The sequence below is a fragment of the Misgurnus anguillicaudatus genome, unplaced genomic scaffold (assembly GCF_027580225.2).
Source record: "Misgurnus anguillicaudatus unplaced genomic scaffold, ASM2758022v2 HiC_scaffold_29, whole genome shotgun sequence".
NCBI classification, from domain to species: Eukaryota; Metazoa; Chordata; class Actinopteri; order Cypriniformes; family Cobitidae; genus Misgurnus; species Misgurnus anguillicaudatus.
In genome coordinates this window covers 7,186,914-7,331,092 of record NW_027395279.1, presented here as the reverse complement: position 1 = coordinate 7,331,092, position 144,179 = coordinate 7,186,914, and the positions used below count along the sequence as shown (strand labels likewise).

General features: G+C 39.1%; 4 protein-coding genes and 2 long non-coding RNA genes across 6 annotated transcripts; 2 read left to right on the top strand and 4 right to left on the bottom strand.

Moving 5' to 3' along the window:
• Positions 1-56,331: 56,331 nt before the first annotated feature.
• On the bottom strand, positions 56,332-60,603 carry LOC141362813 (uncharacterized). The gene is made up of 2 exons (XR_012368396.1): positions 60,538-60,603; positions 56,332-56,458 (listed from the first exon to the last, which is right to left on the bottom strand). It is a non-coding gene; the product is annotated as an uncharacterized lncRNA (long non-coding RNA).
• A 14,958-nt stretch (positions 60,604-75,561) lies between these two features.
• On the bottom strand, positions 75,562-84,188 carry LOC129426030 (butyrophilin subfamily 1 member A1-like). Its single transcript, XM_055182148.2, has 8 exons — positions 83,606-84,188; positions 83,072-83,422; positions 82,660-82,932; positions 82,204-82,311; positions 77,485-77,592; positions 77,022-77,066; positions 76,492-76,518; positions 75,562-76,191 (listed from the first exon to the last, which is right to left on the bottom strand). The coding sequence occupies exons 1-8, from the start codon at positions 83,817-83,819 to the stop codon at positions 75,662-75,664; spliced, it is 1,656 nt and encodes a 551-aa protein (XP_055038123.2). The 5' UTR covers positions 83,820-84,188; the 3' UTR covers positions 75,562-75,661.
• A 6,313-nt stretch (positions 84,189-90,501) lies between these two features.
• LOC129436683 (patatin-like phospholipase domain-containing protein 4) lies at positions 90,502-94,588 on the top strand. Its single transcript, XM_055194935.2, has 7 exons — positions 90,502-90,567; positions 91,095-91,283; positions 91,478-91,572; positions 92,006-92,141; positions 92,943-93,008; positions 93,707-93,859; positions 94,030-94,588. The coding sequence occupies exons 2-7, from the start codon at positions 91,104-91,106 to the stop codon at positions 94,159-94,161; spliced, it is 762 nt and encodes a 253-aa protein (XP_055050910.2). The 5' UTR covers positions 90,502-90,567; positions 91,095-91,103; the 3' UTR covers positions 94,162-94,588.
• Positions 94,562-105,272, bottom strand: LOC129436678 (steryl-sulfatase). Its single transcript, XM_055194928.2, has 10 exons — positions 105,071-105,272; positions 104,574-104,730; positions 103,833-103,954; positions 103,467-103,589; positions 99,065-99,479; positions 98,485-98,621; positions 97,721-97,858; positions 97,412-97,571; positions 96,620-96,741; positions 94,562-94,986 (listed from the first exon to the last, which is right to left on the bottom strand). Exons 2-10 carry the CDS (start codon positions 104,720-104,722, stop codon positions 94,598-94,600), a joined length of 1,755 nt encoding a protein of 584 aa, XP_055050903.2. The 5' UTR covers positions 104,723-104,730; positions 105,071-105,272; the 3' UTR covers positions 94,562-94,597.
• Positions 105,273-111,922: 6,650 nt separating this feature from the next.
• On the bottom strand, positions 111,923-113,413 carry LOC129437496 (uncharacterized). The gene is made up of 2 exons (XR_012368447.1): positions 113,104-113,413; positions 111,923-112,959 (listed from the first exon to the last, which is right to left on the bottom strand). It is a non-coding gene; the product is annotated as an uncharacterized lncRNA (long non-coding RNA).
• An 8,842-nt stretch (positions 113,414-122,255) lies between these two features.
• Positions 122,256-125,694, top strand: LOC129436665 (putative C-type lectin domain family 20 member A). Its single transcript, XM_073865207.1, has 2 exons — positions 122,256-122,981; positions 124,912-125,694. Exons 1-2 carry the CDS (start codon positions 122,257-122,259, stop codon positions 124,916-124,918), a joined length of 732 nt encoding a protein of 243 aa, XP_073721308.1. The 5' UTR covers position 122,256; the 3' UTR covers positions 124,919-125,694.
• The last annotated feature ends 18,485 nt before the right edge of the window (positions 125,695-144,179 follow it).

Sequence of the window (144,179 nt, the reverse complement as noted above, 5' to 3'; positions counted from 1 at the left end):
AACAAGTAACTTTACGACGTAATAAGGTACTAAAACAAACAACCTATGGGGTCGTTATTTTTGGAGGACAGTCTTGATTAAAAATGCTTAAAGATGGAAGATTGTAGGACAGTGAGACACAGGAGAAGCCAGTGACATCTTAAAAGAACAATGAAATCAAAAGAGGATCTTACTGTAGCAGATGTTTAACCTGTGTCTCCTGATGATAGAAATCCTTTCTTAAATACTGTTTTTAATGTTGCTGTTAAGTTTTATTTGTCTTTACTTTAGAAAAATGTATATTAATAAAGTACTATTATAAAAAATAAGACAAATGCATAAATTATAACCAGGTGAAACTTCTCAGAAAATGAACAGGAAAAACAGTTGCTGCATGTTTCCACCCACAATGCCTTGTGAAAGAAACGTTTGATCTTTGACTTCATGATAAATATGTTATTTCTTCATATTATTTTCTGAAACACTTTACAATAATTTTGCTTATATGCAGTGGCGGCTGATGCAAACAAACTCAAAATCAAACTTTTACTGTAATGCAGGACTGTAAATAGCCATTTATCAGGTGATGAATATCATTACTGCTTCGCTAAAATGCTGAAAATGTTACTGTCGAAATCAACTGTTAAAGCATGAAATAAACGTACTATTAATGAATCTGTGTATGTGTTTATTATCAGTAATGAACTAATCAAGGTAATCATTCACACACACACACACACACACACACACACACACACACACACACACACACACACACACACACATTCTGGTTTCCATGTTTTTTGGGGTTTCCATGTTTTGTGTGTGCATTTTATACTGTACAAACTGTATATTCTATTCCCCTAACCTACCCCATTCCCTAACCCCAACCATCACAGAAAACTTTCTTGTACCTTAAATTTTCAATAAACACCATCTTGTTTGATTTATGAGCTTGTTTCCTCATGGGGACATCAAAATGTCCCCACAAGGTCACAAAAACACTGGTATTCCTATCTTTGTGGGGACAATTGGTCCCCACAATGTGATAATTACCAGGTACACACACACACACACAAACACACACATTCTGGTTTCCATGTTTTGGGGATATTCCATAGACGTAATGCATTTTATACAGTACAAACTGTTTATTTTATTCCCTTCCCCTAAACCAAACCCTAACCCCAACCATCACAGAAACCTTTCTGCTACACATTTTCAAGAAACATCATTTTCTTTGATTTATAAGCTTCCTCATGGGGACTTCAAAATGTCCCCACAAGGTCACAAAAATACTCGTATTCCTATCTTTGTGAGGACAATTGGTCCCCACAATGTGATAATTACCAGGTACACACACACATTCTGGTTTCCATGTTTTGTAGGGATGTTACATAAACATAATGCATTTTATGCATTATAGTAAACATCATTCTGTTTGATTTATAAGTGTCACCACTAGGGGCTGGCTGTGTTTGGCTAAAGCCACGCCCCTTCTCAACTCCCACCTCGAGGAGGTCCCCAAAGCCGACCCAATGACCAGACAAACACGGAAACAGGTAAGTAAAATTTAAAACAAGCTTTATTGAAATCTTAAATACTTAAAAGGATGGGGGGGAAATTTCGGGGAAAGGGGAATTTTAAAACTAATGGCTTCTTCTACTCCCTCCAGGGAGACTACAGCCACGGGTGACAGGGATGGGAAAACGGGGGTGCCAACCACCATCAACGGGGGAAAAAGGAGACGTCAGGCTCCCGCCTGGACCCTGCTGGCCGTGGCGCCCTCCTTCTTCTCTCCCTGGAGGCAGACAACTTCTGGTGTGGCTGTTAGGGGTTTCTCCACTGTCCGTGCCCAATGGCTTACTCTCGCCTTCTTCTCTTTCCACAGGCGGCCACTAGGACAACAAAGACACTGTTACTGACTTTGAAAGGGGTCTCACCGGCTCCCTGCTTACAGCTTCCTGGGTAAGTATCACGTTCACCGTCGATTCCTCGATGACTCACTCTTGTCTTCTTCTCTCTCTCCACAGGTGATCGCTAGGACACAGAAACACTGTTATTGGCCTTTGAATGGTTCTCACCAGCTCCGCTGCTTACAGCTCTCTGGGTACGTATCACGTTCACCGTCGGCTCTTTACTGACTCTCTCTCGTTTTCCTTTCTCTCTCCACAGGTGATCGCTAGGACACAGAAACACTGTTATTGGTCTTTGAATGGTTCTCACCAGCTCCGCTGCTTACAGCTCTCGGGGTAAGTTTCACGTTCACAGTCGGCTCTTTACTGACTCTCTCTCGTCTTCCTTTCTCTCTCCACAGGTGGTCGCTAGGACACAGAAACACTGTTATTGGTCTTTGAATGGTTCTCACCAGCTCCGCTGCTTACAGCTCTCGGGGTAAGTATCACGTTCACAGTCGGCTCTTTACTGACTCTCTCTCGTTTTCCTTTCTCTCTCCACAGGTGATCGCTAGGACACAGAAACACTGTTATTGGTCTTTGAATGGTTCTCACCAGCTCCGCTGCTTACAGCTCTCGGGGTAAGTATCACGTTCACAGTCGGCTCTTTACTGACTCTCTCTCGTTTTCCTTTCTCTCTCCACAGGTGATCGCTAGGACACAGAAACACTGTTATTGGTCTTTGAATGGTTCTCACCAGCTCCGCTGCTTACAGCTCTCGGGGTAAGTATCACGTTCACAGTCGGCTCTTTACTGTTGGTCAGCAGGGGGGCGAAGGCCACACACCACCTCGCCGGGTCGAGCGCCGCCCTATCCCCACGGTCCGTGGGTCGATCGAATTCCGGATAGGGGCGCCCTTCCGTAGAGACCACGGGGGTAGCGGACCCGTTCGCCTCCGACTCTGCGATGATACAAACACAGGTAAGCTTATACCACAATTGCTTTTACTATGTTACTCACGGTCGTTCCTTCTGTAGGTCAGCAGGGGGGCGAAGGTCACACACCACCTCGCCGGGTCGAGCGCTGCCTTATCGCCACTGTCCGTAGGCTGATCAAATCCCAGATAAGGGCGCCCTTTCGTAGGGACCCGGGGGCAGCGGACCCGTTCGCCTCCGACTCTGCGATGACACACACACAGGTAAGTTTACACCACAATTGCTTTCACTATAATACTCACAGTCCTCCACAGTACTTGGCCTGCGTCTCTTCACTCTCTTGAACAGCACACCGCGTATGATGGCAATAAGGTCTACGGTCGTTGGCCCCGGCGTCCTCCTTCCAAGGGAGAGAATGGATGGTGCGGGGTTCCTCTGACAAGACACACGGCAACCCACGGCAAATACACAGCACCACTCTATCGTGAAAAAGCTTATAATATGTAAAATCTCACTCACCACACTGCAAGTGCAACACCACGAGGGGAAACGCCCGGTCCCTTCCACTGTGCTTGGGGCTAACGTAGAGGCGGTGGCAGAAACGACCAGACCAGAGTCGCGTTGCGGTGGCTGTATGAAATATATATGCTGCTGGCGGCTCGCCCACCACGCTACTGATAGGGGTAGGGCCGCCTTCCTACTCCTGGAGGACTCCAACGAATCACAACATGCAAGTTTCCGCTAGTTACACTACACCATGGGCATACTCACAGCGGATAGCCTTTGTGTACGTTGTGCAGTGCGATCAAATCGCTTCTCGTTTTTCTCCGTTCAAATTACTAGTTGGACTGTAGTTCCTTTTTCACCCATAGGGTTGTTCCTTAAATCCAGCCGGTCCACCGTAACTGCAACGAGAGAAGAGGGAAAGAGAGAGAAATATATCCAGCCACCACGTCTAGCAATGAGCACAGCTCCGTTCCTCAGCACACACTTCCGACTCCAACTGTCATCTAACTGTGCTTTTTGTACTTCTCCTTACGCTCCCATTATCCAATTACCCGGCGATCTCGTTAACTAGCCACAGCTGTGCTCAATCCGCTGATTACAGCCTTCGCAACGCTGCCGGATGTCCGGTGTTTCCATTTTTCCGGTCGGGGCGGAAACATCCGGGCGGAACCAACTTCCTCAATTTTTGGTTCCGCCCTGACAAGTCGTCACCCTGTGACATCCTCCCCCGCCAATACATTCCAGTCCCTGGAATGCCTTTGAGTAGTCCACTCACCATAGCGGGAAGGGGGCCGGCCGCGGTTCTCCCGTTGGGAGCGTCTTACAGGGGAGTCAGGTGCAGCGGGCTCGGGCACAACCTCAGGTTGTCCTTGTGCGGCCAGGGGTTCGGCTGGCTCTGGTGCTGGTCCTGGCTGCCTCTGGGCGGCCGGGGGGTCAATTGGCTCAGGTGCAAGATCGGGCTCTCCAGGGGCGACTGGGGGTGGCGCCACCACAGGTAAACCTGGTACTACAGCCCATCCTTCCATCCAGGGGGCTGTCGGTGCCGGCTCCGCGACTACCTCCTCCGTGACCTCGGGGAAATTTGGACAAGGGCGAATCATATTTCGGTGTACCACCCGCTCCGGGCCGGCCTCTCCTTCCGGCCGGATGGTATACACCGGCTGACCCGGTCTCTGCTGCCTACAGACTACGTACGGGATGGCCTCCCAACGGTCGCTCAGCTTTCCTTTGCCTTGCCGCCGGTTATCTCGTACCAGGACTCTCTCTCCTGGCAGCAAGGGGGCTTCCCGGGCTGTTCGGTCGTACAACCGCTTGTTCTTTTCTCCGGTGGCCCGTATTTTCTGGGATACCTGCTCATAGGCAAAGTGCAGCCGTTGGTGGTGGCGCCCTACCCACTCAGTCACACTTCCTTCCTCCTGGCTCGCGGCCGCTCCCAGGACCAGGTCCGTCGGCATCCGCACATGCCTACCGAACATCAGATAAGTGGGGGCATACCCCGTCGTGCTATGAATGCTGTTGTTATAAGCTTGTAAGAGGTTCGGTAGAGCACTCACCCAATCACTCTGCTTGCGTTGATCCAAGGTCCCTAAGAGCCCCAGCAGGGTTTGATTAAACCTCTCGCAGCAGCCGTTTCCTTGAGGGTGGTAGGACGTCGTATGGGTCTTCGTGCACCCATACAGCTGGCATAATTCCCGGATCACCTTTGATTCGAAGTTTGCCCCTTGGTCTGAGTGTAAGAACTCTGGACATCCAAATGTTTGGAAGACGTGCCGCCATAAAGCCGTTGCGGTGGTACTTGCCGTCTGATCGAGGGTGGGGATTGCCCATGCATATTTCGTAAACAGGTCGGTGATTACTAAGATGTTCGGATAACGGTCCTGTGGCCGGCCCAGGGTCAGGAAATCCATCGCCATGATGTGAAGGGGGGCTTTGGCACATATGGGTATCATCGGTGCTCGGGCCTCTCGTCGAGACTTGAATAACGTGCACCTGGGGCAAGCTTGGACCAAGCTACGCACTGATGCTTCCAGTCCCGGCCAATAGAAGAACCTGCGTAGCAGTGATACGGTCCGTTCTTGTCCCTGGTGTCCCAATTGGTCATGGTAGGCAGACACCAGGGCTGCTGTTTGATCGGCGGGCACCACGATCTGGCGTACCTCCTCGCCCAGCTTCGGATCACTTACTTTTCGGCAAAGTACCCCCTCCTGTATCTCCAGCTTGTCCCACTGTCCCAGCAGTCTCTTCCCCGTCTCTGTCTGGGTCAGCCTCTCGGACGACGTTGGTCGCCGGCCTCGCTCTACCCACATCCTCACCTGCCATAAATCTTGATCCTGGGCCTGTCTTTCCTTCCACCGGCAGGGGTCCCAACCCCAGCTCCCGGGTACCGCCTCCTGCTGGCCTCCTGGTGCTTCCACAACCCCTATCAGGTAGCCTTCCTCCTGGCTTTCCTCTTCGTGGCCATCACAGCCACCGGGGCCGTCCACCTCTGGCAATCGGGACAGGACATCCGCGTTCGTGTGTTCCCGACCGGGCCGATACTGTAGTTGGTAATTGAAGTTGGCAAGTTGTGCCACCCAGCGCTGCTCCACCGCCCCCAACTTCGCTGTCTGTAAATGAACCAGAGGGTTATTGTCTGTAATCACCGTCACCTTAGCACCCCAGAGGTAGTCCTTGAACTTCTCGGTCAGGGCCCATTTCAGGGCCAACAGCTCCAACTTGAATGAGCTGTAGTTCGCGTCGTTCCTCTCCGCTGGGTGAAGGCTTCGGCTTGCGTAGGCGATCACCCGTTCCGTACCCGCTTGTCGTTGGGCCAAGACTGCTCCCAGCCCCAGGTTGCTAGCGTCTGTATACAAAAGAAATGGCTGGGTAAAGTCTGCATAGGCCAAGATAGGAGCCTGTAACAACTCCTGTTTTAACCTCTGAAATGCCCCTTCACAGGACTCGTCCCAATCAATAGAGGGTGACCCCCGCCCCCGGTTTCGCCCTGTGCCGACCAGTAGCTGGTTAAGGGGTTTGGCAATCTTTGAGAAATCTTTTATAAACCGTCTGTAGTATCCCACAAATCCCAGAAATGTCCGCACTTGCCTCACAGTCTTTGGTGCACTCCAGTCTCTCACCGCGGAGACCTTCCCAGGGTCTACGGCCACCCCAGCAGCGCTGACCACATGGCCCAGGAACTGGACTTTCCGCCGCAACAGATGGCACTTGTCGGGTTGTAACTTCAGCCCATATTTCTCCATCGCCCGGAAAACCTCTTCGAGGTGTCGGAGGTGTGAATCGAAATCTGGGGAATACACAATTACATCATCCAAATATACCAAGACTGACTCTATTAACTGACCTCCAAGACAGCGCTGCATGAGGCGTTGGAACGTGGCCGGAGCGTTACAGAGCCCGAAGGGCATCCGTTCCCACTGGAATAGTCCGAACGGGGTCGTAAAGGCGGTCTTCTCTCTATCGGCCTCGGCCACTGGCACCTGCCAATATCCACTGGCCAGATCCAAGGTGGAGTACCAAGCGGATCGTGTGAGACCGGCAAGGGAGTCTTCAATCCGGGGCAAGGGAAACGCGTCTTTCTTGGTCACCAGGTTAAGCTTCCGATAGTCCACGCAAAACCTCCAAGCTCCTGACTTTTTCTGCACAAGTACGATGGGGGCTGCCCAGGGGCTACTGCTTTCCCGGACGACTCCTCGCTCCAGCATGCCCTGCAGTAGCGAGCGTACCTCTGCATACAAGGTGGGTGGGATCGGCCGGTACCTCTCTCTACTGGGCCCTGCATCTCCAGTCGGTATATGGTGTTCTACCACTTTCGTACACCCATAATCTTCCTCGTGTCTTGCGAATACATGTTGCCATTTCTGAAGGAGGGCTTGGAGTCTTTGTGTCTGCGCCTGTTCCAACTCTTCCCCTTGCAGGGACTCGCCTGCCAAGTGCTTCGGCACGTCCCTCCTCCTGTTGTTCGGAGGGGCTTCCATCTGGGTCAGGGCCACCTCGATGACATTGGGGCACACCTGACGGAACCTAACGTCCCTCTCCTCTCTCACCTGGTGGGGCGCGACCCCCGTTAATCGGGCCAGCCGCTGGTGTCGGTGTAAGTATACTGGGTAGGGGTGGTCGTTTCGGACCTTCACAGGGACCCTCCCCCGACGGACCGCCGCTAGGCCTCGGGCTACTTCCACTTGGGGGCAATCGGCGTGAGGTTCAACCAACACCCATTCTTCGGGGCCAACTCCTCGGGGGGCTACTCTCACCCACACCATGGCCTCACTCCTAGGAGGAATCGACAGAGCGAATCGACACATCACCCTTCCTACCTCTTCCCGGCCTCTGCGGACCTGGGTCATCTGGACCCGACGACAGTCGGCTACTACTTGCTCCCATAGGGGCCTCTCGACAGGGGGGATCCTAGGGCCGGGCTTAGCCCGAAATAACTCTTCCCAGCATTCGGAGAGGACGTTCATCCCTAACAGGGCTCGATGGGCACCCAGACATCTGTCCTCCACGATAATCACTCCTTTTTGGGGAACTATCACCCCATGAACTTCTAAGTCCGTCAACCGATAGCCAATATAAGGGATCTCTAGGCCGTTGGCGCCCCGCAACGTCAGCCAGGGGGCCTCCCCTCCTTGGGCACTCTGCTTCCCAAATACTTCCTGCGAGAGACTTTCCGCAAACAATGTCACTTGCGAGCCCGTATCTACTAGGCACTGTATTGTCTTGCCACATACCTTCACCTCCGCCACAGGGCTGTGTCCAACCATCTGGTCTCTAGCATCCTCGCGTCTTCCAGGGTCTTCTCTGGGGGTCCCGGCCACACGACCCACTGTGGCCGGTCGCCTTAAAAACCCCCTTCTGATGCCCTGCGAGGCCCACACTGGCGACTGTAATGCCCCGGTTCTCCACACCGATTACAGATTGGCCGCCCTTGGTCATCCCACTCGAAGCGGGGCCGGTTCAAACGATTCGGGCGTCCCGGTGGCTCTCGGCCCCTCTCAGAGTAGACTCGCTCTCGGGGTGCCGGCCTCGGTTCCTCCCGCGCCCTACTTTGGCGAAGTTCCCCCAAGAGGGTCTTAGATAGCTCCGACATCTGCTCTCGGACATCTTTCAACAATTCCACCCGCAGGGCTTGTTTCCAGTCTGCGTGTTCAGGTGGCGCCGCTGTGTTTCCACTTACGGCTGCACATACGGGGGCTTCGGTTACTCCGGCCTCGTCCCCCTCCAGGGCTAGCGCCTCCTTCTTTAGATCTTCGAAGGTCAGCCCGGGGTCCCTCCGGAACTGGACCCTCAGACTTTGTCTCACGGGGCCTTCTTTCATCCCCAGGAGGAACTGGTCGCGTAACAAGGCTTCTCCATCTCCTAGCCCATGGTCTCGTCGGGCTTGCAGGCGAGTGAACTGCTCCCGCAGCCTGAGGGCAAAAGCTCGAATAGGTTGTCGGGGGCCTTGTTTGCAATTGAAAAATTGTGAGCGGAGGACAGCTACGGGGGTATGGTCACCATATTGTTCAGTGAGGAACTGGAACACAGTCTGGGCGGTGGCTCTAGTCGCTTCGGGGGCGGCTTGTACTTCTCGCCGTGCTTCTCCTTCTAAGGAGTTTAACACAAATTGAAGCCGCTGGGCGGCGCTAAGGCCCTGCAGGTCGGCCAAGTACTCCAGCTGGGCCTTCCATTCGGTCAGGCGTACCTCCGACTCGGCTCCTCCGTATCTCTGGACCCATGGACTGCCCATGATAACGGGTGTGGCACGGGGTGGGGCCGCTGGCCCCGCGTTGTCAGTCATTGGGTGACCTTGGTTACTCAACTCGAGGTGGGATCCTGCCGACTACGCCAAAATCTGTCACCACTAGGGGCTGGCTGTGTTTGGCTAAAGCCACGCCCCTTCTCAACTCCCACCTCGAGGAGGTCCCCAAAGCCGACCCAATGACCAGACAAACACGGAAACAGGTAAGTAAAATTTAAAACAAGCTTTATTGAAATCTTAAATACTTAAAAGGATGGGGGGGAAATTTCGGGGAAAGGGGAATTTTAAAACTAATGGCTTCTTCTACTCCCTCCAGGGAGACTACAGCCACGGGTGACAGGGATGGGAAAACGGGGGTGCCAACCACCATCAACGGGGGAAAAAGGAGACGTCAGGCTCCCGCCTGGACCCTGCTGGCCGTGGCGCCCTCCTTCTTCTCTCCCTGGAGGCAGACAACTTCTGGTGTGGCTGTTAGGGGTTTCTCCACTGTCCGTGCCCAATGGCTTACTCTCGCCTTCTTCTCTTTCCACAGGCGGCCACTAGGACAACAAAGACACTGTTACTGACTTTGAAAGGGGTCTCACCGGCTCCCTGCTTACAGCTTCCTGGGTAAGTATCACGTTCACCGTCGATTCCTCGATGACTCACTCTTGTCTTCTTCTCTCTCTCCACAGGTGATCGCTAGGACACAGAAACACTGTTATTGGCCTTTGAATGGTTCTCACCAGCTCCGCTGCTTACAGCTCTCTGGGTACGTATCACGTTCACCGTCGGCTCTTTACTGACTCTCTCTCGTTTTCCTTTCTCTCTCCACAGGTGATCGCTAGGACACAGAAACACTGTTATTGGTCTTTGAATGGTTCTCACCAGCTCCGCTGCTTACAGCTCTCGGGGTAAGTTTCACGTTCACAGTCGGCTCTTTACTGACTCTCTCTCGTCTTCCTTTCTCTCTCCACAGGTGGTCGCTAGGACACAGAAACACTGTTATTGGTCTTTGAATGGTTCTCACCAGCTCCGCTGCTTACAGCTCTCGGGGTAAGTATCACGTTCACAGTCGGCTCTTTACTGACTCTCTCTCGTTTTCCTTTCTCTCTCCACAGGTGATCGCTAGGACACAGAAACACTGTTATTGGTCTTTGAATGGTTCTCACCAGCTCCGCTGCTTACAGCTCTCGGGGTAAGTATCACGTTCACAGTCGGCTCTTTACTGACTCTCTCTCGTTTTCCTTTCTCTCTCCACAGGTGATCGCTAGGACACAGAAACACTGTTATTGGTCTTTGAATGGTTCTCACCAGCTCCGCTGCTTACAGCTCTCGGGGTAAGTATCACGTTCACAGTCGGCTCTTTACTGTTGGTCAGCAGGGGGGCGAAGGCCACACACCACCTCGCCGGGTCGAGCGCCGCCCTATCCCCACGGTCCGTGGGTCGATCGAATTCCGGATAGGGGCGCCCTTCCGTAGAGACCACGGGGGTAGCGGACCCGTTCGCCTCCGACTCTGCGATGATACAAACACAGGTAAGCTTATACCACAATTGCTTTTACTATGTTACTCACGGTCGTTCCTTCTGTAGGTCAGCAGGGGGGCGAAGGTCACACACCACCTCGCCGGGTCGAGCGCTGCCTTATCGCCACTGTCCGTAGGCTGATCAAATCCCAGATAAGGGCGCCCTTTCGTAGGGACCCGGGGGCAGCGGACCCGTTCGCCTCCGACTCTGCGATGACACACACACAGGTAAGTTTACACCACAATTGCTTTCACTATAATACTCACAGTCCTCCACAGTACTTGGCCTGCGTCTCTTCACTCTCTTGAACAGCACACCGCGTATGATGGCAATAAGGTCTACGGTCGTTGGCCCCGGCGTCCTCCTTCCAAGGGAGAGAATGGATGGTGCGGGGTTCCTCTGACAAGACACACGGCAACCCACGGCAAATACACAGCACCACTCTATCGTGAAAAAGCTTATAATATGTAAAATCTCACTCACCACACTGCAAGTGCAACACCACGAGGGGAAACGCCCGGTCCCTTCCACTGTGCTTGGGGCTAACGTAGAGGCGGTGGCAGAAACGACCAGACCAGAGTCGCGTTGCGGTGGCTGTATGAAATATATATGCTGCTGGCGGCTCGCCCACCACGCTACTGATAGGGGTAGGGCCGCCTTCCTACTCCTGGAGGACTCCAACGAATCACAACATGCAAGTTTCCGCTAGTTACACTACACCATGGGCATACTCACAGCGGATAGCCTTTGTGTACGTTGTGCAGTGCGATCAAATCGCTTCTCGTTTTTCTCCGTTCAAATTACTAGTTGGACTGTAGTTCCTTTTTCACCCATAGGGTTGTTCCTTAAATCCAGCCGGTCCACCGTAACTGCAACGAGAGAAGAGGGAAAGAGAGAGAAATATATCCAGCCACCACGTCTAGCAATGAGCACAGCTCCGTTCCTCAGCACACACTTCCGACTCCAACTGTCATCTAACTGTGCTTTTTGTACTTCTCCTTACGCTCCCATTATCCAATTACCCGGCGATCTCGTTAACTAGCCACAGCTGTGCTCAATCCACTGATTACAGCCTTCGCAACGCTGCCGGATGTCCGGTGTTTCCATTTTTCCGGTCGGGGCGGAAACATCCGGGCGGAACCAACTTCCTCAATTTTTGGTTCCGCCCTGACAAGTCGTCACCCTGTGACATCAGCTTGTTTTCTCATGGGGCAGGAGCGTAGCCACGAGGGGGCCTGGGTGGGCCTTGGCCCCCTCATTTACATGTCCGGCCCCCTCAGATTTCCAATTGCTTAAAATAAAATAAGAAAATGTTGATTTCTTAGTCTGATTGGTAGATTAACCAATCAAAATGCTGCGCGGTAAAATGCAGCTATTTTCAAACTTGATTCGATTAGCTCATGTCACGCGTTGTTGTACTTGTATACTTGTCCTCGACTAAGGATTTACACATTCGAATCAGAATTTTCAAATCTTTCTATAATCGACCGATAGTCGAATGCGAATAATTTATGTGTATGTGCATGGGTTGGGAGGGGGCCAGGTACAAATGGGTAACTTTTATTTTCTTTCACAAGCAGCACACAGAAACAACTTTCTGATAAAGTAACCAAAACTGTCTTTCAAGTGATAAATGAAGACAAAACTGACGATGCATTTATATATTTTTTTAAGGTAAAATGTAAGGCAACATAAACATTTGTTTAATCATTCCTCATAACATTTTAAAGCCACGATCTACAGAACATCACACAAAGATATAACAAAAAAAAGATAATTAAGCCTAAAAAATATTACAACTGTGATCCTGCCTTGGAAACCCCGGCTACAATTCAGTGTTTTTATTTAATTTGGAGATTTAGCGCGTCAAAACAGTCATGACCAAAGAAACCCGACAAATTACATTTTGTGATTGTTACTGTAAGTGATAAAAACTAAGCTTTATATACAATTCATTAAATGTTAATTTATAACAAGAAAACGCTGAAATGTATTGTTTTATAGACACTACACGTTATTTTTTAGCACAGAAATACCTGCTTGCTTGCTTTGACTTTGATAATCTCTATTCACTTTAGGTACAGGAACAACTGATGATTCTTATATTATTTATCTCTTTTCTATCATTTGAAAGTGAACACCGACCATAATATTAAAATCACAAGAAAGACAATTGTATCAGGCATAAATTAGGTTCTGTGCAGATATTTTCCGTGTCATAACTGAAATTTAAAGAAAAGGCTTACCTGTTTTGTAGTTTAACTTTTGACAAGAAAACCACCCTGTTTTAAATACATTTTAAAAACGTATACCCGTCGAAAAAATTTTTTTTATGTTTAGTTTGATGAACTCCTAAATATGAGACGCAGAGCACCTAGCGCGTTCGGCTAAATTGCATGCGCAAGCCTCATGGCCAGAACGCAAACAGCGCAACATAAATGCAATGAGAAGCAATCCAAAATGTGCAGACTTAAATTAAATCAGAATTTACGTTTATAATGAATAATTTTTTAAAATAAAATAAGGTCAGAAGTAACAAATTATGTGCAAAATGCCTGAAGTGCACGGAAAAAAACAAGTCAAATATTTAAATTAGATAACCCTGAATGATTTATAAATATTATTAAATTATTAAAATATATTATTAAAAGAAAGAAAGTATAACTAGAATTGCCAGCTATGTCTTTTAAATGTAGAACCAAAGAGGCAATGGTTCCTTAACATAGAAGTTACATGACAATCTGCAATGCGATTATGAGACTCTCTGAGAACGATTCAATCACATGAGGTCAAAGACATAAAAAACAATATTGATTTGCTTACAACATAAGTGGGAGGGTTTGGGGTGCACAATGCGGCACCTCAAGGCGGATCCGAAACCAGCCAATTAGAGCTCAGCCTTAAGTCACATTTTTACCCCATTTACTCACAGGCATAAGAATGTACGTGCTTGTATGAGGAACAGGTGCACTAGCATCAGTAACTTAATAACTCTTCTTTCCACGATCTCTGTCAGTGTTTGCAATTGTTGAAATGTCTGGTCAGGCAACTGCTCAAAAATCTTACGTTTAGAGAAGACTGTGGGTTTTATACTAAGGAAAATACTTAATAATTAACCCTAGATAACCCAAGAACCCTTCTCTTAGCAGCAATTAACAATGGGCAAATTTGACCCGTGGGTTCTGCAGGGTTAAGATATCACTAAGATTTACCCCAGATTTACATTGCTAGCCCACCCCAGCAGTTATGCACAATAATAATGTCAAATGCTGACCAGTACTTCATTATTTTGCACTTTTTAATGGACAAAAAAGTAAAACAAGCAAACTGTAATTGAATGTGAATTTTCAGATGACAGCCATCCTCAAATACAAACTAGACAAATGCAGGCCATGTGAATATATACATGTTTAGTAAAGCAACGGTGTTATTTTATTTACTTAAAACAACAGGAAATATGAATAAAGAAATTAATGAATAAAACCATCAAAATAAATGAAAACACATAGAAGTCCCTACCCAATGAAACAAGAATTTATTCACATGTATTTTTCTAACAAACTATTACATAATTACTGCCATCCCAACACAGCAATTCTGCAGCTTTATTTTAATGAATCTGTCACACCCCGGGCGGGGCTGGCTACTATTTGGCTAAAGCCACGCCCCCTTTCAACTTCCACCTCGAGGAGGTCCCCGAAGCCAACCCAATGACCAGACAACAACGAGTGCAGGTAAGTATAAAACAATATCTTTATTTATTTAAATATTAAAAATGAACTTGGGGAATGGGGAAGGGGCAATTAAAACTAATGGTCTCGACTCTGCCCTCCAGGTAAGCCACGGCCAGGAAGAGTAACGGGAAGAATGGGGGGCAACAGGGGTCCGGGGCACTATAGGCCGGTGAGCGTGGGACTCAGGCTCCTGCCTAGTCTTAACTTCCCGTGGTGCCCTCCTTTTCCTCCTGGAGGCAGAAATAAAAGCAAGATAAGTGTTGGGTCTAACGTCTCTTCACTGCGTACCTTTCGGTCCCCGTGGGGTCTCCTCCGTACGTGCTCTGGGGGAAATATATATAACAATGCTTCCTTGTCTCACATGTATCTCCTTTTCTACAGGCTGCTGCGGAACACCGGGGATCAGCTGCCACCAGCTGCGAGTGACCTCCTCTCATCCTCGCTTAGAATGCGGTCGGGTAAGTATAGATCTCTCTCCTTCTCTCCACAAGCCGCGGCTGAGACACAGAGACACAGTTACTTGGACTCGGTTTTACTCTCACCTCTTTGCTGGGTACAGCGTACGGTAAGTACAGAATTCACGCAGTCCCTCTTCGTGTGGCTCATTCTCTCTCTCTCTCTCTCTTTCTCCACAGGCAGCGGCTGGGACACAGAGGCACAGTTAATTGGACTTGGTTCACTCTCACCTCTTTGCTGGATACAGCGTACGGTAAGTAGAGGATTCACACAGTTAATTTCCGTGGTGCTCACTCGTTCCAATTCCACACAGCACGTCCTCGGTTCCTAACAAGCAGATTCCAGGATATAATAATACGGTGAACAGGGTGGCGGACTTACGGCACCGGCGTCTTCAAAGTGTCAGCTGGGGTATACGGTTCCAATGGGGCGTCGGGGGCAAAACCCTCTCGACGACTCGGCGTTTGCAGAGGGGGGGAAAACGTCGTGCTGCCACACCGGGCCGAGCGCTGCCCTCTCCCTGCCCTCGTTAGGCGGTCAAACACCGGACAGGGGCGCCCCTTTGTAGAGACCTCGGGACAGACGGGATGTACCACCCCTTTCTCTCTCTGCAACGGTAAGTATCATACAATGAAGGTATCCAAAACAATGACCCGTAGTCGTACTCACACAACCGAAATACTCCAGCGCTTCACCGCCACTCCTAGACCCACTCAGATATCAAGCAAGGGGGGTCGTCCTGGACACCACACTGTTACTATACGCCTGGGGCGAGCCCACAGCATGTATTGAATAGCCACACTGGACACGGCAGCCTCTTCATTCTCCCTCGACGAGGCGTATGAAAGCGGGGGTTTGTCTGACAAGACACACAGCAATACACAGCAGTACACAGCACCACGTCAAAAGTGAAAGTTCCACAGCACAAAGACTTACCCACCACAATCAAGTGTACACTTAGGACGCCCGCCTTCATCCACGTCGCCGGGGTCAGTTCGGCGATGGTTAGTACGGCCCAGTCGGTAGATGCGTCGCTGTAGCTAGCCCCAGCAAAATGTTCCTCCGGCTCACCCACCACGCCAACTTAGGGGTAGGGCCGTTTTCCTTCCCTTGGAGATAATCGCTATAATGACAGCTATTATGCAGTGTGTCTTCAAAATCAATATTTAATACTCACGGATGATGTAAGGTTAGTTCAACCGTTCTCCGTTTCAGTTCACACGGCGATCGCCTCCTAATCCCACAAACGGGGCGTTTCTTCCCCTAACAGGATTACCACAGTAAATCCATATGCATCTCAATGACTTTCATGCAAGTGTACAGTACACTCACGCCAACTCATTTTTCCTCTTCTTTGTTGTGTTTCAGTTTGCAGCAGTCCCCGTCCGTTCTTCAACCCGTAAGGTTTACAACGTCCACACAGCCACACACTTCAGCCTGGGAGAGAGATAAACAATCCGCAACGAATGCACCGGGCGAGCACAACACAGCACCTCAACACTGCACACGAGAGCTTGAGAAGCACACTCTGGTGCAGTGCTCCTTTAAATCTTACAGCTCCGTCCTTTTCGCCTCGCCTGGCTGCCGCACTCTTTCCTCTCGCTGTAAGCGCTCCGTGGATCAACGCCGCCCTCCGGCTCTTCCAAGGACGGAGCGTGTGATTGGGTCTGCCCTAGGCAACAAAAGGGGCTCGTGCCTGAAACAACTCTCCACTTTGTGCTTCTTTGGGCCTTTTTATGTGCCTGCTCTTTACTCCCTCCTCCAATCGTAGATTGCCAGCTTCATTCGCCACACCTGTTGCTCGTTTCCTCCTGATTTCCCTCGCTAGGGAGACTAGAAAGTAAAAGGGGCTTTTAAAAATCGGGCCCGGGCGGAAACCATCTTCAGGCGGAACCTTTCTCCGCCACTTTTGGTTCCGCCATATCATAGTCACCCGGTGACAAATCAGTTGAGCACTTTGTCGGGTCTGTGCAAGATTCCAGGATGCTGAGGAACAGCCATGTGTGTGCTGACAGTCGCCTGCAGGCAAGTGTTCGGGAATAATATAATAATAATAATCTTTATTTTATATAGCGCCTTTCAATGTTACTTCTCAAAGCGCTTTACAGTAAAAACAAAATGAAAAAGAAAACAGCAAGTACAGAAAGAGAAAAGAAAAGTATATAAATAGAAATAAAACAGCATAAATACACAGTAAACAATTTACGATAATACCGAAAAGCAATTATTTATAAGCAAGTCTAAAATAATATGTTTTAAGACAAGTTTTAAAAGCCCTAAGAGACGCCGCTTGCCTGATTTCCTTAGGGAGGGAGTTCGACAGTTTAGGGGCATAGGTGGAAAAAGCCCTATCACCCATAGAACGCATGCGTGTAGGAGGGACAGCAAGAAGGTCTAAATCAGAAGAGCGGAGTGCGCGCCCTGGTGTGTAGAATTTTAAAAGTTCTGATAGATAGTGAGGTGCTTGGCCATGGAGAGCCTTATAAGTGAGCATAAGAACTTTAAAATCTACACGAAAGCTAACAGGGAGCCAATGTAAAGACTCCAAAATAGGAGTGATATGCTCCCTCGATCTCGTCCTTGTCAGGATTCTCGCAGCCGAATTTTGAACGTACTGTAACTTATTTAGAGTATTTTTTGATACACCTGCTAGTAAAGCATTACAGTAGTCAATGCGGGAGAAAACAAAGGTGTTTATCAATTTTTCTGCCACCGTAAAAGATAGCATAGGACGTAATCTTGCAATGTTTCTAAGATGAAAGAATGACGCTTTGACTGTGTTTTGTACGTGGGGTTCAAATGTTAAATGAGCATCAAATATGACACCCAGGTTCTTCAGTTTTTTCTGGAACTCTAACACTGAGCCATCTATATTAATTGTTGCATATCCTGCTTTGCGCACTTGGTTTGACGAGCCAATGAGCATCACCTCCGTCTTTTCACTATTTAAACAGAGGTAGTTTTGAGTCATCCATACTTTTATCTTAGACACGCAGCGTTCGAGAAAAGCAATAGTTGTGTAGTCACCTGGTTCAGAGTGAATGTAGATCTGTGTGTCGTCTGCGTAAAAGTGGTACTTAAGACCCAAAGATCTGAGAAGAAGACCGAGAGGCATGATGTACATACTAAAAAGTAGTGGACTTAAAATCGACCCCTGAGGAACCCCATATTTGACTGACCCAGTTTTAGATCTGTGCCCGCCCATTGAAACAAACTGCTTACGGTCTGAAAGGTAAGATTTAAACCAAAGTAATGCGGTATCAGTGATGCCAAACACAGATTCCATACGAGTGAGCAGAAGAGAATGATCGACAGTATCGAAAGCAGCGCTGAGATCCAGGAGAATTAAGATTGACAGGCAACCAGAGTCAGCCGCAAGTAACAAGTCATTGGCAACCTTCACCAATGCTGTTTCTGTACTATGAAACTTGCGGAAACCAGATTGTAGGGGCTCAAATAACTCATTTAAGGTAAGATGTGTATGTAGTTGGAATGACACAATTTTTTCAACAATTTTGGCTAAAAAGGGGAGGTTTGAGATGGGGCGATAATTGTTAAAATCGTCTCTGTCGACATTAGGCTTTTTCGGTACAGGGGTAATCGACGCAATTTTAAAAGCTGCTGGCATGACACCCAATCGCAGCGAGTCATTTATAATGTTTAACACTACAGGGCCAACATTAGAGAAGCATGATTTAAATAAACTTGTTGGAACCGGGTCTAATATGGAGGTTGTGATCCTCAATTTAGAGACTATTTGGCTTAAGGTGGTTAAATCAAGTGTAAAAAAGTTAGTGAGAGGGGTGCCAGAGAATTGAGAAGCATTGGAAGCATTTTCAGCTAACCCATAGGTGGTGTTCATGCTACTCCGTGTCTTATCAATCTTAAAACTAAGGAAATCAAGAAACCTATCACAGAGATCATGTGTGATCAGAGTTGGAGAACTATGTTGTTTTAGAAGTTTGTTTATTGTATGGAACAATTGTCGGGGATTACTCTGATTATTGACAATTACCTGAGAATAATACTCAGATCTAATCGAAGTCATTTCTGCCTTATACTCCTTTAAAATGTCCTTCCAGGCTTGATGATGTACACACAAACCTGAAAGTCGCCAAATACGTTCCATTTTCCGGCATGCTGCCTTCTTAGAGCGCAGCTGATCATTATACCAGGGAGCTGAGCGTACATAGGACACAGATCGAGATTTCACAGGAGCAAATGAGTCCAGGCCCTCCTGGAGAGCAAAGTTCAACAAGGAAATTCTCTCTTCCAGTGGGTCATTAGATGAAAACCCAATTAAAGAGGACTCAATATAGGCAGAAAAATCTATACAATCAATTGATTTCCATTTCCGATAGTTAACTGTACGGGTAGATGAAATTTTTGAAATTAATAGTTCCATGTTAAAGAGAATAGCCATGTGATCAGACAGGCCTAAGTCCACTGCAGATGGTTGAGACAAAAATGCATCATTAGTTATAACTAAATCTAGAGTGTGACCCTTGTTATGTGTAGGGAAGTCCACCAGTTGTTTCAGATCAAAACACTCTAGTAAAGCTAAAAAATCCTTTGTTTGTACCAAGTCTTTGTTGTCAACATGAATATTAAAATCCCCAAGGATGACAGATCTCTTAGACTTCAAGCACAACATGGACAGTAAATCAGCAAATTCAGATAAAAAAGCAACATTAGGCTTAGGGGGTCTGTAGATAATAGCAACAACAGTAGTAACAGATGCAGAAACATTCAGGGCCAGACATTCAAAAGAATTAAACTGAGGAATAGCCACCGGTTTTATTTTTATGCACTGGTTAGTTAATACAATAATTCCACCGCCCCTACCAGAGGGTCGTGGGGAATGTATTAAACTATAACCAGGGGGGGTGAGTTCATTGAACAGAAGTCCATCAGATTGATTGTGCCAAGTTTCAGTTAGGCACACAAAGTCCAGTTCTCTTTCCTTGATAATGTCTGATATAAGCAGTGCTTTGTTATTCACAGATCGTGCATTAAAGAGCGCCGACCTGACCAGGTTTGGAGACGACGAGGATTGCGGTCGCCGTGCTGCATGTTGAAGTGTTGGCTCATTTTTTAAAATTCCCAATGTCATTTCACGGCTGTTTAATAGAGAAGGTAGCACAGCTACAGTATCTGCAGAACATTTAAGAGCGTATAACGGCCGCTCAGCGTGTTGGAGTGCTGACAAGTTGTTTAATACTGCACCCACCGATGCCGCTTTATTACATTTGCGGTGAAATGACGGTACATAGACACTTCCCACCGAAGAGGGGGTAAACCTGCGCCTAGACGCTCGATGTAAATAGCGCGAAGGTCGTAAAATACCGACATTTCGGCAAATCGCATAGATGTCATTTGAAAGCTGATAATTCCTCTTTAAGTTCAGTAAACTGCCAGCAGTGTACCTTAGATCCATAGGCAGAAGAATCCCGATAGCGTAAACTTTATCAGATGAGTCCTGAGCCCAGTAGCAGGTGCATCGACTCTGGTCAGTGTATCTTGACAGCAAAGACAGTAACAATAATCCAATGATCAAAAGCATCGCGTTTGTGCTGGTGAAACCCCGGGAATATTCCAAAGCTCCGAAAGGTTGGCGTTACGATGGTTCATCCGCGCAATAAAACAACAAAAAAATAAGAACAATAGATCAATAAATTAAGTGAGGTGAAGGAGCGGCAGCCAAACGCGCCAGCGTTCCCTTACACCGGAAGTCAACCGGTGGCCATCCTTGTGTAAGTGCACCCATCTGCCTCACCACCCCCTTGCTCTTCTTAATAGGGACATTGTTGATCCAGAGGTTGAGGAAGACCATAATCAAGCAACTAAAAACTGCATTTAGACATTTACTATGTGTCTTTAACATGTAAGTTTGTGTGTAAAAATTAACTTTTTACAGAAAAATCACAAATATACTATAGTATAGGCTACTGTTTTTACATCTTCAACAATTTACAGTACAATCGTCTGCGTTGTGTGTAAGAAAATCCAGGACACTTTCACTTCTGTTTACCAAAAGGGGATTTATTGACAGCCATGCCTAGCATTAACTTCACACTATGGATTAACATGAATAAAATTCATATTTTTCTTGTGGGCATTCCATAATGAGACATTTCTCTTCCCAGCATAAACAATGCAAACTCATTTTGTTGTAACAGTTAAGAAAATATACGTTAACATTGAAACATTATAGTATTGACACAAAGCAAGATAATAAAAATGACATAAAAAGCCAATATAGAGTAAAATACCTGTGGATTAACATGAAGTTTTGATCATGGGCATTCCATAATGAGACATTCCCCACACAGCAAATGGACTCCATGACGGATCAGCCGTGGAGGTATCGCGGCTTCCGGAAGGGACCCGCGAAACGGACCCGTGTCGACGTCCACTTGCGCGCAGTGACGGATCCGCAATGAAGGCGGATCGCGGACCCGCCGTGGCCTCGGGCTGCATACGCTCTGCATCCGTGGCGCAAATTCATTCATATATCCGCCGCGGACCCGCAACTGACTCATTAAAAGTCTGAAATAAGCTCCGGGACGGATCCGCAATGGATGCAGACCGGAGCTACTGACTCCGGAGCGGTTCCGTTACGAATCCGCTCCGGAGCTTATTGCTATCAGGACCGGGTCCGTTTTGGACCCGTTTATCTCACTTTCAAATTCAAAATCCCTTCTTACTGTAGGATAAAATAGGATAAACTAAACTAAAGGATAAAACCAAAACTATCACTAGGCCTGGCCACTGCAGCAATATAGAACCTTAAATCGGCATTGTCTTTTATTTTTAACCTATTGTAAATAGGTCTAACAGAAAAGTTTAACTAAAATATATCAATTTAATGTACAAAAGTAATTACTACTCAATGGAAATATAAAATTGCCATTTACATTCATGGACAGTTATAGCATATTCTGTTTTTGTTTAAAAATATTATTTTTGTGGTCAAAACCTAATTTAGTGCTTTATAGGCCCAGGTCAATGCAAACATAAAATACTTGATCTATTAGGCTACAACTTCAATGAAATGCTGCACTATGCACAGCTAAAACATCTGACAATGAATAACTGGAGAAAGACAAGTTGTTCAACAAAAATGTTTTTTTATTATTTAATCATTTCTCCCATTACACGTCTCCTTGTTGCCCGATCTGTTGCCAGGTTGAACACAGCACCTGTAATCAAACAGACAGATATGGTATGTAGCATCCAAAGTCAAGTATGCTTATCATAATAACACCACCGAATAAAGTAAAAGTACAGTTTTTTCACTAGAAATGTACTTGACAGTGTCGGCGCCACGAGCGGGCCCTAGGGGGCATGGCCCGGCCACTTGAGTCACTGTGCCCCCTTACTTCTCAAAATAACAATGAACTTAATAATAAAAAAAAAATGTGCTGCAAATACATTTGGTTATACAATGAATACTGAATAAAATTCGGAGTATAATTAATAAAAAATAATAATTAAAATACTAACCCACAATGTTTAAGAATGTGGGGCTTGTAGTGCAGACCGTGCTGAACTCTGGGTAATGTAGTCGAGGAGCGCTGTGTTCGCATGTGCGTTGTTAATAGTGATACACAGAAGGAAATACGAGCTGTTTTCATGTTTATCTCAAGTTTATTTGCAAGTTTTGCCCTGCCACCCGGGTGTTCAGATGATGTAAACCTGATAAGAAAGCGATGGAGACTGTTTCGTTGGAAATAAAAAAATGTGCTTCGGAACCACATTGTCTGCTCATCACTGCGTGTAAACAAACCCGAGTGAACTGTTACAACTACCGTCACGATAGCCGAGGCGGATGATAAAAAGGTAACAAATGCTAACATAGTCAGCCAGTTACATACAGGCAGCCACTACATTTGAACAACACAAATTCTTAAAGGTATCCCCAGTGTTTTGTGTGCACTGAAAGTTACTGTCACGTTCGGGGGCTCAATCGCCAACTCATTTTCTGTCTAAATAATGTATACTTGTAAGTCTTGGCATTTGAGCAAGACGAAGAAATTTCGCGACAAATAAAAGGACCTTCTTAAAAAGTTTTAAAAAGTCCTCTCGTCGCCTGCAGCTCTTCTGAAGGTAAACGCATAGTTCATTCTGGTGTTAGATATGTCAGTAACATTGTTTTCTTTTGCTGTTATTTGGTTATGTACTGGTCTTTATTATTTGCGTGAGTTATCCAGTCTTGCACTTTAACGTCATTATAAGTTATGGTTTTACTATAGTGAGGGATTTATTGGCGACAACAACTTGGCTGGCTGTATTAATCCTGCTAATTTCACGGCTAGTTGCTATATGAGTAAATATATAGACATAACATTTTGATTTGATGTCTTTTATTAGCTTATTTTTAAGAAATGCAAACCTTCTGGCAAAACGTTTCCAGACGCGTTAAAACAAGTTAAAAGTCCAAAGAGGAACATTCGGTTTAATCATTGTAAATACAATCTCATATACGTTATTAATTATGCATATTTATTCTGTATTAATTCGTAGGTATTAAACTGTCCCTGTTAACGTGACTCGCTCGCACTCGCAGTACCCGGGTGAGGCTGTGTTTCAGGCGGTTGTTCAAGGAATAAAATACCTTTGAATGTTGCGACTGGCCAGTGGCCAATCAGTACCAAGCATTTTACAGTGCCATGTAGTAATAATAATAATAATAAAATAATAAGATGAACCAGGTGCCCCACCAGTAAAATAGGAGGCCCCCTCATTCTGTATTCTCTGGCGCCGACACTGGTACTTGAGTAAATGTATCCTTAAAAATCACTTTAAAAGTACTAGTTACCCAAAACTGTAAATGGAATTCGTTACACACCTCTGGTTAAATCACCCTGTTAACAGCCGCTCAAAATAACAGACGAGAAGATTGTCTTTACCAACCACACAGTCACTTTGACCTGCATTCATTTAGTCACTGACTGACACCTGCATTCATTTAGTCACTGATTAGGCCACATGGCATCTTGCAGTGTGACCGTGAGTCTGAACCGAGTCAAACAATGAGTAAATTGCCAAAGATTAATTTTCATTATAAAGAAGATGGCAGATACACTACACCAAAATTGCCAACATGTAAACTTAATAATGCACAGCTAGGGCTAAACCATGATCCACGAGTGAACATGCTAAAGTTTTCCTAATATCAACGTCATTCCAATCATTAGTATGATTAAAAAACAATGTTTACTTGCATAATTTTATCAATAAATCAATACTTACTCAAAAGAGGGTTCAGCTGAACCATGTCCCAGCAAGAAAATCTCGATTGACAGGTGTGCATCATTTAACCGTTCAGTAAAGGCGCGTCCGAGGATCCGACATGGGTCCGTTCAGGATCCGCTGTTTGACAGTAGAATTTATCGCGCTGCCGGAGGCGGAGCTGATCCTCTGCGCGGCTCTAAAACGAATGTGACAGTCACGCGGGTTTGGCGACTTGAACGCGGATCCGCATAGGAGTCTCCTGCTGTGTGGGTCCTGTTCGATTCCAAAGTTCAATCAAATCTCTCCACCCCTCCGTTTCCCATGCGGTGGTAAGCGATGGTGTGAGACTTAGTGACCCCTGATAATTTTAACAACTTCGCTAGAAGGACACTTTCAAAGTTGGCTCCCTGGTCAGTTTGGATACGACTCAGGAATCCATACACACGGAAAACACAGTCCCACCACTTCCTCGCAACTTTTTTTGCAAACTGATTCAGACAAGGGAAGGCATGAGCCAACTTTGTGAAATGGTCTGTCACAACAAGCACATCAACCGAGCATTTCTTCCCATTCTCTGCAGTTCAGAAATCCAGACATAGCAGCTCCATAGGCATAGATGATGGTTTGTGAGCTTTGGCTAGGATGCATCTTTGACAGAACTTGATGTTTTTGCAAACATCTTTACCCATTCCCGGCCAGAAGAAGCATTGGCAGGCTAGATTGGTGGTTCTCACTTGGCCTTGGTGACCCACTAATTCATGTATGCCCTTCAAAGCTTGACCTTTGAGCCTAGAGGGTAAGACCGGCTGATACCGATTTTGTTTACTATGCACATCTTGTGTATCTCGATAGAGTATTCAATCCTTAATCTTTAGTTTGTCCCATTGTCAGAAAAGGGCTATGGCTCTGGAACTCATGTTGGCCTTTTTTAGCTCCAATTGTTGACGCTTTAAATTCAAAAAGAATGTAAATCTTGAAATGACTGAATCTACCTCCTGCAATTCACAAATTTGGATTGTTGGAAGGGTATCAGCACCAGCTGGGACTAGATCTTGATAAGACTGAATAAGCTGCGCAGCTCTTACTTTTTGATGTTTCTCCCATTGACCCTTTAAACTTAAACAAGCTTTGAGAGTGGAGCTGTCAGACAGCTTGGACTGGAGGCAGATCGGTAAATTCTGAGATCCTTGACGAAAAGCATTTCGAACTCAATCTCCATCAACCTCCTTAGCTATCACAAGTAAATCACAATATGGCTCCTTCATCAGCCTACTGCTCACAGTTTTAACGAAAGGCTAAATGGCAAAATTTCTCCCACATGCTACATTTAAGTCCCAGAAACTTGAGCTTATGATCTGGATAGTTCCTCTGGATAGTTCCTGTGATTTACCCAGGGTCTTGCTCACAAATGTAATTGGACGGGCTTGCTCTTCCCCTGTAGGTACTTGGGATAATACAGCTCCCAAACCATCCAATGAAGCATCAATTGCAAGAATCAGAGAAACATGTTCACATTTTTCAGTCCAATCTGTAGGCTTGGACTATCTGTAAGTTCCTGTTTTAATTTCCTCTTTTCCTTCTCTGCCCAGCTGTGAGAGCGAAAAGTGGCTTTGCCAAAGTAGAGTTTAATTTTCTTCACGGATGGAGTACATCTGTCATCTTCCATTAAATCAAACTTGTACAGCTTCGAGATGACTTCAACTTTAGAAGGATCTACAGAAACTCGATCTCTGTCTATGATGTGATCTAGGAACTTTAAAGACTCTCTAAGTAGGTGGCATTTCTTAGGGCTCACCTTAAGATTGTACTGCCTTAGACGACTGAACACGACCTCTAACCTTTCTAATGCTTCCTGCTCATTTGGAGCGAACACCAACAGGTCATCAAGATAACAGAACAGGCTGATGAAGTTCAAGTTTCCAACGATGCTTAACATCATCTGCATAAATGAGGCAGGGATGTTGCACAGCCCCTGCGGCATGCGGTTATATTCATGTAACCCCAACGTAGTCGTGAATGCAATATATTGTTTTGTTCTCTTCCATCTGGGACAAAACTTTCAGCAACTTTTGGTAGTGGGCTGGCACACCCTACGATAAGGGAGTCTGAATGGATGTTCATCCATTAGCTGAATGCGGTGAACAAATCCCTTTTACTTCACCACAGTCCAACACATTTGTGGAAAACACATCAATGTATCACTCCAGTAACTGCATTAACTTCTCTTCTGACTCATGGCTGACAGAGCAAGACTGGATGTCAAGATCAGCGAGACCAACAGTTTCCAATCTACGTCTGAAATCAGATGATGAATTAGGTGAACCGGTTCTCCTCCGTAACCACTTCAGCTTGACTCAGCCCTTGGAAAAGTTAGAAATCTTCCAACGCAACACATGGGAACACATCTGCTAATTTGTGGTTTCTTTTTAGAGTGACTGGCTTGTCCGAGAAGTTGGTAACTTTTACAGGGACCCAGCAATCACCCCATAATGGCTTGACAACATGCCCGATCATGATGTCTTCCACCGACACGTGTTGGCCATAACATCCTGGAACTGCTCACATCCTGCCATTAGTTCCATACTGTGATTAGAAACAAATGTTCAGTAATCACTGCTACCTTTCATGCGATGTGCCAAGAATTTGATTACATTAGTGCCAATGATCAGAACATCCCGCTGGCCGGGTACAACTAGAATGGGTACTAGGCGGCTCTCTCCATAAACTTTTAACTCAACCTCATACATACACTTTGGTCTTGTAACCTTGCCGCCATATCCTACCATGATAACTTAGTAGTTAGTACAACTTAGTACTTGAAGTGATGTGGGTAATATAGTAAATTCTCTTAATACTCCTCTTAATACTCTTTTACTACCAAAAAACATGGTTCATTTTCATTCAAAAGGGATTTATGCAAAAAATGTGACAGGATGGAAACTGGAACAAATCAGGACCTTTGACAGTAAAAGTAACAGTGGCAGTGGCAAGAAAAAGTATGTGAACTTTTTGTAATTTCATTTTTTTTTGCCACTATATTTAGGTCAATGACAAATAAAGCTTCTAAAAAATAAACCAGAATTTTTCTAATTTTATACTGGTTTTACCACCTGACATGGAAAGTGTACCAGCCTACCTATTAATTGAGGATGCTGTTTTACAGTTTTATGCATATAATATAATATAATATAATATAATATAATATAATATAATATAATATAATATAATATAATATAATATAATATAATACAATACAATACAATACAATATAATATAAAAACATTAATGGCAAATTAAAAGTTAAAAATGTAAAAGTTATATTACAATGTATTCAGCACAAACTAGCCAACCATAATATGTGAGCAACATGTACAGTACAGTATGTCACAAAATTAAGTAAACCCCTCACATTTCAACAAATATTGTAGTTTATCTTCTCAAAGGGAAATATTTTAGAAATAAAATTTAGAAATATTTTAGTAGTCAATGTCCAGCCATCAATCTTAGTGGGCCAGTGCCACCCTGGCCCTTATATAGCCTCGCCAATGACTGCAACAATTTGGCTTGTAACCCAAAGGTCACCGGTTTAAGTCTCACAGCAGGCATGTTGCAACTGAAGTGCACTTGAGTATGGACGTTTCGAGAATGCGCTACTGTACCTGACTCACGTCACTTTGGGTTTCGGCCACTGGGAATTTGTGTAAACATGGGTGAGAACCATGAGTTAGTGTTTTAGTCATTCAGAAAAGCTGTAAAAGTACTGAAAATGTTTTTAAACTAAATAGGTTTTATTAAATAAAATGTTAAATGTCATTAACTTATGTTATTCTAAATGGAAATAATGCCCCAGATACAAAAACATGGTGTGTCGTTTACCCATTTACATGATGCATGATTTTGCTCTCAAATTTGTCAAAGTTTGCATATTGTCCTAATGAGTTTTTGTAATATATTTCCATAATTTGTTTATTTTGTATTTAGAGGCACCTGACAACAAGATTAGATGGGGACAACAAAAAACATTGGAAAGATTACACAAAAGCAAATAACTGCAATGATCTGAGAGGATATGTGAATAACTCAGATCATTCTATAAACCTACACAAATATTTAGTTCAGTCTTAGCCAGATATTTTTTTTCACTGCTGTGTTTTTAGTGATCTGTTTCACTAGCTGATCCATGATCTAGTTCAGGGGTGGCGAACATCGGTCCTGGAGAGAGCCGCAGTCCTGCAAAGTTTAGTTTCAGCACTGATTAAACCTCACCTGTCTGTAACTTTCTAGTGACCCTTTAGACTTTGATTAGCCCGTTTAGGTATGTTTGATTAGAGCTGGAGCTAAACTCAGCAGGACTGCGGGCGGGCTCTCAAGGTCCGACGTTTGCCACTGCGATCTATTTCAACAAGAAAGAAAGCTGCAAGTTAACTAAATCAGAATACTGTAAAACTTGCTGTATACAGCTGGCTGCTAGTAACTTCCTGTAGATTTAAATTTTTGGTATTTACTGGCAACAGTTTGTTCAAAAATAAATGAACATTAAACATTAACAAGTCTTTGTCTTTACAGAATAAAACTATAAAATAACAACCTCATGCAAAGCATTCTGGGAACCAGAAATCCTCATCAAACTTTTTCAGTTTTTTTCCTTCAGATTTTGGTTCGCAGAATGCTTTGCATGAGGCTGTTTATTCTGTAAAATTAAAAAAAAAAAACTTAGAACAAAGTCTTGCCAGTACATAACATCAATTTAAATCTACAGTAAGTTATTAGCAAACAGCTGCAAATAATACTGTAATTTCTACAGATTTTTTACAGTGTATCTGTAATAAAAGTAGCTGTATTATTTACTTATATTGTCATGGCAGGAATTCAATCATAGTAGTAAACTGTTGTGGCCTGTCAGAACTGTCTAATTTTTTTATTCATACAGTTATTGTTGAATGATTTGTTGGTTCATATGTCTACCTTTGATAGTTTATCATGTTTCTGTCAGACACGTGTCAGCCCTGTTTTTTTTTGACCAATCCAGACACAATGGGTTAATGATGTTTATATCATTCTGAAATATTTGATATTCCCCAATTTGGGGTGTAAAAATATCTATATAGTCAATACAAGAAATGGCAACATTGAACATACAATAAAAAACATCTTTATCTTTGAACATGTGATCTACCCAGGTGCCTCGAAATACCCAAATTATGCAAAACTATTACACAAAAAACTCATTAGGACAAAAGACATGCAAACTTAAAAACTTTTGAGAGGAAAATCATGCATTATGCAAATACTTTTGGAAAATTTATCATTTAAACTACTCCTTAAATAAAAGGCCAATCACATTTGGCATATTGTGTGAGGCTTTCCCATAGAAAAAAAACGGTTACACCCCATTGAGTGACAGCATTAGCATAGCATGAAAAACACATCTGAAATGGACAAGTAGTTGTGTGATTGTCTGTGCTAACAGATTCAACTAAAATTTGGAGCGGTCTTTTTCCAGACTGCAAAAACACTCAAAGGAGAAGTAAATCAGTAGCAGTAGCCATACGTCAGGTATGTACAATTTTGGGATAAAAAATCCTATAAAAATACACCAATGAATACTCGTATTCTGTGTAATTGCATAGTTTTGTCAGTGAGATGTTTTAATAGTGTTAGGCAAGACAAACTTATATGTCAGAAAAAGCAATGTCTGGCCATATGCCAATGTCCAGTTTTTTGCAGGAGCCGCTATGAAAACCAGCCATTTTATTGAATGTTTTGCCTCTCAACAGGGCGAGCTCCGGCGTGGTCATGTGGAAAAGTGACGTCGTTGCATACCCTTTATTGGCTCGGGTGCGGCGGCCATATTGGAACTGGCTTAGATTCGGCAGCCATCTTTTGAATGAGCTTGGGTGTGGCAGCCATCTTGTGAAGTGGCTTAGGCGTGCCACAAGCAATGAACAGATAGGGTAATTAAACATTACAAGAACCAATCACAAGGCAGAGGCAATAAATTACTATGACAACAAACAATGAGGGTGTAGTCAATCAATGATTGTCCATGGTAGCAAACAAGGAGGCGGAGCAACAAAGGAACAGGAGGGAAGCAGGCCGCCTAAAACAGGGCAGACACAGACAGGACTCGTTACAGTCTCACATACAGCATGTACAGAATAATGATCACACTTTATGGGATTATTTCTGCAATGAAAACCGGTTGCCTGAACATTATTCACAGCTAAATTATTTATATTTAAAAATATATGTAACATCTTTATTAACTTTATAATAAACTTCACAACACAATCAAATTAGATAATAAAAGTATCTACAAACCGATGAAAATGACTGCTGGCTTCATATAAAATTTAATTTCACAAAACTTTATTTCTGAACTCATTGCATTTTGTTTTTCCATATTTTTCTTTAATGATCATTTGCATAGATTGACTAACAAATGTAAAGTTGGTGTTAACAGTGTGTTTCAGGAGAGTGTTGACTGACTCGCCCTTCACAGAAGAGATGAAGATTGTCGTGTTTGCTCTTCTCCTCTCAGCTCAATGCGAGCTGACAACAGCTCTGAAAAGAAAACACTTTTATTTTACAAATAGGACAACGTGGGAAAATGCTCAAAACTTTTGCAAAGCCTACTATGATGACCTGTCCAGTGTTGACAGCTGGGAGGATATTGAAGCATTGGAGACAAGTGGTGGTTCATACCCATTTAGCTGGGTTGGTTTGACATTGTCCACATTTGGCTGGGAGTGGAGTGGTGGAGGGAATAACAGTTTTATTATTTGGAAATCAGGACAATCAGACAAAATGTTTCCCTGCACTGCAGTTGATAATGGCGAGTTGGATGACAAGAACTGTGCTGAACAACATCCTTACTTCTGCTACAAGTGGGACACTGATCTGATTGTGGTTAAAGAGAATAAGAGCTGGGAGGACGCGTTACAATACTGCAGGACTCATCACACTGATCTGGCCAGTTTGCCAACAAATCTCACCCAAGACCAAAAAAACACTGCTGAAACATCAAGTGTGTGGACAGGTCTACGGTTTCTGGCAGGCTCATGGTTCTGGTTGAGTGGTGAGGATCTGGGAGATCTTAGTGTCCAGCTGCCAGCCTGTCCTGCCAATTACACTTACTGTGGATCTCTAAACCTGAAAAATTAGAGCTGGGAGAACAGAAACTGTATGGAGGAACTTAACTTTGTTTGCTATTCGAGAGGAGGGTGAGTGTTACGCAAAATGGTTCTTCAGACTACATTTTACAAAGAAATAGTTCTTTCAAGAACCTTTGACTGACTGATTTTTTTGTTTGTTTGTTTCTTGAATGGCATTGGTGTGAAGACAATTTTATAGCACCTTTACTTTTAACTGTGTTATGTTCATGAAGTTATGCATTCATACTGTGTGTGAATATTCCGTGTTTGTTATGCATAAACTGACTGTAGAATGATTATATAATGTTATTCAATACTGATATTCTTGTACAATACAGTAGAATATGTTTATAAAAATAACATCTAAGGTTGGTTTTTTGTCTTTTTCTCAAAGGCTTTAAGAAGATCATGAAAGAAAAGAAGAAATTATACAGATATGTAAATTAGCAAAGCATATAGAGACAGAACGCAGTTATGCAAATTTGAAAACCACGCCCACCGGGGGGGAATTCAATCCAACCGTCTCCATTGACTTTGTATTGCGAGAAGCCGCCTCCTTGTCATTTCTGGCTTATAACAAAAAACTGAATAATGCCTAAAAGCTGCTGTGTGACAATATGTACAGCTAACAAGCCAAAGAACCCAGAAATAAGTTTTTATAAGCTGTCGAGCCGTAAAACCCAGCCTTTAAGGAGAATAAAGTGGATCGCCGACTACGTTTCCCCCTAGTGGACGCAGTTCTACTAATAGAAGTACTATGAAAAGTTGCCTGTATCCATTTTTGTGTCTTTAAACGCTCGTTTTTTGGGGTCGACAGCTTATAAAAACTTATTTACAGATTAAACTTAAAAACAGAACAATACCTAAAAGCTGCTGTGTGACAAGGTGTACATCTAACAACCCAAAAAAATAAATAAATAATTTTTTATAAGCTGTCGACTTCAAAAACAAGCGTTTAGACACAGAAATGGAAACAGGCAACTTTTCATAGTAGGCTACTCCTATTAGTAAAACTGCGTCCAATAGGGGGAAACGTAATCGGCAGCTTTTAGGCATTATTCAGTTTTTTGTTATAAGCCAGAAATGACAAGGAGGCGGCCTTTTGCAATACAAAGTCAATGGAGACGGTTGGATTGCTTTCCCCCCCGGTGGGCGTGGTTTTCAAGGTTGTGACGCGCTGCGCTCTGTCTCTATTGTCTACAATTTATGTAGAAGTAGTGCATATGTACTGTATATTGTTGATGAATATAAAAATTATTTAAATGATCTATTTTATGTGGTGCACTTCACAAGAAGGTTGTATTTTTTAACATTTACAAATGTATTACATATGATCTCACATGAACAACATGAACCCACAATGAGCTAGTTTTTTTTTTATATAAATTTTTTATCTTTGTTGTATATCAATACAATTGTTTATGTTAGTTCATTGTGCATTAACTAATGTTAAGATACATTTTGTGATTTGAAAAATGTACATGCTGAAATTAACATGAACTAAGATTGCTGTTTGATGCTGTAGTAGTATTGCTCATTTTTAGTTCATGTTAACTTATGCTGTTAACAAATACAATCTGTAACCTGTTGCTACTTTTGTTTATTGTGCTTTTATTTAATCCAAGCATAGTTTGATTTATGCCTGTATGTAATCCAAGTAGTGATGGCACATAAAATATAGAAAAGTTACTAAATGCTGAACCTCAGTAATGCTAATTTCCATGATATATGCATGTATGTTAACTGCAAATAGTAGTGTGCGTGTAGTACACTGTAAGCCCGGAAAAGTTCAGTTTACTTAAAAAAAATGAAGCAAACTTGTTGCCCTAAAAAAATGTAAGTAATGATTACTTAAACATATACTGTAAGTTGTTCTAACAACAATTTTAAGTTGAATAGACTTAATGTTTTAATTTCTTCCAAAATTCCTGCACTCTTAGCCCGGATTAGTTGGCATTACTAGAAATTTGTGAGTTTTTATAACTTTATATTACTTTTGATGTTATAAATGGTATTATAACACAAAATGAATGACTGTGCTATTAATGACAGAGCAGAGCTCAACATTATTATTCATGACCCTTTCAAATGGGCAAAAATAGTCTATTATATTCAAAGGACAAATCCTACACTGTAAAAATCCGTAGAAATTGCAGCTGAGTTGCCGGTAATTTACCGTAGATTTAAATTTATGTTATTTACCGGCAACATTTTGTTCAAAGTTAAATGAACATTAAACATTTACAAGTCGTTGTCTTTACAGAGTAAAACTAAAAAACAGCATCAAGCAAAACATTCTGGGAAACAAAATCTGAAGCAAAAAACAGAAAAAGGTTGATGATGATTTCTGGTTCCCAGAATGCTTTGCATGAGGCTGTTATTGTATAGTTTTATTCTGTAAAGATAAAGACTTGTTAATATTTAAAATGTATTTAACTTTGAACAAACTCTTGCCAGTAAATAACATAATTGTAAATCTACGGTAAATTACCGGCAACCCAGCTGCAATAACATTGAAATTTTTACGGACTTTTTTTACAGTGTAGGGTTGTAAGTGTACATGTAAAAATGTTTCTGGATAATTTTTGTACTTAATAAGTCACATACCTTCTATGTAGATATCAGAAAACAATTTAACACATTATTTCTATGCATTCTTTGGCACCTTTAAATATATATGCACAATTGTGAATCATGTTTTCAAGTAAATTTAACTTAAAGAGATTTTTAATAAAATAACAAGACTTTAGCGATTTTATTTCTGATCTGCCTGGTGCAGTGAACTTTTTTGTTGTTGTAGTTGTTGTTTTATGCAGTTAACGTCTTAAATTTGTCTTTCACCTTAAACGATGCATCATTCATCAAAGTTTTGTCATAGACATTCTCTAGCAGAAAGATTTTGCAGATCTGTAAATCTGCACTTTTGTGGTCTCTATAATCTCAAACAATTCTCGGTTAAGTGAGTCCAGAGTGGCAGAAATATCTAATACTTTGTGACAAAGTGTGAATTTGACTTCTTAAATCACAAATTGGATTAAAAAGGTAAACCCTTGCCTGCCCTTGACCTTTTTCTGTTGTAATTATTTTCTGTACACAGAATCAACACCAAAATTCCCAATTAAACTGTTTGAACTTCGGTAATAGTGCCTGGCAACAGAATCGCTGACAAATAAAAAAAAATAATGTCAAATGTCTAATTGACTATCCAGCAAGTGTTTTTATTACAAAAGCTTCACTTAATGTATTTATGTTCAGCTTTTCCCCAACCAACTCTCAAATGGCAAGCATGACAAGCAGTAATCTCACAGCTGTGTCAAGTTCATTACCGTAAATGCACTAGAAATGCTCATGCGCCCTCTAGTGTCGAAACAAAACCCTCAATATAATGGCTCCAACAATAGTAAACATAAGTATATAATTAGCAGAGGCGGACAGAGTACACAGGTTCATTACTTGAGTAAGAGTACAGTTACCCCTTGCTAAATTTTACTCAAGTACAAGTAAAAGTACTGCAGTCAGATGTCTACTCAAGTAAAAGTAAAAAGTACTTGTTTTTAAAAGTACTTGAGTATCAAGAGTACAAGAGTAAATTTTTAAATTTTGCCTTACTACTGCCACAGTGCACATTGAACCACGTGACATGATTGACAGCTGTACAAGCAAATGATAGAGCTCTGAGGTCAAATCTGACACAAATCAGGAAGAGGAGACACACATCTCACTCCGTTCGCTCTTTGAGCTCTTCAGATCGCATAATTCAGTGGAAAATGAATAGAAATCTTATTCTGTAAGACTAAATATTTTACTAACATGTGATAATTAATCATTATTTCTTATGCTCACCATTGTACTAATAGTCCTGGCGGATTCTGTATATTTTATGTATTTGAATACAAATAAACCGGAGAAGATGAGAATGAATGTTTGATGATTTCTATTCAAAATAACGAACGTTTCAGATTCATTATTTTGCACTCCTGGCATAAATTAAGAAATTAATGTCACTGCAAACCAGTTTAATAACAAACAGTGGTCAAATGTCGAAGTTGGAGTCTTAAACCTCTCATGTGATGCTGAGTTTGTCCAGATCAAGTAAGAGTGTGATGTTTTGAAGAGTAATGAATTTTGAACAACAATAATCCGGGATCACCAGTGATCCCTGCCGCTCTCAAGGGGTTGAATATTTGTAAGCGGTGATGAAGCTCTGTTTTGGTAAACACAGCAAACACTTAAAGCGAAAACTATCATTAACATGTTTAGAAAATTAAAATAGTCTGGCGAGGTGGAGCCACGGGTTGTCACATTCCCAGGATGGACCTGCTGTGTCTTCATCCATTGTTTCGTCCATGATTTCTTCTCTTATCTAAATCTGACTATTGGGACTTTGGCGGAAAGCTGAAGGTGATAGCTGATAGGCTGTCCCAATCAGTGGCGGCTGCACAATCCAATCACGTTTGAGAAAAGGGAAACAACAATTTAAGGGTTTCTGAGATTTTTCTTTTTTCCTTTTTTTTTAGAAGAAGTAACGGGTACTCACGGTTATGGATAGAAATGTAGTGGAGTAAAGAGTACAATATTTGCCTCTCAAATGTACTTGAGTAAAGTCATGAGTACTCCCCAAAAATAATACTTGAGTAAAGTACAGATCCCTCAAAATTGTACTTAAGTACTGTACTCAAGTAAATGTACTCCGTTACTGTCCGACTCTGATAATTAGGAGTAACAAACATTTATACAAACTGCAGTCACAACTGTGGCAGGACTTTACAAAGTAACTACAGGAATATTTGAAACATGAAACACAAAGTTGTCACGGTTTGTTATCTAAACATTAGATAACAAACCGTGACAACTTTATGTTTCACATACTGATAAAATGTACAGCTTGAAAGTGAAGAATCTTGCTTTTGATTATTTATTTATTTATTTGTCTAAAATGTAATGTTTTCTTCACAAGAACCTTTGCATGCATCCACCCTACGTTGAAGATGATTAAAGTGTTTGACCCGGAGAAGGACGCCGGCGCACCGAAACTTCCTTTGTTTACTTTATAGTTTTAACATAAAATAGTGCACTTACCTTGACAAATTATAATTCATGAAGTCGCAATCTTCAGTACTTCAGTAATATTTAAATTTCTTTAATACAGTATGGGTACAGTATGTCCAGATGAAAAAGAAGTAGATCTTGCAGATCTTGCCCTGATTGTGTATGTCAAGCGCTCTGCGTATGAGAGAGATATAAAAGGCTATACATTTCTGCTTATAAAAGGACAATAAAAATTAAATAAAAATCTTTTATAAATTTTTGGCAGCCTGTAAGTTATTACTTTCCCTAGTTTCAGGTAAGCTTAAGAGATTTTGACTGAATCAATACAACTTTTGCAAGAATTTGGCTATATTTCCCAACATCAGCTTTCATTGTCTCTGATCAAAGTCGAGTGATTACGTCTAGAAACAGAGCCGTTTTTTACTTCTAGGGCCCCTAAGCAACTTTGTGAGGGGGCCTTGACAGCACGTTCATAAAAACATATTGTATTATCTTATAGCTGTACATTTTTGCCATATGGACATTACTGTGACACACGGCCGGTTAGATATTTGAAGGCCCTAGGCAAATTTTATGTTGGAGGACCCTCACACCCTTATAATTTTCAGAATAATGTGAGAAAGTGTTTTTCTACCCTGTAAGAAATAATTTAAGCACTACAGTTATTAACCACGTTTTTCGTTATTACTTTTCTTTTTTTACCAATTTAACAAATTGATTAAATTGATGTTAAAATTTAATTAGAAATTATGCAAAATCACATTGTGTTAAACATTTTAAGGCAGGTCAAATTTGTTGTTGTTATGGATGCAGTAATTTCTTTAAAACACCACCTATTTGGAAATGATAATAGTTAATATTAATACCTGATGAGGGTTTGTCATTTCAGTCCCTCTGTGCCTTTATGCCGTAAACGACTTTTGTGCTGCCTTTACCACAGGTGCACTGTAAAACAATTCAGTAGAAATTTGCAGCTGGGTTGCCGGTAACTTACCATAGATTTAAATTTATGTTATTACTGGCAACGTTTTGTTCAAAGTTAAATGAACATTAAACATTTACAAGTCTTTGTCTTTACAGAATAAAACTAGAAAAACAGCATCAAGCAAAACATTAAAGGAAACAAAATCTGAAGCAAAAAAACAGAAAAAGTTTGATGATATAGTTTCTGGTTCCCAGAATGCTTTGCATGAGGCTGTTATTGTATAGTTTTATTATTTTTTATTATTTTAGTAATTATTTTAGTAACGAAATATATTTTGCTAGTATATTCTTTTAAAAATTTGCAGTATGGATTTTAAGTGATCATTTGCATACATTACTGACTAACAAATGTAAATTTTGCCTCAACATGATTCGGTATAAAGTGTGTTTTAGGAGTGTTCACTGACTCGCCCTTCACAGAAGAGATGAAGATTGTCATGTTTGCTGTTCTCCTCTTAGCTTATTATGAGCTGACAACAGCTCTGAAAAGAAAAGACTTTTATTTTAGTAATGCAACGACATGGACAAAAGCTCAAAGTCACTGCAAAGACTACTATGTAGACCTGTCCAGTGCTGACAGCCAGGAGGAAAATACAGTGATTAACAACGCACGTGGGGTTAGTGGTTCACACACAACCAGCTGGGTTGGTCTGCGACAGATCTCAAACAACTGGCAGTGGAGTGATGGAGGCAATAGCAGTTTTATCATCTGGGGAGCAGACCAACCAAACTATCCAAACCAAGACATCTGTGCCCGAGTTCAAAACGGCAGTTTGCATGACTTGCCCTGTAATTATCAATTTCCTTACTTCTGCTACAAGTGGGACACTGATTGTGGTTAAAGAGAAAAAGAGCTGGGAGGACGCGTTACAATACTGCAGGACTCATCACACTGATCTGGCCAGTCTGCCAACAGATTTACATCTCACCCAAGCCAAACAATGATGATGAAGAACCATTAATAGCACCTTTACTTTTACTAACTGTGCTATGTTCATGAAGTTATGCATTCATACTCTGTGTGAATATTCAGTGTTTGTTATTCACTGATTGACTGTACAGTGATGGATGTTCTTATATGATGTTATTCAATATGTTCTTGTACAATACAGTATGTTGACCTTCTCATAGTTTATCTTAATAATTTCTAATATTTTGTCTTTCAGAGGCTCTAAGAAGACCAAAAGATGATGAATATTAAAATAACAAGTTAAGATATTTATTCGAAATACTGTCTACAATGTATAGAAGTAGTTCATATGTGCTATCTAAACTGAATATTATTATAGTTGATGAATACTGTATGAAAATGATGCACTTTTTCCTTTTGTTGTAACACTTATATTGTTGTATTAGTTAATGCATTTGCCTACATGAACTAACAATGATCAATATAATTTATTATTATTTAGTAATAATGTTAGTTAACAACTTTTGATGTTATAAATGTGTTAGTAAACTAACATGAACTAACAGTGAACAATAATTCTACAAAATTTTGTTAATTTTAGCTTATGCATTAACTAATTAACAAAAATAAGCTTGTGGTGAAGTGTAAGTGATTTATGTAATTACAGGTAGTAATGATGCATAAAATGTACTGAAGTTACTTAATACTAAAACTGAAAACAATCACACACACACACACACACACATTCTGGTTTTCATGTTTTGTGGGGACATTCCATAGACGTAATGCATTTTATACCATACAAACTGTATATTCCATTCCCCTTACCTACCCCATTCCCTAACCCCAACCATCACAGAAACCCTTCTACTACTTCACATTTTCAAGAAACATCATTTTGTTTGATTTATACAGACCTGCAAACTTGTCGCTTTTCGGCGACAATCGCCGTTTTCTTGGCCAATTGGGTCATTCACGTGAATCGCGTAGAACCGGAGAGTTTTTTTTTTTTTTTTTGAGGTGGTGGGGGGGTCGGGTCGGGAGGCTGCCTCTATCTGAATGCCATGCGGGCTAGAATTGCCAAACATTATTGGATAATTCTTATAATTGACATTTCTCTGGGCCAATCGGAATCTTAGCATTTGCTTTTCTCTGGGCCAATCGGAATCTTAGCACTTCCTTCAGAATCTTGAAGACAGCGCGATCCTTTGGATGAGAGGCACACCTGGCTACCACGCGAGTCTGATGGACACTTTTAACGTGAAGGAACCATCTTATTCAAGGTAAGTCAACTTTTTTTGGAGCAAAAACAACAACTATTTGTTTGCTTGATTTAAATTAGCGTTAGCTACCGCTTATATTGTATTTTAGGAACTAGTCAACGCCGAGTAATGCACAAACGTAGACCTTGCATAAAGTTTGCCTATGCATCGAGCAAAATGACTAATGTTAGCTAACTTAGCAGGACGATTGTTAGCTAGGCTTATCGTTACCCGGGTGCTCTGCCCTGAGTTCCGAGATATACGGCTACTACTCGAATTCTGAGCTAACATTACCCTGAGTAACTTCATTACGGTGGCTGGCGTGCGCGCTTGCGCAGGCAAACATTCGTGATGTGGGTAAATGTGACTGTTTACACCATAGCTGATGCGAGAGTAATGTTAAAGGAAAAAACACAGTTTTTCAATATTTTACTATGTTCTTACCTCAACTTAGACTAATTAATACATACCTATCTTTTTTCAATGCATGCACTTAATCTTTGTACATCGCGTTGTGAATGTGTTAGGATTTAGCCTAGCCCTATTCATTCCTGGTGGCTGTAGTTATACCTGGTAAACAGTAATTTTTAACAACATAGGGCTGTTTAGATAAAACAATCTGTCGAGCGTGTTGTCCTAGGCTAATACACCAACAGCAAATTTCTGTATAATAAAGGGCTACATTTTAAAGGGCATCAAAGTCTGTCAATGAAATCTTTACATTGTGTTGTTAGTTGAATTTACATTATGAACACTAGCACTTTGAGACTGTTTATTCAATGTAAGGAGCCCTACATATAAAATGCATTATTATTATAATTATTGAACAGAAATGTATGTTGATATTCACTGCATATCAGCCATACAGTATGGAGACACGTTGTTTTATCATATTAGTCCTATGTATGATAGTTTGCAAGGTTATATTTTAATGATTTTAATTTACTTTCAGGCAATGGTTCTGGGCACTTTGGTGGAGCACTCACTGCCATTCCCCATGGCCCGCCATCGTCAACCTTGCATAAACACCGGCTGAGGACAAAGTGGTTCTGTCGCACGAAGCTTTCGCGAACATCGGCAAAATATAGATATATTTTTCCATTTCTGTCTCTTGTTATTTTTTTATTTCAGTGTCATGCTTCACAACACTTCCAGGCGTTTCTGTGAGTTGTAAATAAAAACATTTGTAAAATATTAAATGTGTCATTCTCCTTAAGCTTCAAGGATGTTTTAACATTGATTTTTGATTAAAGTATGCAAATTTTTGTTAAGTCACGCTCAGAATCATATTAAAATCACAAAAAATAGAGCTGCGGGTAACCCCCCCACAAATACACCCCCCACCCCCCCGGGGCGCACGACCCTGTCACCTTTTTTACTCTGAGGAGTTTGCAGGTCTGTTTATAAGCTTGTTTCCTCATGGGGACATCAAAATGTCCCCACAAGGTCACAAAAACACTGGTATTCCTTTCTTTGTGGGGACAATTGGTCCCCACAACGTGATAATTACCAGGTACACACACACACACACACACATACACACACACACACACACACACACACACACACACACACACAAAAAATATACACACACAAAATATACACACACAATATACATAAATATACATAAATATATATTTTGACAATTTTTCAGAAATCAAATTTTTTGGTTGTGGATTCCAATTAATATCAATTCAACTGCAGTTGTTTTGTTTTGATTTAAACCTTCATAACTTAAAAAAATACAGCTAAATAGCACCATAAAACAAAATAATAACATGATAACATAATAATAAACATGTTTTGACAAAAATGTTAAAAACGGAGTTATCTCGTTTTGCAACGAAACTCTTCATATGTAGTGTTTGTGTGTACTAACTAGGGAGGCTTGTTATTATTAGGTTAACAGTTATGTATTACATTTAAAGGGAAAATGTTACAGTAGATAGGTGAGGCATTGCAGGTGGATGCAACAAATTGAGTCAAATGGAGAGCTAATAGAAGTCACAGGTTACAGTGGAGACATCTTGTGGAATGAGAAAGCCTTACATTTTTTTTAAAAAAGATTCAAAAACACACTATAAAACAAATGAATTTAATATTACAAAATGAAGTTGGTTAATAAAAAGTTGAAATTGTAATGAAACATATTGTATGTTTAAGAAGGTTGTATATATTTCTGTTATATAGATCTATAAAAATAATTTTCTGTTAATTGTTTACTAGTTTGATAAGAATTCAGATAAGAGAAGTTACATAAAATCTGACTCGCATGAAGAAAACTTCATGAATTATAATCAGGTGAAATTACTAAGGAAATTAATAGCAAAAACAGCTCCTGGATGACACTTGCAAGGCCTTATAAACAAAATCCTTGCTCTCTGACTTGCAGATAAAATAAACATTAGTTTAAGCAAATTTTTGAATGTGTCTTTTTGTCACAAGTACAATTTAGGTAGCATCTACAGTAAGTAACCTTTTACTAACACTTTACAATGAGTTTCAGAGCCGATCCTAGACTTGTAAGGGGGGCCTTGTCATAAAAAACAATTCTCAAAATGTTAACTTAAAAACATTGTATTATCTTGTAGCTGTACGTTTTTTGCCATATGTACATTACTTTGACACTTAATTATAACATTAACATGTGCTTTCTGAAAGCTCTAAATCTGTTACATTGGTAATTAGAAAACAAGGTGCCACATTTATTCTATAAGACATCAAGGAAACATTGCTGAAAATTATGAATAAAATAAAACCATTAATAGCTGCAGGAAAAACGTAGTTTACTTCAGTGTAAACATACCAAAATACATCAATTAACTTCTAATAATATTCGCTTTGCATGTCAGAACATTTGAACCTCAGAGGTTTTGGGTTCTTTGACTTATTCACATTTTAGTCCCACATAATACTGATAGTATAATATATACATTGTTTGTTTGTGTGCACGCGTGAACATTATTCAGTACAATACAGTATCGAATCATTAACTCATACTGGAATTTATTGCCACATTTGAATCTGGAAAAAATAATTTATTATATTGACCCTTCACACACATTTTGTACTCTAAGCTATTTGTACACATAATCAGTGACTAGTCATTTTGGTGCCCTAAGCATAATTCCCTTATGATCCCCACCCCGACCCTGAGAAAAAAGTTTGTTTTTGCCAGTTTAACTTTTTATTATCAAACATATAACTCAATACCAATAACAAAATAGCAGCATCACAGTATAAAACTCAAGACCACTAAAAAGAGAAAATAAAATCTTAACAGCTTTGCCAACTTTGTAAACATATGTAAAATAGCCAACACACACTACACATTTGAAAGTGCAAACATTTTTTTAGTACATAGAATAGTAAAATAAAAAAATATATAAACATTTAATACTGAAAGCATGCAGCCAAGGAGTTTTCCCCCTTCATTCATTATTTATCAACTATTTGAAAAACATAATCTAATATAAAAGCATAAAAGAATGAAGTGCAATAATGCACACAATTCAACAGTAATGATTGCTTAACACATAATTCATCTGAATTTCATCAGCTGCTTGCTTTGTTAGACGAAGCTTCTTTCAGAAGCGACTGCTTTATGTTGTATTGTTTTCGACAATCTCGAAGCTTTGAGTCTTACTGTAGTTCAAAACCGTAAGTTTTCAATGCTTTAATGACGCTTCATTTTTCCGTCACTACAACCCTGCTCTTCCTTGATTCAAATGTTTCCCTGATTAATCATTTGAAAACTGCGTTGCAAACTGATGAGATTAGAACTAAAAATTACAAACTGTAGTTAGAAGCACGTTGCTTGCTAATAAATCCTAAATCAAGTGTAAAATGTATTAAATAGACAAGTGCCGAAGAATGGCTGTACTGTAGTTTTAGGCTGGTTGGACATCCTGACCTGTAAAGTTTACGAGCCTACCTATTCAGAAGCTATTTTCTGTATTTAGAAACTTTTGTTAAGCCATAATGAACACTTAAGGTCCTTATGTATTATCATATCCGTTTTAATACATGGAAAACCCCAAAAGTTAGATTACACTTTATTCAGCACAAACTAGCCTGTGAGCAACATGTATGTACATCTTTGTATTTTTGAGAGAATGATGTTTATGTGTGGTTATTATAAAAGCAAAATATAAATATTGAGAAAAACAGCCTTTCAGTTATCCAAATTAAGTCCTTAGCAATACGTATTACTAATGATGCATTTATTTATGATATGAAATTTACAAGCCATCTTTACTTAATATTCATAAAAGAAAAATGGATTTTTTGACACATACAAATGCACCATACACAAAGGGGGCCGCACGCTAAAAAAAATTTTAAAACGATGTCACGTCGTGACCGACGAATTGGGAACTCGCTTAGAGAGACCAATCTGCTTCGTACTCTACTAAAACGCCAATGAACTTGGCATTGAGATATTTGCATAATGCTGGCGCCGCCCCGCCAGGTCCGTATAAGCCACAGGTGCAAATATGGAAATTAGCTTTTTCGCTTCGAAAGCCGGCATTATCTGCTACTGAGAAGCTACTCTCTGCTCTTCTGGGAACGGTTGCTGAAGTTGATTGACAAGCAGTACTAACACAGCGGACGCTCGCAGTATTCCACTGCTCTGCATCTTTTTTGTTTGAGTTTAGTGTGTGCGGTGTCTCTCCCTGTGCGCATCATCAGCTGAGCACCTAAAGAGTGATTTCCCTAAAGAGTGATACGTGAGAGCTCTGTGTCTTTTTAAAGACAGCCACTCTCTCGTATATTCGGAGATCAGCGTCCTTTTCATGATAGCTTTTTCACTGTGCGATCTTGGATGCGAGAAGTACAGGGACTCCAGTGACGGTCACGAGCGCTCTCTTCGTGCTTGGGCATCGAGCATTTCGAGGCTGCGTTCGTGGAGAGCTTTTGTTCTCTCTGTGAGAGCATAACCCTCTTGGATTGCGGAGATGACTGTCGTTTCTACGGGAACGACGTCCGCGCCTTTGCAGTGCTGAACGCCGACATGGTGCGGCTGTCAAGCACTTGCAGGACGTTCTTCACATCTTTACGCTGAGTAGGACGAAGGATGCGTCCTTCACCTACCGGCCTTCTCATCCTCAACCGGTTGAGGCTCCGGTGGAGACTGCAGAGTCGTGTTCTGCGATTTCTGCCGAATCCATTGGACCTCTTTCTGGTCCCGTCACTTCTGCAGCATCAGAGGGGTGCCCATTTTTTCCCTCCGAGGCGGAGTCATCCCGGAGATGGCGGCCGTGCCCGCTCGAGCGGCGGAAACGGTAGAGTTGGAGGGGTTAACCCCTCTCCGCCCGAACCGTCCCGCCCACATGATTGGTACTTCGGAGCTGCCCGGGCCTCTACGGGCCTCACCTCCTGTGCCTGCCTTTCCCGACGGCACGAAGAGCTGACGTGATCTGCGGCCGTCTCGGCCGTTCAGCTTTCACCCCTCACCTCCCTCACCAACGGAGCCGCTAAGGACGGGGATCCCTTCAGTGGAGCGGTGGTTGCGATGCAGCTGCGTTCTTGGAGGGACCACCCAACCCTTCCCTCCTGTGTTTGTATAGACAGTCGTCCGGTTAAGGGCGCTGCCCATCAGGCATGCGGAGACGCGGCTTCAGCCCTGCACGCAATAACGTTGCTGCATGTTCACCAAGCGAAGGCTTTAGAGATTTACGAGGGAGGCCGCGACCTTCAGTCGTGCGATGTCCACCACAGTGGTTCAAGATCGCCACCTTTGCCTGTGTCTGGCTTACATGACGGACGCAGACGAGAACAACTTCCTGAATGCTCCTGTCTCACAGACTGGCCTCTTCGGCGAGCCCGGGGAGTCGTACAGCTCCGCTGCACAAACTGAGACAATCTCCTAGGTCGTGCCCTGGCGGAAGAGAGCTGCCCTTGGTCCACCAACGCCGGCTCCTCAGTCTGCCTCTCGCGGTCGGCGTCCTGCGGCGGCCACCTCTGTTCCCCTCCTCGGACCCCATCTCGGCAGCGCAGGGGAACCGGTCGTCAGCAGCTCGCCCCACCCGTTTAGCCGCTTCCCGTGAAAATCGGGAGTTTGTGGCCAGAGACGGGCGACCTGGAGTGGCAGAGGATCACTCTTCAGGAGACGGTGATTCGCTCCTTCCCCCGGTAGAGGGTCGGGTGGAAAATCCTTGGTTTGCATCTGTTCCACCGGCTGTCCAGCCGGTACCCACTTAACCACACATAAGAGTGCATTCCTCTTCCCTCTACAGGTCTCCGGAGGATCGAGAGAGCCGTGAGCGGGCACACCAGCTCACCCTACCTTCCACTCTGTCGTCAGCGGGTGTTTTTCCGGAGTCTGCGCTCTCCGCGCAGGAGACCAGATGACGTCACCCTCAGCGGGCTCAGGTCAGTGTCACACACACATACTGTAGATGTTTATGCTGTCACAGCAGACGCACCGGCAGTCCTACCTGTCTCGCTTCGCTGCCCCACCGTGGGTACTTCGGTAGTGTTGTTTATTCTACTTGTACGGTCCCTGGATGCTTCGTTTCAGTTCCCAGCCCGTCTCGTTGGGTTTTACGCACTATCTGCCTCGGTTACGAAATACAATTACCAGCACTCCCTCAAATTCTCGGGCATTCATTTCACTATAGTGAAAGCGTCCGATGCACATGTACTGCGTGCAAAGGTCGATGTCCTGCTGGCAAAGGACGTTTCGAGCCGGTCCCTCTTACCGAGATGATGATAGGGTTTTTCCAGCCTTTATCTCATAGTACCCAAAATACGCGGTGGGTTGCGACCGATTTATTTACGCACCGGCTCTACAAATGTGATCCTTTAGGATGATACACCGAGGCTCGTATTTCAATATTCAGATCGGTTTGCAGCCTTAGACCTGTAAGATGTGTACTTCATGTGTCCGTCTCCCCTCGCCTTAGACCGTTTTTTCGCTCTGCATTGTGGGGTGGGCATATTAATACTAAGCACACCATTCGAGCTGTCTCTCTCTCCCCGTGTCTCCATGAAAGTCTAGTCACGGCATTAAGATCTCAGAGAGAGAGCGTTGTTCGCATTCTGCTTATATTTACGTCGACTTATAATAGCCCATTCTTGGCAGGCGTGCGCGAACACAGAGATTCCGGTGCGCTGTATATCTGGGACTTGTACGCTCCGCTATGGAGATGCGAGGGAAGGATGTATTAGCCGACACTGACAACATTGCGACTGTTGCATTATTTACCATTAAGGCGGTTTTGCGCTCTCGTCACCTGTCGCATCTCACTCGTCATCTCCTCCTTTGGAGTCAGAAGCATCTGAGATCCCTTCGTGCCATTTACATCCCGGGTTCGCTCAATACAGTGGCAGACACGCTTTCCCGAGCTGCACGCCTTGGCGAATGGCAACTCCACCCCCAGACGGTCCAGCTAATTTGGAAGAAGTTGGGTTGTGCGCAGAGATCTATTTGCATCACCGGACGATACCCACTGTCGCCTGGTTTATTCACTAACCGAGGGCAGCCTCGGTGTGGATGCGTTGGCACACAGCTGGCCGCGGGGGACGCGCAAATACGCATTCCCTCCAGTGGGCTTAATCGCACAGACACTGTGCAAAGTCAGGCAGGACGAGGAGAGCCTTTTATTAGTCGCCCCGTACTGGACGACCAGGAATTGGTTTTCAGAGTTAATGCTCCTCGCGACAGCCCCTCCCTGGCGAATTTCCCTGAGGAAGGACTTTCTTTCTCAAGGAAGGGGCACATTATGGCACCCGTGCCCCGACCTGTGGGATTTCCATGTATGGTCGTTGAGCGCGCGCAAGGTTTAGGTGATTTATCGCAAGCGGTATCTAACACCATCGACGCGGTACGAGCACGTCCACAAGACGGCCTTACGCACTTAAATGAAACCCTTTTCGTCACCTGGTGCTCTTCGCAACGCGAGGACCCCAGAGAATGCTTAACATTGTGCTTTTATATCTTCAACATAGGTTAGATGGTAGGCTGTCACCCTCCACCATTAAAGTTGATATTGCCCCTATTTCTGCTCATCACTCACTTATTAACGGCAGATCAGTTGGCCAGCATGATTTGGTTATTAGATTGTAAGAGGCGCTCGCAGGCTAAACCCCTCGCCCCCTCCCTCTATTCCTCCCTGAGACCTGTCCATGGTGCTGAAGCCCTACAGATCCCGCGTTCAAGCCTTTGCAGTCTGCGAGTCTGAAGTTTTTGTCAATGAAAACTCTGACCCTGCTAGCATTGGCCTCCTTGAAGAGAGTAAGGGATTTATATGCATTCTCTGTTGACGATTCGTGCCTTCAGTTTGGTCCTGCTGTCTCACTGAGACCCAGACCAGGCTACGTGCCCAAAGTTCCCACCACTCCTTTCAGAGATAAGGTGGGGAGCTTGCAAGCGCTGCCCCCGGAGGAGGCAGACCCAACCATGGCTTTATTATGCCCCGTACGAGCGTTACGCATCTACGTGGATCGCACACAAAGCCTCAGGACTTCAGATCAGCTCTTTGTTTGTTACAGTGGTCAGCAGAAAGGGAAAGCTGTCACTAAGCAGAGGATGTCTCATTGGATAGTTGATACTATCGCCCTTGCTTATAATCTGCAGGGCATTCCTTGTCCATTTAGTTTGAGAGCTCACTCTACTAGAAGTGTACTCTCTACACTCTACTATTTATCAACTTCCACTAGGAGGAGAGGAATTTGAAGCCTCCGACTGCTGCTCCAAACTGAGCTCAGTATGGAAGGCCATCAGGGCAAAAATGCGTAATAATTTGTTTTGTCTTCCTCCGCTGCCTTGGCAGCCTGATGTTGCGGAGCATCTGCTGCCAGCCTCTCACTAGCTGCATCCTCATGAACCTGTGTTTGGCTCGTGCATCCACATTGCGTCCCACCGGGTTCCTTTGTGAGTATTATTCCGTGGGGTCAATCCTACTAGCCCACGTTTCCCTCAGCAGAGCACTGCTTTGCTTACACAGCCACGGCTGTCATTTATACCTCAACTACGGTTGACTTTTGCCCACCAATAGCCCTTAACGGGGCGTTGGCTTCCGCAGCGTTCCTATACCGCTCAGATTGGGCGCTTCCCAGACGCTGGCACTACTGTGGGGTTAAAGGAACATCTAGTGCCCGGCCTTCTGCCTTAAAACCTAATTCTCCTTATCCTTAAGTGGAACCGGAGGGCTTTACGCAGACACTGGAAGAGGTCAGCCCTCAGTGGCGTTTTGGTAGGGATTCCCAATTCATCGGTCACGACGTGACGTCGTAGTGACCGACTGAAAGGGAACGTCTCGGTTACGTATGTAACCCACGTTCCCTGAAGGAAGCGAACGGAGACGTCACGTCCCGTCGCAAAAGGGCTGCTCCCTGCTGTTTATCAGCCGGTCACACTTTCCGGCTTTGTCAGCGAAACGAAGCTAATTTCCATATTTGCACCTGTGGCTTATATACGCACCTGGCGGGGCGGCACCAGCATTATGCAAATATCTCAATGCCAAGTTCATTGGTGTTTTAGTAGAGTACGAAGCAGATTGGTCTCTCTAAACGAGTTCCGAATTCGTCGGTCACGACGTGACGTCTCCGTTCCCTTCCTTCAGGGAACGTGGGTTACATACGTAACCGAGACGTTCTCTGCTATAATAGATCTGTTCCTAATCCTGATCTAGTTCAACAAGAATATTGTTAAAAAAACTATATTGTCATTGCAGGAATTAAGTCTGAATTTTCAAAAAAAATATTTGCTGGTTCAAACTGTATGTATTTGATAGTTTATTATATTTCTGTTAGACAAGTGCTACTGTTTTCTTAGACCAATCCAGACCACTTGGTTATTGCTGCTTATAACAAACTGAAATATTTCATATTTCACTTCAGTGTTGGTGGTGAAAAGATCTAGTGTCAAGCCAAGGTTTGGCAACATTTACATATAGATTTTACATATAGAGCTGTGGTCATTTAGGGAGCACCAAGGAGTAATGAAAAGACGTCATCATCTTTGAATGTGTGATCTGGTGTCCTGGAGTTTCAAGATCCAAATCATGCAAAACTATTGCAAAATTTAAGAACAAAAAACAGGACAGCAGACATGCAAACTCAAACATTTTGATAGGAAAATCATGTAATATGCAAATAATTTTAGGTGAGATTGCATTTATTTGGCATAAACAAGCCATAGCATTGAAATACTAGTAATATTCATATCACAATCTCTGTTTAATCACATTATTATTTTATATAGGGCCGCAGCTTATTATTTAAACATTATTTTGTCCTAATTGGTTGATAAAATGGGAATAAATTACTTTTTTAGGGTTTTATTTCCTTTATAGCCCATGGACAACAGACAGAACTCAATCTTTAAAGATAACACAAGGGACACATCCGACAATTTAATTTTTGTTAATCTTGAATAATTTTAACTACTGTAATGATAGGTGATTTAAGGCAGGCAGGGGCTGCAGGCAGGGCTTCTCTTCCTACATTAATTTATTTCTTCTGAAAATAACAGATAAAATCAAACTAGATAATAATACTTGCTAAATAAAAGTGCTGGCTTCATTTAAAATTTCATATCAGATTTCTGAGCTAACCCTGTGTTTTTTTTTTATTGCTTTCTTTGAGTGATCATTTGCATAAATTACTCACTAACAAATGTAAAGTTGGTGTTAACATATAAAGTGTGTTTTCACTGACTTGCCTTTACAAAAGAGATGAAGATTGTCGTGTTTGCTCTTCTCCTCTCAGCTCATTGTGAGCTCACAACAGCTCTAAGAAGAAAACACTTTTATTTTAGTAATGCCACGACATGGATAAAGGCTCAAAGTCACTGCAGAGGCTACTATGTAGACCTGTCTAGTGTTGATAGTTGGGAGGAAATTGCAGCGTTAAATGCTACAGGTGGGCTTAGTTTTTTAAAAGCATACACCTGGGTTGGTCTGCGACTGATCTCAGCAAACACCTGGCAGTGGAGTGATGGAAGCCAGAGAAGGTTTATCATCTGGGGTGCAGGCCAACCAAACGATCAAGGCAATGACATATGCTGTCAGGTTCGACATGGCAGTTTGTATGACTACTCCTGTAGTTATTCATACCCTTACTTCTGCTACAAGTGGGACACTGAACTGATTGTGGTTAAAGAGAATAAGAGCTGGGAGGACGCGTTACAATACTGCAGGACTCATCACACTGATCTGGCCAGTCTGCCAACAGATTTACATCTCATCCAAGCCAAACAAGCCACTGCTGAGACATCAAGTGTGTGGACAGGTCTACGGTTCCTGGCAGGTTCATGGTTCTGGTTAAGTGGTGAGGATCTGGGATATCTTAGTGCCCATCTGCCAGCCTGTCCTGCCAATTACACTTACTGTGGATCTCTAAACATGAAAAAACAAAGCTGGGAGAACAGAAACTGTATGGAGGAACTTAACTTTGTGTGCTATTAGAGGGGAGTGTAAGTATTAAGTATAATAGATTTATACTTATAAATGTTATCAGAGGGTTAACAAGAAACACTTGTTTTAAAAACCTTAAACTCAGTTGTATGAACCAAAACTACACCTTTTAGGGCACTTACATGTAGGATTATACACAGCATCCGATTCCATATTTAAAAAGTCACTAGAAACCATCAGATTACTGCCAGACAGATGTGGGTAGAGTACCCAAAATCTGTACTCAAGTAAAAGTACAAGTACTTATACAAAAATGTACTCAGGTGAAAGTAAAAGTATCAATCTAATTATTTACTTGAGTAAGAGTAAAAAAGTATTAGATGAAAAAACTACTCAAGTAGTTAGTTACTCGTTACTTCCGATCTGATAGAGAAGTAGCGCAAAAGCACTGAATTTCAGACTTCTTGGAGGGTTTTCACAAACCTCTCCTTAAAAGTCTCATTGTTCTGCTTGTATACAAGTAAAGCAGCCTATCTCAGTCCTTCAATGAGTACATTAACATCACATAACGTGTCATTTGAGAAAAAATCTCAAACACACACACAGATATTTTTCTGACGGTTAACTCTGTATTTATTTTCATGTTCACATCACAAACTTGTCAGCGTCTGCCTTTAAACATGCAAACAGTAAACAAAAAAAAAAATGTGTGTGTCTGTTTGTTATCATGTTTTTATATGAATAAGTTATTTCATTGCCGTTAAAGTGCAATTACTGAACATAAACAGGAGCTTATTAAAAATGATAATTTTAGAATTTCATATGGAACTTATCTGTTTTTGCAAATCAACTCTACATTTATTATAATATATAATACATGTTAAAATCAAACTTTATTCTAAATTTATTTTTATTCATTCATTCTTTAGGAAGAATATTAACCCTTTAGGCGCCAGAGGTTTTTTCCTAAAACGTTTAATTTTGACATGTTACTTTCAAAAGGCTATATCTTAAACGTGATAAGAGATAGAGACTTTCTGTAAATTAGAGAAATATTAAGGATGACACACTTTATGGAGGGGAATAAAATGTCCCATTAAATTTGCATATTATGACGTCATATGTGGCAGCCATCTTGAATTTTCATGAAAAGTCACATGTTTGAATGATAAAATGCAGCACTTCTTTCCCCCAAAATGTCCCTCACCTTCTGTATGCTATATTGCACAATAATGAATGCTCAGGTAAATAGTAAGTAGTAAACAAACTGATCTGCGCGCCGATAGACTAACGTTATGCATAATGGCTCCTCTGCCCCGTGTATAACACCGCCTCTGCTCCTGCTACGAGCCGCATGGCCAGATCTGCCTCGCATGCGCCCCGAGTGGAGAGAATTTGCACAGCTGGGACTATTGCCATTACTGTCGCCGTGATTGTGAGGAGGTGCATGGGACGGAGCACTGGAAGTCGGCCGCTCGCCCGACAGACTCCCAGGGCCCGCTCGGGAAGACGCAGCTCGCTCAACATTGCTTGCACGGTAAAAAGACTGGACGCGCATATTACCTCCAGCCTCATTCCCCACACCTGTAACACGCCTGCTAACCCGATGAATTCTCCGACCCCGTGTAACATTCCCACCACTGACATTGGGCAAAGGATTTATCATGTGCTTGGTGTATAGTTACACTTTCACTTTGTGCAGCCGCACGATTGCAAAGCAGGGGCGCGTCTGAATCGTGGTCACTAAAAATGAATCACCAGCATCTTCTGAAGGCAAATATTCCCCTTCAGAATCATTGTCAGCGAATATAAGACCCAACACTTCATTGCAGATATGCTTTTTTGATGCCATTATATGATCATGTATTGAAAAAACTCGCTGAGGTTATCGCTCTGATAAAATGACTCACTTGCACACTAGCTATGCTGTTGTGCACTTCAATGCGCTCTTGCTCTAATAGTTTGTATAGAAGCATGATGTTTTTCTGAGTCGGGTATAAAGTAGGACATGTCTGCCATCTAGTGGAGGGGGGGGATGAACGAAATTTGACACCCTATTTAACAATCTTTTAACTAAAAGCAAAACTTCAAACATGTACCCGCCATTACATACGCGCGAGTCCTGTTCGTCGTCAAACACAGTTAAACGCGTGCAACCTCCAGAAACACTGTAGCACAGATTGAAGAAAATCCATCGATGATTGACGTCTGATTCGCTGCATAATGTACTGTATGATGTAAGTGATTCTCACAAAACACACGTGACATGACAACGTATGAAAACATGAGTTTTGTCTAAAATCATTTTTATGTAAACTGTCAATGTCCTTAGACCATCTTAGGAGGCTCCAACTTTATACATATGCAAAACTGTTGTCAGTTTACTTGTCTGATATTTCAGCTATAAGCTACATCAACATTTAGACTAAAGTTAATTTGTTAATTTGTAATGCTTGTCTATTCTGTGTTTGTATTCTTTTTTTGTACTGTTTGTGTATGTTGCAGTTTTACACATACTGTAGAAATGCCCTTCATAAGTATTCTTCTCTTTGTTGTGGAGTCAAGAAATGTCTAAACATTAAAAGATGAACATGAGTACAGAATCTGTCACATTATTTTTTTTTAATGGGCACTGAGCTGTGTCCTGATTGTTTACACATGAAAAGCATTAAATGTGTAGGATCAGTTTGATTCACTTATGTGCATTTGTGTACAATACACAAGTCAGCATTTAATGCGGTTGTTCTTTGTTGTAAAAGCATGTATGTGTTGAAACATAAACAAAGATTAATAAAATATGACATTCTAAGCTTCTGACATACTGATATTTATCTTACCAATTTCTGGTCTCCACAGCAAACAGAAAATCCTTGTCTTTACAGTTCTGATACTTATCGAGGTCACTTTATTGTGTGTGGTGTGTGTGTGTGTGTGTGTTTGTGTGTCAATACAAAGAACAACAACAAATATCGGTCTTGCCTACACAGTGTTATGCTCGTTTTAAAATTTGCACCCTGTTAACTTCAACGGGGCCAGTTTTAAACCTGCTTTTAGCCTCTTAACATCCTTGATGTGACATTTTAAGTGCCCAGCCATTATGAGTGATTCCCTCAATAGTGAACACAGTGAATCTGACTGCAGTAGATGTGAAAAATATGTATAAAATTGATGTTAATTCAGCCAGCCACATATCTATATTTACATCATGTTTTCTATTTAAGTCCACAGTAGTCGATTGTCCAAATCCCACGCGTGACTAAGCTACGGTGGAGACTCAGATGCGCGTGAACTCGACAATCGACTACTGTGGACTTTGACTGAAAACATGAAGATAATACAGGCATGTACGGTGGCTGAATTAGCATCACTTTTATTCATATTTTTCACATCTACCGCAGTCAGATTCACCGAGGTTCACACTTAAGGTAATCACTCATAAAAGCTGGGCACTTGAAATGTCATATCAAGGATGTTAAGAGGCTAAAAGCAGGTTTAAAACTGGCTCCGTTGAAGTCGACAAGGTGCAAATTTTAAAAAGAGGATTACACAGTGTAGGCAACACAGATTTTTGTCATTGTTCTGTGTACTGACAGCACTCCAAATTTACAAATAAATGAGCTCAATGTTTAAATTCACCAGAGTTCTTCTTGAACATTATTCACCATTTACTAAAAATGATTGAAACATGTAAAACATTTTGTGTACATGATGCATAATGTCACAACCGATTAAAAAAAAAGTCTGATCATTACTGGTGTCTGTATATATTTAAAAAATTGCCTACTGGGAAACACAGGAAAATGTCTTTATTATAGGCAGTGCTCATCTTAACTCTTGTAGAGATCAACCATAATTAAGTTCATGTGACTTAGAAATGTGTTTTATTATGGGCAAAAACTTCTTCATCTAACTTAAAATATTATGTTAGATCAACTTTATTACTTGCATTCATGTTGAAAATATTTAAGTTCATATTACTTAAAAATGTGTTTCATTGTGGCCTAAAAGCTACTTCACCTTACTTAAAACATTGTTTTGGATCAACTTAAATATGCGTTTTATTGTGGCATAAAAGGTAATTCACCAAACTCAAAACATCACTTTGAATTAATGTAATTCTGCAAGCAGTCTAAAGTCAAAAATTCTAGTGGAAACAGTTAACATATTTTTTTTTTTGTTGATTCAATGTTTTATTTTTTAGAGTGTACAGAGATCGCGTTTTTTTTTTACAGTTTGATCAGCAGTCAGGTAGCAAGCAGATAGTGAGGAGATGTTTGCTGTATGTAACAAAAAATGTTTCATGGTCTAAAACGCGTGAATTTGCTTAGAGAACTTTTAAATCATCAGTGGCACTCCCAGCTATTTTAGTCAGGGTGGCCAGATGCTCAGGCCAGGTGACAAAGCAGACAGACGACCCGAAATAAACATCTAAACGCTTTCCTCTAGCGTTTATACGTTTTGTGTTTTGCACCTCTGAAGCCCGTGCTGCAATGCAGAGGCTTCAGAGAACGCGCAAATACGTGCCAACGGTATTTCTTGTGCTCAAAAAGACATACCCAAAATAATCTTAAAATGCTGTAATTATCCTATATGTATAAGCAGTTTAGAGAGAGAGAGATCAAGCGCGTATAGTGGATTTTGCACTTTATAAAGTTAATCAAAAACATTTAGTTGTTGGTCGACTGATTTAGATTATATTAGGTGAGCAGTTACCAGTTTTATAACCTTATTTAATAAGATTGCATGGGTTAAAAAAATTTATCACGTCTATTTTATTTTAGATAGCGCTCTCTTGCCCACCAGGGGTGTGTTTTTATTGCGTGACAACACATGAAATCTATCAATAGTACGTGTAAGCAATAAGGTACTAGAGGCTGTACTGGTTTTTCGGGCGAGAAGCGCTGCGAGGCATCGCGTGTAGGCAAGGCCGCCTTAATGCACGGGCTTACCTGGGCTGAAGCCCAGGGGCCTCCGAAGTTCAAGGGCCTCCCATGTTCGCGTTCATGATAAGCTGAAAATGTCATTTTGTTTTGTAACTTGTCAGGTTTTCTGTCAATCACTCTAATTTCACGTTAAATGTCTGCTGATTGGTCCGTGGTAATTTACCGTGAGATAAAATGTCAGATGTAACAGTCAGATTTTTCTATTCCGCATAATTTAATTAAATGCGCGTTGTCAACTTGGCATTTCTGCATGTTAGACTGAGTGTGACAGAGAAACAGGAAATAATCCACCAACAAATGAAAGAGTACCCAGCGGGCATTTGATGTCAATTTAACATCAATTTGACATCAAACATCGACGTCAAAATTACGTCACAGAATAGGTCAAAAATGAAAGTCATTTTGACGTCAAAGTGTTGATGTCAATTTGATGTCAAGATTTTGACCTCTGCTGATGTCATTTTGATGTCAATTCTACATCTATTTGACATCAGGATGTTATGATGTTGATGTCATTTTAATGCTATTTTGATATCCCAGCCGGCATTTCAACGTTGATTCACCGTTGAAATTTATCTTTTATGGATAAAAACACACTCTTTCAAACAGTTTCCACTTAGTAGTGCAAAAGTGGAATATTCCAAATCTAGAATAAAATCATAAAATAAGAAAACAAAAACATGTTTAAAAGTCATTTTATTTATTACTGCAAATATGAATTTTGTTGTTGGTTTAGTTGACAGTCGTCTTATGGCCACCACCACCCATCCATTCTGGCTCATGCACTAACAATATGATGACAGCATCTAAAGAGGAAAAACAAACCACATGTTGTTATGTCATTGTCAAAAATGCTGTTTTTTTAGCCCATGTATAAAAAAGTTATTGCATATTAAGGCAAGATATGTGTTCTTTAATGGTCTGACTAGAAACATAGCATAGCTGTCTGATGAAGGAAGAAAGCTGTTGTGTTTACAAATGTGACAATGAGCTTTAATTAAGATAATCTACGGTGCATTCAGAAAGTATTAAGACCCCTTCACTTCTCAATTTTGTTATGTTTTTGCATGATACTGCAATTGTTTACATTTTTCCTCATAAATTGATTTTTTGAAACGTTTGCAAACATCATTTTTACATTATACATATTTCAGACCCTTTGCAACAATACCTGAAATTTAGCTCAGGTGTCTCCTATTGGTCTTGATGTTTCTACACCTTAATGGACAAGTTTGGTATTTTACACTTAAAGCCCTGTTTTCAGATTGTTTATGATGAAATAGAACGGTTTTGACTGAATTTGGACATATGATGCTGGCTCGTGAATTTTCGGGTGTTTCTTGTATCACCTCCCACCTCTATAATGTGTATATAGGTGCACAGGAACAATCCTTCCTAAAATGCATTAAACTTTTGTTTACAAAGACGTGAAACTCACCGAGTGGTCAGGGGTGTTCACTGATATGCTCACACAAAAATCGCTGCAAAATTCCAACAGGTTTTATCGTAGTTTTTGTCCAACTCCATTGACTTGTATTAGATGTGCTGTGAGTTACGGTATTACTCCGCGGCGGGAACTTTGTTTATATTCTTGCTTTTGGCAAAGGTGGATTATCGCCACCAACTGGAAGAATGTACGGGTGTGAGGCGTTTGGAAAAATAGGTCCACAAGTTTACAACCAGGGATGGGCAGTATTTCAAATACATGTATTTAAAATACGTATTTGAAATACAAAATAGTATTTTGTATTTTGTATTTTAAAGCCTTTGAAAAAAATGAAATGTAATTTGTATTTAAATACATTTAAGATGAGTATTTTTGTATTTTTAAAATACTCAAAATACTTTGAGCCAGTCAACCAGTCAGGGTGCTGTTTTCATGCATCAATTAGTTCAGAACAGACAACAGAGTTCAGGTAAGCAAATATATCTGTGCAGCTTTTAGTGGGCAATAATTGAAATGTTGGAGTGGGAAATAAAGCAAAGGTGATTGAATTATTGGGTGTGATGTGATTTGTGTTATAACTGTCGCAAAAGGAAATTCAAATTCACACTTGCACGTTGGCAGGCAGTTGCACTCTACAGTTGCACTTGCACATTGCATGACTGAGACAGAGTGTTGAACGCTGACAAATTGGCCTACACTTTTGACTTAAAGGAAAACCACAATTTTTTTTATATTATACTATGTTCTTACCTCAACTTAGACAAATTAATACATAACTATCTTTTTTCAGTGCATGGAGAAAGAGCACATAGTTTGCAGCATTTCGACCTCAGCACGCAGTAACATCTTCACAGGAGTAATGATGTTACTTCGCCAGAGGTTGAAGTGCTGCAAACTAAGTGCTCTTCCGCCATACAATATAGTTCTCATTTTTTATTCACTTAAAAATCACGTTTTATTTTGTGCCACCATACTTACTTGTGTAACTATGTAACAGTCTTTAGGGAAAACATGGAAGTGTTTGGTGGCCTCTAAATTCATCCCTGTTTGGATCCTAAGGAATAAATGGGACTAGGCTAAATGCTAACACATTCATGACATGCTGTGCAAAGATTAAGTGCACATACAGTATTGAAAAAAGATAGGCATGTATTAATTCATCAGGTAAGAACATAGTAAAATATTGAAAAACTTTGTAAACCTAAAAGGCTTTTATGCTTGACGTGCTTTCCATTGTATAATTCTGTGAAATGACGGACGACTCGTGAGTAATTGTTCTCAAAACCATCAAAAAGCAGCAATGAGAGGAATTAGTTTGCTGAATAATTTGTCTCGTGAGACGTTTGTTAATGCATGGATTTCTTAACATATAAACTGATTAGGTTGTGGGTCATTTTGACGACACATGAAAAAGTTTTTATGATGTTTTTATAAAACATCACTTTACTTGAAGGGGTGTTCATAAAGCTGACATGACACATTCATAATCATAACATGACACGTGTTATGAATATGAAGGAGATTTTATGGATGTTTATGACATCTGTCATTAAGTGTCATTTGTTCAATTATGTCATTTTTATTGCAAAGATGACATTGTTTGAGATGTCTTTGTTATGACAACTTGACATTAAAGCAACACTATGTAGTTTTTTACCTTTAAATAATGTCTCTAAAATTATTTCAGTGATAGAACAACTTTTAACTGGACAAATTGTACTGTTGCTGCAACCTGAGCAGCCTCCTAGCTGCTACAAGCACACTCTGAAAGTGGCGGTGGAGGGTAGGAAACACAGCCCCGCCTCTCCCCCTGCATGCAGAAGAGTGTCTGATACCAGGCACTGTTGTGCTTTTTAACCACATGGGGGAGCTGTAAGTCATTTTTACATGGAAACTACATTGTGTTTCTTTAACCCATACATCATAACTTGCCATGACAACTTGACATTAACCAAGACAACATAACTGACCACTTTTTACCAGTGATACAAATATATTTTGTCATTAAAATGTCATTAAGTGTTAATACTCTGTTAAATAGTTTTTATAACAGCATCATGAATATTCTTCAGTTCATAATGTTTATTTGACCGAGGATTTATAATATTTGACATAGTATCAACACTCAATGACATTTACATCATGGTTTAATGTAATGTTAACCCACAAAGCTAGGTAGTTTCTTAAGTTTGATAATTATTGTTTATAATTTATAACAAGTTGTGTTGTATTGGTTTATGTGTCAAGTTGTCATAACAAAGATATCTCAAATAATGTCATCTTTGCATTAAAAATGACATAATTGAGTAAATGACACTTAATGGCATTTGTCATAAATGTGCATAAAATCTTCTTCATGTTCATGACACGTGTAATGTCATGATTATGAAGGTGTCATGTCAGTCTTATGCACACCCCTTCAAGTAAAGTGTTACCAAGTTTTTTTTTCTAGTTTTTTATTTTTTACAGGGCAGGGGAAAGCAAGACGTACGTAAAATAAAATGAAAGTTTCTAAGTAGTTGCACACATCTAAATGCTTTTTGGCATTCAGAAATAGACCCAGATAGATTTCAGCCTAATAGAGATACTTGCACAGAATCACCAATTTCACATGTATTTTGTGTATTTTCAAAATACAAAATACTGTATTTGTATTTAAATACATTTTTCCTCACAGTATTTTGTATTTGTATTTAAATACATTTTTCGACACAGTATTTTGTATTTGTATTTGAAATACATTTCCATGTATTTATGCCCATCTCTGTTTACAACGAATGCTAAAACACCTGTTGGAAAGCATCTTTCGCAGCGATTTTTGTGTGAGCATATTAGTGGACACCCCTCACCACTCGAAGAGTTTCACGTCTTTGTAAATGAAAGTTTAATGCATTTTAGGAAGGATTGTTCCTGTGCACCTATATACACATTGTAGAGGTGGGAGGTGAAACAACAAACACCTGAAAATTCTCGGGGCAGCCGCATATGTTGAAATTTCAGTCAAAACTGTTCCATTTCATCATAAACAATCTGAAAACAGGGCTTTAAGTGTAAAATACCGAACTTGTCCTTTAAAGGGTTCTGATGAACACAAAGATATTTTGAGGAATGTCTGTAACCAAACTGACAAGAAGCACCATTGACTTCCATAGCAGGATAAAAGAATACTATGGAAGTGAATGGTGCTTCTGAACGGGTTGGTTCCAAACAAATCCAGGTGTTTCAAAGTTTGCTGCATCCTACCCAAAAAGACCTGAGGCTGTAACTGCTGCTTCAAAAGGTGCGTTAACTAAGTACAGAGTAAAGGGTCTGAATACTTGGGTGATATTGACTTTATATTTTTATTGCCCCAAATTTAGATGCTAAACAAAGCAAACATTGACTGTTTGCCTTATGTGTGGGTCAAACAGCCTCTTGTGCAGTCATGCAGTCACTTACCAATGAAAGCTAAGATGGACTCCAGACCTTCTGGACTGTCTGTGAGAGACTTCAAACTCAGACCAGCAAGGCATCACGTTGGCAGACACCCCTACCTGATAAAAAAATTTTGATTAGGAGATGTTCTTGTCCTATTTTTAATACACATTTTACAAACTTACCACAGATAATCTGGCAAAACAAAGACTTATGAAACAGCATCTTCCCAAATCTCCTCTTGAGGCTCATCTTGGCTATCATGGCATTTAATAAAGTCCTTAAAAAAACATATTTCATTAGTACAGAAACATACAAAAAACTGGCCCAAGTACAACTATTAAAAATAAAGAATGTTTCCATTTTTTGTCACGGGACACCATTATTATTTACTTACTTTTTGAGGGGTACAGATTTTGGCATCTGGAAAGACACATGACTTCACCAAGTTGCATGGTGGTCTGCCTACAATAAAACACATAATAAAATAAAAAACAAGTCATAGCCCCTTTTAACATAAATTGTGAAATACAAAACACTGCATCTTAATTATTAGGATAACTAGAATTTGATCTGAATACAATCCAAAACAAGTACAAAATATTTTGTAAGGTTCCATTACAACATGGTAGCTTGGTGGTGGATTACAGTGGTTGGTGGTAACTTTAACTTTATAACTCATGGACATAGCCATCATTTTAAAAGTGATGATTAGAGCCATAATACATATGGTAAAGTGCGGCCTGCGGTTGGCTTGAACTGATTTTGCCAAGTGGTTGATGTCCTCAGGGCAACATATTGTGTTGACCCAAGGACAACAATTTTCTAAATAAAACCTAAACCCACCTCAAACCCCAACCCTAACCAAACCCTAAAATCAGATGGACATGATAAGTGAAAAACAATGGTCTAGAAACAGCTAATCCTGGTTGTAAGCTTAAACTTAAAACCAACTTTAAACTTATTTCTGAAATCTGATTGGTTGATTGAAATGTTGTCCCAAGGTCAACATAATGTTGCCCTGAGGACATCAACCACTTGGCAAAATCAGGAGAGCCCTGCGGTTGCGTGCACGTCACAAACTATGAAAAAATATAAAGTACAATCTCCCCCAGCGAGATATCTTCAAGTTTGTGTGAACGCAAACAGCCAGGAGATTCAGAGTTAGAGCGCTATTTGCAACTGATATCAGTGATGATCCGCTAGCTTTCGAGCAGAACAAAGGCAAAATATTCTTTCTTGGTCACTCAAGGTTGTGAAAAAGTATCAATCTGCGCTACCCGTACACCATCAGAACATGTTTTAGTGCTGCTGGAAACATTATAACCCCAATAAGGTTTCTCACTTTTTGTTTCATGGTTTGAAGTGCTATAATAAACACACACATAGGCGCCAATCCCGTGGGTGCTCAGAAGCTCGGCTCTAGCACCCAGCAAAATGGCAAAGCACATATGCTCAGTTTATTCACATTAAAGGTACGGTTTTCCCTGATCGCAACTTTAGTTAGTGTGTAATCTTGCTGTTTGAGCTAAGGTATTATTTATGCTCTAAGTTCACTGCCAAGCAATATATTCCCCTTTCAAACTGTCATGGAGTGACTTTTATCGGCGGAACGAAAAGGGCGAAGATCCTTCCGCCCGCATGAATTTTAATGAAACACCAGGTCGGTTCCGGCCAACTCCGGGCAAACAAATCGAGGATTAGAAGGATCAGGTGTGTTAAGCAAGTGTGGCGAATGATGATTGGGCTTTGAAGAGGAGAGGAGGCCCATAAAAAGGGCGTGAAAGAAACTGAAGGAGAGCAGTTGTTCCACGAGTTCGCTTTGGGAGCCCGCTGGATTGTTGTGAAAGGGGGCGGGTGAGGGCAAGCCGGAAAAACGAAACGAAGAGTAAAGACGAGCATCTGGATGAAAGAAGCCAATGGCAGATGAAAAGTAGCCTTCAACGAAGGAGTGAAAAGCCACGTTTGTTCCGGCGTTCGCGGAAGAGCGAAGCGGGTGCTCGTTTTCCGTCGATCGCTGTGTGTGAAGCGGAGGTCTATGGTGTGTTTGGAGAGACATCTTTTGTGTGGATTTGTAGGCTGGGCGAAATCAAGACGGGAGAATTGGGCTGAAATAAAGACGAAGATAAGTGCTGAACTCATTTATACTGCAGTGATGCGCTGTTGATTCTACTGTGTATGTTGAAGGAATCTTATATGTCGAAAGGATGGATGAGTCTGCATAAACAAGGCCCTGGATGGTTGGGACATCTGTAAGGAAAAAGGGAAGAAGGAGTTAAAGGAACAGTGCGATACATTGGAGTTTGTCTTGTTATCACTCTGTCACTTGCAATATTAACCATACTGTCCTCTTAGTTTGTCTTTGTTCCCTGATTGAGTGTGTTAGCCCCCAGCTTGTTGTGAAAATTCATTGACACATTGGAGTCGGCCGAGGAAGGGAAGGGCTCAAGTAGTCGTGGCCTTGACGTTTACATATGGTTGTCTTCTGCCTTAGTCATCGAACGATACAGGACTCTGAACACGGCCCAACGGGTGACCCTGACCTTCATCACCGTGAATGCGTGGAGTGCGGTGGGTGATTATTTTGTGAGAGTGTACACTTGGATTTTTGGAGTGCTGTGTATTGTCAGTGTTGTCAGCGATCACTTCCCAGGCTGAAGAAAGAGACCTGTTTCCGAAGAGCAGAGTGGTGGCACTGGACAGCTGTCTTTTATTCCTATACGACTGGGACCGATTCAACTCCCCCCCGCCTGTGGTGGCGCCTCGACTGTAGCAAGTAAGGCTGGGCTGTGAACATTGTATTCGACATCTGCAGAGGGAGAGCTTGTATCTATCTATTTGTGGTGGGAAAAAGTGTACTTACTGTTGTTGTGTATAACTATACACGTGTCGAGTGTTTCCAGATGTCAATCTATGTCCATGTCTTCTGCCTGGTTGTCTGAAAGAAAGTTGAGGTGAAATGGCTGGCCCCGCTCTTGTAGCACGCTGTACCGTACAACCCCCCACCTCCATCTACCTACCTCTGTGACCCCATCTAGTGGGTGCGTTTGTCTAAACAACAATCCGCCTCACCCGGTGCCTCCATCTGCCCCTTTCCTGCCTGAAGCTAAGAGGTGGTGTAATCCTCCTTGCATGTTCCTTGAAGTATTGTTATTGTCGAAGAGATTGTGTGTCTTTGCTGCCAGCCTGCAGGTCTGAGCCAAGGGCTCTGTGTCATCGTGGGATTGTGTTATCCTATGCCCTGAAGTCGGCGCCTAAGTGGTCGTCGTAAGTCTGTTCGAGAGAGGAAGACTAGAAGTCGTTGTGTGCCTATACGTCTGCTCCAACCACCAGAGTGTCAAGAAGGATAAGCCTTGTACATCCGCCCATTCCCTTGCCAGTAAGTTCAAGTTGCAAAGCTACTTACCAGTGTACCCACCTGTATACCTCCCTGTATGCCTAAAAGCTAAAAGCCCAGTGTACTTACCTGTATACTCCCCTGTGTACGCCCAAAGCTACCTACCAGTGTACCCACCTGTATACTCCCCTGTGTACGCCCAAAGCTACTTACCAGTGTACCCACTCGTATACCTCCCTGTACGCCTAAAGCCCAGTGTACTTACCTGTATACTCCCCTGTGTATGCCCAAAGCTACCTAACAGTGTACTTACCTGTATACCTCCTTGCACGCCCAAAGCTACTCACCAGTGTACGCACCTGTATACCTCCCTCTACGCCTAGAGCTACTCACCAGTGTACTCACCTGTAGACCTCCTTGTACGCCCGAAGCTACTTACCAGTGTACTCACCTGCATACCTCCCTATACGCCCAAAGCTACTTACCAGTGTACTCACCTGCATACCTCCCTGTACGCCCAAAGCCACTTACCACTTACGCCCGAAGCTGCAAGCCCAGTGTACTTACCTGCTTATTTACCAGTGTTCTTACCTGTATCTATCCTTCTGAGCTCAGGAAAAGAGGCTAGAAACGTTCACTTGTAGTTCACCTGTGAGACGCAAAGAGAGGAAGCCGGGAAGACTTACCTGTAGTTCACGTGGAGACGAAGAGAGAGGGAAAGTCAAGAAGACTTACCTGCAGTCCACGTGAAGAGTCAGAAGTGACTCGGATCACTGTTCCCTCAGTTCCAAAAAGCTCACCATTTTTAGAACCCTTCCCCTTTTCCCTGTTTTTAATTAAATAAAGACTGTTACATTTTATTCCTCTTGTCTGTTTGGTCATTGGGGCATTTTGGGACGTCCTCGGGGTGGAAACAGAAGGAGGAGCATGACCCGCGACAGGGGCGCTCCGCTCCGCTCCCACCTGTAACAAAATCCTACAGCGAACGGCCAATTTGTACTACAGCCCTCTACTTCCAAGTTGAATGATGAGCTATGACTAACCTCTGCCCACAGGAACATGTCAGGCGTCAGCTAAGCTCAAATGGCTCTGGCTGCACAATTAATTACACACGATTGTCACGCGCATTTCGTCAGTAAAGCCCCTTGATAAGTAATAAATCACCATCAGCTACTTTCATATGAAGCGCCATTTACTACACAGACCCGTAGTTTACTGACAAAACGTGAAATCATTGCCGATTATGAATGCGATATTTATTTCCCCTTTTGTCAGTGAACTATGGCTCTGTGTAGTAAATGGCGCTCCATCTGAAAGCAGCTGATGGTGATTTATTACTTATCAAGAAACCAGCTTTACTGACGAGATGCGCGTGACAATCACGTGCCATTAATCGTGCAGCCCTAGCTCTGGCTAAGCTAAGCTGCTGTCGAAACACACTAAACAAACTACACAAGCAGAACTCGTTACATAATTCTGAAGGAGGGACTTCATAGAACAAGGAAGACATCAGCCCGTTTTGAGGACAGTGAAAACAGCGCTATACAGTAAATTGTGTGAAAAATATTGTTTTTTACACAAAAACATGAACACAATCAAAAACACAGAAAAAAACATTACCTTTAACTTTACAATTCGCATCTAAAATCACACGAAAACATGACTGCACTGCTTTCCACCTCTTCAAAGCTTTTGAGCGCTCCAGAGCACCTGGTGTCCAGTAAAGCTGGAGGTTGTGATGAGCACCCACCGGTGGAAAAAGAAATTGCCGCCTATGAACACACACGTTTGTTAAGAAACATCATATATGATCTTTGTTTACAATTTTTATTTTCAATATATATATATAAAAAAGATATATACCTCCCCCCTCACACAAACACATTATATAAACCACCGCACCACAGTGGTGAATTGGTGCATTACCATGGCGGTGGTAAAATACTGTCACAGCCATAATAAAGATAAGACAGAAAGAAATGCTGTTATGTACACAACCACAAAGATCCATTTTGTCTGTCAATATGAAGCCTCTTTAAAACTTGCATCAACATCCACTCTGAACTATGAATTAACTTCTGTGTCTGTCTATTGAAAACGAAGGGTCTGAAACATGTACTATAGAGGGAATAGTGACATACAGAAGAAATTAAGTGCTGTGCTGAACAGTGACCATTGCATACTGAATTATTTTCTTATATTTTCCTAATGACAATGATAAACCAGTACTGAGAAACAAGTAGCAGGTGTTTTTAAAAAGCTCACCTGTGAAGTTTCATATGTTTGTGTGTCATCACGTTTCTGACCTGACAACCCTTGCTGTCTGTTTCTTGTTCAATCCTGACAACATATAAAAAAGTAAAATTAGTGCAATAGTAAAAGATAATTCTATAAATGATGACCTTTATCAGAATGTAATGCATACACTTGCATACTGCATTTAAGTATATACTGTAAAATATCAGGGTTAACATGTCACAACATTACCTGATCCAGACAGATGTAATGGCTGTTGATGCATTAAAATCTCAGCATTGACAAGATCACCATCACTATGTTTAATTTGAAGGGCTCTGATAACAAAGACATTACAAAAGATTTATAAAAATACACTGAAAACAAGAGCACATTTATATATAACTAATATTTTCAAGTTCCATTAAACGTGCTAATTATTCATCAAGAGAAGTAAGCAAAATAACACCATTACACTTCATTTCAATTCAAATAGCACATGCCAAAAACTTACACTGCTTGACTTTTTCTTACAAAGGAGTTCAGAGTCTATTCTCTGCTTTAAATTGTGGATACAGCGCGAGCGACCGCAGGTACAAGCATAAGCGTGTGACGTAACGTGTGATTGCCTGATAAATGCAGTTATTGCAAATCCGCGAGCCATAAAACACCAACATATCATCTAACTTTAAGTATAAACACTTAATCAGTAACACGAAATTAAGCAAGCAGCATTAATTAACTGACCGCACTCATCCAGCTGCCGTGCTGCTCCTCTTTACAAATGACTCTGACAGAGGTGTCTGTGGCGCCTGTAAGACCTCTCAGTTGGATAAACTGACTGAACTACGATATCAACGCTTTTCTACCGAACAGTTGTCCAAAAAGCCCTTACATTTATGTGCTTTTCTGAAGCAATAAACAACAATGTGGTTAAGTTGATAACACCCGATATAATATTAATTGATTAATATTCATATTACAATCATATTCATGTAACCGTAGTCCAATTTCGGCGGGAACATCCCGTGGAATAGCGAATAAACCATTATAACGGATACGTTCACAATTTACAGAAAAACACAATTAATTGGCATCGTGCTTTTTGTCATACAACATTTTATGTGTGAATAAAATTATGTTACGCGTTTTAAACATTGACTTATTGACTTGATATTTCCTTACCTCGATGCACTTCTCGATGATCACGCAGACAGCCGTTAAACTCTCCAGTATCGTGTAATCTCGCGAGATTACCTCGCTTCTTTTTTGTCAGGATCAAACATTCCAAACTGACTTGTATGAATGAAACATATAAACGTCTTGATGTTATTTTATTATTAATGGTATTTTTCAAATTTATATTTAAAATGTTATATTTTAGACACTGTGATGAAAATATAATAATAATAAAAAACAATAATAGTTTATTTGCACGTGTTTATTACATTTTTAACTCTCCCCATTACAACTTTCAAGATGTTAAACATGAGTCGCATTGATTTACAATGAATAATAAATATACTTTTTCAGACATTGTTTTGACATAAATTTAACGTCAATTTGACATCTTATTTCCTGACATCAAATCAACATCAATTTAATGTCAATGATATTGACCTGAGATATAGAGACCACAAAAAACATGTCAGTTTGATACCTTTGTTGGGCCTCTTTACAACCACAAGGAAATAATTACAAAATATAATGAAAATATGCATATTCATGCACGTCATACATGGTGGTCAAAATCTTGACTATTTGTTGATGTCAAATTGACGTCAAGGTGCCCGCTGGGTAATTTCTGAAATTTCATAATAAGCACCAGTGAGGTGCAGGTCTCTCTCTCTTTCGCCCGCGTGCACGGCCGCTCTCTCTCTCTTTCGCGCGCGTGCTCGCTCTCTCTGTGCTTGTGCAGCTGAGAGTCTCTGGCATGCAGAAGTCTCTTCAAACGTGCGCAACGAAACTGTGCCGCCAAACAAAGAAAATAGTTCCCGCACATCATGCTGTTAGTTGTTATAAAGTTTAAGTTTACTCGCGTTTATATCAGTGACGCGTGCGCAGCTGGAGCGATGTAGTTTGACGCGACGTCAGCTCACAGTACCACACATCTGTTGGTTTAGAAAGACGAGAAAGAGACGCAACGGTAAAGGTGCAAGTTTAGAAAGTAAAGAGCGACACAACCATCTCAAATGATCATCCCCTGATAGCACCATTCATATTTAAAATCTCCTTATCTAAAGATCTTATATACAGGTATGTTCCCTGTCTGTCTTGTGCACATATTCATACTTGTTCGTTTTACATGCTTATGTATGCATAAATACTGAATACAATGCATACTATATCTTCAAATATCCTACAAAATAAATAACTGTTTAAAAAACAAGATTTTGTCTATAAAGACTTATCTTTTGTTATCATTAATGCATTTTCACTTTAAAACTAACTTTAACTTATTTTATTTTTAAAACTGTGCTGAGCATTTAGTTAGTGAGTGGCAATGAATTTTCAGCAAATTTGTATATTCCAAGAACTATATAAACATAAAGCTTATAAATAATATACTTTCACACATTTTGGTTTTATTATCACCACAAGTTGCTGTGTGTGGTTGTTAAATAAAGTGTCTTGTGTTTATGCTCAAGTGGGCTCAGTGATATGTTAATAACAATATTATGTTGTTTTCTGGCTCAAAGAGGGAAAACTCACTGTTGTATGTCTTGAAAGAAACTAATGCATTTTGTGATGTAGATTACCTAGATATACACTTAAAAAAAATGAGACTATAAATTGAGGGTATGGGGGGCCTACAAAACCTCTCAGCCCCAGGGCCTGACATTAGGTTAAGGCGGCCCTGCGTGTAGGACATTTCGCAGGGCAGGTATTGCACACCGCACATGCATGTTAAATAGTGTGAGCTTAGTCAGAGTCTATTTCAAGATCCAGAATATGCGTTAGCAGCCTATGTTGATCGTTAACCATTTAACAAGTATGATGTTATTTAATGTTAAACTATGTGAGTGGCGCTGCAGGGATTTCAGCAGCGTCAAGTGCATCACCTCCATGCTGCTTTTTGTTTTGATGACGCATGCAGCTGTGAAACGCAGGTGTTGCCAGATTGGGTGTATAAAACACATATAAAACGGTTACCACACAATATAAAAGTAAAAAAAATGTATTAGTGCAACTTTCATGAAGTTGAATTAATAAAAGCATTTCCTGCGCTAGAAAAAATAGTCCCTGACCGTGAACAACAACATTCCAATGTGTAATATGTATGAACCATAGACTGTAAAAAAGATGGACGACGCCTGTTCGCTCTCTTCCATTGGTGAAAAGTAAAGCCGCCAGTGTCCCGATATGGCGCTGACATCTTGGGTCTTGAGTCTGAGCAGTAGCGATTTCGGGACCAGTCCTGCGCAGTAGTGAGCAGGAAGTAAAGTCGCGAAATCAAGACCCCGCCCTCACTCTCACAGAATGCACATATCACATGATATCACAGCTGTCAATCATGACGTGAGACCACAGTTTTTATATCATTAATTAACTAACTAAACACAAACTTATTTTAAAAACAAACATTTTAATATGCATCAACGTGATACAAAAAAAATACAATAAATGACAGAAACCAGGTTCGGAAAAAAAGATAATTAAAGTGTAGTTAATTTTTTTAGTTGATCTCAAGTCCCATTGAATAACATGGGGAGGCGGGCTTTATGACCTATACTGGGACCAGTCACTGGGGGGCGATCAAGACGTTTTGGCTTCACTTTTCAGGGCTTGTGCGGCACGCTTGGTATGAACGCTCAAATAAAAACAACAAACCCATACGTGTGGTTGCTAAGGGCACAGTGATATAACAGTTGGGTAAAGTGGTCATAGCCGTGTTTTATCATGAATAAAGCACAGCTATTGACCAATCAGAATCAAGGATTGGAACTAACCATTTTATTATATTCAATATTGATATTCTTGTACAATATACAGTATGTTCACCTTTTCCTAGTTTATAATAATAATTTCTAATGTTTTTTTTCTTCTTTTTTTCAAAGGCTCTTAGAAGACTACAACAGAAAAGATGACAAATATAAAAAATGATAAGTTATGTCAAGGTAGCTATATATTTATAATTAATATACAAATACAAACTACCAAAACATAGTGTCTACAACTTATGTAGAAGTAGTGCTTATGTGCATATTTAAGCTGAATATGAATGTTTTGCATATTGTTGATGAATATAAAAAAATGCTATGACTCTTCTTTCATGTTAACACTTTCAAATAAATTTGTATTTGTTAACATTTGTTGATGGATTTGCTATCATGAAATAACAATGATCAAAATTGTTCATTGGCGTTAATTCATATTTGAAGAGTTTTGTTGCAAAACGAGATAACTCCGTTTTTAACATTTTTGTCAAAACATGTTTACTATTATGTTATCATGTTATTGTTTTGTTTTATTGTGCTACTTAGCTGTATTTTTTAAGTTATGAAGGTTTAAATCAAAACAAACCAACTGCAGTTGAATTGATATTAATTGGAATGCACAACCGAAAAACGAGATTTCTGACAAATAAAAAGAAAACGAAGTTAACTCGTTTTGCAACGAAACTCTTCATTTGTTAATGTGTATATGTATTTTTTGTATACACACCAGGTTTATAATTTCTGAAACTATTATATTAACTGACTTAATAGACACTGAGATATTAATATGTTTCTTTAAGTAAGCAATAAGGTACGAGAGGCTGTGCTGTATCGTGAATAAGTAACGGCTGAAGGGCGTTGTTAGGCACGACGCGAAGCGGAGTTATTTATTCACGATACAGCACTTGCCTCGAGTACCTTATTGCTTTTATAAAACGGTTACTACACAATATTAAAGTAAAAAAAAATATTAGTGCAACTTTCATGAAGTTAAATCAATAAAAGCATTCCTTCTGCTAGAAAAAATAGTCCCTGACTGTGAACAATAACATGAAAGCTTAAATAAAAACAACAAACTGTTCTCAAACTTTGTCTCATTATATGTTTATGTGTTGCTAAGGGTGTTGCTAAGGGCGCAGTGATATTAAATAGAACTGTTGGGTGAAGCGGTCATAGCAGTGTTTTATTGTGAATAAAGCACACCTATTGACCAATCAGAATCAAGGATTGGAACTAACCGTTTTATAATTTATAATACATGTGGTATTAACTGTACAGTTAACACTTGATGTACATACAATTTGTACAAAAAGCATTTTTTAGTAGCACAACATTTACTTTGAAGTTGGTCTAGTTATTAAGAAACTTGAAAGTGTAGTCCATCTCAGTCTTGGTAGACACACAAATAAATTTTTCTGTTTGTTCTTACTGCCAGGAATTGCTGTTAGATGGCCAAGAGTATAAATAACATGGGTTGCTTAAGGATGAGAAAAAAAAAACATATAAAAAAGTTACCAGTGGCATAGCACATGGCATCGGTCCTCCAATCTGCAGATAAATCTTGTCCATTCATTCTGTATCATATTTGGGCATGGTAGTTCAATGAAAAAGTTTTTCTTGTATTAAGTTGTGTTTCTCCACACAGATGATATATTTAGCACATTTCTGCATAGAAGCAAAGCACTGTTTATAAACTGAAAAAATCTGAAAAATGGTTTCTGACTACCAATTTTGTAGAAACAATAATTTGATGTGGACACAACATGTTTTACACTAACTGCATTAACCCTAATAAGTCCCTTGGGGTCAATCTAACCCAAGCCACTTTTCTTTAGTTAAAAAACATGGTTTCCTTCATCTCAGTGGAACAAGATTTTGTGACTTCTAGACTATATCTGTCAATATTCATATAAAAAACGTAGGCTTGATTCGGTCATTTTAAAGATTACCAAAAGAGGGGTAAATGGGGGTAAAATGACCCCAATTAAAATGAATGGGAAATGCAAAAAAAAATAGTTTTTCTTTTTATTGGTCAAAAAAATCAATGCATCTAGAATAAATCTGAAAATGTCAACACAGAAAAGTAGACCTACTAGAGCACAAATGCAATATAGAAAAGACATACTCAACTAGAGTGCGGATCGGGCCGCATTTTTCTGTCCGAGCCCAGCCCGCGTCTGACAGGGCAGTAACCGAACCCGACCATAACCCGACAGGCATTAAGATATTTATGTCCAAACTCGACCTGAGCCCGACATGTTATAAATCTTATTGTCACAGCAACATAAACACATTTCCGCACACATGAAGGTGAATGCCGATAGTTCATCTTAAATGAAATTTTTATGTTTATCAGCTTACCCCAGACCATCCAAGATGTGGGTGACTTTGTTTCTTCAGTAAAACACAAATGTAGATTTTTAACCCCAACCGTTTCAGTCTGTCAGTTGTATCATGGAAGTGGATGGTAACAAAATCACAGGTAAAAAAACATGCACAGACAAATCCAAATTAAACCCTGCGACTCGTGATGACATATTGATGTCCTAAGATACGAAACGATTGGTTTGTGCGAGAAACTGAACAGTATTTATATCATTTTTTGCCTCTAATACAACACTATTCCCAGAGAAATATGTGCGTTCACATCAACTTCTTACTCATCTAATGTTTAGCGGGTTGGGAAACAACATCATAGATGCATACTGCCACCTGTTTTGGGAGCCCCGTATAGTTTATATGTGCCCTCATGCCGTGCACCCGATACAGTAGGTGGCAGTATGCACCTATGAAGTAGTTTCGCAACCCGTTATTAAACATTAGATGAATAAGTAGGGGATTTTAAACAGGTCCATTGGCTACCTACATATTATAATAAGCTGTTTTAAATTTCAAATGTTCAATGTTATATTGCGCCGAACCCGAACATAATTTCTAAATATCTATCCGAACCCGGCCCGGCACGTCGGGGACCATCGGGTCCCGTCGGGCTCGGTTCGGGTATCCATCCTCTAACACACACACACACAGTAAAACTTAAAGACACACACATAAAGCACAGACAGACATCTAAAGTCATAAACACACATTTAAAAATGCATCAAAAACTACAACATTTGAAATAGTATTTATTTTTAATGTCCCTTCTAATGTTTATATATACATAAATTCACAAAATGTATCACTAAAGAAGTGATGTGAGCAGGTAGCCACATCCAGTGAAATGAATGGGTCTCTACGACCCTCTGCTGGTCAAAATTATTTATTTCCTAAACTGTAATTCTTTTATGTTTTTTTTTCTTCTAAACACTAGATGACCAAATTTAACACATAACATCTTGATCAATATCTAAAAACAATTTAAATCAAATTTAGATAATAATTTCTGTGAAATTTCTGTGAAATTGGTGTAGTTGAGGAATTTAGTGGTAAACGGGTACAAAAGTACTTCATATCTCCCAAAACACAGCAGTAATGTATAGAAAAAATACATACATACAAATACAAATTATTAGTATCATTAAAAATATATATATTTTTTGTAATCAATCTTTTAATTCTGGGGTCATTTTTTACCCCCAAGGAACTCTAACGTATACAGAAAATTGGGGCTTATGAGGGTTAAACATAAGTGCATCAAATTTTGTTTTTTACTTTAACAACAGTGAAAACAGTGCGTCTTCCCGTGGATGATATAAGTTAGTGTGCATCAAGCGGTATAGTACTGCAATATAACATAATGGCAATATTAACATCTAATGCTAATATCCTAATTTAACAACGAACATATACAAAAGGAATAACCAAACTATTTAGAGCTTGTCTTGGCGGGTCCATAACTCCGCCCACATATTGCATCACCAATAACCCAGGAAGGTATTTTATACATGTTGACTGAAAATGAATGAGAATATGGTTCATATGTTGAACACATTGAAAATTACCAGGGCCCGGTTCCCCGATAACGCTCACTCTTAGCACGCTAAGAAGGCTCAAAAAGATATATCTTAGCAAAGTTGTTTATGTTCCTAAGTGTGTTCCCCGAAGTGTCTCTTAGGAAGCTTCTTAACACGCTGCCTCTAAGTACGACGTAACAATGTCGCTGTCCCAAGTGAAGGTGCTGAATTATTTGCGATCGATCGCTCAGGGATCGATTCTCCACTTCACGCGAAGGTGCATTACGGCGTTAAGAAAGACAACATGCTCTGTACAAATGGAACATTACTCAAATTATTCCAGTAACATTTATTTTAACATAGTTTAAGTTATCCGTCAAATATAGACTATTAATTAAATTATAAAATTGTCAGTAATACGGGTAGACGAACCGGGTATTCCACTAATCATCCACGTTAAACATGGGTTTAACGACTTTAAAAAAATATTTAATACCCTTTTATACTAATGGTAATGTACTACGATCAGAATTGATTGGCAAGCAGCTGCAGTTACTTCTGTTTAATGCGGTATTGCTGGCCATTGTTTAATGTTTTCAATAAAAAGCAATATCTACAATGAACAGAGAGAGAGAGAGAGAGAGAGAGAGAGAGAGAGAGAGAGAATTAGATACAGAATTATGGTCTGAGAAGATCCAGCAGCTCCATAATGGGTTGTCTTGGGAGGCAATTTTTTTTATTTAGCCACGTCAGGCAAAATGTCATAAGTGTTGCCGAATAATAAAATTGTCATGGACTAAACGGTTACGCGGCCGGTGTCGAAGTCTGTTCCCCCTGTGTTTCCCTTTAGTTTAGTCTTTTTATCGCGTTTTTATCACATTATATGTTTATTCTTTATATACATTGAAAGTTTTAATGGCTACTGAGATGTATATGTGTGCATTTATGTAATGTATCTTGACTGTTCTTGATTGTAAGTCAATTATTTTAACAGTATGAATCATATTATATGTATAATATATATTTATTATGTTTGGAAACATAACAGTTTTAAAACAAACAGTAGAGAAAAAAGAAAAGAAAATGACAGGCTATATGTTAAAAGACATAAAACTGTCAAATATGAAATATTTAATAAATTGTGTAATAGAATACATGATATTATTGCTTTTTAGTATAACCAATTGAATTCTAAATAAATTATAAATATAACGTGATGAAAACGCTATAAACATAGAGGGAACAGACTTCAATGAGGAACAAACACCGGTGCCGTCTTTGATTCATTAGTTCTGATACCAAATAAAGTCAACTGCATAAATAGTCCTCTATCCATTGCAAACATATTTTATTATAAGTCTTAAAAATGTCCATAACATAAAATCATTGTCAGCATACCATAGTTTGACTTGTACTGCGCTGCGCTGATTTCTAAAGACTGCGGCGATAGCGTTTTGCGCTCAAACAACGCTAAGAGAGAGCTTACGAATGGTCCAGACCAACCTTACGAAAGTGTGACTTACAGAAGATATACTTAGCGTACGAACGTTTTGGGAACCGTGCCATAGAGTTAAGAGAGAGGTTAAGAAATAGGTTAAGAACTACTTAGCGATAAGAACGTTTTGGGGAACCGGGCCCAGTTCTTTACTGTTAGGACATAGTAGTAGGACATGGTACCGCACGAAGATCAAGGGTTCTTTAATTCTCCAATTTAAAAGTAATTTCAATCAGGTATCAGATATTTATAACATGTTGAAATCACAGATGATGAGTGGTTCAGAGGTAAGCTGCCAGAAGAAAGGAAACAGTTTTTCATGAAAAGATTGATCAGTGTAAGAGTAAATATGACACATAGACTCCAGATCATAAAAAGAGACTCGACCCTCCTCATAATCCACAAACACCCCGACTCTCTGAGGCTCGACGCTCAAAGAAAGAGGAACATATGGACTCTCACAAGCCTGATACTTTCCTCCTCTCAAACCCATTGTCCAGTATCCATTCTCAGGATTCAGCTTGATCCAACCCTTTCTGTTAGCAGATTCTCTGGCCACACCCACAAACCAATCACTTAACCCCTTCACCTCCACCTCGTAGTAAAAACACCCTGAGGTGAATCCTTCCTTTCCAAGAACACAGTAACGTATATCAAAGTTATTTTGCATGTTGTTATTCACTTTTTCAGGTTGTTTGTCTGCAAATCGCATTTGTTTCCCATCATCAGACAAAATGAGACGTGGATGAGCTGAATCAGGATCCAGAGTCACATTCACTGTTAAAATATTGAGATTTCTGCTTTACAGATGAATGTTGTAATAATGAAGATGATAATAATATTATTCGTTTGTGTCTTTCTAGAACACAACATCACTTTACAGAGAAATAAACAAACTTAAACACACTGCATAGAGAAAATTAACTGAAACAAAATCTGAACAATATAATGAACACAGATGAAAAATATAAAGAGGATAACAAACAAATTCAATGTGTCAATAAAACCACATACAGTCTCTCATCTAAGAGCTGTAGATCTATAACACTTTAATGATGTCATCAAACTTTAACTTACCTGCAAATTTTCTTAACAGCGATTTCACTAAAAACAGATAGTAAAGAGTTAAACACAGATTATAACAGAATTATACTTAAATGTATTGTGGAGGATTTTCTTTTTCTGGGTGGATCATCAAGACAATTGTTCCTTTCTAGTTGTCAATCAGGAGTGTTGCGCAATTGCATTTTTTAAAAAGTGGAGAAGGCGGTTCTTTTCTAAAATTTGAGAAAATCCTCCACTACACCTTTAAGATTGATATTAAAATCATTATATTATATTAACTTATATTAAAAAATTATATTAAATTATAATATTATATTATATTAAAATATTAAAATAATACTGTTACAATACTGTAATAATGATATTACTGTGAATGTTTTAATATAATTTATTAAAATAAATTATATTAAAACATTCACAGTAAAATCTAATCAATCTGGTTTACTTACATATGATATGACACACAGTGTGTTAAATTGTATTGCAAATGAAAGTTTGTCTAATAATGAATCATTTTATTAAGACATTGAAAATAAACTCACAACTTTTTACAGTCCCGTTCTCTATCATTGAAAGCGTCTGATGTTCTGAGTTCATGTGGTAAAGAGAAAACAGATTAAGTAAAATGAGACAACACATTAAAATGAAATAAAAAAAAACAATAATTACAAACATAAACACTTTAATATTTTATCAAGTTTTAATAAATGATTTTATGTTTGGCTTTCAGTTGGATGTGATAAAGGTTTTATCAGAATTTGATCTGATCATCTAAACTTAAATCAATTATGTTTGTGTAAACATTTACAGTGCAGGTGGATAAAGTTTGTGAACTCTTATGTGTATAATTATAAAACAAATAAAAATGGCATGTGCATTAAAATTTGGAATGAGGTGTAATAATCGTATGTGAATATTTAGTTCATTCATTAAATATAGAATTGATCAAAAAAATTTTATATTAACAAAAAACCAATAACATAAATAACCAACAGACAACATTACCTAAATGTATTCTCCTCTCTTCACTCAGTAGTCTTTCTTCCTCACTTTGTAGTCTCAATTTCTCATTGTTTAGCCTCTGGTCCTGTCTCTGTTTCTTTCTCAGTAGTTCTTGAAAAGAAAAAAAAAACATTAAAATGATAATATTATTTCTTTACAACTACAGGAGTTAAAACTACAAACATGCAACATTATTTTATTAAGATTATTTTATGGCAAGTATTTGCAGTTTAGTTTACCACAGACCATAAAACTTTCTGAAAGTGTCACAGGTGGGAGCGGACCGACCCGTCGCGGGTCACGCTCCTCCATCTGTTCCCACCCCCAGGATGTCCCAAAACACCCCAATGACCAGACAAACGAAGGAAATAAAATGTAACAGTCTTTATTAAATACTAAAAGCAACCATAGGGGGGATTAAAAAGAGTCTCAAGTCCTTTGTCCCTTAGGCTCTCACAGGGGAGGGACATTCAAGCCGGGATACAGGTCAGTACACTGGGCTCTTAGCTTTGGGCGTACAGGTGAGTATACAGGGAGGTACACTGGCTCTTGGCTTTGGGCGTACAGGTGGGCAGGGACGTGCACAGACATTTTGAGGGGCAGGGGCTCAAGTGAAATAAAGGGCACTTTTCATAATTATGTATATTTTTTTCTTTTTTTTAAACAAAAAGTATATATATTAACGCAATTCTGACTTCCTTTTTAAAACATATAAAAAAAAATAATTAATTTTATCTTCCTCAAACTCACGCAATTGTTTTATTTTCAAAAGATGTCTACAAAATAATCAGTTGTTCACACAGACACAATGGTCTCCTTAGTAGTCTAGGTTTATAGAGCAGGAAAGGAAGCCATTACACAATGTGCATGTTTTGAAAACATTAAATTACACATTAATTACAAATTTGTTAAAATGCTAAAAACAAAGTTGTGACTGCCGAGTTAGCGCTACATGCCAATAAATGCTATATCATATGCTAGCGTTTAGCTGATTAGTTATTACTCAAAATGTATTTTTTGTCTGATAAGGGCTCAAAATATAAGGTCTGTTTACTAATGTGAGCTTCTGGCATGAGCCTCAGAGCAGAGCCAATCAGAGCAGAGCTCAACATTATTATTCATGACCCTTTCAAATAGGGCAAAAATAGACCATTTAATTAAAATGACAAATTCTAGGGTTGTAAATAGACATGTAAAAACGTTTCTGGATAATTTTTGCACTTAATAAAGCAACATACCTTCTATGTAATTGTCAAAGAACAATTTAACATATTATGACAACACATCCTATGGCACCTTTAATCATAGGTTTCATATTTATTAGGGTTACACATGTCAGAAACAGCAAATATAGATTAGGCCTATTTTATTTGTATTTTATATTTTACTTTTTTGTGATGTCAGTGACAATTCAGACTGGGCAAGTAAAATACTGAACCATCAGATTTCTTCCCAATCTACTACAGCACTCCAGTATAACGCATTATATTTAACAGCCATTACAAAAAACGCAAACAAAAAAGCTAACTACTGCAGTTAGCAATTATTTTATTGTTTGTGCTTTATTATTTTATGAGCAGTCTGTTTAAACTACATACACTACACTGTTACAAGTTTGCAACTCTTCGGGTTAATATGGGATTGCCATGGAAAACAATGTCCCTGAATCGTTATGTGTAACAACGTGTCCCATATTTTGTGCATAAAACTGTTAATATAAGAATGCTTTCTTCCTCACACACTTACCGGTAGCTGCCTGCATAATCATGCACATGATCGCGTCTCGTTCAGGGCAGGCTGAGCTTTGGCGCTTGAAGCGCGAATGATGCAGCACGAGTGTAGACAGACCAATCATAACGCGAAGTAAGTTAGAGAGGCGGGACTAAGGAAATGTAAAGCCAATCATATTAGCGATTTGAATTTTGGAGGCGGGACTCATCTGTTAACCGTTTGTGTGCCACAAATAGCGCTATTTTTCTTTATATAAGAGTTTAAATCTCATTTAAATGATTTCTGAATAAATTCATGTTAAATTAAATAAGCAACAAGTAAAAAACACAAGAAACAGACAGACATCAGTTGTTATATGAATAAAGATCATATTTTTTTTTTTTTAAAGCACCCCAGAAAAAAGGCACTTTCTCTCCAGGAATAAAAAGGGCAGGTGCTCAAGCCCCCTTTGATGTCTATGTGTGCACGTGCCTGCAGGTGGGTATAGGGGACGACACACTGGACTCTTGGCTTTGGGCATACAGGTGAGTATACAGGACGGTACGCTGGGCTCTTAGCTTTGGGCATACAGGTGAGTCCACAGGCTTTCAGTTTGTGGGGCGTACACGAAGGGTATACACATGCACCCAGGCATTTCGCTTTTCGACGTGCAGGTAAGTACACCGGTGAACCCTAGGCGTTGACTTCCCAACCTCTCGTGGAAACAGTCCAACAGCGATTCCGAGCCCTTAGCTCAGGACCTGCAGCTGACAGCAGAGAACACACACACATTTCCGGCAGTATATTAATACTCCCATGGGCACACAAGGAGGGATACGACACCTCATTTCTCGGCAAAAAAGGGCAGAAGGGAACTGTGCATAGGCTGGCACTCTCCACAGCCACGGCGCCACCACCAGGCTGAGAAAAGGGGTTAATGAGTTGCAGTCGGGTGAATATATATAGAGGACAGCCGCCCAATGTCACCACTCCACTCTCCTATGACAGGGCTCTTTCTTCGGCCTTGGGAAATGATGACTGACAACATTGACACAGCACAACACTACAATTTCTCAGGTGAACACACGTCAAAAGACTCACCCACCGCACTCCACACACTCAGGGTGAATTAAGGTCAGACTCACAACATGGGTCGGAGCTATCGTCCTGAATAGTCGAAGGGCTGGTGAAGAGTACGAATATATGAGAACATGGGGACCACGACCTTCCAAACCCACTCCTTCTTCTTCTCGGTCAGTCCCGGCTCAACCACCGATCCTTATCGCGGATGGGGCCGCTCACACACTGATCGAACACACAGGAAACACACTGGGATACCGTATTAGCAACGATGTCGCTGGCAAGGCAACAACTCCAACATAACTCACAGTTTTGTTGACACTGAATACTTCCCCCTCTCTTCCAGATGTCTGGTGTATCCAAGGTCGATAGTGCAATGATTTCTCCGTTCCTTCCTCTTCTCAATGCGTTTCCGGTGTCTTCTCAATGTACACAAGCTCTTCAAGGTAAATAGCACATGTCAGCACGAATACTTCGGCTTGCGGGCTTCCCCTTACCCGCCCCCCTTTTGTAACAAACCCAGCGAGCGCCCCGAGCGAACTCGTGGTGCCAACTCTCTCTTCCGGTTATCTTGACGCCTTATTTATATCCCTCCTCTTCTCAATAATGCCCAATCACCAATCGCCACGCTCCGTTTGCACACCTGCTCCAAATAATGCTTAATTTGTTTGCCCGGAGTTGGCCAAGAAAACAAACTTGTACACTCCTGTCAAAATGAGCAGCCTTGCAAGTCAGTCACATCTGTCTTTTCAAGTGTCCCTATACAACCTCCTCCCCTCTAAGTTTGTCATTTCAAGTATGTCATTTTCAATTGATGGTGTACTGAAAAGCTCAAATGCTGATTTTATATCTTGGACATGGCTGACAACATATCTGATGGGGCCTGGAACCATTGGGCAGTTCACATTGCACGTCTAAAACTGTGTGAAAATGTGACCATGACATTTTCCTCATCCTTCCCAACACGCTTTCCAACACGACATTCTGAAAAGTTAAAGTATTTTCAACCGGCTGCAGCGGCGATGTACCTGAATCAATTTTAGTGTGCTTGTTGTGCCTCAACATTTGAAATACTTAAACATAAACCGTCCTTAAAGGGCGGAGTATAGTCTGCCCGCATGTTCGACCTATGCATACAATGTACAGAGAGTTTAAAAAGGAAGCGGGACCATAATAACCATTTTTGGGAAGGTCATGTGTCTGCTGGTGGTTACTGTCAAAAAGCTCTGACAAAATCTCAGTGACAGAAAACCTTTGCTTACAGGTCATTTTCAATTGAGAGTGAGCATAAAAAGAGAGCCCACAGAGCACAATGGTTTTGTGGGCTTCTGTGTAGGCTTTTATATGTTTGCTCTGCCCTACGAGAATTAGGATCATGTGAACTATCAGTGGTTCTCGCAGTATGGTTGTTACGTTAGATCTCTGAAACAGAGGGAAGATTTTTGAATAATGAATATTTATCATATACATATTGAACGTATACAATTTGTGAATATTATAAAATTATATTATGTTATGGTGACCTCAATATCACCCAAAAACAACCAAAATAAATGCAAGTAAAATTTTGTTTTTTATACAGCTTAAAGGGCCTGGTGTCATAATGACCCCGAAGAACACCGATGTTACAAAATGTGTAGAGGACATTGAAAACATATTATCATGTAAATGTTTAATTTACCAATTTGACCTCATTAAATTAGGAAAAGTCATGAAATCTGAAGCAAAAAAATTATGTCAATCATGTTTTTACAGACGTTAAACTTTGAATGGGGTCAAATTGACCCCAAAGATAATAGGAGGGTTAAAAACCGCAACAAACAGCATTAACACACACTGCAGCCAACATAGATGCTCATGCTGATTTAGCTACATACAGTACACATTTACATACGTTATAATAAACATTGCAAAAACAAACATGAATGTTACCTCTGTGTCTACAAACGCACACAATGGTCATTATTCCAGTGATCACAATGAACACAGTTCCAACTGAAATCAAGATCACTGATGTCCTCAAAGAGTTAAACATTTTACCTGCAAAACAAAACTGTTGTGTTACAAATTATTGTTTGCAGTCATAATAACTTATTATTTTATTATAAATGTAATCAAGAGATATATTGTACATTAATTGTACATACAATGCAAACCTTGTTTCACTACAACAAAACTGTACAGCAGAACTAAATCTGTCAAACATCTTAAAACAGACTGTCTTTAAACACAGCATTACCACCTTGGGTGTGCATTATTTTCTTATAATTCAACGGCCTGTCTTCAATTATACCTTACTTGAATTATGAAAGTATTCATGTATTACTGCATGAAATCATCATGAGACAAAATAAACAACATACTCAGAATCAGTGTGTGTGTACTTACTTGATGTAATAATCTCAGTCTCCATCACGTGATGTCTCAGTTTGACTCTACAGTGATATTTACTGTCTCTGTTATATACAGTGATCATGTGTTTTACTCTGAATCCATCTGTCTCTCTCTTTGCATCTATATTTTCAGATGTCAAAGTGACTCCTTCACTATCCAGCCACACAAGTTCAGGTTCAGGGTTCCAACCTTTAGATTCACACTGAAGATGAAGTCCACCAGAAACATCAAATCCATCTATAGTGATGAGTGGAGGACTTCCTACAGCTACACACACACACAAGGATGAAAATGGATACTTTATTCTTCTGATTATGTTTTATGACTTATAACAACAAATACAAAAAAATCACTCTTATTGAACAGTCTCACACAATATGTATCAAGTTTTTAGTGGTTTGCTCACCCTCAACTCTGAGATCAACAGTGATGTCATCACTCCAGGTATTGGACTGAATAAAACACTTGTAAGCTCCTTCATCAGAGATCTGAACTCTTGAGAGTTTGAGTGATGTGTTTCCTTTCTGTAGTTCATCTTTAAACACTTCAGTTCTTTCTCTGTACGACTGAAGCTGATTTGTGTTTTTATCTTCATGATCTTCATAGAGATGAACTACTGAGTCTTTGAGATCAAGTCTAAACCACTCGACTCTCATGTTTACAGCACTGATGTTGGGTTTGAGAGAACAGGGCAGAATCACATCTTCACAAGATACAGCGAGAAGAGGATCTACAGGTCCAACAACATCAAATTGATCTAAAAGACAGAAAACACATCTAAAATCTGCAATCAAAGACATTTTGTGGTTTTATTATGTTAAATTGTTTCTTAAGAAAAAATTAATGCAAAATAATGGTCAATTTTTGCAACAATCACCATTATAAACATTATCTTATTATAAATTATCTTATCAGTTTGTTATAATGTGTGAATATTTACCTGCTGTTGAATCTGTGATTCCAATAATAATCATTAGAGTCAAATAAATGAACTCCATCACTCCAAAACACAGATTCTTAAACATATGAAAAATAAATGTTTTTAGACAAACACAAATAAAACCTTTATACATAAAACTGTTTTCTCTTATAATAAAACTAAATAAAATGTAAATGACTAACAATTGCAGAATCTGGTCAGTTGAAAGTGACATGATTGTCAATTACCCATACTCAAAATGTGACCTCTGCATTTAACCCATCCCAGTGAGTCGTAAAACCCGTTCCAACCTGCTGGTCATGAGACTCCAACCACTACATAGATAGTCATTAAAATCTTCATCATAATTTGTTAAACGATTAAACTTTTACAGCCAGTAAACACCATCAGGTAAACCTTTTTTTAAGAGAGACTGGCCTACATTTGCATCATGCAAAAAACATTATTGACAGGGGCAAGACAACTTTTGAAACATTCACTAGGTTCCAGGTAGAAACAGATTCTTAAAGGTGCCAAAAAATATTTTATACCATGGGGCTGTTGAATGCTTTACTCTGACTGGTTGAGAAATGTTCCACGGGTAACAGTGATGCAAGGTTGATCCAAAATAAGTGGGTGCCTGCGGTCACCCGTGGTTTCAAGTCATCCAAAAATATTTTTAATGATATTCGGGTCACTGTCGGTTTGGGTCATTTGAAATAAAGATACCAATTAACTATTTTAGACAATTACTTTTTTTAAAAACGTGGGCCAGGAAGAGGGTCAGGTACAATATTTTTTTTTTTGTGGTCCAAGTTGCGGGTTAGTTTAAAACGCTGGTTGGGTGTGGGTTGTTTATACATTGACATTGCGCATCACTGACGGGTAAGTCAAATGTCTTAAAATAACCACCAGAGCAATGTTTGTGGTAACAGTAGCACAGCATAATCAGAATAATTGACTCCAGTCCTTTGAATTATTTGAAATTAATGCACACCCGTGATTGTAACTGCACACCTCTCCGTACCTCCTTGGTGTGCATTATTTTCAAATAACTTAATGGTTTAAATTAAATTGTTCTCTGATACCACATAGAAGGTATGTGGCTTTATTAAGAGCAAAAATGATCCAGAAACGTGTTTACATCCCAGGATTTGACCCCAGAATGAAATGGTCTATTATTATCTTCTGTGAAAGGGTCATGAATAATAATGGCTGTTTCTCAGAGGGGTTCAGTTCAGTAGCTCTGTGTGTGTAAACAGATCTTGGGCCCTATCTTGCACCCAGCGCAATTGACTTTGTCAGTGACGCATGTATCATTTCGTATTTTGCACCGGCGCACAGCAGGTTTTTCCCTCCACAGACGCACGTCGGCAAACTAGGGAATGAACTTGCGCTGCCTGGGCGGTTCAGCGCAAAAAAGGAGGCGTGTTCCGGCGCAAACCATCTCTTATGCTATTTTGCAGTTTCAAAAAACAATTGTGCTACTAACCAAAAAAACTAGTCTAAAGTCAGTGGCACGTTGCGCGTAGTTCATTATGCTATTTTAAGGGCGCATGCTTGACCATAATGTATAGCGTGCACAACGCGCATTGCTTATCTAATCTACACAGATGCAACAGTTATTTTTGCAAATCATAAATTGTTACAATAAAAAATATTAACACATGAGATAAGGGAAATCATTGTGGTGAGCATTGTGGTGATAGTTTTTATGTATTGTGTGGCTGGGTTAAAAAATTCTCATGCAAATAACGATTAAAATATTTTCATAAGTTTGTTGTGTGGCTGTATTACGTTTATTTTATGTAAATAATAATTAAAATGTTTTCATAAGAAACCTTAATGTATATGAACTTGATTTGTAAGTGTACTTTGGGGTTGGACCTTGCTTGCGTTTCCGATTTCAAAGCCCCCAAACCCTTTCAGCGATGAGGGTGGACGCAGCGATGTCCTCTGCTGGCGTCAGGTCATGTGTAGAGACAGATCCACCTCCCGTTACACGGCGTGCCCCATTTATGCTTGCAAGCTTGGGATTCCCCTGTCTCCTGACATCATTGTAGCAGATGCCAGCTGATGAGACAATTGTGGCTATATTTCCTCTCACGCCTGTTTAACCGACGCTGATTTGTGCGGGTTTCTCCCAAGTCCCATCCCCATACAAAACAACTTCTCTGTCTTTGACTGCTCTTACAAGAACGTCAGTCTCCTCGGCTGTGAACCGCTCCAGGCGTGCGCCTGGTAAATCCGTCATTATAATAGCAACCCGCCATGGAACTTGCGCCTTTGCGTTTAAAGGGAATGTTGGATAGCGTTCGGATTGGTTTATTTGACGTTACGCCCAAACCACACCTATGAATAATGAACCTACTTCAGACCAACCCCTTATTGATTTGCGCCTCGCACAAGAGTAATTTCTCCCGCCGGGAAAATAGCAACAGCACCCAAGATCTGCCCACAAAGTCACTTGCACTTTGCGCTTCGCACTTGCGTTTCAGATCGTTAAAATAGGGCCCCTTATTTTTAATCCTGTATCAGATGAAGATACATATTTTGAGAACTAATCAATTGTTTGGAGATTGTAGATGTTTCTATATGGTAAAAGTTTGTGTTTTCTCAGTATGAACCAGCAAAAAACTATGGTCAATAGCTTCAGCCTGAACACTAGCATGTAGCACTAACTAGCATATAGCGCTAACTTAGCAGTCAAAAGGCCTGTTTTCCAGTAAACATTTGCATGCACAAGGTTTACACAAGGAGAAGAAAACAATTGTGTTTGAGGCTCACAGTATTTCATTACCATGCACCGAACTCTTATACTTCATGAGATAAATGCCTAGATAAATACAATTTTACATTCTATGGCACCTTTAACCTGATAACTGCACATTACCACAGTGCTCTAAGTCTTAATTGTTTTTAATCTGTAACATTCTTCAACATAATTTACATTCAATATATGTTAAAATGGAAAATCTGCCGGTGTAAATACAGAAGCGATGTGCATGGAGGTGGATCAAAAGTGAAAAGAAGCATCTTGAATAATTGATAAACAAGTACAAATATTTATCAAATCATTTCTACATGTATACATGCAAATAATTAAATTAGTTGTTATTTGACACATAATCCAAACAACAAAAAAATGATACTAATGGGAAAACCCAGTGCATTAAAAAGTGAAGCATATACCATTAGTGTCTTATAATAAAGCAGAATGCACAGAATTCTCAAGCCTTGGGAAAGAGAATGGGTTAATTAAAAATACATATGTGACCTCTCCGGTAAAATAATCATTCTTACCTTCAGCTCAACATCAAGTTTGTTCACAACCGTCTAAAGTGTCTGAATAAAATCTGTTGATGAGACTTTGTGACAGGATTGAACAAAAACTAGTTGAATTTTACTTTCACTTATACACCTGAAATGGCTCATTCAATCTTCTTCTTCTTCTCTCTCTCTCTCTCTCTCTCTCTCTCTCTCTCTCTCTCTCTCTCTCTCTCTCTCTCTCTGTATAAATTTCTCTGAACCAAAAAGATATTGCTCTTTCTTTTTGTTGAAAAAGTGGAGGTTGAGTAAATGATGAAATTTTTGCGTGAACTATCCCTTTAAGACTTCTGTGTAGCTCAACATTGTAGTACATTGCATTTGCAATGCAAAGGTCATGGGCTTGGCTCCCCAATCCATACTGATACAAATGTACCTTAAGACTTGGAAAAGGATGTCTGACAAAATGCATAAATGTACTTTTGACAGGGATTCAATATATGAGCATAGAAACATGAAATTCAAAGTCAACGAAAATACCATCCACTTTAATACTGAAGATGTATTAATACAATATAAAAGTTCAAAATTTAAAAGAGCCGAGTTGTCCTCATCTCATAATACAGATGTCAGAAGAGGAAATACACATAAGAATGGCCTTTAAGAATACTGACATTAATTTAAAGGTTTATCCTCACAATAAAATATGTTAGTAAAGTGATGGTATGATGACTGTTGTGTGATATGTAGCATTATGTTGAATGATTATTAGTAAATGTACATTATAACAAAGTTTTAAATGACACTTCAAGCAGACCGTCTTAATAAAATATCCATTGAAGTTTACATCACAGGTCAAGTTATACTGTATAGGGTGGACCTATTGGTACTGCATTAGCCAGTCTCTGTGTTTCATGGATCACTGCGTCTGTATAAGGTAAGTTTTTCCTGTCCTCTGTAACCATCTGACGTTCACCAATCACTTTATCAATCTCCTCCTGAACCTGACGTCCAAACACAACATCATAAAAAAACATTTCATCTTCTGAAAACAGATTACTGAAGATCCTAACAGTGATATTTGAGTCTTACCCTGTATATGAGGATATTTGGCCATCAGCAATAAAACCCAGCACAGTGTTGTACTGGTGGTGTTAGTACCAGCAATAAACAGATTATCACCTGATAAAATTAGGCTCTGTTCATGGAAAAATTACAACTTCTCTTCATATCCCTGATCAAACAGTACATTGGTAATCATTAGTAAGAAGTATAAACTGATATGAGTATTCATATTTAAAGCAGTCTATCAATCAAACCTCTAGTCTGCTGGTGGAGCAGGAATGAATTCACAAATCTTCTGAGGTTTTGAAGGTTTAATGTTTAACGTGAACTCTCCACCAGGTCTGATATCTCTTTGATATCAAGCTCAAAGTTGTTCATCAACAGTCTCCAGTTTTTTTATCCAAGGACCAAGCCAAAGCAGTATGTTACAGAGCTGAAGATCCAAAAACCAGAAGATCAAGTTTCTACTACACTCTTAGAACTAATGTGTTAAAAACAACACATTAGTGTTGATTGTGGGACGACACACTAAATGCGTTGTCCCAGAATTCACCCATCACTGTGTTATTATTGAAACAACACATTTTGTGTTACTTTTAACCCAACTTGTGTTATATTTTAACACAAAATCAACACAAAATGACACATAATGTGTTAAAATTACACATAATGTGTTAAAAGCTTAGCGCACAAAGATGTGTAAAAAATTAACACATCCTTTCTAAGAGTGTACATATTAAATTATACAAAGATTCTCAAGACAGAGTTTGGGTTCTTCAGATGTTACATTGGCACTTATGTACCAATGAAAATTCTGTCTAAACCACTATGGTACACAAGAAACCCTTAATCTTAAGCAATCTAGTCAGGGTAAGAACAATTTAAGTGTACCTATTTCATTGCTAAAAAACAACATAATTTTGTGTATTTGGTACAATGTGTTTGCGTGGTTTATGGGGAAAAAAAACAATATTTTCCACATACCGTACATTTGTGAAGCTCCACATTTCCCTCTCTTCCTGAAATGCACAGATTTTGTACAAAACTCATCAATTTGAAAAGCTCTGTGTCCCTGATTGGCCAGCTAATCTGTACATTTTGATTGGCCTGAATAAATCTGATGTCAGCTGGAAATGTGACGCTCCTTACCATGTTTTAAAGATTCTGTCACAATGCAATGCTAACAGGAGTTAAAGGGACAGTCCACTTTTTTTTTGAATATATGCTCATTTTCCAGCTCCCCTAGAGTAAGACACTTGATTTTTTACTATTTTGGAATCTATTCAGCCAATTTCTGGGTCTGGCGGTAGCACTTCCAGCATAGCTTAGCATAATCCATTGAATCTGATTAGACAATTAGCATCAGGCTCAAAAATGACCAAAGAGTTTCGATATTTTTTCTATTTAAAACTTGACTCTTCTGTAGCTACATCATGTACGGAAAATTAAAAGCGATTTTCTAGGTTGATATGGCTAAGAACTATACTCTCATTCTGGCGTAATAATCAAGGACTTTCTGCCGTAACATGGCTGCAGCAGGCGTAGTGATATTACGCAGCGCCCGAAAGTAGTCCCCTTGGTAACTTTCAATAGCAGGGGACTATTTTCGGGCACGGCGTAATATCATTGCGCCTGATGCAGCCATGGTACGGCAGCAAAGTCCTTTCAGCAGAGTATTTATTTGAGGTTTCCTTTTAAACATTACACTCCTAAACTAGACAATATACTCTATTGTAAAAAGTGTAGATGCTCATGAACTCTTGTATACAAACACTTAACACATGTTTATGCCACTGAAGCTCGCTGTAGATGCGGACCCCCAAATATTTACATTTAAACAAAGTTTTTTTATTTTATTTTACTTTACTAATCTTTTTTGCAACCACTTACCTTAAAAAAATTAGTAAATTGGATGAATATTTTTTTCAGTGAGCCAACAAATCTTTCCACTGCAGTTTTATAGACATTGGCCCGGTTTTCACAGACAAGATCACATATGTTGAAGGTAAAAACCTCTACAATAACTCTTTTCTTCTTATGGCCATGAAACTGATGAATGACAAGAAATTGTGATTATTATAAATGTGTTTTATTTGTCATACAGCATCATATGCAGTTTTTCTTATATGACTAAAACTACAAAAACAATAATATAAACATTTAGAAAAAATATTATATAGCTTAAAAACTATTGCAACTAATATTACTTCAATTTTTGCTTCTAATAATAAAGATATTATTTAACAATATTAGCATATTCATTTTCTGTTCCCTACTGCTAATATTTTAATAAATAATTATTTAAATATCATGAACATTTAAAAAAATTGTATAGTCAGCTTTCTAGTGAATATACTGTAGTTTCTTTGTGTTTCACAAGGTTTACAAGCCTTAAGTATCAACGTAGCTTACTTGTTTTTGATATAAACAAAACACCCACTGCTGTTTTATCTTTTAAGATATACATTTTTATGTGCGGTCTTTGAAAAGTTTGCCGGTGCTGCTATTTTTATAAAAAAAAAAAAAAAAAAAAAAGTTAGTTCGATATTTTATTGTCTAGCAGAAATGACTTTTATTTTGAAATCCACAGATACGGAAGCTTGGTCTACAGTACTTGTTGCTGTTGCGTGCACCGCAAAATAATTTGGGAGGTAATTTCGTTTCAATCCGCGCAAGTATTTCATTATGTTTATGAGACAATCATACCACCAGTTGTATTTACATAATGAATCTGATCCTTGTGTTAGCAAAATGTCATATTCACAAATGTACATTTTCTGGACAAAAACCTGTTTCATTTCCTTTAAAAAAGAAATGGAACTTTATATATATTCAATTCGATTTTCTTCCAAACAAAGAGCAGTAAAAATGTGAAAATCAGTACTTTATTAAATATTTTATTGTAAATTCCCACTAGCATTTTGTTGTCTTTGTTATAATATTGTTACTGTCAAGTCTTTGATTTTTTTTGCTGTTGTCATTTCAATAAAAAAAACATTATGCTTTATTACGTAGTGAACAACTGAAGTTTTTATTATTTGTCGTTTAAAAAAAGATTTCCTAACAGAATGCATAAGCTTAAAAAGTACAACTTATTATTATTATATATTATTACATTCGTGCCCAAAAACACAAATTTCACTTTTAACTTTAAAGTTAACCCTTTCCCTGTCTTAAGGATGCAGGTATGACGGTGGTGAATGTATCATTCGCTGCGGCTGGATTTTTGGGAGCATACCATTTAGGAGTAATAGAGGCAATACTGAGACATGGAGATAAGCTGCTTTGCTCTTTAAAAGCCTGTGCTGGAGCATCAGCTGGTGCTTTAGCTGCCACTGTGATGATGATTTCTCCTGATAAACTACAGGTAAAGCCATTTAACACCAAAAGACAGCAGAACGTGTTTAAAATTAAATGCTAATACTGTATGTATAAAACATGTAGCTATTACAACCATATTATATTGATTTTCATAGTGCATGATCAGAACTAATAAAAACAGACCAGTTCATCACTGAAAATCCAGCATTTATCTGATGTATTCACATTTTGTTTTCACAGGATTGTAAGGAATTCACCTACGTCTTTGCCAGTAATGTAAGAAGTCAGAGTTTAGGAGCAGTGACACCAGGATATGACTTCATGCTTGAGCTGAGGTAAGACTATCAGGATTGTTTTATTTCATCTCATAGATAAAGCTTCTGTGATCTCCAAAGTAACCCTGTAGGGCTTTTCGTAACCTTATTTCCCCATACTGAATTATAATCTGCAAGGCTGTTTGGACCTTATTTTTCCTGCCTTACCTCAGCGGTTCGGCGAGCATCAATCACAATATGATGATGGAAAAACGGTTTTCACTGAGGTTGTTAATACACTCTAAAAATTGTTATTTTTGACCCATAATGGGTAAATATCGGACAGAACACATGCTGGGTTGTGGTTATGCAACCATAGAGTAAAACAACCTAGCATTGGGTCAATGTTAACCCTGCGCTGTGTTCTGTCCAATATTTACAGATTATGGATAAAAAAATAACCCAGACATTTTTAGAGAGTGTAATGAGCATCTGCCCTTTGTTTATTCTCTAGGGAAGGCATAGAAGAGATTCTACCACCCAATGCACACCAGTTGGCCAATGAACGAGTCCACATTTCAATAACAAACTCAAAGACGCTTAAGAACTCTTTAGTGTCCAGCTTTAAGTCGAGGGAAGACCTTGTTCAGGTATTCAAACCTGGAAGTTAACAGACAATCATTTGTGACCCAGGACCACAAAACCTAAAAAGTGTCATTTTTTTAAAATTGAGATTTATACATTACCCAACGGCTAAATAAGCTTTCCATTGATCTATGGTTTGTTAGGATATGAAATATTTACCAATACGTATTACTAATGAAAAGGTTTGTTTAAGCAGTCTTTATTGGTTTACTGCTGTAATGACCTTGTGGACTAAATGGGGGAAGTTGTAAGCTTTTACATAAAAAACAAACTTGAATGGGAAATCCCCATAGAATGGGTAGTAACGTGAAGTTTGTAGTCGATTTTCTGGCCAATTTTGAATCTCGATTTTGTTGAAACAACTTTCAAAAATAAAGTAGTTACAAAATATCTTCATGGAAACTGATCTTTACATAATACACTAATGATTTTTGGCCCATTAAATGTATTTTTGGTTTTGTCTACAAATATACCTGTGCGACTTATGACTGGTTTTGTGGTCCAGGGTCACATTTATCCTTCAAATACGGGACTGATGCCCATAACCCAACAAAGGGAACTTACCCATTTCATCAAGCATTTCCACTAAGCCGATGCTGCTCTGGAAGATTGTTGTTGAGTTGGTTCATTCAATTCCCTTATAAAAAAGGAAAAAATGTCCTGGTTCTTCAATTTGACATGTTAACAGCAAACAGTATATGCTTTATTTGTGTTGGCTATTTTGAAGTTTCCCATATTTTGTCATTTTTATTAACTTTCCGTTTAGCCGTCCTGCTCATATGTTTTGACTGTGTTTGTTGCTAAAGGTGCTCTTGGCCAGCTGTTTTGTGCCCATCTATGCTGGTATCAAGCCAGTGGAGTTCCAAGGGCAGGTAATTATTTCTAATACAACTACACTGTAGCTCTCTTACTGTAGCTACAACAGTCGTATCCCTATAACCTTTCACTGACAAAGGAGATCTTTACAGTGTATTTGAGGACGATTGCTTTAACAGTTTCAGCCAAAGCAGTTCAGTAAAGTTCAAGTGTTGATTCCTGAGGAAACAAATGCCCTGTGTCCAAAACCGCGTGCTATGACAGTATGTACTGAATTAGGTAAAGTACATACTCATCGGCCATTAAAACAGTATGTTCTCTATATACTATGAATATGGATAGTGTGTATACATTTACAGATGTATACATTTCCTATGTTGACACATCAAGCATAAACAAGCCGTTAACTTGGTTGATGTTAAACAAGTGCAATTTGACCAAAAGAAACAGCTGTTCTCTCTGTGTATTTACCTTTGAATAGAGCCCCGTTACCGTTTTCCAACATTTTTTAATATGACGATGCCTCTCCTTCTTTGGGTTGACACTTCTCCTGGGATTGAAATGCACACTTCATAATCTTACTTTTTGCTTGAATACAAAAAATTCGGACATAGGCTTCTACTCCCTTGCCTACTGATTTTGACCTACTATATAGCATGGAAGTAGGCGATTTTGGATGCACCAATGGTTTATTAAAGCAAGCTTTTTTCTCATGAAAGAAATTTATTTCTTTGGTGTGACCTTTTTTTTCCAGAAATGGATAGATGGAGGGTTTACAAACAGTCTTCCTGTTCTTCCTACGGGACGCACAATCATGGTGTCACCATTTATTGGGCCGCAAAATATTTCACCCATTCATAAGGGGAGGAGTAAACTGGAACTCAGACTTGCCAACATGAGTGTTGTGGTAAGTTTTTTTTTGCATATACACCTTAATTATATATATGCCTTTGGCATATACTTGCATTCAAAGTGATCACTTGTATCTACACAGTTTTTACATTTATGTAAATATTTCCCAAACTTAAATAAATCTTTACGACAGTTTCTAAAACTTCAATTATTTTCTATCCTCAGTTCTCGAAGGACAATATCATAAGGTTGAACCAGGCCCTGTTTCCTCCCTCATACCCCCGACTCAAAGCACTGGAACAAGAGGGATACCAAGATGCCGTTCGCTTTCTAAAGCAAGAAAGATGGATGCAGTAGTTGGTTTTATTTATTCTAACACATGTCTAAATTGCCATAATGACATCCAACAGACAATTTCTTTTTATTTTGTGCAATTGAACCAGTGCAATATTTTAATTTTTCTGTGCAATACTTAGTCTGGGCTGCAATGTCTACAACATTATTGTCATGATGAGCAAAGTATCATGTATTTGACATCACACTGTTATTTTTTGTAAACAGCAATGGAATGAATATAAGAATGATGCATTATACTATACAACATTGGTAATAAACACTAACCAATAAAGTGCAGCTTGATAGTCACAAGCAAAAAATTAGCAAAACAGATTGGATACCAAAGTTGCATCCCTAAAAATAATGAGCACCAAAGCATGTAAGAGTATTATGGCCATTGAGTTGTTAACAGTTGCAGTTTAATAAAATTTAACATTAGTTAATTTTATTCAAGTTGTTATTCTTTTTGAAAATCATGATTTGGCATTCCTGTCTGATGATCTCTTTCACAACTGCAAAGCTGACTGAGAGACGAGCAGCAAGGTTGGAGCCAGGGTTTCCAGATCAAGTTTCCACGGGAAAACTGCATTTGGACAGGCTTCAGACTCTGGGTGTGATGGCTTACCGCTCCCTTTATAGCCTCTAGAACCGAGTAGAACTTGGGTTCCGTTTCTGGGGTCAGGGGGGTGCTCTCTGATGGGTCACTTGACAGCTCAAAAAGCAGCGGAGGATCATGGTATGTGATAAAAGGCTCAATGCAAAAGCAGAGATGAGTGTTGAAGCAGGCCGAACTGTTCTCTGGGTAGAAGTTAGGTGTGAAGAATAAGGCCTTCCAGACTGCACTACCTAGAAAAACAGCCTAAATTATTTATTGTTTTCAAATGATTTACAGTAAAATGTCTTACAGGGTGAGATGAAATTATTTGTATTATACACTGTCAAAATACGGTCTTAAGCTGTGACTGGGGCAGTACCCTTTCAAAAGGCCCTAATATCTAGATTTTAGGTATAGATTAAGCCTAGGTTTCCCCATGTTGCCTTGCATGCAAATTTATTCATGCTGCAAGTCTAGCAAGAAAACTATGGACCAATTTTGCCCCTGAATAGGGAACCAATCACAGAACGGGGAGGGGGCAGCAAGACGATGACGATGTCTATGCGACACACCGAAGCAGTTTTGTTTTTACAACACGGCAGCAGACGCAAAGTTACTTTTCAATACAGCCTTAGATAGTGTTCCAAGTAGTTTTGAACGCATGTTTATTTAAAAAAAGCAACTTTTGGCTTTAAACTATTTCATTTCCAATAAGGATGTTTATTTACATGATAGCCATAGTCGACGAAGTACAATTAACTTATAAATGGTAAGTGGTATTTATTAATATCATATTGTCATTATGCATGTACTGTGGTTGTCACTAAATTGTGTTGCTTTTCAATATCAATATACAGCTACCTGTTTAGTTGCATAGCTTTCAGCTGTGTGCACACGTACCGATAAAAGTTGTTTACGTTTGAATTTATGTCACTCTACATACGTCATCTGGTATAATTGAAACGATTGGCTATGAGCTACGTACAGATGCATGTGATTGACAATCGTAGCACCCAATAAACGGCTCTGGGCATTCGTAAACCACGCCTCAAATACGAGAAAATGAGCATGTGGTTCCCAGAGTTGTATTGGTTATATAAGTTTCATAGTTCAAATGAATTTTACAAACTCAAAGCATTAGCGTAATTATTTAGCGAGTTATCGCATAATGCATATTCTTTAATATTGTGCTCTGTACGGCAAAAAAATATTTTTCCAATATATATTTTTTAAAATACATTTCAAAATGTACAAAACATGACCAAAAAATATACTTATACTTTTCATATATATATATATATATATATATATATATATATATATATTGATATATATATATATATATATATATATATATATATATATATATATATATTGTTTCAAAAATGTATTCAAAAATATGTTTTTGGCCATTTTTGTATATTTTAAAATATATTTTATTCACGTTGCATAACAAAACTTTGTATGTTAAAAACCTGTAAACAACAGGTTTCAAAAGATTAAAATTAAATATATTTTCAACTAAAGAAATCTACTTATAATTTTATACATATACATTTTAAACATTTGATTTGATTTTTGGCCAGGAAAAAACATTTTTTATTTTGCTATATGGGTTGTAAAATTAGAAATGTATTTGTTGACCCTCAAATACAAATGTTAACTCTTTCCCTGTCGTTGACAAGTTATTTAAAACTCTGCTACTCTGCAAATCACCCCGCCCAAGTAGCATACAGCGAATACGCCAAACGTCGGCATGTTCCTTTAAAAAATCTTTACTTTCTACAAAATGTATTTTGCATATATTTAATGTATTATTTTGCCGTATGTGGCAGCCCCAGTTTCAAATCATTTATAATATAAATTAAGAGAGTTGAGACTCACTGTTAGATGGGTGCCATCTCACAGCGTTCAGGTTGGCATTGCAGTAATGGAACAGAAATTCATGTTCAGAACGTTTCACTTGTCCTTGCAACAGCGGCAAGAGATCATGGCCATCAATGTGTCTGTAATACAAACAAATCGTAATGTATACTCATTTACATTAAACTGAAACTTAAAAAGACTCAACAACTAGTCCACTATTTTTTAAAGCTAAAATCTGAAAAATTTGACCAAATTGAGTACATCTAAAAAATTATTTGTTTTACCTCATCCTGATTCACAAAGCTTATAATAATGTCTTTGTTGGATTTCATGGCAAATATAACAAACTTTTTGAACTTACTGCGTCACGTCTGTAAACAGAAAGATGAGGACTTGGCTACTATGTTTGCTGACGCAGATGGTTCGTTTGTAGCTTGTTAAACAGTTTAAACTTGTCATTTATAAAAGGTAGTGTTTAATCTGTAACGTTTTAAGCAATGACCATCCTGAGAATATAATGTAAAAATGTCAATTTTTTGATATCTGTGCAGAGTAGTGGGGTGAAGCACAACACATCTTCAAAAAATAATTTTGAAAAAAAACCCCTGCAATTTCATGTTTCAAACAAAGATGGCAACAGAGAGGCAAAAGTTATCAGAATGCAGCTTTAAAGTCTGAAATAAATGTGTTCTCAGTTTGTCACACCACAGAAAAAATGGATATTAACCACCCAACCAATTTGAATGATTAACCAAATAATTGTCTGGGTGGTTAAACGTCAGATTTTGCTGCTAGGTGACATGCTCTCACCTGTCGCTGGGTACAGAACCACCAGCTAAATTCACCACGGTGGGGAAAATATCCATGTTGCTAGTGGGTTCATCAATGACCTTTCCTGCAGGTAGGACACCAGGCCAATGAAGAATCCCCGGTACCCGAATCCCACCTTCCCAATTGGTTGACTTGCCAGCTGCTCGAGAGATAACAAAGGAACAGAAGATTGGATAAGTTATTCTTGACCATCTTCTATTTATAATTATAAATAATAAGGTCTAAACAGAAAGCTGGCCCTTCAGGGCTACTTCATGGGGAATCTATTGGACAGGTATGTCATCGTACCTCTGTATATTCCGCTGTGACCCCTGTGCACCTCTCCATGGATGGAAATCTCTTCCAGGTGTGGCCCCTGATCTGAGGTCATATACGCTAGAGTGTTTTCCTTCAATTTTAGGCGCTCAAGAGTTTGCATGATCTGACCTAGGAACAGCAACAAGACTGACAATTAGAAATATTACTAAAATACTGAAAACCTAATGACTACTGAAAAAACAACTGATAGGTTCCGTCTCCAAGTGTACAATTTCTTGGCTCACGCAGAGTTGAACATTTTTCATCTCTACTCAAAATTTGGCAGAACCTGCTTAATCTCCTTATTCGTTTCAATGTATATCTATATATCTCCCAAGGGTTTTTCCCTCCTAGGACTTTTTTTACTTCCCCGGCTTAAAATCCGGGTTTTTTTTCTCCTAGGGGGTTTTTCAACCCGGGGAGGCAGCCTTCTTGGGCTTAACTTCTATACATTACATTAGTAATACGTTCGCTTATAATGTTGATTTATAGCCGCAGCAAATTTAGCTGCTTGTGCTATCGTGTATTATGTTGTGCTATCTGTCGATTTTCTGTGCTTTTCACTGCATCTATTATGTAAAGCTGCTTTGATATAATTACCAAATTGTGAAAAGCGCTATATAAATAAAATTGAATTGAATTGAGATATATCATCAAATCTTAATGTCATCGTAGAGACATCATAAAGACATGGTACATTGAAAAGCATAGTTAAGTTTAGGATTTTACTCCAAAAAGTAAAAATCATTCAGTACCTACACTCCAGTCCACCTCCATGACAGCGTCGCCATAAAGACCATGTTGGCTTTTGCCTCTGAAGCGAGATGCAGCAAAAAGTGCAGTGTGGACTTGGATAAATGAAAAGAAGAGCAAGAACGGCCTCTCTGAATTCCTGTGTAAAATATACAGAAAAAAAACCCTATGGTGTTCAATCAAATACATTGTAATAAAACACAAAGCACATCATTTCAAAATTTTTTTCCCACATATCAGAGATCAGTGACTGACAGAAATAGCTTTGAATGACTTTCGACATGGTTTACTAGGTAACATATTTTAAAGGGGATTTTGTAAAAAATGGGGCGGTCCCAGTGATAAAACAACCAGGTCATAAGTCGCAGGTGTTAAGTAAAACTGCATCTCATATGTCTTGGTTTTGTTGGCAATGAGTGTGTACGTGCATGTAATGTTTACGACACAAACATGTAGTAGAGGGTTCAATATGACCTTTCATTTAGCAAAAGAGCCTAGTAATGGACTGATTTTCCATAAATTGAAATTACATATATATAAACAAAAATACATACATAAGTACTTATAAAGCTGGACACATACCTTTCCATAAACTCTATCGCCTCGTGAGTCATCCTCTGTGTGAGATTTTCTGATATAAATGGTTGCTCCACAATCTCCGCCCCTCTCATTAAAAAGCAATTAAAATTTGGGAATGTGTACACCATTAGCTCAAAGAGAATGATCAGCATCCCTATCAGGGCCAGAAAGCCAAAAACTACCTTCCTGGGCACCGTTATCACCCCTCTAAAATGGAGTAAAGCCAGGGAGACTAGACCAATATTAATGTACTTGTAGGGAATGTGATCATGGACGCGATTGAAGATTGTGCCATGTCCAGGTTGGCAGTCCCGGAGGTTCGTCATAATGGTACCATAGAAGTGGTCAAAGCCATGAGAGGCGGGATGGTGGCAGTGGTCGGCACTGTTTTCACAGTTGAGACCCAGGTGCCACTTTCCTAGAATTTGATTTACAAAATCAGTAATTGTTGGCTGACAAAATAACTAAAATAATCATACATGTACAACAAAAGCTTTATTTGTTATTCTCACTGCGCAAAAGCCTCAGTCGTGACCATGGAGGCACCACTTATGCAAAGTCTGAAAGCCATCAGCTCCCATCCATTCTCACTCTCCCCCCTCGTCTTTTGGAAACCGAAACATTTTTTCCACAATGTATTTGTTCCAGTAGTCAGTTTAATCACTAATTAGACCGATAAACAAGCACAGACCAGAAGTTAACTTTGGCTAGTAAATCTATTAAGCCTTAAAGTTCTAAGAGCTTTAAGAGCGTGGCCACTTGATTGACAGGTGAATTGCTGCTGCTGTCACTACCATCGAGCTAGGGGGGCATGGTTTCAGCAACCAGGTACCTCAGCTCCACGCCAAGATGATGATGGCAGGCTCTGCCAACTTTGTGCTTTAAAAATGCTCTTCACAAACGTATGGGTGACATCACAGAAAATCTGTCCATATTTTTAACAGTCCATGATGTCTCATGTCATTCTTGCACTTTTATTTGTGTATATCAATTTAAGTCTAAATAAACTAAAGACATTTCTCTTTAACAAAACATTCACGTAATTTGTCTAGTAAATTTACTTATCCCACAATAGTTAGCCTGTCTGGAAAAAAACATTCACATAACTCGTCTGGGTAATATATTTATGCCGCTATAGTAGCCTGTCTGGAACTGAGCTAATATTAAACCACAATACTATGTGACACTTGCATTACATGTGAACGGCCTCTACGCTAATATGATTTTCTTTCTCTTTCCCTATCTCCTCCTTATTTCCGAGGACAATGGGACTAACAGACCCAGCATCGGCTGCCGTGGACGTTATCACGCCACTGATCTACTGGCCTTCCTTCAACATGATGCCCAGCTGATGTCAGATCAACGACCACCAGCTGCCCCCCATCTAAATCTACTTATCCGTGTATATATATTGTTTTAATCCCCATAAAATCTTACTTATTATATAATATGTCCTCTATAGAATCAGCTATGTCTGGCTCTCTCCCAAGGGTTTTTTTCCCCTCCTAGGACTTTTCGCCCACAGGTTTTTTTTCAACCCCTGGGGAGTCTGCTGACATTGGCTTAACTTAGCACCCTCTTACATAGGTAAAATGTTTACTACGCTCGCTAGTATGGTTAATCTTAACTGCTGTATTCTGCCGTTTATGTTTTTATGATTTTTCTGTGTTTTTTCCCGCATCTATTAATGTAAAGCTGCTTTGAAACAATTAAACAATTGTGTAAAGCGCTATATAAACAGAATTGAACTAAAAATACACTTTCTGGCAAATTTCTTAAGTACACCTGTTCAATTGAACATTATCAAAACTAAATATCAAAGTATTATGTTGCGTACACACCAAATGTGAAGCATCGATTTTCTTGCTCTAGATTACTCACAAGATTTAACTTCATATCATGCAAATTTTTAGCTTGAGTTGAATATACGCGTTTGAGGTGAATAGCGTGTGTTTTGTGGCAATCACGCTGCTCAATGCGTGTCATTCCCATCGCCCCACAGGAGTTTGCATCTATTCACGTCTTTGCATTGACTTTGTATATAATCTACTTGCACAAATCATTTTGAATTCTCGTTTGGTGTGAAAGCCCCATTAACGAGTCATCTAGAGAAAACATTTGTATAAAAAAAACATGTTTCTGAAGAATTATGATATTAATTTGCAATACCGTGATTATCCACTTACCCAATTTATATAATTTATATATATATATATATATATATATATATATATTAAAACTAAAGCCAAAACATTATTTACAAATTTTAAACTCTTTGTATGTTTTGATAATCGTTCTGAATCTGATCTCTTACAAAATTCCTTCACAAAAATGCTATTAGTTCAGCTTTTTGCTAAAAAAATATATTTTTAAAGAAAAAGACTTATATTTGAGAGTTTATAAGCAGAAAAAAATATGATAAAATGTTTTCCTGTTTTGTTTGTTTGTTTATTGTTTGTTTGAAAATTTTAATGTTTATATATTTTTATAAGAATTATTTTCTGGAAGGCATTTGGTGAAACTTGAGTGAAAATCACAAAAAGGCTGGCGTGCAATTTTTCAAAAAATGACTGCCGGGGAATGAGTTAACGAACAATTTACTTGGTCAAAATGGTGTCTAAGCCCTATTATAATGCCAAATGTTAAACAAATATTAAAATGTTTGCTAACAGATAATAGAAATCTAGAGTTTGTGTCACTTAGACTGACATTTTAGCCCAAAGCCCCTTCTAATTCTGACCATGACCCATTTATATTGTTGGCATGGAATGCAATTAAAAAGTGACTTATATACAGGCATACAGTATTTTGTTTCAGTGTGATGATTGCTTCTGTTAGATTTTGTAGATAAGGTCAGTCTTGTCTGACCTTATGGTCTAACCGCATCTGTTTGTCATATGACCCTGGGTTTAGTGACATCAGATTAGCACACATTCATATCCCATTTTATGAAAGGCATGTGTCACTTGAACCTGGTTTATAAACCAACAATCCAGTTGTTACTAGTAACAAAAGTCATGTCAATAGTAAAATAGTTAAAGATTAGTTTGAGCATTGAGTTCAAGGTAAAATGTACCTAAACATGCAATATTTGCCAACCATTTTACAATAAAAATATTTAAACTGACAAGAATGTCCCAGCGTGCAAACTACTTAACATTTTTTGTTGTTTTAGTTAGAAATTATTCCTACTTAATATTAAAAAAACAACTTCAGATTGAAATCTTCAGACTTCAAGTAGAACATGCTAAACACATGGCTTTACTTCAGGTTTGATTTTATATTGTGGATATAGTGTTGTTTAATAAAAATCGCACTGCAATATAAATAATATCATATTTACAGTTCACATTAATTATAATAAAAAATATTTAACAAGAAAACCCCAAAAGCCAGTATTTATTAAAAACAAACAAAACATCAACTTAGTTGAGAGCCGTGCTCCCTGGTCTTTAAGGTACACTCTCAGAAATTAACAAAAGTTGTCACTGAGGTGTTTTTTTATAAAGGTCCTAATATTTACCATTTGTATGCACCTCTAATGTACCAGTGTGGTACAATGTGTACTTTTTTGAAAAAGTACTGCCCCAGTGACAACTTTTGTACCTTCTTGTGTACCTTTGCTTCTGAGAGTGTACAAACAGTTGGCAACTAGCCAACTTATTTGTTTGCAAATCCAGACTGTAAAAACAGGTAAAATATATTGTAGCTTGACACCTTGTAGACCCACTAAAAGTGCCAACAATGATTATAGGTGCATGCACAAACCATGCATACAGAGCGTGCACAGTTTCTGGTGATAAAATTGACTGTATATCCCACCGCTCCATAAAAAAACTAGGTAAACCTTGGGCTTTGGTCACTCAGGAGACATTTTACACAGTGAGATATCTCATAATGTTATAGTAAAACTAGGGTAAGTAACCTCACAGCCATCTGCAACAGTCTCTGTTTTTATGGATTTTGCATGAAACTTTTATCCATAAACAACTTGCACTGCATCAGTATGTGTGTTCGGTTTAGAAATTCACCTCAAGAAATGTGTTATTTACACCGAGGGTTTTCAAACTTTATGAGGCCAAGGACCCCCAAATAAAAGTGAGATTAAGTGAGATATAAAGGATTCTGAAATGTATGTAGCATGAAATGAGAGATAATCACCTTCCTAATAAATACATTTTTCTTTAGCTTTTTCTCTGAAATTATCTGAGAACCTCCCGATGGCCCCCTGGTGGTCTTTGGACCCCAGTTTGAAAACCCCTGACTTACACAATGCTATACCAGCTGAACTACATGAACACTGTGCATGAAGTTTACGTGGGTAACGATTTAGTTATATTTTGAACTAATCAGTCAAACAAAATGCTACTTTGAACCGAATTGGTGTTAGAAGTACTTAGCTTACCAATTATAGCTGTGGCATAGCCTTGCTCTTTAGCAACCCTGGCCAAAGTGATTTCCTCAAGCGGAAGACCTCCCGACGATGCGGAGAAGAGATACACTCCAAGTCGGCCATGCCCAGCCATACCTATAAATACAAAATTAATGTATACTCTCTGATAAACATACACCAAAGACATAAAGAATGCTAAGTAGATACAACAAGTATCATAAATGTATGTCCATCACGTTATTATTATTATTCCTTCCTACTACCATACTAATATTATTATTACTCAAACACAAAATAGTTACTGTACTGCTTTGAAATTTAGGAAGCAAATGAAGCTAATTTTAGCAGAATTATAGGTGCAGGAGCTTCAGGCCTGACCTGATCGGATGGGGTATCTGCCTGTGAGGAATGCGGCCCTGCTGGGAGTGCAGAGGGGTGCAGCGGCTATATGGTGGGTCAGTTTAACCCCTTCCTGGGCCAGTCTGTCTATATGAGGTGTCCTGCAGGCCAAAACAATCACAATACAATACAGACTTTATAAGAGGTGCCAGTGGGATGCAGAAAGACATTGTCAGTCCCGCTCACCCACCAAAATGTGTGTGTGACCATCTAAAATCTAATCCATATTAAATGTATAAATCTTAAAGTAAATTGTTCTTACACAGCTAGTATCATCTAAGGGATAGTTTACCCAAAACTGAAAATTCTGATTTACTCACCCTCATGCTGTTACAAACAATCGATCAGAGGCCCCATTGACTTTTATTGTATTAGTTTTTCCTACTATGGAAGTGAATGGGGCCACAAACAATCCTCAAAATTTCTTTCTTCATTCTTATCAAAAAAAGACATTTATACAGCCTGGCTTGTAACAACATGAGATTGAGTAAATCATGATAAAATTTTCAATTTTGGGTGAACTATCCCTTTAAGTATTTTGTTCCTAATGTTAATGACATGTATTATTTTTTACTCTAATTGGTCTATGTTTTATAGTAATTTAAAGAAAATTACATATAGACAACTTGAGAGCTATTTAGAATAAGCGTATATAATTCTAGGTTATGCCAAACACGCTATAGAAATTTATTTTTAATAAATAAATAAAACAGAATGAACCTAAGGGTTGTGTTCCCGTAGCAACCAAGATCTCCAATTCCTAAATCATCCACCATCATCAAGACAAAATTAGGTCTTGTGGCCCTGTCTGGATCAGCTGCACATAAAACCAGACCAACAGTGTATAGGATCCATGTAAGGGATTTCATTGTGGACTCTAAAAGAGAAGGTAAGCTTGTTTATGCATAAAAACATGCAAACAAATAACAAGATAGCCTATGGTGGGTCTAGAGTGCAAGCCCAAAAGCTTGTGATTAATATGATGATCATTGAAAGTTCTGAAAAAAAAATGCAATGCAAGGTGTCTTCAACTTCACGGGGCTCTGCGCAGATTGAGCCGCGTTAAGTCGAATTAAAGCATTTCACTAAAGTACATTATTGGCTGCGCATGAACCCCTCTAGCATACATATATAATTCACTACAACCACATTTTTAAAAGTCAAATTATTAATTGCGTTTCATATGCACCATAGACACTGTTGGTATGCCATCTTACCTGATGCACCTGGGACGAGAAAAAAATCGCCTGGCCCGAGCGCTGGTTACCTTACGACATGTTTGTGAACAGTTTTGAATGATGGTCATATGACACAAGGAAGTGAGGCACGGGTCACGTGATATGCGCCTAGTAGTTTCATTTGGTAAAGTTTAAACATTCCTAACCGTTTCGCAGTAAAAACTTAACTAGTAGTGTAATATTTCTGCATCGGATGATCATATTATTTTGTTATTATTTAAATAGTCTCTGATTTATTTATTTACTCTTGCCTGTGCCAACTGTTCATTTACAGCAAAGCGAAGAGAGTCAATTATGTTAACAGAATATCGAGTTTATTTTCACCTCACATTTAAATGCGTTTTAACAAACACATTTTTAGAGAAACAATGCCCCCTATTGGATGTTTCTATACAGGCATACAGGACAGTCGGGCTTCTCGTGGTCTTTGGCTAGATAGGAAACAGCTACGGCCAAAATCTCGCGATATGTTGGGTTTAGGGGTAGGATTAGAAAGGAAACAGCGCTTATCAGGCGAGATTTCACGAGATTTTGACCGTTGCTGTATCTTTTCTAGCCACAACTAATTCTGCGGTCTACCGTTTCAGGACAGGCGATGGTACAACAATCGTGTCAATAGTTTCTAGTGAAGTAACGCCTACATTTAACATACTATTATATGTATCTTTTTGTAATAATATTCAAGCTTGTTCTCATTTTGGTCTTTGTGTGTTTAACTCAATTTTCTCATAGTGTCAATTGAGGTGATGAAATGATGGGAGAAACGAAGCTTTTCGAAGCTTCGAATCAACTGAACCAACTGCTTCACTGAATTAAGGCCACATATGAAGCATATATTAACTACCTAAACCTGTTTAAGGTTTTGCCAAAAGACTGGATGATTTAGGCCACTGGGAATTTGGTTCAGAGATTCATGGTTTAGTGATTAATTCTGAAACTGTAAAAGTACTAAAAATATATTTAAACAAAACAGATTTATAGAATAAAATAATAAATGTCATGAATGTATGGTGTTACATTAAAAGGATATAATCCCCTTTATTCATTTACATAATGCATGATTAATGGATTTGCATAATTTGGTTATTTTGAATATTCAGAGGCACCTGAGGACACGATTAAAACATTTTTAACATTAGAAAGACTACACAAAATAAAATAACTGCAATGATCTAAACAATATTACAGACATATAGAGGATATATGAATAACTCACATCACCTAAACCTACACAACTAGTGAAGTATCCACTTCAGTCTTAACCAGATTTATATTTCTCTGCTATGACAGATTTGTTCCACTACCTTATCCACGATCTAGTTTAACAAGAATATTGTTCAACAACTTTATTGTCATTGCAGGATTTCAGTCATAACAGTAAAACTGCTGTTGTCTGTCAAAATTGTCTTTTAACTTTATTTCTTTGATATTTTTTTACGTTTCTGTCAGACAAGTGCCAGCCCTCTCACTGTTTTTAGACCAATCCAGACATTTGGGTTATTGCTCTTTATATTAATCAGAAATATTTCATATTCCACTTCACTGTTAGTGGTGAAAAGATCGAGTGTCAAGCTAAGACGTGGCAACATTTACATATAGATTTTACATATAGAGCTGTGGTCATTTAGGGAACACCAAGGAGTAAAGAAAAGACGTCATCATCTTCGAACATTTGATCTGGTAGGCTGGCTTAAAATACTCAAATTGTGCATACAAAAATATAGCAAAAAAAACACCAGGACTGCTAACTTTAAAAAACAACAAAATCATGCCTTATGCAAATCATTTTCATGAGAAGGACCAATGTCATGCAGCATTTATATTTAGGCTTAAACAAGCCATAACATTGATATATATTAGTAATATTCATATCACAATCTCTGTTTTAATCCATTATTGTTTCTTATACCACGGGGCTGTTGAATGCTTTAATCTGATTGGCTGAGAAATGTTAATTGGGTGTTGATTATTTTTCAGAAAACCGCACACCTAACTTGTCAAATGTCAAGAAAATAGGCACCAGAGCAATGTTTTTGGTAACCGTGGTATAAGTGGAATAATTGACTCCGGTCCTTTGAATTATTTGAAAATAATGCACACCCGTGGTGTAACCACCTTGGGTGTGCATTATTTTCTTAGAATTCAACGCCCGTCATTCATTATTTCTTACATATCTGGCCTCAAACTGACAACTTATTATTTAAATGTTATTTTAATACTTGAGTCCTATTTTGTTGCATCCTAATTTGTTGATAAAATGTGAATAAATGACATTTCTAGGGTTTTATTACATTCGTTATCTTTTAAGATCATGGACACCTGACAGATGGTTTAAAGATGACATATAATCTGACAATTTCATTTGTTCTTCTTCAAATCAATTTAAATACTCTCTGCTCTGTGACAGTCACCTATAGACAATCTCAATGTTTTTAGTTGTTCTTGTCCTACATTTATTTATTGCTTAAGCTTTTTTACCGTCTTCCTTTCAGACCAAATGGACAGTTAAGCTTTTAACACCATAGTTTCCTCAAAACTCATCCTCCTGTTTTTAATGAAAGGTCAAGAATATTTGGCACAATTGTCATAAGCTTGATTACTGATTTTGATGAATTTTCCCATAAAAGAAAAATTATTATCTAATCTGGTTGGTTTTTTCCCATTGCTTTCTCTGAGTAATCATTTGCATACATTACTAACAAATGTAAAGTTGGTCTTATAAAGTGTGTTTTAGGAGAGAGTTGACTGACTCGCCCTTAACAGAAGAGATGAAGATTGTCGTGTTTGCTCTTCTCCTCTCAGCTCATTGTGAGTTGACAACAGCTCTGAGAAGAAAACACTTTTATTTTAATAATGCCACAACATGGACAGATGCTCAAAGTCACTGCAGAGACAGCTATGTAGACCTGTCCAGATTCGACAGCCGGTATGAAATTACAGCGTTAAATGGTTCATACCCAGACAGTTGGATTGGTCTGCAACGAATCTCTCCAAACAACTGGGAGTGGAGTGATGAAAGCAATATCAGTTTTATCATCTTGGAAGAAGACCAATCATATTATTCAACTGAAGACCTCTGCGGTCTATTTAAAAATGGCGAATTGTATGAATACCCCTGTGCTGAGTCACACCCTTACTTGTGCTACAAGTGGGACACTGAACTGATTGTGGTTAAAGAGAATAAGAGCTGGGAGGACGCGTTACAATACTGCAGGACTCATCACACTGATCTGGCCAGTCTGCCAACATATTTACATCTCATGCAAGCCAAACAAGCTACTGCTGATACATCAAGTGTGTGGACAGGTCTACGATTCATGGCAGGTTCATGGTTCTGGTTAAGTGGGGCGAATCTGAGAAACCGTCTGAGGGTCCAGCTGCCAGACTGTCCTGCCAATAACTTCTATTGTGTATCTCTAAACCTGGAAAATGAGAGCTGGGAAAACAGAGACTGTGTGGATGAACTTAACTTTGTGTGCTATTAGAGAGGAGGGTAAGTATCAAGTTTCATAGAGTTATGCTGTAGGTTCCTAAAGGGTTTACAATAAATAGTTCCTTAAAAGACCTTTGACTGAATGGTTCTTTGGGGAACCAAAAATTGATCTTGTATAGCATTGCTATGAATAATCATATATCACCTTCACTTTTAACTTTGTAGGTTATGTCAATAAGGTTATGCATTCATACTATGTGTGTATATTCAGAGTTTGTTATGCACTGATTGACTGTATAGTGATTGATAGTTTTCAGTCACGAGACCTACCGGCAGTTTTTGAAGGAGCGCTTAGAGCGGAAAAGCATGTTTTTCCATTGTCTAATCAAATAAGGGGAGAGGCGGGCGTTCCGTTGCGATGATGGAAGTTTACAGTTGCTTGGAATAACCAGGCTGCAGTCTCCTGCGTGATTGTGCACTTCTCACCCTCGATCAAGGTCAGAGCAAGCTTCAACTTTTTAACGTTTCTGTTAATATGACAGTTAACAGCAAAAGAGCGCTCACGCTTCAATATTTGATTGACAGGACCACTGCCTCTGTGGTTGACGCACTGCACTGCTCTTTTTTAACAGACCAAAAAAGACGCCTTGCTTTTCCAAGCATTTGGTGTGATTGGCCCCTTAGCAGATCAAATTTCCATCTGTTTTAAGCCACAATTATTTATATAACTTCTTAACGAAAAATAAAGATATGAACAAAAACTACACATTTAGACATTTACGATTATACACAGCACCCAATTCCATATTTTAAAACAAATTCTATTAATGAAAAGCAATAAAGTTCAGTCTAAGCAGAAGTTTATAACAACAAATGATCAAATAAAGGTGCAAAAGAATTTGCAAACATTGCATTTTCACTCTTTCACATCAATTTTGCATTTTCACATGTCTACTTTTTAGCTAACTTTAGCAGTTAGTGTAACTAATCACTGTAATGGGTTGCCTCAGCATGATCTTACTAGAATTCGTACATATTTTACGAGTTGGCTAATTCGTATGAATTCATACGAAGTTAATCGCGCAAAAACGTATGACTATCATAAAAAATAACGAAACGAAACAAAACCCAACTCCTAACCCCGTCCGTAACCCCAACGTCACATGGGTCAAGTCAAATCGAACAAAAATCTACGAGTGTGGTCGTATGAAATAATACGAATTAGCCAACTGGTAAAATACGTACGAATTGTTATGAGATAGTGTTGGTTGCCTCGGTGCGCAACAAAAATCTAGGTAAGAAAATTACCAATAGATAATGAATACATGTTCATGTTAGGTTGCTTTTGCTTAAGTGGTCACTGTAAATACGAATGTATATTGATGGCCGCCTGCCATTGTTTCTCCTCACTGGGATAGAGGTACATACGATTATATCACAAAATTCACAAATTCCTCTTTTCTGGGTTTTCGTATCTGACATCTGTTAGTGCATTTTATTGTACAACAACTATTCAGTATTTAAGATAAACTAAAGAAATCATTCACTTTTTAATCTGCGATCAATTGCAGATTAGAGGGGCGACTCATGAAAACTATTAATAGTATGTTATTCAACACTGATAATCTTGTACAATACAGTATGTTGATATTCTCCTACCATCATAATTTCTAATGGCTTTTTTGTCTTTTTTAAGGCTCTAAGAAGACCACAACACAGAAGATGACAAATATAGAAATAATAAGTTATGTCTAGCTAGATATTTATTTAAAATTAAAATAAAAAAAATATAAACCTACAGCTTATGTATAAGTAATGCATATTTAAACTGAATATGATTTTTTGTGTATTGTTAAAGAACATGAAAATGCTATTACTCTATTTTTTGTGGTAAAACTTTGCAATAAAGTACATTTTGTTAACATTAATTGATGCATTTGCTAACATCAACTAAACTAGTGAACAATATATTTAATTAACATTTATTAATATTTGTTAATATTAGTTAATGCCAATTGTTTATGTTAGTTCATAACAATGTTAACAGTTACAGCTTTTGATTTTAAAAATGTATTAGTAAATTTTTTTTAACTAATGCTTATTGTAAAGTGTAAACACGTTTGTTTATTGTGCTTTTATTACATCAGCTTAGTTTTGATTTATGTAATCCTGTATGTGATCAAAGTAGTGATGATGCATACAATTTACTGAAGTTTTTGAATGCTGAAACTAAAAAATAATACACTGTAATATACACTAACAGTCATGTGTGTAACCGATAGGGAGGTTTGTTATTATTGAGTAGATAACAGTTTTGTTTTATATGATAAAATGTTAGATAAGCAAGGCAGTGAGGTGGATGCAATAAAAGAGAAACATTTGGAAATAGAACAGAAGACACAGGTTACAGTGAAGACATCTTGAAGAATAAACCCCTTAAAATAAAATGTTAAAAAAATAATGTCACAAAATGATTTTTGGGTTATAATAAGTATGAATTTTATTTAAAAACTTTGTAGGAATTTTATTTATCAATAAAAATAATGTTTTGTTAATTGTTTATGAGTTTGATAAGAATTCAGATAACATAATTACCATCTTACTCACATGAAGATGGATAACAATGAATATACTGTGGGGGTGTTCCTAGATTTAAAAAAAAGCTTTCGACACTATTGACCATAGTTTTTTAATGAATAAATTGGAGAGATATGGTATATAAGGAAATTGGAGAGATATGGTATAAGTGGAAAAGCCTTTTCTTAGTTAAGCAGTTACCTTGAGGATAGATATCAGTTTGTACAAATAAATAATATTAAATCTGATCTAATGAAAGTTACTTGTGGTGTTCCACAAGGTTCGGTGTTAGGTCCCAAATAGTTTGTATTGTATATTTGTAAAGTGTCTAAAAAAATTAAAAATGGTATTGTTTGCTGATGACACAAATGTATACTGTTCGGGGAAAAATTTGGAGCAGCTCCTGAAAACAGTTGAAATTGAATTGGTGGCTTTAAAAAGTTGGTTTGATGATAATTGACTTTCATTGAATTTGACTAAAACAAAGTTCATAATATTCAGCAATCGACAAAGTAATATCAAAGTTAAATTTATGATTTATAAGGAGGAAGGAGAAATAGTATATTAATATAATTTTGGGGTGTTACAATAGTAATCAATCATAAATTAAGCTGGAAACCACACATAAACCATGTAAAAACAAAAATGTCTAAATCCATTGCGATATTAAATAGAATAAAACATATTTTAAATGAAAAAACATTATATACATTGTATTGTTCTCTCATAGTTCCATTCTGGCATGGTTCTGCCTTCTTGTCCTTTGTTTAATCTAGACCACGTGTGTCAGGAACAAGGGGACAGATAAACCCAAAAGCAAGTTGTCGGGGGTGAACAGAAAAACACTTTAATAAATGACAAAACAAAGGCCCTCGAGGGGGCAAACAACAGTAAACAGATATAAAACACTGGACAGACTTAACATACAACTAGACTTGAAGCTGGATCAGAACACTTGACTACAACAGCAATTTTACAAAATGAACGAGCACATGACAAGAAACACAAGGGCTTTAAATAAGGGAGTAAATCATGAGGGGAACAGGTGCAAGGGATAAAACAATCAAACCAATGAGAATGACAAGGGAGCGGGGTAAAAGAGACGAGACAAGGAAACCACGTGGCCTGATATCAACACACCATGGCCACGTGTTCCCACACAGAACATGGTACTGTCAGAATCCTGTCAAATTGAACTAGACATTAAAACAAGACAAGATTCTGACAGAATCCTGACAGTACCCTTCCCCCAAGGGACGCCACCTGGCGTCCCTCAAGGGGACACACAAGACAGACACAACATGACAGATAACAAGACATGACTTTAAACAGGGCAAAAACCTACAAAACAATGAGTCCAGGGGGAACACAAGTCCATGATAAACAAGTCCATGGAGGTGCAGGACTTGGGTGCAGCCGGGACAGCACAAACTGCTCTGGCTTTGATGGCTGGGTCGACTGCGCGGGCTGCGCGGGCTGCGCGGGCTGGGTGGGCTGGGTCGGCTGCGCGGGCTGGGTCGACTGCGCGGGCTGCGCGGGCTGGGTCGACTGCGCGGGCTGCACGGCCGAGAGCAGTGGAGTAGCAGGTGAGGTGTTGGACTCGGTACCAACCATCCCATGAACTAGCGTAAACCTGGCGGCAGCCAATCCAAGAAACGGACCAAGCACAGCAGCAACCTCACTGAAAGCTGGCTCAGGCATAGCAACGGCTCTCCAGAGCTCAGCAAAGAGTGCTGAGCGTCCTCGATCAGACAGCCAGCCGGGAACAGGGTGCACTGCAATGGGCAGCAAAACAGAAACAGGCGGGACTGCAGCAGACTCCGACATCGTTGCTGGGTTTAGTAATGGCTCGTTCATTCTGTCAGGAACAAGGGGACAGATAAACCCAAAAGCAAGTTGTCGGGGGTGAACAGAAAAATACTTTAATAAATGACAAAACAAAGGCCCTCGAGGGGGCAAACAACAGTAAACAGATATAAAACACTGGACAGACTTAACATACAACTAGACTTGAAGCTGGATCAGAACACTTGACTACAACAGCAATTTTACAAAATGAACGAGCACATGACAAGAAACACAAGGGCTTTAAATAAGGGAGTAAATCATGAGGGGAACAGGTGCAAGGGATAAAACAATCAAACCAATGAGAATGACAAGGGAGCGGGGTAAAAGAGACGAGACAAGGAAACCACGTGGCCTGATATCAACACACCATGGCCACGTGTTCCCACACAGAACATGGTACTGTCAGAATCCTGTCAAATTGAACTAGACATTAAAACAAGACAAGATTCTGACAGAATCCTGACAGTAAGGATCTGCCTCTCCGGGTTCCTTCTCGTAAGCTGGCACCCAGATTCATTGGTCCATACCGTATCACCAAGATAGTCAACCCGGCGGCTTAAGCTCCCCCCTACCCTTGCTCGAGTTCATCCGGTTTTCCATGTGTCCAAGGTTAAACCTGTGTTTTCTTCCCAGCTTAATCCTGCCACGAATCTCCCCGCCCCACCTCCCCCTCGTCTTGTGGATGGTTCTCCTGCTTTCACTGTCAGGAGATTATTAGACGTCCGCCGTCGTGGCAGGGGTTTTCAATATCTTGTGGACTGGCAGGGCTATGGCGCAGAGGAAAGGTGTTGGGTGCCGTCTCGTGATATTCTGGATCGGGCTCTGATCGTGGACTTCCACCGGCGACGAGGTGAGCCCTCCCCGAGGACGCCCGGTGGCGTCCGTGGGGGGGGGTCCTGTCGTGTCCTCTGTCTGACGTTTCATGTCTGTGTGTTTACTTGTCGTCTGCACGTGGGTTTTGTTTTGACAGCTCTCCACGCGCGCAGCTGTCAGTGCGCGCCCGCCTCCTCTCTCATTCATTATCCTGTTAGCTCCACACCTGTCAGCCCTTACTCTAATCTTTCTCTCTATTTAAGTCTCTCACTCTCACTCCTTGTTGTCAGTCTGTTGTTGTAGCTTAACGCTCAATTCGCTGATCTCCATAGCTTTAATATTGAATGACCAAGTTCACGACTAAGTTTCCATGTTAAAGACTGTTATTGCACTTTGCTTACTCACCGTGTTTTGTCTCGTCCAGGCTCCAGGAGTTCTCTCACTATTTGTGCACTTCACTTCTCAGTCCGCTATCATCGCCAGCCGCTTGATTCTCTCCAGTTGGATTATTTCTGCCCGATTCGGACAGCTGCAGCATCGCACCCCTTGGTGCGCAATTTTCATGACATTTGCTGCCAACTAGAACTCGGCTTCCTTTGACCACTGGAATTATTACCAGGCTGCTGACTGTCCTCTTTTGGATATACTGTGTGACTCTCTTTTGCCTTAAATAAATATCATTTTCTGCACCTGCAATTGAGTCCTTGTTCTGTGAGCCATGACAACGTGTTCCCTGTGTCTTGTCTCTTTTACCCCGCTCCCTTGTGATCCTCGTTTGTGTTTATTGTTTTCACCTGTTGTCCTCATTATTTGCTCCCCTTTAAGTCCTTGTGCCCATTGTCCTGTCTAGGTATGTACTGTCTTGTTCCTGTTGTGTTCCAGTCGTATTCAAACCAGTTAAGCCAAGTTTATTTGAACTGTTTAACTAGTCCAGTTTATTGTCTTGTTGTACTTAGTGTAGTCTCTTCCTGTCAGTGTTTTGTTACTTAGTATCTTGTATATCCTGTTTTGTTTTGCCCCCTTGTGGGTTTTCTTTTCCCTTTTGTTAATAAAGTCCTGTATTGTGTACTCTCCTCTGAGTTGGGTTCATCTGTCCCCAAACCCTCACAGAAGGACATTAAGGCCAGCAACAAGATAGGAGTTGGCTAGCTCCTCGGGAAACAATCCCCTCTCTGTGAGGGTTTGGGGACAGATGAACCCAAGCGTAGACGTAACAAATGACATACCAAATAACTGATTTAATGATTTTAAACAGATTCATTGTCAGTGCAGTTTCGACATACAGAGATGGCCAAGCAAATTGTAATTTAGAGCCCTGCGATAAGTTATTAACATAATTTACAAGTTCCTGTTATTTAAAAGTGCTCACTTTGGTTGACGTCTTTGTTGAAAACTGAAGTGGGACAGGCTGCATCTCTGTCGGCATCCTCTCTGACTTGGGGTGTGGGAGGCGGCTGGAGCGGACAAGGGCGCTTGGCAATCGTTAGCTGAGCTACTGGCTAACAACAGTGATGTTGATTACTATCGTTAGCTTGAACCGCTAGTTAAAAAATGGGGACGTAGCATGGTGAGGTTGTTTATAAAGTTAAAGTAGTTTGCTTCATCTTTACTATTAATGATGGCACGCGTGAAGCAGTGATTGACAGTTTTCTATGGCCCAATGGCGTTTAGGCGAATCATATTTCAAAGAAACCCGATGCCTCGGTTCTTCTAATAGCATAAGTAGCTTATTTTACCAAGTGTTTTAGGGGTATATTTGAGTTTATTTACATCATGCGATTGGAGCTATGAGAGAAGTGGAAATATGCCGTATACCCTGCACTAAATCACTGTTTAGAAGTGGGTATACCCAAATCCGACAGAAAAAAGTGGGTATACGGCGTATACCTAGGGTGGCCATTCGTGGCAGTTCCGCCGGACACGTCCTGAACATGTTTTCGGCTTCGTTCTCTGGAAGTTGGGTTGCTCGACCGCATACGTCATCAAGGATTAATATTTTGGGTTTAATTTCAGAAAAGAAACCTTTACATTTCAAGGTAAGAATGAAACTACAATGATTGTATGTCTTAAAAGAAATAAATCTTAATTTTCTAATGTATTTTAACTAAATTGCGATGACGTATGCGGTCGAGCAACGCGACTTCCGGAGAACGAACCCGAAAACATGTTCGGGACGTGTCCGGCGGAACTGGCACGAATGGCCACCCTACGTATACCCTGGACTACAGCACTGTATATAATGCCAAGGAAAGAAAGAATAAAGAAACACCAGAAAATAAATAAATACATTTGATTGTTATTTGTAGTACTATTTTTTATTGCCCTTTTTAATCTGTCAGCCCCTGCCCCTTTGGAGGTCTGTGTGTCACAGGTCGGGGCGGACCCAGATGCTATGAGGTCACGCCCCTTTCTAATTTCCACCTCGAGGAGGTTCCCAAAGCCACCCCAATGACCAGACACACATGGTACAAGTAAATTAAAATGAAACTTTATTTAAATTATTTAAAATGAATAGTCAGGAAGGGGGAGGGGAACTTAAGAAGGGCCTCCTCTGGCCTGGACAGACGTTGCAACAAGGGAAGGGGGACTCAAAAATAAGGGCCTCTTCTGGCCTCGACAGACGCTGCAGTAAGGGAAGGGGGCTCTTAGGGTCTCTTCGCCTTTTTACAGTTTCACACTTCACCTTTAACTGCAGTCACTTCCTCTTTCCTTCAGGTCGCTGGTTTGTGGTTTCTCCTCCTTTAGAGGCTCAGGGCTGTAGCACAGAATCAACACTTTCACAACTCACTGTGGGTTTCTCTCTCTTTCTTACAGGTGGACTGGCATCGGCAGATACGGTAGGTATTCCTCTGGTATTGGACTCGTGTTCTCCTTCTTTAGAAGGTTCGTGGCTGCAACACAGAATCAACACTCACAACTCACTGTGGCTTTCTCTCTTACAGGTGGACTGGCATCAACAGATACGGTGGGTATTTCTCTGACATGGGATTCGTGCTCTCCTTCTTTAGAAGGTTCGTAGCTTTCGCGATGAGATGGTTAATTGTGATCTTTGCTCCCTAGGCCTCTTCACAACCCTGGGGATGGAGTACTGTCACCGCCAAGCCGAACGCTGCCCTCTCCTCTCCGTACGTGTAGCTCCAGAGATCTGGACAGGGGCGCACCTTTGAAGAGGCTCCGTGACAGACAGGTTACTACACACTAGACTTCCATATACACACTGTGCCTTCGTATACAGGTACATCAGCATTAAATCTCTACTCACACCCAGGTCTGGATCTTCTGTACAACCCACCACCGACTTCACCGTCTACACAACAGGGGCTCTGGATACCACACCCGTCTCCATTAGGTTTCCAGTGCACAGCGTATGATTTTATAAGCGCTCCACCCACCGCACGGCGTTTTCTCTCACGGCCAACTCACTGTAATGGCTCCTGACAACAGATACACAGCACGACACTGCACGACATCAAGTGTACACACTCAGCAAAGTCAAGACTCACCCACGACACACTTCTAGTGATAATTATTAAGGTCAGGCCAAGATCTTCCCGGAGTCAGCTATGGGCCAGCGGGGCGTTGTAATGAAGGCTGATAGTTGAAGCTGGCTGCTACAATGATTCTCTTTCCTTACGATGCTACATGGCCAGCTCGCCTACCACTCTGCTCCGTGACAGGGCCGCTATCTTCATTCACCTGGGCTTACACACACATGAAACAATGCACTTCCAGATTATACATCCAACTGTAAATTCCTTGTACTCACGATACGTTGTCACTCTCTCGTTCAAGCCTCCGTGATATCCACACGGGCTAGTTTCATTCTTGGTGTGCGTATTCAGATCGCATTCATCCGACTACTATATTGAAGACATGCATTTCAAACTTCTCACAGCATCAATAAACTTCCAATATACTCAGCCACCGAGCCATCCTCTTTTTCTGTTTCCAACTCGTTTTCTCCGTTAATCCTCCGTTTACACACCACCACAACACAGCATCTGCTTCACTACCATAAACCAGGAACCCAGTCAACACCAAGAACCCGATGGGCAAAAATCAACCTTTGGTTCTCGTGTCCTCGTCTGTGGTGCTCCTTTAATGAAAACGACCTCCACTCCTTTCTTTCAGCTCCAGCCGTCTTCTTTCCGCTCGCTTTAGCGATCCCCGGATCAACGGCGCCTTCTAAGGAGGGGGTGTTTAATCCGCCCTTGGCGGAGCGGAGCTTGCCCCGAAATTCAACTCTCAGTCGATCGCCACCATACTGTGTTTCTCTGGGCCCATTTATATGTCTCCTCTTCATGCATCCTCCAATCACAGATTGCCACTTTCCAATCCGCACACCTGTTTCTCATAAGCCCCGATTGTGTTGCCCCGGGAAACCAGGAAGCAGGGCCGGCGCCACGAGGGGGCGTGAGGGGGCGTCGCCCCCTCACCGGCACTAACTCGCCCCCTCAGACCACCATTAATGTTGAATGGGGTTTTATTTTAATGATAATATTTTATTTAAAAATCACATTTGCCTTGTGTATTGTCTTCCTAAAGTGAATTTTATAGTCTAATTATTTAACAAAACCAAAAATCAAGTGTGCATGTATTCTACCGTGACATTAATAAACACACGCCCACTCCATTGCTTGTTACACTTCAAGCGGCGCCACTAGAACTGTGAGGCGATGACGTCAAAGCGTCGCGAGAGCGAGACGAAATTACACTTTGCATGATTTCTCGAATCGTTCTCGCGGTACTTTGACGTCATCCGGCTGTCGGTTCTTGCAGCGCCGCATGGAGTTGAACAAGCCTTCTGTGTTGACGGCTTGACGCACGTCGACAATAAGCTGCGTTCTCAGTCTCAGCGGGAAATCAAGATGTCGAAGTGCGAAAGTACATCAAAAGTTACAGAAAGGAGTGGGAGATTGACCCGGGCCTGCCCTGTAGCAATGGATATATGTAAAATAGCACTGCAAATTCTGCAAACCGGACTCCGGATTCTCACACAATGCCGTGGCGTGGATTATTATCGGAGCATTTCAGGTGCACAGAACAAAATGTTCGGCTGTCATGTCAATTCTGGCACCATGAATTCAGCCAGACTGTAGCTACATAGTTTTGAAACGTTGTTCTTCAGCATCCTTGCAAGTTAAAGTACAACCAACCTATTATTGTTCTGCATTTAACGTTAAAGGTAAGCATAGGATCTCTCTCTCTCACACACCTGTTTATCAGAAGTAAAATACATGTATTATTATTAATATTAATAGATAAAAAACAGACATTGAATTTATAGTTAACGAATAGGTATTTGAATTAGCCTATCCTAAAGCATAGCTGTATGTGTAAACGAGTTATTGTCATTTTGCTATTGTGGTTCTCTATCTGCTGGTGTTTAATCGCTAGCTTATGGTGCATTACTTGTGGCAGTTAAAATAACTACGTTAAATGATCAAATTGAACCAAAATTTTGATAAAATGTTGCGTTTGGACCGTTTTTGCGCTAGAAACCATTTGCAAACACTGTCCCCCACCATTACGTAAAAATTATTTGCACTACGGAAAGCAAACACGAAGTACGAACATTTCATAATTTAAGGGTATTATATTGCATTAACTAATTTCACAATGGACAGTCGAAATGGATTAAAAAGAAACTAACTCTGGGTCTGAACTTCAAATGAGCAGTGTTGTGCTGTTAAGTAACGTATGCTTTTTTGTTGTTGTATATAGTAAAAGTGTTCAGATCATGTACGTTGCTCACTATAGCTGTAGTTTTTGTGGTTGTATTACAAAGATTTTTGTTTATAACACGTTAAAGCTTAAGGGACGTACCAAAGCTATATGTATTTTCTAGCTTGGGGAATTAAATGCATTTTGTGTGATCGCCCCCTCTGGTATTTAAGACGCCCCCTCATCAGCGCTCGGCTGGCGCCGGCACTGCCAGGAAGTGAAAAGGTGTTTGTGAAGGAAGGTCTGGCAGGAAACCATCTTCAGGCGGAACCAATCTCTGCCACTTTTGGTTCCGCCCTACAATAGTCACCCTGTGACATGTGCATGCCAATGTGAGCTAAAAATCTGTCATCTACAAATCAACAGGAAAACAAAACTTGGCAAGACAACAATAAACAGACTTGAATAAACTTAACTAAGACTTGATTTCGAATAACTAGACTTATTACACAGAATGGTCCCTACAGCTATCATAGCACTAAATAAGAATATGTAGATTTCACTGGTATCACTGTATATTGCCCATGTCATGTTTATTCTTGTCTAGATGTCTATGTTTTCCATATGTTTTTCTGTACTATATGTGTGAGGATTATTTGTTATCTGTCGTGTGTGGGAAGAGGGTCTATTTGTTATCTGTTGTATAAGTGGGAATAAGGGTTTATTTGTCATCTGCTGTATAAGGGTGTATTAGTTGTAATGTATGCTGTCCTGGACAACCTGACTGTGTGATAACAATTAGCCCTCTGGGGACAATAAAGAATCTAATCTACTTGGTTGGAATGCTTGATTCTGATTGGCCAGTCGTGATATTTGCAGGTTTGTTATTCAACAGCTTCAACTAATAACATATTGTAACCCAGATACTGCAAATCATTTTGACAGGGATAGTGTAATATTACACAAAAATTAAATATAAATATGTCTTTTAATAACATTTGCAACGAAACTCTTCATAACGAATACTTTTATTTTATTTTTTATTTTTAAGACATCTCGTTTTTTGGTTGTGCATTCCAATTAATATCAGTTCAACTGCAGTTGGTTTGTTTTGATTTAAACCTTCATAACCTAAAAGATACAGCTAAGCAGCACCATAAAACAACATGATAACATAATAATAAACATGTTTTGACAAACATGTTAAAAAATTGATTTATCTCGTTTTGCAACGAAACTCTTCATATATGACATTATATTTACTAATGATTAAACCACAGTGTGTTTGTGACATTTGAAAGTCTTATCTTATCTTAAACTGAAAGTAAACAGGTTTTCTTTACAGAAGGTCTGTATTCATTAAAAATGAACAAATCAAATGTTCCTTACCTTACTTATGAGGTCCGATACAAGACCTCATCACACTGTGGTAAAGAGTGTTGTATACTTTGTAATCTTCACTCTAATTTCAGTTGAGTTATTTTTAACCCAATACTGGGTAAATATTGGCCGAACGCATGTTGGGTTATAAATAAACCTATACTGGTTTGAAATAACCCAGGTTATTTATTAATCCAACATGTGTTCTGTTGTGGGTTAAAAATAACCCATGAGAATTTAAAGTGAATGTTACAAAGTATACTGTACAAACTTTTAAAATCACAATGCTACGAAGGATACAAGGTACATAGAGGATATGAATAACTTGCATCTCATCAACCTACACAACTAAGTATTCAGTTTAGTCTTAACCAGATTTATATTTCTCTGCCATAATAGATCTGTTCCACTACCTGATCTAGATCTAGCTCAACAACTTTATTGTCATAGAATCTCAGTCATAACTTCAGTAAAACAGCTGTTGTCTGTCAAAATTGTTTTTTAACTTTATTTGCTGGTTAATACTATATGTCTTTGATAATTTATTAATGCCAGCTCTCTCCACTGTTTTTAGACCAATCCAGAAAACCTGACTATTGTTTATATCAATATGAAATATTTCATATTCCACCTCACTGTTGGCGGTGAAAAGATCTAGTGTCAAGCTAAGACGTGGCAATATTTACATGTACATTTTAAATAAGGATCTGTGGTCCTTTAGAGAGCACAAAGGAGTAAAGAAAAGACGTCATCATCTTTGAACATTTGATCTGGTATCCTGGTGTCCTGGTATCTCAAGGTACCCAAATCATGCAAAACTATTTCAAAATGTAAGAACAAAAAAAGGACAGCAACCATGCATGCAAATCATTTTAGGTGAGATAAAGAACTAATGCCACAAAGCTTTTTTATTTAGGCATAAACAAGCCATAGCATTGAAATACTAGTAATATTCCTACAACAATCTCGGTTTCAACACATTATTGTTTCATATCTTGCCTCAAACTGACAGCTTATTATTTAAACCTTATTTTAGTACTTGAGTCCTACTTTTTCGAATCCTAATTTGTTGATAAAATGGGAATAAATGACATTTCTATGGTTTTATTACATTCTTGATCTTTTAAGGTCATGGCCACCTGACAGATGGTTTAAAGATTTTTTTATTGTCTTCCTTTCAGACTAAAAAAGCTTTTAATACCATAGGTGCTTCAAAACTCATCCTCCTGTTTTTAATAAAAGATCATAAACATTTTGCACAATTGTCATTAGCTTGATTATAGATGTTGATGAGTTTGCCCATAAAAGAAAAAATATTAACTAATCTAATGTTTTTCCATTGCTTTTTTCTGAGTAATCATTTGCATATATTACTAACAAATGTAAAGTTTGTCTTCACATATAAAGTGTGTTTTAAGAGGGTGTTTACAAACTGCCATTCACAGAAGAGATGAAGATTGTCGTGTTTGCTCTTCTCCTCTCAGCTCATTGTGAGCTGACAACAGCTCTGAAAAGAAAACACATTTATTTTGGCAATGCAATGACATGGACAAAAGCTCAAAGTTATTGCAGAACCTACTATGTAGATCTGTCCAGTGCTGACAGCCAGGAGGAAATCACAGCGTTACGCGGTATTGGTTCATACAGCTGGGTTGGTCTGCGACAGATCTCTGCAAACAACTGGCAGTGGAGTGATGGAGGCAATAGCAGTTTTATCACCTGGGCAGCAGGAGAACCCACTGAAACCAGCACTGATATCTGCGGTAACATTAAAAACGGTAGTTTGTATAACTGGGACTGTAGTCATTTAAACCCTTACTTCTGCTACAAGTGGGACACTGAACTGATTGTGGTTAAAGAGAATAAGAGCTGGGAGGACGCGTTACAATACTGCAGGACTCATCACACTGATCTGGCCAGTCTGCCTACAGATTTACATCTCATCCAAGCCAAACAAACCATTGCTATGACATCAAGTGTGTGGACAGGTCTACGGTTCATGGCAGGCTCATGGTTCTGGTTAAGTGGGGCGAATCTGAGAAACATTCTGAGGGTCCAGCTGCCAGTCTGTCCTGCCAATAACTTCTATTGTGTATCTCTAAACCTGGAAAATGAGAGCTGGGAGAACAGAGACTGTATGGAGGAACTTAACTTTGTGTGCTACCAGAGAGGAGGGTAAGTGAAGAAATGCTGTAGGTACCTCAGACTATAAAAGGGTTAACAATTAATAGTTCTTTAAAGAACCTTTTACTCAATGGTTCTTTGGGGAACCGAAAATTGATCTTGTTTAGCACTGATATGAATAACCATATATCACCTTCAATTTTAACTTTGTAGATTATGTCAATGAAGTTATGCATTCATACTCTGTGTGTATATTCAGTGTTTGTTATGCACTGACTGACTGTACAGTGATTATTGATAATTTACGTGACAAAATCAGGGTTGTTGGCATGCATTTGCATTTTCACATGTCTACTTTTTAGCTAACTTTAGCAGTTAGTGTAACTAATCACTGTAATGGGTTGCGTCAGCCTGATCTCGTGAGAATTCGTACATATTTTACGAGTTGGCTAATTCGTATGAATTCATACAAAGTTAATCGCGCAAAAACGTATGATTATCATAAAAAAACGAAATGAAACCCAACCCCTAACCCCGCCCCTAACCCCAACCTCACAGGGGTCAAGGCAAATCGTACAAAAATTTACGAATGTGGCCATACAAGTTAATGCAAATTAGCCAACTCGTAAAATGCGTACAAATTGCCACGATATAGTGTTGGTTGCCTCGGTGCGCAACAACAATCCAGTTAAGAAAAGTATGCATAGATAATGAATACGTGTTCTCGTAAGGGTACTTTTGAGTGATGGCCACCTGTCATTGGGTCTCATTCATGAAACACGAGCAGAACGAATTTTTGTGTAAATCGTTCGTAAAGTCCTTTTGGCGTACATTTTCGGATTCATGAAAATGTTCGTATTTTCCAAATATTAGTTGGTACAAAAGAAATCTACACCTGCTCCCAGCCACGCGTAAATTGTGCGTTTAACATCCAAACGTTTTGCTCATCAATAAGGCTGTATTTTAATTCACCGTAATCATGTACATATTACACAGCATTTTGTAAAAAAATATTATACAGTAATTATATAGGTTTTTTCTTTTAACTTTTATGATAAGCTCCAGTAATAGCATCTGCAAACGGAACACTTTAATCAAATAAATTATTGATTTCAATAGGGCTGGGCAAACGAAATTGTTAAGGAAATTGTTTCCTATAAAATGGCCAAAATCAGGCATAACACATTTACAATGGCTTATTTGGCAGAGCGCTGCGCAAAAGGCGTATTTTCAGAGGCCTCGCAGACATACTTGTCGAGAATGAAGACTGGTTAATTAGTCGTTTCAGGCTACCCATACCCGTTCTTTTGTGAAAAGTTAAATCTGCTCAAATGTAAACTGCTTGTGTATTTCCTCTAAAATTATATTTTTTTATTAAGATTTTTTCGAAGTGAACTAATTCGTTTTTTTGCAGAACCATTTTTTTTCACTTGTGGGACTGTTCGATTAACAGATGAAATTTCATTAACAGCATCTGTAATGTGCTGCCAAGCTTCCTTTTTTTAGGACCTGAGACGCCACTATATGCTTGAAAATAAAATTTGCCTTTTTGAATTAACTTCTGATAATAAACTTCAATTTCTGCATCTGATAAATGTTTCTTTTTCATTTGCTTTTAAGAAGACATATGTTGAAATCCTTCGTTTGGTGTCATAAAATGATGCCCATATATAGTTTTCAGTCGGATTTAATGGGCGGGATTTATGGTAATTGAGAATAAGCGTGCACGCGCGTCCCATGTACGATTGATAGGAATTCATTAACACATACACACATTTAACTATCAAATCTGACGTTTACGAAGTATTTGTGAATCAGGAGGAGAGTTTTCGGGAAGGTCTGTTTACGTGCAAATCACTCACATATTTACTCATATATTTACGAATATTTCATGAATGAGACCCAATGTTTCTTCTTACTGTTGATCTTCTCCTAGTTTATCATCATAATTTCTAATGTTTTTTTTTTGTCTTTTTTTAAGGCTCTAAGAAGACCACAACACAAAAGATGACAAACATAGAAATAATAAGTTATGTCTAGGTAGATATTTATTTAAAATTTAAATAAAATTGTAAACCTGCAAAACATAGCATCTGACAGCTTATGTAGAATTAATGCATATTTAAACTGAATATGATTTTTTTGTGTATTGTTAAAGAACATAAAAATGCTATTACTCTTTTTTTTATTTTGAGGTAAAACTTTACAATAAAGTACATTTTGTTAACATTGATGCATTTGCTAACATCAACTAAACCAGTGAACAATATATTTAGTTGACATTTATTAATATTTGTTAATGTAATTTAATGCCAATAGAATTGTTTATGTTAGTTCATACTAATGTTAACAGTTACAGCTTTTGATAAAAAAAATGTATTAGTATGTTGAAATAATGTTAACAAATACAAGCTTATTGTAATGTTTAAACACATTTATTTATTGTGCTTTTATTAACCTCAGCTTAGTTTTGATTTATTTAATCCTGTATGTAAACCAAGTACAGTCCAAGTTATTGAATACTGAAAGTGAGACATAATACACTGTAATATATACTAACAGTCATGTGTGTAACCCATATGGAGGCTTGTTATTATTGAGTAGATAACAGTTATGCATTACATGATAATGCTAGCCAGTGAGGTGGATGCAATGAAAGAGAGCTGAATGGAGAGCGAACAGAAGACACAGGTTACAGTGAAGACATCTTGAAGAATGAAACCCTTAAAATAAAATAAATCACAAAATGAATTTGGTTTATAATAAGTATGAATTTTATAAAAAAAACTTATGTTTAGGAATTGTATTCATATATCTATAAAAATAATGCTTTGTTAATTGTTTATGAGTTTGATAAGAATTGAGATAACATAAATTACCATCAAAAGTTAAATGAAGATAACTGCATATAAAGTAAATGAATAGTAAAAACATCTGCTGAATAGTGTCACTTACAAGGTTTTATATGAAAAAAAGATCCTTGCCATTTGATTTCCAGTTAAAGCAATAAAAAGCAAATGTTTGAATGTGTCCTTTATTTAGTATTATAGCATCTAAGTAACATTTTACTAACACTTTACAATGAGGGTCCAGTTCTTAATGTGGCCATGGCCATTATTGTAAAATATGTGACAAACACGTTTAACACAATAAATATTAACCACAGTTCTTCACTAGTAGGACATGGTGTCACATCAAGATCAATGTGTCATGATTCTGCCATCTTGTCCTTTGTTTAATCTAGTCTTGTGGCAGGATAATGACAGACCCATGTTTTGTGTGGGATCACGTGGTCTTAGTATTGGTTTTACTAGACCACGTGTTCCCTGTATCTTGTCACTTTTACTCCGCTCCCTTGTCATTCTCATCCTTATTGTTTAACTCATGTCACCTGTTGTCCTCATTAGTTGTCCCCTATTTAAGGTCCTTGTGTTTGTTGTTCTGTGCTTGTTCATTTGTTTCCCTACCTGTGAGTACACTAGGGATGTGCCCGAAGCCGAATACGTTATTCGGTTTTACAAATTCATCCGAATAACAGAGAAAATATTCGTCCGGGCATAATCACGTGTTTTCTGGAACAGCTGTAAATTATAAACCCCTTAAAGCACGAATAATGTGAATGTGAAGTGAATGAGTGCAATCTATAAAATGACATGAATGACATTTTCGGCGCAACCCTTATTTAGAAAGTTGTTTTGGAATTAGTTTAAAATCTTAAAAACGCTGTTAATATCAAACTTCTTTAAACCCAGATGTTAAAAATTACCCTTTTAGTTTTTTTTTTTTCGTTTTATCTAATTACACAAGACCAAAAAAGCTTGATAAAATGCTGCACTCTAATAATAAAATATTCGTTAATAACTCTGTGTCTCTGTTTGACTCCTGTAGATGATCTTTTAATTACTTCTAGTCCAAGCAAGCTTTATTGTCAATCTTGGTGAATATAAAATAAATAAGTAAATAGCTAAAAATATGAAAATAACATTTTAAAAGCAAAATTTAAACTGAAGATTACTATGACATGAAATGCAATTAACATAAAAATAAAGTAAGCAAATAACAACTGAAACATTTCAATTAAATCTTTCTAATTACCTTATTGTTTAAAATCATGTTGCTTGTTTTGAACTAAGTCAAAACTGCATTTGAAATTTGAAATTTTAAACGAATATCTGATTATTTATTTATTTAGATTAAGATTAATGAGAGAGGTTTTTTTAAACAATTCGTTATGTTCACGCAAATGCTATATGGACATAGATAATAATGAGCTCAGCAAGTTTGTTGTAATGCTTATTATGCTTTCATAAATTCTTGTCAAAACAGATGTTTTTCAACTATTCTGTGTATATAGTGCGGCGCACTTGCGTGTCTCTGCGTTGCATTTCGCATCTGTCAGTCAGCGCAAGTTTGTCGATCTTAATAACTTTTTAACATAAATCAGTTCCCGAACTTTATCTCCCTTAATAACTCTTTAAACATCAAGCAAGTCCTGTATTTTATTTTCAAATTCCTGCATGTTTTTAAACTGAAACCAAGATGTCAGACATGTGGATGTATGAGTAGTATTAGGTTATATTTCACTCAGAAAACTTACAAATAACGATCATTTTAGATGTTTAATTATTTGAATCGCTAGACGAGGGATTAATGTAGGCTACTAATTTTTTTCTGAAAAAATCCCACTCATTTAGACAGAATGGGTCTCATGCATGGAACTGTGCTGACAGGCACAAAAACGTTTAAAGGTGATGTAGCCTACAGTTTTGTCAGTGTGCTCTCAAGTTTGTTATTTTAATGCTACAATACAATGATGTATAGCACATAGGCACAAGCTGAATGAGGCTTTGAAAATGAGATGTTTGCTTTCCATGCGTATTAGTAACAAGAATCAAGTTATTTGTCTTTTTGATTAAAATGTTGTATTATTATTATTAATAAATATTTACAGTTATTTAAGTTATAATTATAATAAAAAGCAAAAATGCATATAAAATGCCATTTTCGTGTAATATGACACACTTCCGGTTTAAGACCCGCCCACTTCCGGTTCCATCCGAATACAAATACAGATACAAATAATTTTGGGACTGTTACAGATACAAATACAGATACAAATACTGACTCCGCTGCACACCCCTAGAGTACACTGTGTCAAGTCAGGTCTAGTTCATTGTATATTTAGTGTTTTGTCAAGTTTATTGTAAAGTGTCATCCAGTTTAGTGTTTTAGTGTAGTTTAGTGATGGGAGAAATTAAGTTTTTCGAAGCTTCGAATCAATTGAACCAATTGCTTCGAAAATTGATTCAGTTTTTCGAAGCAGTTCGAAACACCACACACGCTGGCGACCCCTGCTGGTCAAAATAGTGTAAAAGCAGATATGTCCAAACATTTTACACTTTTTTTAACAAAATAATAGCAAGATTTGTATTAAAATATGTTAAAAAAAAATTATTTAACTTAATTAAGACATAGTTAAAAGTATATTATGTGTTTTTAGTTTTATTTAGGGCAAACAAATGATTAAAACTAACTACCCTTTTAATTATGTACATTTTTGTCATTAAATCTGTCTATAAACAAAAATAGACAAAATGTCAGTGTTATTAGTCAGAAGGATAAATGTTTTATGAACTTTCATAATAAAACTGACCCGAGTTCACCTAAACATATTAGACACTGGTCATGTGATCAACTCCCCCTAGTGGTGAACCATCGGATTTTCGAAACGTTTCGAAACAGTTATGACGTAATGAAGCCTCGTTTGCTAAAATCACGTGACTTGGGCCAGTTTGAAACCACTGATTCGAAACAAAAGATTCGTAAATGTTTCGAAGCCTCATGAAGCAGTGCTTCGAAAATGACCATCACTAGTGTAGTTTTGTATCTTGTCCTGTTTAGTGTTCCCTCCTTCGGTTTAAGTTATCCTGTTTATGTTGTTTTGCCCCCCTCGTGGGTTTTGTTTTCTGTTTATTATGTAATAAAAGTATTTTCGTTAGTACCTGCTGTCTGCATTTGGGTTCTGTGCTACCACTTCACACCCCACCATAACACAATGGTTCAATTTCCAGGAAGTGCACATGATGGTAAAATGCATAGTTTGAATGCAAAAAAATGTATTCCCTTTCCAGACAGGACTTTTACTCTTAAAAATGTAAAAATTAAAAGAAAAAACAGGATATAGTTTTTCATTAAAAAAAATGACCAGTAAAATAGTAACTATGACACATATTTAGTGTTTCTCAATGTCAAGGAAGGATCCTCGGAATCCAGAAGTTCGAGGATGCTACTTCATCGACATCCGTCGAAGGACTGATCCAATGTCGAGGATCCTCGGAATTTCAACCAAGGACTGAGTCCTTTATTCGAAAAATATCCCATATACAGGAAAGGATGCATATGTCTATCCTTCGCGCTCTGAAATCACCCACAATCCGATGCGTGCAGTGGCAAAAGCACACCTTTTTACTGACGTAATGACGTGCACTTGCTAGCCTGTTCCATTTATGTGTTCTCCAAATCCTAAAGAGGAGCCTTGCCTAGCCTCTGAAGGAAGTGATTTGGAAAGACCAGTTCTGCCAAGGAAGTATCCTTGACATAAAAAATGACTGACTCCACATCATGAAACGCGACTCAACCTTTTGCATAACACACAAACACCCCGACCCTCTGAAGATTTTTACACAGAGAAAAAGGAACATATGGATTTTCACAAGCCCAATAAAGTTTCCCTTCACCTGCACCTTATAGTAAAAAGACCCTGAAGTGAATCCTTCATTTCCTAGAACACTGGCCCCTGCCCCTTTGGTCTCACAATGTAATGTGCCCTTCTCCAGTAATGGTAAATATATTGAATATTATTATACATATTATCATAAATAACAATACACGTCTATATATACAACTGCCACTAACAATAATAATACAAACAAATGATAAATATTTTTGGATGAAGCATTTAGCAGTAGTTAGCCACGAGTCTTTAAAAAATTGCGACAATAACGTCACGAGCAGCAGGTAAACTAATACAGAAAATATACATTTGTCCTGCTGCTACTGTAAAGCATGTGAGTTATGCTTAACTACCGTAAAACTTAAAATAATAGCCGAGTCCCAAATAGACGACTGTCTCTTTTAGACGCCTGGTGTGACGACAGGTTTGGGTAAATAAACGCCTGTCTCAAATAAAGGCCTGGTCTATTTTTTAGTTTCGGGTTGTATTTAATCTTCTAAAACCCGTCAGATAGTCTGTTTAAGACAGTTCTATGGTGCAGATTGAACACGCTAAAGTTTTTTTGCTTACCGGTAAATGTCACGTGACAGACGCAGTCGTTCCTTTACTCATCACTATGACAACACAACAAGCTTCGTCGCCAGGATTGAGGTGATGATGACAGTAGCGAAGTGGCAATCGGGAGAGTCAGGACTTTTCCCGGTGGGCCGGTAGTGTTTTGGGGCCGCTGATAATAGCCGGGCTTTCAGTCTTTTGTCATGCATGCACTCCCGCCACACATTGTATTTCTCACGCGGAAACACTATTTATCATATTTAATATGCTGCAGCGCCTAAAATGTATCTGGCCGCACTGCTCTCTCCCTCTCTATCAAGCCCGTCTTCCCTAGAGTTCTAGTCGAGCGAGCCAATACAAAAAAAGAAAGAGGCTACACAATAGCCAATCAGAAAATAGCACTGTTGTATCTGGGTAAGATTTCACGCAACAACCAATAAAAAAACATATCATTGTTTGCTTTATTTATACTGCCAATAATTTAAGACTGTTGTTATTACACAAACTAATTTGTTAAACACATTCAAATTAAAAATAAAACGTAATATGTGGTAACCTCCTGCTGTCATGCTGGAACAATTCAATTAAAAGCCTGTTCTTTATAGACGCCTGTCTCTTTTAGACGCCTGGTGTGATGATAGGTTTGGGAACATAAAAGCCCGGGCTATTATTTGAAGTTTTACGGTAATAAGTAAAACTTGACTTCAGCCACATTCTGAAAATGTCATTCAATTTGTTTTTATTTAAGGCCTTTGCACATTCTCATGTTATTAGTGTGAAGAAATTCACCTTGTGAAATTAAATCTACTATGTTCAGCCCTCAGTCAGGGCCAGTTCTAGATATTTGGAGGCCCTAGGCAACATTTATGTTGGAGGCCCCTCACACCCTTCTAAGGGGATGATCAAACCAAAAGCGTTTATGGCAGTTGCAGGCGCCTTTTTTGAATGATATTCTATGGGCAGGGAGCGTTTGGGGTTTTTGCCGCCAGCAGCACCAATCACTTTTGAAGGAGCTTTGAAGCACATTTTGTGTGATTAGCCCCTAACTTTCGGAATAATGTAACAATGTGTTTTTTCTACCCTGTAAGAAATCATTTAAGCACTACAGTGATTTACTCTTTCCCCGCCATTGACGAGTTATCTCGTCAATCTGCAATACCGCCAGGTGGCGCTATTCCACAACTTATAAAACCCCGAAGTTTTGCCCTAGGTGTATGTCCGTGTATGTTTTAAAGATCGCTCTGCATCTGATCTCTATCAAAAGTCCAAAATTTTGTGTTTTTGATGAAACCTACACATATTTGAGAGGTGATAAAACCAGAACACATGAAGGTAGGATGAAACAGATTTTTTTGTTTGAAAGCAGAGGGTATGTTCTTTTAATTCATATATTGTATGTTTATATATTTAAAAAGTAGCATTTTCTGGAAGACATTAAACTTTTGTGAAAATCATGAAAAATGCTGGCGGCAAAAGAGTTAAATATGTTTTACCTATTACTTTTCTGTTTTATCAAGTTAACAAATTGATTAAATTAATGTTAATATTTAATTGGAAATTATGCAAAACCACATGTGTTGACCAAGGCAGGTCACATTTGTTGTTGTTGTGGATGCAGTATTTTATTTAACCCTTGTGTGGTGTTCGGGTCTGTGGGACCCGTTTTTAATGTTTACTAAAAGAAAAATTATGCAATTAATTGTTGTTTCAACCTCAGATTCATTGGCCTTGGCTCATTTTCTATAAAGAACATAAAAATAAACAACTTTATAATGACTGTACACTGTACACCCCCCCCCTACACATTTATATTACATATGTGGTGTTCGGGTCCACTGGACCCGGAGGTAATAAGAGAGTGAAAATTGAATGTGCTATGTAACTTCACTTTGTTTTTCTCTTATCTGGGACTCCTGTGAGTGCATGAGTGTGTTTGTATATATTTCTGTACATATGTGATGGATGTATGTCAGAGTTTTGTCCTTCTGCACTTGCTGTAACAGCGCAAAGATACAACATGTTATATATCATGCATGAACACTTGTCTGCCCCCACTGTCCCAAACACTTTACCTTTTGTCTAACAGGAACCATTCTACATTTTACCATTATATCCCTTTCAAAAAATAACCATGGTTGTATTATAGTAAAAGTGTAGTAATCATGGTAAATTAGTGTATTGATTACTATTTGTAAAACCATGAGTTACCACAAAACCTATGGTGTGTGTGTGTGTGTGTGTGTTTGTGTGTATGAGTGTGTGAGAGAGATAGAGAAAAATAGGGAAAGTAAAATTTTATATCCAAGCATTTTCATAATTTTAGGTTGTAGCCAAAAGCAACACATTGTACTGCAGTGTGTGTGGACATAAGATGGACAGGAAGACACAGTATACATCTATAAAATGCAAGAAATGCATATGCAACACAGCTACACAGTAAAAATCTGCTTCTTATGTGTTGTGCAGGCTGGCATGAACAGGTTATGTGTTCAGTGTGGATAATGTGTTATGATACCGCATCTTTTCAGATGGGGCTTGTGCTGTGTAGACGGACACAAATGTGTACAATTTCAAACTAAACTATTCAAAGAATTAAACATCAAAGTGATGAAAAACTTATTTTAGATAAACATCTGGGGGAGAATAGAATTTCTTCTCTTATTTCATATTATCACAAAAACGAATAGCACTTTAATCTATAAATAGTCCTATATCAGTGGTAAATGACAAATATTAACCATAAATTCTGTCTATATTACTTGCAATGAGGCTAAAGTAATCATCTGTAAACAGTTATACATAAATTTGTATGACTGCATTGGTTTAAGATACAAATAATACAGTGGGTCCACTAGACCCACAAACATTGTCTAAGTAACAGAAATATGAACACCACACAAGGGTTAAAACATCTTTTTGGGGATAACACAGGATAACAGTTTTGCTTTATCCAAAGAGTAAAATTAAAAAGACAAAACTATTGCAAAAACCATAACTGTAAAAAACTACAGATGAACACCTCCTAGAAAACTTTTGTTTTTTATTTTAGCTGGGTATGAAGAGGAATTCCTCTCTCACTGAACCAATATAAAGTTATCTATTAGACCATGGATATATTCATATGTATTTCAATACCTTTTTATACCTTAAATATCCAAATAAATCAGCTGCCACTGGAAGTTAAACAGACAAACCACTAAGCAGAGTTTTTTTCAATAAATATGCATCATGTTTTCATGATTTGAAAACTAAAATAAAGTGAAGAGGACTTACAAGATATACAGACAGTTTACTTTAGGTAAAGGCCGTTTTGCTTACTGTTTGACTTTAAATACAAACATTTTTAATTTTACTATTGTAATAGTAAGTTCCCCACGTAATGCTATCACGCACATGCATTCAAAGTGTCTACAGGTAAACAGCAGCGCTCAAGTTTGATCTGTCCTGAAATGACGTTGATACACAGAAGATCAAAGCTAAGTTAATTTTTAAAACACATTATTTCATAGTCTTTGCATGCCGCTTTTCCATGAAACAAAGAACGTGATAGCCGCTTTCAGTGTCACTCAAAGTCGGTCGGCTGCAGAGATTTGAATGCTGTTCATCTAGGCTTCTTTAACTTCATGCGGCGCTGGAAGAACTGACAGCGGAGGGCACCCATCACCCGCCCCTAGAGAAGGATGGCTTCGGTCCTCTTAATGCTAGGGCTATCGAACAAGCGAGAGAGGTCAATCCCCTGGCCGAACGGATGTACTCCAGGTTCTTATGAAAAGATGAGAATGTCATCCAGGTACACAAAGACAAACTTGTTAATCATGTCTCTCAACATGTCATTGATCAGAGCCTGGAAGACAGACGGCGCATTTGTTAAACCGAACGGTAAAACGGAGTATTCAAAATGTCTGGAGGGGGTATTAAACACTGTCTTCCACTCATTGCCCTCTCTGATGCGCACCAGATGATAAGCATTGTGCAGATCTAATTTGGTGAAGAAATGCGCTCCCTGCAGAAGTTCAAAGGCAGTAGACATTAAAGGTAGGGGGTGTCTATTCTTAACAGTAATGTCATTAAAGCCTCTGTAATCAATGCATGGGTGTAAGGAGCCGTCCTTTTTAACAAAAAAGAACCCTAGGGAGTAGAGGGACGAATGAGATGAGCACAAAGGCAATCACTAATATAAAAATCCATAGCCTCTCTTTCGGGACCCGACAAAGAGTAAAGTCTACCTTTAGGCGGAGAAGTGTCTGGGAGAAGCTTGATAGCGCAGTCATAGGACCAATGAGGAGGTAGGGAGGTGGCCTGGGCTTTACTGAACACCTGAGAAAGATCAGCATATTCCACCGGGACCCTGGTCAGATTGGCTGCCAATTAGGGTGACCAGACGTCCCGAAAAATTCGGGACAGTCCCGAAATCTAAGCTGCTGTCCCGAATCCCGAATCCTGCTCTAATTGTCCCGAAAATCATACTGAAGCTAAATCTTAATCCGAATCCCGCTTTAATTTCCCCGAAAATTATACTAAAGCAAAATCTTGAGTAGTAGTTGTCTGATAAAACATGAGCGAGGAGGTTAAGTCATCCTGCAGCCAGCCCCTGCCGGCTGCCCATTGGCTGCAGCAAGCCGCCGCCGGCTGCCCATTGGCTGCAGCCAGCCGCTGCCGGCTGCTCATTGGCTGCAGCATCTTGTTTTTATACTGTAGGCTCTCATTGTGCTGGCAGCAGTTAAAACCTCCGCGAAATATGCTGACGTTGTATTGTTTCTATTAATGTATCTTATTCATCTATATCAGTGCTTCTCAATTATTTTCTGTCACACCCCCCCTAGGAAGAAGTAAACATTTCGCGCCCCCCAACTCTCCGCCGCGACTGTAAATAGTATAATTTGTCTATAAAATGACACATCTGCAAAACATTGTATCCTTATTAACATTAAAGAAAAAACAACAATTGAAATATCGATCAACTTACAACAAAGAATAACTTTATTAACATTGTTTTTAGTCTGTAACAAAAAAGACTTAAAATGCATCAATTTGCCTGAAAAAAACAATCCTTATTTAAAGTATAATATTTTTTGACCATTTGATACTGAAAAATTTAATTAAATATAATCAATAAATAATAATAAAAACTCAAGCGGCTTATCAGCGTGATTGGGGTGTAATGTCTTTAAGTGACAGTGCAAAAAAAATCACTTCCTGAAAAAGTATTTTCCCCGGGGTCTCGCGCGCCCCCCCTGGTGTCGCTTCGAGCCCCCCCTTGGGGGTCCCGCCCCACTATTTGAGAAGCACTGATCTATATGCACAAAGACAATAGGACCTTTTTGTTTTATAGAGTTGATTAAGAGAGCGAAAGTTGCAGCAACCGCGAGGACAGTTGAAAGTGCAGGCAGTGACAGTCAGTCGCGTGAAGGAGTCAGATTGGTCGAGGGCAGGCAAGGCACTTTGTTAAAAAAATACTTCTATACGTATTATATAAATTTATACGCATATGTACTAAAATAGGATTAGTTCAGTAACTTCAGTTTGAAATTCCTTATTTGTATTATAAAATAAAGAAAACTATTATTGTATGAACTATTATTGTATAAAGTATAAATTACTATACGTATTATATAAATTTATTTATATGCATATGTACTTATATTAATATGATTGATTCTGTTTGAAATTCATTATCTTTTATTATTAAATAAAGTTAATAAATAAAACTATTATTGGATGACCCCCCCCCCCCCCCGTTACGTCTGCATTCCCCCCCCCGTCCCGAATTTCAGCCAATCTCATCTGGTCACCCTACTGCCAATGAAGGCTGACAGGTACAGCTGGACAGCAGCCACATACAATCTCAGAGCTGCTGGACAGCGACAGAGTAGATGGAGGCAGAACAGGAGTCTGAAGCGGAGGGGAGCAGAGGTGCTATTATTCTAGTTAAAAGAGATGATGGAGAGATGATACTGGCAGAGCATAAATGCAGCAGACAGAACAGGCATAAAACAATAAAAAACCAAGATCAAAAATACAAAATAAATCCAAAAAAATACTGAGAACAAGACTAAACTAGAAAATGGCAAGACACAAACAATGATGAACTCGCGAGGACCAATGAACACAGGGAGACTAAATACCAAACGAAATGGGGAGAAAATCAGGAACAGGTGAAGGACGCAGGTGCAGGAAATAACCAGTAATGAGATCGCCCTGGTGACAGAAACGCACGTGTGGAGCTGTTAAAATACAAAACAAACAAATTCAAGCTGTGTCCCAATTGAAGGTCTGCAACCTTATGAGCATGCGAACTTAAAAGGTGAGCACTCGGTCTTTCAAGGTGTAAGCCTCATAAGTTTGCGAAGAGAACTGAAATGAGACGGTCTAACCTTTGGAGGACCCTAATTGCCGTCACGACAGAGCTGATCCGTTTTTGACTTATTAAAATAAATGTGGAATCAGAAAAATATTAATTTATCTTAGAAAATATGACACGTTGATGTAGATTAAATTGTTCAACAGTATATCAAATTAATCAAACTTAGAAATATACGCAACATAAAAAAATAATATTAACACAAAACATAACTTATAATACTACACTGACAAGAAAAATGTTTTCAGCCACACAGAGAAACAAAAAGACAGAACGGTCGATCAGAATGAGATCGTGACACGGGTACTGCAAATCATTTTGACAGGGACAATTTAATATTACACAAAAATTAAATGTAAATTTGTATTTGTAAGCTAGCGGGGCTGCATCAGACAGAGTTACAGCACGCACAGAGATGAGAAAGGTATGTATGGACTTATCTAACACTGGGGGATACGGTGAATAAGCTAAATTCACAAAATCTGGGCGTGTTCCTTTAAACCGAAAGTAAACAGGTTTTCCTCATGGAAGGTCTGCATTCAGTAAAAATGAACAAATCAAATGTTCCTTATCTTACTTATGAGGTCTGTCTAATATTTACCCAGCATTTGGTTAAAAATAACCCAGCAGAATTTATGCTGAAGGTTACAATGTGTACAAACTCTTCAAAAATTGGAACGCTAAAGGTTGCAAGGTACGATGGTTACAAGACTGCACAACTGCAACAAGTCATCAAGCACAAGGGCAATAAATAGAGGAGAAAATGATGAGGTGAGGGGCAAGAAACCCTAAAAAGATGAAGGGGGCAGGGTCACGAAATGACAGGAGAGCATATGGCGCACCAAATCAAATTAGACAGTTGTTTATGAGTGCTTTTTAAAGAAGCAAAAAATAAATAAGTCACTGAATTAAGGCCACACTGTATAAAGCCATATGAACCTGTTTAAGGTTTTGCCAAAAGACTGAATGATTTGACAAATGGGTTTAGGCCACTGGGAAGTTGGCTGAGAGAATCATGGTTTAGTGATTAATTCTAAAACTGTAAAAGTACTGAAAATATATTCAAACTAAACAGATTTATAGAATAAAATGATAAACTTCATGAATGTATCGTATTGCTTTAAAAGGAAATAATGCCCCAGATACAAAACTATGTTGTGTTGTTTACTCATTTACATAATGCATGATTAATGTATTTGCATAATTTGGTTATTTTGAATATTTTGAGGCACCTGAGGACACAATTAAAATATTTTAAACATTAGAAAAAACTACACAAAATGAAATGACTGCAATAATTTAATAATTATCACAGATATATAGGGAATATATGAATAACTTGCATCACATAAACATGCACCTATTCAGTTCAGTCTTAACCAGGTTTATATTTATCTCCTATAATAAATCTGTTCCACTACCTGATTTGGATCTAGTTCAACAACTTAATTGTCAGTCATAGCAATAAAACTGTTGTTGTCTTTCATAATATTGTTTGTCTTTTAACTTTATTTGCTGGTTCATACTGTATGTTTTTAATATTTTCTTAAGTGCCAGCCCTCTCCGCTGTTCTTGAACCAATCCAGACCTCTGGGTTATTGCTGTTTAAATATTTCATATTCCACTTCACTGTTAGTGGTAAAACGATCTAGTGTCAAGCTAAGACGTGGCAACATTTACATAGATTTTACATATATAGCTGTGGTCATTTGGAGAGCACCAATGAGTAATGACGTCATCATCTTTGAACATTTGATCTGGTATCCAGGTGTCTCAAAATACCCAAATTGTGCATGCAAAACTATAGCAAAATAAAAAAATCCAGGACAACAGACACGCAAACTTTAAAAAATTTGAGAACTAAATCATGCATTATGCAAATCATTTTGATAAGAAGGACCAATGTCACGTAGCATTTTTATTTAGGCTTGAACAAGCCATACCATTGATATATTAGCAATATTCATATCAAATTATTGTTTCATATCTGGATTTAAACTGACAGCTTATTATCTACACATTATTATTTTAATACTTTAATCCTAATTAGTTAATAAAATGGGGATAAATGGTTATATTTCATTCTTGACCTTTTAAGGGAGGGTTAAAGATATAATCTGAAAATTTAATTTGTTCATCTTCAAATTAATTTAAAAGTCCCATTTTTCCTGATCCCATTTTCAAACTTTATTCAGTGTGTAATGTTGCTGTTAGAGCATAAATAATAACTGTAACATAATAAAGCTCAAAGTTCAATGCCAGGCGATTATTTTCTTTAATAGAATTTGCCTTTCAAAGCTTTAAATACTAATAATTTTTATCATCTTCCTTTTAGACTAAATGGCCAATTAAACTTTTAACACCATAGGTTCCTTAAAACTCATGCTCCTGTTTACAACAAAAGATCAAGAACATTTGGCACAATTGTCATCAGCTTGATTACAGATGTTGATGAATTTTCTCATAGAAGAACGATTATTAACTAATCTAATGTTTTTTTCTATTGCTTTTTTCCATTGAGTGATCATTTGCATACATTACTAACAAATGTAAAGTTGGTGTTAACATATGAAGTGTGTTTTAGGAGAGAGTTGACTGACTCGCCCTTCACAGAAGAGATGAAGATTGTCGTGTTTGCTCTTCTCCTGTCAGCTCATTGTGAGCAGACAACAGCTCTGAGAAGAAAACACTTTTATTTTAGTAATGCCACGACATGGACACAAGCTCAAAGTCACTGCAGAGATTTCTATGTAGACCTGTCCAGTCTTGACAGCTGGGAAGAAATTACAGCATTAAACAACGCAAATGGGCTTAGTGGTTCATACCCAGACAGCTGGGTTGGCCTGCGACGGATCTCAAACATTTGGCAGTGGAGTGATGGAGGCAATAGCAGTTTTATCATTTGGGGAGCAAACCAACCAAACGATCCAAACCAAGACATCTGCGCCAGAGTTCAAAATGGCAGTTTGCATGACTTGTTCTGTAGTTATTCATACCCTTACTTCTGCTACAAGTGGGACACTGAACTGATTGTGGTTAAAGAGAATAAGACCTGGGAGGACGCGTTACAATACTGCAGGACTCATCACACTGATCTGGCCAGTCTGCCAACAGATTTACATCTCATCCAAGCCAAACAAACCATTGGTAATACATTAACTGTGTGGACAGGTCTACGGTTCCTGGCAGGCTTGTGGTTTTGGTTAAATTATGAGGATCTGGGAGACCTTAGTGCCCAGCTGCCAGCCTGTCCTGCCAATTACACTTACTGTGGATCTCTAAACCTGACAACCCAGCACTGGGAGAACAGAAACTGTATGGAGGAATTTAACTTTGTGTGCTATTAGAGAGGAGGGTGAGTATCAAGTTCCTTTGAATAACTGGGAACCAAAAATAGATATTGTATAGCACTGATATGAATAACCATACAGCACCTTCACTTTTAACTTTGTAGGTTATGTTAATGAAGTTATGCATTCATACTCTGCATGGATATTCAGTGTTCATTATGCACTGATTGACTGTACAGTGATTATTGATAGTTTTCAGTAACGTGATCTACCAGGGAGATTGGCGAGCAAGAAAATGGCATTTACATGGGCTCTCTATAGAGAGGCAGCATATGCCGGTCAATTTTCCATCTGTTTCAAGCCACGATTTTTTAAATAACTTTTTAACAGGATAAAAATTAAGATTTAAACAAAAACTACAGGTTTTGGGCACCAACGATTCCATATTTATAACAAAACATATTAATGAAAAGCAATAAAGTTCAGTCTGAGTAGAAGTTTATTACTCTTAGTACAACAAATGATCGAATGAAGGTGCAAAAGAATTTGCAAACATTGCATTTTCACTCTTTCACGTCAATTTAGCATTTTCACTTTTTAGCTAACTTTATCAGTTAGTGTAGTAACTAATCACTGTAATGGGTTGCCTCGGTGCACAACAACAACTCAGGTAAGAAAATGATGCATATAATGAATACGTATTCACGTGAGGGTACCTTTGATTAAGTAGTCTCGCGTAGCCAGACCTTTGGTACCAAAGCTAAGTACGTTCAGTACGTTCCTCTAATGCTGCGTTTACACTAACCGCGGTAGAGGCGTGAAGCGCAAGTGATTTCAATGTTAAGTCAATGTGAAGACGCGCTGACGCACGTCTGGAGGTAGAGGCGTTTGGCGGGCACGGAAGACGCGTTTTCACCTCATTCGCGCGTCTAGCTTGCGCGAAAGGCGTTGTGCGCGGTACGCCCGAATAATGCTTTTTGTGCATTTTGCTGCTGACGCCCGAGTTGAAAAATTTGAACTTTGGCGGAATTTCGCCCCGCGTTAACCAATCAGGAGCCTGCTTGCTGCTGTGGTGGCAGCCCTGCCCGGAGTCACTCATTCAACCAACGCTTGATATGATCTGTAAGCAGTCACCTGGAGCTATATGACACAAGTTCTTATTTCTATAGAGGAGACAGGAATAAAAAGGACCTCGCTTGGAAGAGTGTCAGTGAGGACATTGGGCAACCTGGTAAATTGTAATAGAGCTGCAACTAACGACAATTTCTTCTGTCGACTAATCTAGCAATTATTTTTTCAGATTAGTCGACTACTCAAACGACTTTTTTGTATTATTAATATAGTGTTCTTTTTTTTTGATTAGCTATTTAATCTGTTGGATAATCTGTTTTTCTACTCTCTGTCTGATCTGACAGTCATTGTTTGTTTTATTGTATTTTAACACAACTGAATGCTATTTTCACATATTATCTGTTCTGTTGTCAGACATATAGGGGCGGTTTGAAAACTGAAAACATCTTGCACTGACATATCTTAAAATACATCAGTAATGAATAATTTCTAATGTTTTTTTTTTGTCTTTTTTAAAGGCTCTAAGAAGACCACAACACACAAGATGACAAATATAGAAATGATAAGTTGTCTAGCTAGATATTTATTTAAAATTAAAATGGTAAACCTGCAAAACATAGTATCTACAGCTTATGTAGATTTAGTTTATATTTAAACTGAATGTGAATGTTTGTGTATTGTTAAAGAACATGAAAATGCCATTAGCTTACTTTTTTTCGTGGTAACACTTTACAAAAAAACTCAATTTTGTTAACATTAATTGATGCATTTGCTGACATGAACTGAACTAACACTGAGTAATATATTTAATTGGCATTTATTAATATTTGTTAATGTTAGTTAATGCCAATACAATACACTTCATGTAAGTTCATACTAATGTTAACTCTTTCCCTGCAACTGACGAGTTATTTAAGCCAACAACAAAAATGGTACAACCATGCTGGACACCGCTCGGGGCTGGAAAATGCACCTGAAAAAAATTACAACTAACCTCAGGCCAGACCTGATCAACCTCATAAAAGTCCCTGTTCATAGTGGAACTAACTGTGCCTTGGGAGGCTACAATTGGTGAAGCAAATGAACATAAAAGGCTGAAGTACTCTGACCTAGCCGTAGCAGTACAACAGGGATGGCAAACCCAGTTGCTTTCCGTAGAGGTTGGGTGCAGAGGTTTGTAGCAACGGCAACAACCAGGCTATTGAAGGGGTTTGGAGTCAGAGGACAGGCCTTACGACAAGCAATTTGGTTGATGTCAGAAGCTGATGAGCGAAGTATAGCAACTGGCTGTGGCTAAAAAGAAGAATCCTAAATGGGCTGTAAAAGACCTAGAGGGGTAAAAGCAGAGGGGAGTGCACCTGGGATGTCATGGGCCTATCAACGAAACAACAAGGTGGGTGCTACTCCCCACTCAAGATGTCAACAAAGTGACAGTTATTTTAAGTGATTGTACTATCAAGTCCTATACGCTCAACTTTTCCCGCCATTGACAAGTTATCTTGTCAATTAAGAGGAAATATTTCCATGCCAATAATGCTTTCATAATGAGTTTTTCACGCTAATTTGTAATTCCACGCTCTTAGACAATTTATTAAAAACTTAAGCAAAAACTAATTTAATATTTTAAACTCTGTGTATGTTTTGATCTTCCTTCGGAATTTAATCTCTAACTAAATCCCTTTATACAAAAATGCAATTATTTCAAATTTTTGCTCAAAATTTTGTATATTTTTTAAGAAACCTACCCTTATTTAAAAACTTAGAAAAAGAGAACAAACGAAGAAAAGAAGAAAAAATTTTCCCCATTTTGTTTGTTTGTTTGAAAGCAGAGAGTCTGTTCTTTCATTTGATTTTTTTATGTTTATATATTTATAGAATACATTTTTCCTTGGAGGCATTTTGTGAAACTTTTGTGATAATCACAAAAAATGTTGGCGGGCAACTTTTTTTTTTTTTAAAGGCTGGCTGAGAATGAGTTAACATTTACAGCTTTTGATTTGAAAAATATATTGGTAAAAATAAATTAGTAAATGTTTATAAGAAAAAACAGCATTTATTAAACTTAGTTCATGTTAGCTAATGCATTAACTATTTATATATTAACAAATGCAAGCTTAACATGTTGGTTTATTATGCATTTATTAACCTTAGCTTAGTTTTGTTTTGTTTTTTGCTTATTATTATTGAGTAGACAATTATGTATTATGTGTGTTATGTATTATATGATAAAATGTTATGGTATAAAATATGTTATAATAAATGTTAGATATGCGAAGCAGTGAGGTGGATGTAATAAAAGAGATCCAAATGGAGAGCTTACAGAAGACACACAGGGGAGACATCTTGAAGAATGAAACCCTTATAATAAAAGATTAATAAAATAATAACATGATATTTGCGTTATAATAATTATGATTTTTTATTGTACGTTTCAGAACATTGTATTCATGTATCTATAAAAAAATATGTTTTGTTAATTGTTTATGAGTTTGATAAGATATGAGATAACAGAAATTACTATAAGAAGTTAAATCTGACTCACATAAAGATAGCTGCATGAATTATAATCAGGTGAAATTACTAAGAAAATAAATAGTAAAAAAACAGCTGCTGCATAGTGTTGCTTACAAGGTCTTATATGAAAAAAGAAATCCATGCCCTTTGACTTCCAGATAAAACACTGCAACCTCACTAAAATAAGTCTTGTTTTTTATCTTATTTGAAAGATGGAACGTGAACATTACATTGTTATACATTGCGTCATTAAAATGATTTAATGAAAAGAGCATTCACATTCTTTTCCATGGCACTCCCACTTACATTTCTAACAATCGGAGCCCCTCTGCCTTTATGTGAAAACTAAATAAATGTGTTGACTAACTTTCATTGAGAACAACAAACAAAACTCATAATGCTTGTGGAAAAAGTGAACCCTTGAGTTAATGACTTCCAAAAAAGCAAACTGGAGTCAGGTTTTAGCATACCTGGAGTCTGGTTAACATAATACATTTGGAGGTGTGGACTACAGCTACTACTACTACTGATAACACTGATGCACAAGAAAAACATACTTATGTGAGCCATGCCTCATCAAAACAAGCTTTTAAAGGAGCTACAATCAAAAATTGTCACCCAGTCAAAATGACACCAAGAGCACAACTAATACTCGTCAGTGAGGTAAAGAAACAAACTTGCTAACATCTCTGTTCATGAGTCTACCATACATAAGTCTTTGAACA

Bases quoted from the DNA above. Each gene is read 5' to 3' on its own strand.
- LOC129436683 (XM_055194935.2), top strand. From the start codon at position 91,104: ATGACGGTGGTGAATGTATCATTCGCTGCGGCTGGATTTTTGGGAGCA. The intron at 92,142-92,942 runs GTATTCAAACCT...TTGTTGCTAAAG, and splicing joins CGAGGGAAGACCTTGTTCAG to GTGCTCTTGGCCAGCTGTTT. The intron at 93,009-93,706 runs GTAATTATTTCT...TTTTTTTTCCAG, and splicing joins CAGTGGAGTTCCAAGGGCAG to AAATGGATAGATGGAGGGTT.
- LOC129436665 (XM_073865207.1), top strand. From the start codon at position 122,257: ATGAAGATTGTCGTGTTTGCTCTTCTCCTCTCAGCTCATTGTGAGCTG.
- LOC129426030 (XM_055182148.2), bottom strand. From the start codon at position 83,819: ATGTCACTTTCAACTGACCAGATTCTGCAATTGTTAGTCATTTACATT. The intron at 83,423-83,605 runs GTAAATATTCAC...TCTGTCTTTTAG, and splicing joins AATCACAGATTCAACAGCAG to ATCAATTTGATGTTGTTGGA. The intron at 77,067-77,484 runs GTAATGTTGTCT...ACATGAACTCAG, and splicing joins AGAGAGGAGAATACATTTAG to AACATCAGACGCTTTCAATG.
- LOC129436678 (XM_055194928.2), bottom strand. From the start codon at position 104,722: ATGAAATCCCTTACATGGATCCTATACACTGTTGGTCTGGTTTTATGT. The intron at 103,955-104,573 runs GTTCATTCTGTT...TTTGGCCTGCAG, and splicing joins TACGGGAACACAACCCTTAG to GACACCTCATATAGACAGAC. The intron at 94,987-96,619 runs GTGAGTCTCAAC...CTGTTTTTCTAG, and splicing joins GAGATGGCACCCATCTAACA to GTAGTGCAGTCTGGAAGGCC.